Genomic DNA, 141,712 nt, shown 5'->3' on the forward strand with positions numbered 1-141,712 from the left:
TTAAGTTGATATAAAATATCAGGTATGTACAATAGGGGATAGATGCCACACATAATCAAGCTATATTAAGAAATAGCATAAAAGTTATTTAAGTAAAAATGGGCTCTTATCAGTGCTACACTTCCCCTCAAATTAAAAAAAGCTATTTCAAAAGTGCTGAGCAACTGTAAAGTATTATCACCAAATTTTAGTTGAATGCATTTATTATGTTGTCTGACATCAATTTACTGCCTGATTGGAGTAAAACTAAGTCAAAGATAACAAGACAGAAGATAAAGAATCAGGAAGTTGATTGTAAGTTAACCTTCCTTCTTTATCATTCTTCCTTTCCTGATGCATGCTGGCATTTTAAAACCGAGGCCATTCCTTTATCCTCACTCCCTCCACTATTGTGTAGCTCTGTTGTCCTATCCTTGTTATATTTTGTTAATCTGAAACTAAGATTTCTTTGTCCATTTATCTTGAATATGTAATGTTATTTATTTCATTATGAATGTTTCTTTTTCCTTTTTATGTGACATTTCTCTTTACTTTGTTCCAAGGACAGTACCTCCCTAATTTCTAGATTGCCCTATCATTATTTCACTTGTTCAAAGCAACTGCTAAATTTGTTGAAAAGTTAAAGTCACATGTGACACTGAACAAAGAAGCTGGAGAGTGGGAAAGGGAGATTAAGATGGAATCTAGGATTTATTATTAAAACTGAAGGTAAGGAGATTGAGGTCTTTAGAAGGCCAAAGTTAAGGAAGACCTTTAGGAACCCCTATTTCATTGTATGACACTAACAGTCTTCTACTCTACCAGTGAAGCTATTGAAGAGTTCTCATGTTTCAGTACAAAGAAACTCATGAGACTATAAGCTCTCCTCAAGTCTGAAATCTTTGTCAATTTTGTTTCCTATTGTATAACAAGTGTCTGCAGCACTGCCTGGCATATAATAGGTGCTTAATATAAAATTCTATTGAATTATTAACTGCCACTCACTTTCTATCTGGGAGACAACCTGATATAGTGGAAAAATCATTGGGTTTCGATAAGTCCTTTATCTAACACCAAACATTGCAGTTACCTAAGATTTTAGTGCAGACTTTTTTCTCTTCTAAATCTCTATATTTTCCTTAGTTTATCCCATCCACTCCCATGCTTCAATTACCATATATAAGCTGATGATGCTCGCATTTCTATTTCTACCTTCAATTCCATATATTCAATTACCTACTTGACATCTCTGCTTGAGTGAGTCACAGGCACCTCAAACTCATCAGATTTAAAATTGAACTCATTATATTTCCTGCATATTGGCCATTGAGATGAGCTGAATCAACCCTGCTGTGGTGTATATAGCATTGATTGAAGCTAATTTTAGCCTTTTAAGTCCCAGAATATTATTTCCTGCAGCAGACTGATGATAGATCCTTAACAAAATCCCCTTTGCTTTTCCTATACACACTAGCTTGAGAGAAGTTAGGGACAAAGAGAAACAAACAACTCTCGGTCTCATTTCTTTTCGTGGGCATCATTGTAGAAAATTCCAAACTTAAGAATATAAATTAATTTTTAGTTTTGGGTCTTCCCAAGCTCTGAGAAGTAGAATAAGAGGCTCAAAAGGATGATCAAGGTTAGGGCCATGGTATAGCCTCTACGAACTCTAAGTTGGAATATCTTAAAGAAATTACAGGATCAAATGACAGGATCTGGACAGGATTTTTTAATATCAACATCTTTTACCTTCAGGGCTAATTTATCCTGTGAGGTGGAAGCCAAGAGCTTCCCTGCACATTGTGTGATATTTAGCAGCATCTCTGGCCTTTTCCCAGTAGATACCAGTAGCATCATCATTCCAGCTAGCACAAACAAAAATGTTTACAAATGTTGTTAAATTGCTCTTGAGCAAAAATTGCCCCCAGTTTATATTCACTAGGATGATTGCTTTATCAGAAATGGATGAACTGAGAAATTATATTAAAGGACAATTGACTAATATTATTATTGATTCTTCCATCCACATACCTCACATATTGTGGTAATGAGAAAAACATTCCAGATAATTTTGAATGGGCATGGATTATTATAATTACAGTTACTATGCACAGATATAAGATGTGTAGTATGGCTTATTAAAAAGCTAGTACATCACTATATTACATTTGTAGAACATGAATCACCAAATTCCAGGAACTGAAGAGTTAGAAAAAGAGAAAAAAAAGAGTGATCTTTATTAGTTTAAAGGACACTTAAGAGGAAAAGAGAAATTTCTTCTACTTTGCAATACTTTATGGAAAGGCAGTTACATAAACTGCCTTAAAGGTACTGGTAATCCTAAAGGTATTGTAAGTCGCTAAGGTATTAGTAGTCCTTTGTCAGGCAGCATGTCACAAACTATGATAATACTATTCTAGAGGTATTCATGCAAAGGATCGCAGAGAGGTTCAGACAAAGGTTGATATGTCCTTGGAACCAGCCCTCCCAGCCACATGAACAACCAGGTCCCAAATAACTGTCAGTATCATCGCTAGCATTTCTTCCTGGGATAGCACATCTTTACTGTTTCCAATCAATTCTGGGAGAGGGAACTGAATACTACTTTCAGACTAGATATCACTTGGAATAAGTGATTCTTGATTAAAATTTAAAGCCTGAAATTATGCTACAGGGCCATGATTCACTACAAAGATATGTATACGTCTTCTCAGGTTCTCCACCAATAGGAAATATAAACTATCGCCATGGGGGAAACAAGGTCTATTTAAAATTCAAATTTTCTGAGAATGCAATTATGTTTGAAAATTCAGGCCTACCTACAAACATTATTTATAGTAGCTCTCAAGTATGTTGCCCTGTATAAAACCTTACTGTCTCAACTTATGTGGTAGAGAACAGATCTGGAGCATGAAGAGCAAAGAGGAATGGCTTTCCATGTATGTGGGATTGTTAAATCTTCTATGATAGTGTATTCGAAATGTTTTGCTTTACTACTATCCACAGCAATTAGTAGTAGGTTCTATTCGCCAAACACATATGCATATACGCATATGTGCACACACATATATTTATATAATTATATAACTGAAACAATAATTTAACAAAATAATTATTTTACAAATGCCACATACTCTTATATTTCTTTCTGTATTCTATCATACTTCATTTCATTAAATAATATTTGCGATCCACTGAATTGATTTAATAACCTAACAGTTATGATACATAGTTTTGGAAAGTACATTTCTAGTGTGATTAAGGTTTTACCTTAAGAATGACATAAATTAGAGCCAGGCATAGTGGCATATTCCTGTAATGCAAAAAGGTCTAGGGGATGTGACTTGGAGGTAGAATGCACCTGGTTCAATTCCCAGTGCTAAAAAAATGACATAATTTGGAAGTATAAGTCAGGTATTGTGTCAAGTTTTACATTGGTCTGTATAAATGAAATGGAATAATCTGATTTTATTTTACACATTTTTTTTTTACACAGGATATCAGGATGTATTTGTAAGAGCACTGAACAATGACTGTGACTATTAAAAGGGAAAAGACTCTAGAAGTAATTTGGACTTCCTTCCTTCCTTTGTTGTGTCCTTCCTTCTTCCCTCTCTCCATCCCTCCCCTTATTTCCTACCTTCTTTTTCTTTCCTTTTCTTTCTCTCCTTCATTTCTTATTTTCTCTCTCTTTTCTATCTTTCTTCCTTTCTTTTTGCCAAGAGTGAAAAATTAAGATGTTGTGGATACTAAATTCACTATAAAGCCAGGCATGGTGGTACATGCTTGTAATCCCAGAATTTAGGAGGATTGCGGTTTGTGGACAGCCTCAGCTAATATTAGTGAGGCCGTTTGCAACTCAGTGAGACCCTGTTTCAAAATAAAAAATAAAAAATAAGGCTGGGGGTGTAGCTCGGAGGTAGAATGCCCCCAGGTTCTATCCCCAGTACTGAGAAAAAATTCACTATAAAACTTCTGTACTGTTGAACTCCCAAATCTGGCAACCTACTTGAAAACAAACTTTAATAGCAAGACCATAGAGTTAATAAACAAAGACTTCTTCTTTTTAAGACAGATAACAGAACTTGTGGGAGCAGACTCTTGGAAAGAAATTCCTTCACCATTATGCCTAAAGTTAAAGATTCTCATCAACATTGTCTGGATTTTATAGAATAAACGTTGCTCTCTATACAGGCTATCATGTAAAGTATTTCAGATAGCCTCTTATCTGGACTATTGTGCAAAATACTTCAGATAATGGATACACAAAATCCACAACCAATCCCCATCATGGCTCTCAGGATATTTACAACTTGAAAGATCAGATTTGAAAAATAGAACTAGCTCATGCCATTATTAGCATGTAGCTTATGAAGGTTTTAAGAAAAACATCCTTGTCTTTATCCTTCATTTTTTTTGGTATTTGGTAGGAGTGCTGACTCTCCACAGAACTCTAATCTGGAGTGGCTGTTGAGAAGGGAAATCCAATAAGCTTGGTCTAGCATGTGGTTGTATGAAGTGAGAAATTACAGGAAATTTCCAGATGAAAAACCACTATAGCCAACAGCAATGTCGTCCATTTTAAAGTCTGATTTCAGGAACAACAAGATGGGTGGGTCGTCAGAGCCCAGCATGGTGGTGCACACCACCTGAAATCCCAGCATTTGAAAAGCTGAGACAGGAGGATAGCGGGTTTGAGAATGATCTCAGCAACTTATTGAGACCCCGTTTCAAAATTAAAAAAAAAAATTAAAAAGTGCTGGGGTAAAGCTTGGAGGTAGAATATTTCCCTGGGTTCAATCCCCAGTACCTTGTTCAGTGTGCAATGAATAAAACCTCATTTAATGGGGCTAAATTTTGAGGGAATTACCTTCAAAAAAGACTTATATAGAAGGTCTATAAATATAACTTCCTGTCTCTAGATTAACTGGGGAAAATTCTTTAAGTCTTTGGCCTTGGCATTGAGGTTTCTATTCTTTTTTTGCCATACTGTGGATGGAATGTAGAATGCCAGGACATTCTACCTCTGAGATAAACCTCCAGTCCTATTTTTTATTCTTTATTTTGAAACAAGGTCTCACTGAGTTGCAAAGGGCCTCACTAAGTAGCCGAGGCTGTCCTATCATCTTGTAAAAAAATTGTGTAGTATGTGCTGCAGTTTTTATCTTCACTTTAATACTTTCTTATAAGAATGGATAAAATAAGCAGTTCTTTACCTGGGTACTTCTAACTTTGAGGCTTCATTAATGGATAGTGGCTTTTGACCCACGGGGCTTGTTTAGAGAGACCTGAAAAATTTCCAGCAGAAACTGGATTTGGGGGCCAACTTCTCTGAGAAGGAGTAGTAATTGAAGGAGGAAATGCTAATCTTGAAAAATAATGTTAATTCCCAACAGAGATAAGTTGAAACTGGGATTATAGCCCAACTGTATCCTGTCACCTATTTGTGCCAAAGAAGTATGTCATAAGAAGGATGTCATAAAGACCATGGTGATTTGGTATGTGAGACTTTGGATCTATAAGGCAAATTTAGAGTATCCAAATAAAGAGCTGTTTATTTCCCATTCTGGCAGAAAATGAGTCCCGAATGAAGATACAGACTGTAGTGTGCACTACAAAGTTTTTATGAGAAAGAGAAAGTTATAGGGATTCTCATGATGCTCCTGAGCTTGATTGCACTTAGACTTTTGACATGTCTGAGTATACTTGCGAAATTAATGGATACACAATGCAGGAACATAGCTACCTGAGGGACCAAAGAACCTCTTGAAAGTGAATTCCTCCTTAGAGAAAAATCACAGGAATGAAAATGAGTTCAATGATAATGGATCTGTCCCAATAGAAGCATGATTCAAATTATTGCATAGGTGCGTATCGCCAGTCAGTCACCAAACCAGCTCACTTACAAGGACTCATGTTTTAGTACCAGAGGATAACTAAGAAAGAAAAAGAGTGAAGAAAATATAGCATGCTGTTTCATCAGTGATTTCATAACATATGATGTGTTTAAATCTGACATTGACTTATCAGGAGTTAATAATGTCAGCAATCAGCCCATATTTTCCTCTCAGGCAAGGTCACTGGAAGCCTTAGTGTAAAATTATCTGGGAGTACCAACCATACGGTGCATCAACAATTGTGTAGTGAATGCTACTTTAAACGGAAATAGATCCTGTGAATTCTTTTGGCATAGAAGATATTTCTATAGCAAGGAAAGGAAGAAAATAGGAGGCATTGTGTAGCAGTCAAGAGCATATATACATATATATGTATATATATATACACACACATATATGTATATATGTATATATGTATATATGTATATATGTATATATGTATATATGTATATATGTATATATGTATATATGTATATATGTATATATGTATATATGTATATATGTATATATGTATATATATAGAGAGAGAGCCAGTTAGCTGATTATATATATACACACAATGAAATGTTAACATATCTCAAATCTTCCATTGAGTATATTAAAAAGGCAAAGATTTATACAATCTGAAGAGAAACCAAAGTATAATTCCCTGTGTAAATGATGTATATTTACAAATATATCCAAGTAAATCAGTAAGCCAAACATGAGAATGAGGGAGGGAGGAGGGAATGGGGTGGGAATTGGAGAACGACTAAATGAGTGATGTGTGCATGTGTGCCTCTACCATCTCATGCCCCATTAAGATGTGTGACTACAATGCAGCAAAAATAATAAAAAATAAAATAATAGTGAAATATCACTAAAGAAAAAAGAGTATATTAAATACCTCAATAAACTATCATAACTATGTTGAACAAGTCCTATGTGTTTTCTCAATCCCCATAGCAACTCCTCCCATTAGGTACTAGTATTCACATTTTGTAAGTGAGAAATACTGGGGTTCTGAGAGACTGAAGTATGCTGAAAATACAGGGCAGAATGAAGTTTGCAATCCTGTTCTGACTGACTTCAATACTGATGTTTTCTCTGTGACAACATGCCATCTTCCAAGAAAGCTAATTTTGAGAGATTGAAAGGATCATAGAAAAATGTATACAGCTGACACAAGAATAGCATATCATTATTGTGACTCACAGGAATCTGTTTTTATTTTAACATCTACTTCATGTATTTCAAGCACCATAAATCTCATTTGGTGAATATTAAGTGCTCGATAAAATGCACTTTGGAGACCTGTGTATGAGAAAATGGGGTTTTACAAATGGATCAACTAGCAGCAATAAGACTGCAGCTTTCATCACATAGTAACACACATCTTAGGTAAGTAGGAAGCAAAATAAATGACATTAAAGTAACATGTGAAAAGATAATAACTGCATGCATTTTCTTTTTTCACAAATAAAACATTTCATTCAAATAGAAACTTTTTAATCCTGAATTTTTATATGTCAGGTAGCAGATCGTATCTAGTTCTGCATAAACGTTGGGAGTTAGTGAAAATGTGGACAGAAAGGTCATGACCTGTTTCCTGCCTGGACAACACAATGTATTCATTTTCTTAAATTCACTTGGTTTTGACTCACATGCTGGTAGATGAGTTCCACGCAGCATACATTTATTTATATATTTTTATGTGAACTAGTTAATCATACATAAAACATTTATAATTTTTTGAGTTGACGTTACACAACTACGAAATTAAAAACTTTTCAGTGATTTCCTATGTATGTTCCCAGGATAAAATCTCAAATCATTTATAGCCCTGCATGGGTTGGGGTATCTGTCTGTTTTTTGCACATTATCTGTAGTCACTTCAGTCTTTGATCACTACATTTCAACTACATTGTTTGATGGTCATTGTAATACTGTATTCAAATTATGATAAATTCTGCAATTATTATGTAGTCTTGTTATAAAATATTTCGAGCATAACAATAAGTATATAGAATGAGAACAGATAAGCGCGTTCACAAGAAACTATTCAAAGAATCCTAGATTGATGCCATAAAGCTCACATTTATCAGAAACAAATTACTTTTTATGAATCATGTGTCTTGATATTCTGAGCCAAGCTAAATGTTACTGTTCTGCTTTCTTTCCCCAGAGAATTTGAAAAAGCTCTAAATCAAGTTTCAAAGAGCGACACTGCACTCTTCTGGTTTTCTTCTGACTGCTCCTTAAATTTGTGCATATTTCCTCTCATATGTGGAAGCTAGAGAGAAAATGGGAGAGAAAAGGAACCTCATCAAAATTAGGAGCGAGGTTATTAGTGGAAGGGGCTTGGGGAGAGAGAAGAGAAAGGGGAGATACGGGGAAGGAAACAGACCAAATAATATTATGTACATATATGAATTTATCACTATGAATCCCACTACTATGTAAAGTTACAATTCAACAATAAAAGATTAATAAAAATATGTACATGAAGAGGAAGAGAAGAGAGATGTAGAATAAAGCAAACTTAAGAGATAACAACCCGATCAAATGTGGTATGAGGACCTTGTTTACACATAATGGGAAAAGTTATCAAAAAAGGTATCTTTGAGGTGATCAGGAAAATTGAATCCGGTTATTACATGATATTAAGAAATTATTACTAGATGAAATTAAGAAATCATTGTTCATTTTGGTATGATGTCATGGTGATTCCGTGGAAAGAATACATCTCATTAGTTAGAAATACTGAAGTACTGGTTGGTGAATTAACATGACATCTGGCATTTCTTTTAAAGTATTTCAGCAAAACTGAAAGGAGGGAATAGATGTAAAGAAGATGGTTGTAATATATTTTACATCCAGAATAAGCACCAAAGTAAAAAAAAAAAAAATAAAGCTATCCAGGTATGGTGGTGAATTTCTATAATTGGGAAGCTGAGACAGGAGCATCACAGGTTTGAGGTCAGCCTCAGCAACTTAGTGAGACTTATTTCAAAACAAAAAATAAAAGTTCTAGGGGTGTATCTTGGAGGTAGAATGCCTCTGGGTTCAATATCTAGTACCAAAAATAAATAAATACATGAAAGAAAGAAGAAAGAGAGAAAGAAAGAAAGAGAAGAAAACAGGTGAATTTCTTTATATTAGAAAAATGGGAAGGGCCTTTAACTATATAGATATTAAAATGCCAGTATTCTAAAAAACTGGGGTCATAAATTCACATATCACAAAAAGGGGGACAAATTCCTCATACACATAAAATTCTCAAGTTCATTCATGATTATAGAAATATATATTAAATTACAATAAGAGAATTTTCACCAATTAGCTTCAGGAAATAAAACATTCTCATATATTTTGGTACTACAATCCCTATAGAAGGTACTATAGCAATATTTATAGAATATACAAATTAATTTTCCTTCCGCAATTCTACTGAGAATTTATATCTACAAATATATCCACATTTGTATACAAAGCTTTTTTCTGGTGAAATGTAACAAAATATTAGAAATATTGTAATGTACTTCAATAGAAAATTGGTTAAATAAATTATGGTTCATTCTTATAGTGGAGTACTATGCATGTGTTTAATAAACAAAGAATGAGGAGTTTCTTTTGACATGGGAGGATTCCAAGATATAATGTTAAGTGAAAACAAGCAAGTAAAAAAAGTGTCCATAATGCATTGCTTTTGGATAAATAAAGGATGGAGGAAAATGAAAATGGTGTATGTCTTCATTTTATTTTGTTTACATAAAGAATCAAAATATCAACAACAGGGGAAAAAAGCAATGAATGGAGGAGTATAGTAGTGTAACACAGGGAGGAATACGAATATTAAGGTATGAACCTTGTTATATTGCTTTATTTCAAATAATGTAATTATATGTAAATAATGTAAATAAATAGTACTTTATTTTATTTGGTACTGGGGGTTGAACCCAGAGAAATCTACCTTTGTGCTATACCTTAAGCCCTATTTTACTTTTTTTTTTTTTTTTTGGTAGTGGGGATTGAACGCAGGGGCATTCTACCTCCAAGGTACACCTCCAGCCCTAATTTTATTCTTTATTTTAAAACAGGGTCTCACTAGGTTGCAAAGGGCCTCACTTAAGTAGCTGAGGCTGACCTAGATTCTGCAATCCTCCTATCTCAGCCTCCCAAGTATTGGGATTACAAGTGTGCGGCACCACACCCGGCTTAATTTTTCATTTTGAAACAGGGCCTCACTAAGTTGCTGGGTGGTCTCACTAAATTGCTGAGGCTGTTCTCATGTCTGCAATCCTCCTGTCTCAGCCTCCTAAGTATTGGGACTACAGAAGTGTGCCACTATGCTTGTCTATATTTTAAATTTCCTTTTGTTCCATTTCCAGAATTTTAAGGCCTAATTATGAAAGCCATTGATGCTATTTAGGCAGACTTCCCTAAACTAACAAAGGTAGATCAAAAATCAAAAATAAGTGTGAAATTTCAAGACTGATAACGGTTTTCTAGAGGCCAGAAATTATTTGAATGTATGAAAATCCTCTGGCCCAACTGAAATGATTTATTTAGTCATTCGCTCAGCAAATATTTTTTGAGCAACTACTATGGCAGGCATTCTGAAGTATTAAAAAATGAATAAAATATGATTTTTGTCCTCAGGGAGGCAGTATAGTATAGTGGTTAAACTGTATAGATTTAAATAGAATATTTGTGAAACACTGTCTTGCTCTTTACTAGTTTCATGACCTTGAGCAAATGTCTTAAATATTACGCCTCAGTTTTATCCTCTGTCCAATTTGGATAGTAGTTATTTCATAGGGTTGTTATGAAGAGTTAAATGACATGATAAGTGTATATGCCATGCTTTACACATTGCATGGGATATAATAATCACCACAAAACGTTTATTTATGGTCTTACAATTTAGAATCTGAAGTGGTTATTTCTACAACGTATATTTTTATTAAAAATATCCGTTTATCTGATTTATGGTATATAGAATATAAACCTATTTCACACTTACACATAAACTTGTTATTCACACGTGGTACTCTTAAATCTCAGTCTCTACATGCTTGTGGAAACAACTCTATCATCTATACGTGCGACATTTTCTCTGTTCTTTTCTCTGTTGATGAACACCTAAGTTGATTCTACAACTTGGCGGTTGTGAGTTGCACAGCTATAAACACAGGCATGCGCGCAGCACTATAGTGTTCTAACTCATTCTTCTGCATATATACCAAGGAGTGGCATAGCTGGGTCATATGATAGTTCCATTCCTAGTCTTTTGAGGAAACTCTATACTGATGTTTATCATAAATGTATTACTTTACAATCCCACCAATAATGTACAAGCGTTTCTGCCCCCATATCTTCCCCAGCATTTATTGTTACTTGTTTTCTTGATGATTGCTATTTTAACTGGAGTGAGTTGGAATCTCATTGTAGTTTTTTGTTTTGTTTTGTTTTGTTTTTTTGTAGGTCTGGAGATGGAACCCACGGTCATTCGACTTCCGAGGTACACCCCCTGCCCTATTTTTTATTCTTTATTTTGAAACCGGGTCTCACTGTGTTGTGGAGGGTCTCACTAAGTAGCTGAGGCTGTCCGCAAACCACGATCCTCTGGTCTCAGCCTCCCGAATGCTGGGATTACAAACGTGTGCCACCACGCCCGGCCTTCATTGTAGTTTTGACTAAGTAAGAGTAGTTTTGATTGAGTGCTAGACATTGAGATGAAAATATGCTAGTAATGAGACTCCAGGTGATGTATCTTATTTCAATAACAAATTATGTTGGCTTTTGTAACAATCCTATATCACCTTAAAGGTACATTTGGGATCTATTTAAGTTTTGTTTCCTTTGTTTCTAGATCATATCTCTTTGAAAAAATGATGCTTTGTGACTTCTGAAGGGATCTCTTAAATGGTGACCAAGCCTCTGTCTTATTTGCTGGGCTCTGAGTTGAAGTATGAGATCAACTACCAGAGGCTTTTCTGTCATGAGAAAACCTAAGTTATATAGTGAAGCCAAGTGCAGGCACCCCAGTCCGTATTAACAGTTGAAATTAGTGCTTAAAGTTGGGCGTGGTGGTGCACGCTTGTAATCCCAGCATTCGGGAGGCTGAGACCCAGAGGATCGCGGTTCGCGGACAGCCTCAGCTACTTAGGCTCTGCAACTCAGTGAGACCCTGTTTCAAAATAAAGACTAAAAAATAGGGCAGGGGGTGTAGATTGGAGGTCGAATGCCCCTAGGTTCCATCCTCAGACCTGCAAAAAAAGAAAGAAATAAAAGAAAACAAAAGGAAAGAAAGAAGCCGGGTGTGGTGGTGCACGCTTGTAATCCCCGTGCTTGGGAGGCAGAGACAGGAGGATCGCGCAGGTTCGAAGCCAGCCGTGCTGGCTTAAGAGACCCTGTTTCCAAAAAAAAGTATAAAATAGGTCTGGGAGTGTAGCCCGAGGTACAAGGGCTCCCAGGAACCCCAATACCACCAAAAAAACAAAAAACAAAAAAAGAAAGAAAGAAGTGCTTGAAACATCTCAATATAAGCACCCACATGTAAATAAAGGAGCTTACAGATGCTTTCAACCTCCAGCCACCAGGGGACTCCAGGCTTTAAAGGTTTCCAATTAAGGCCCCAGTTATAGTACAGAAGATATAAGTGCTTACTACTTACTGTGACTGGCTAAATTCCTGAGCCACAGAACCTGAAACACAATAATATTGGTTATTGCTTACTATTAAGTTTTGGAGTTGTTTGTTATGCAATAATAGTAAGCCAAATGAGTGCTTAGGAGGCATCACCATAATGAAATGAAAATAAATAGAAGGGGGCTGGGAATGTAGCTCAGTAGCAAAGAGTGGCAAAGAGCCTAGCATGCTCCAGGGCCTGGGTACCAGTACCAGAAAAAAAATAAAAAATAAAAGGTATAAGATTGAATATAAAAGTAGAATTGTCCTTTTTCATAAAGAGTTTAACTGTGCAAATAGAAAATGCAAAATAATATATTTCAGTAATAATATTAACATGGGAGTTTAGAAAAATTGCTGATACAGGTCACTTTGAAAAAATTATTTATATTTCTACATTGTAGTTTTTCATTCTTTCTTTTTGTACTGGGGACTGAAGCCAGGGGCACTTTACCTCTAAGCTACACTCTCAGCCTTTTTATTTTTTACTTCAACACAGGATCACATTAAGTTGCTGAGAGTGGTCTCAAATCTAGAATCCTCCTGTCTCAGACTCCCAAGTAATAGGATTATAGCTGTGCACCACCACACCCAGCACACTTTCTTTTTGGGGTACTAGAGATTGCAGCCAACGGTGTTCTACCTCTGAGCTACAACAACATTCCTATTTTATTTTTTTTTATTTGAAACAGGGTCTCATTAAGTTGCTGAAGGCCTCCATAAATTGCTGAGGCTGGACTCAAACCTATGACCCTCCTTTCTCAACCTCTCAAGTACTGGGCATATAGCCATGCAGCACCATACCTAGTCAATTCTAACATTTTCAAAGAAAATAAATAAGGAATGAGAAGTCAAGACACATGATGAAAAGTGGCAAAGTAGGAGAATTTGCTGTTTCCATTTTGAAGATACTTAAATTAATATTAATTACAAAAGTGTTGTAATAGCATGAAAGCAGCAAAGAGACAAATGGAGAAGAACAGAAGCCAGAAAGAGCACTGTGCATGTATAATCACTTGGCCTTTAGCAAAGGGGGCATTGCAAAACAATGGGGAAAGAATCCTTTGCTTTATTCATGTAGGAGTAGTAGAATAACTGGGTATATATTTGGAAAAAACAGAATTTGACCCACATCTCAAATATTACATACAAATCAGTTGTAGGTGGATTGTCTAATTTAAAGTAAAAAGCACAAAAATACAGCTTTTATAAATGAATATAGAGAGACATCTTAATGTCTTCAGGGTTGAATTACTTTTCTTAAATAATTCACAGAAAGCATTAACTATAGAGGAAAAGATTGACATACGTAATTAACTTGAAATCAAGAACCATTTTTATGAGAAATGTTCATAAAATGATAGCATTTAAAAAGTAAAAAAGGCCAGCTTCTGGCTTGAAGAACTTATTTGCAACAGATAAAGGACAAAAGGCTACTTTTAAGAATAGAGGCAAAGACAAATGGATAGAAAAGTGGGGAAAAGTTCTGAACAGATACTCAGTAAAAGAAAATATCCAAATGGCAATAATTATATTGAAAAGATGCACATCGTATGCACCAATGTCTTGAATTGTATCCCCTGATTTCTTCTAGTAGTCTTAGCATTTCAGGCCTTACATTTATTTATTTATTTATTTATTTATTTATTTATTATTATTATTTTTTTTTTTGGTGGTACTGGGGTTCCTGGAAGCCCTTCTACCTCTGGGATACACTCTCACGGGCTACACTCCCAGACCTATTTTTTTTAACATTTTTATGTGGAAACAGAGTCTCTTAAGCCAGTGAGGCTGGCTCCGAACCAGCGCAATCCTCCTGTCTCCGCCTCCCAAGCGCGGGGATTACAAGCGTGCACCACCACGCCCGGCTCAGGCCTTCCATTTATATATTGGATTCTTTTTGCATTGTTTTTGTAAATCCTGAGAGACAGGGATTAAGTGCCAATATTCTGCATGTGATACTCAGTTTTCCTAGTACCACTTCATTAATAAGCTGTTCTTTCTTCAATGTATGTTTTCAGTGCCTTTGTTGAAAATCAGTTAGCTATAAATTAATGGGTATATTTACATGATCTCTGTTCCATTATCTCTGTGTCTGTTTTATGACAATATCATACTGTTTTGGTTACTATGGCTGTGATACTGCTACAGAAAATAATTTGGGGGCTAATAAGCCCCAAACCAAAGAAAACAAGAACAAATTTGACAAATGTAATTAAACAAAATTAAAAGCTTCTGCACAGCAAAGGAAACGTTCGAAAAAACTTAACAAAAATAGTCACCCAATTAAAAATGGGAAAATGGTCTGAATAGATATTTTTCAAAAAAAGAAATACAAGTGACCAACATACACACACATACACACACACATTATATATATATATATATATATATATATATATATATATAATCTGTACATATATATGGATGGGGAGGGTATAAGAGATTTATTTAGAGAAATGAAGACACAGTTATAAAAGAAATTTGTGATAAAAGGGGTTACCAGAGAAAGGGTTGAGTTATGTTTGAGAGAGAGAGAGAGAGTCCTGAAGGTTTTGCTTCCTCAGGGTGACAAATGGCTTGTAACAAAGAAGTTATGCTCCAGAGAGAGGGTCTGAAGTGGTTCATACGAAAATGCAAATCGAAATTACAACAAGATACTATTTCATAGTTTGGCTATGGTGAATTGTGCAGCTATACCATTTCATTCCAGTTAGGATGGTTATTATAAAAAAGAATTACAAACCAAAACAAAAAAAATAAATTCTTACAAGGCTGTGGAGAAAGAAAACTCTTCTTTACTGTTGGGGTGAATATAAATTAGTATCGTCATTATAGAGAAAAGAATGAAGGCTCCTCAAAAACAAAAGAGAAACATCTTGTGCTTCAATTGTTATGCTTTGGATCTGGAATGTTGCTCAAAGGCTTATGATGAGGGCTGGGTCCTCAGTGCAACAATATTCAGAGGTAGAACTTTGGGGAAGTTACTGGGTCATTAGGGCTCTTATCACTAATCTCTGATTAGTCCATTGATGGATTTATAGCTGGTGGCAATATCTGAAGGCAGTGAAAATTGGGCAAATGGTCTGAATATAAATTTCTCAAAGGAAGAAATGCAAGTGACATATATATGTGTGTATATATATCACATCGGAGTATGTAGATCACTGAAGTTTGGCCTGAAAGGATATTTTCTATCCACAGCCCCTTCCTTGCACTCTCTCTGCTTCTGGCTGTCATAAGCTGATCAGCTTTTCTCCGCCATGCCGTTCTGCTATGATGTTCTATCTCACTATCTCACTTCAGGCCCAAAACAATGGGCCAGCTAACCATAGACTGAAATCTCTAAAACTGTGAGCCAAAATAATTCAAATCTTGCCAGGCATGGCGGCATATGCTTGTAATCCTAGTACTTGGGAGGCTGAGACAGGAGGATCACAGATTTGAGGACAGCCTTAGCAAGTAGTGAAACTATCATAAAAGTATTAAGATCCTGTTTCCAAAAAAGAAATAAAATGCTTCTAGGGGTGCAGCTCAGAGGTAGAATGTCTCTGGGTTCAATCCCCACTACAAAGAAAAAGTTCAAATCTTTCCTCCTTTAAGTTCTCTTTCTCAATTTCTTTTCCTTTTTTGTCAGAGTGATAAAAATCTAACATACCATTGATTCCATTTGAGGGTATATATTAAAAAGAAATGAAATCGAAATACTAAAGGGAAACCTACACACCCATGTTTATTGCTTCACTATTCACAATAACTAAGATACGGAATCAGCCTCAGTGTCCATCAACAAATGAATAAAGAACATCTCTCTCTCTCTCTCTCTCTCTCTCTCTCTCTCTCTCTCTCACACACACACACACACACACACACAAACACACACACACACAAACACACAAATTAAGTAGTATTCAACCATAAATAAAAATGTAGTCTTTTCATTTGCATCAAAATGGATGGGATGAAGATCATTAAGTTAAAAAATTAGCCAGAAAAAACAAGACAAATACCAGATTTTCTCTCATATGTGGAAGGTAAAATGTCAACTTGAAAGTAGAATAGCGATTACTAGATATTTGGAAAGGTTTGGGGGACATGGTAGGAAAAAATGTTTGAATTCGATCAGGGCACACTGGTATGCATATAGGGAAATGCTATCATCAAAATCATTAATATGTATAAGGAACACTTGTTAATAAAAATCAAAAACATCAGTTTGGCAGAGATATGCAAATTAATACGACACTGAAAAAACAGTACAATCACTATGGAAATAAGTATGGAATTTCCTCAAAAGACTAGGAGTAGCATCACCATATGACCAGTTATACCACTCTTTGGTACTTATCCAAAATAATAAAAGTCATCTTAGTATAGAAATATATGCATAGCCATGTTTACAGTAGCACAATTCACAATGGCCAAGTGATGAATAAAATAATGTGGTATACATACACTGTGGCATTTTAGCCATAAAGAAGAATGAAAGTATGTAATTTTCAGGAAAATGGATGGAATTGGAGAGCATTATGTGAAATGAAATAAGCCAGATTCAGAAAGTTAAGGGCCATATGTTTTCTCTTTTATGTGAAAGCTAGAAAGGAAAAGAAAAAAGAAAGGAGGATACCTCATGAAAACAAAGGGGGACCAGTAGATTAGAGGAAGGAGAATAGGGAGAGGGAGGAAGGGGAGGGAAATGAGAGGTGAAGGGGAATTAAATTGAACAAATTACGGTTTTTGCATGTACAAATATATAACATGTAATTACAATATTGGATATAATCATAACGCACTGATAAAGAATCTTTAAAAAGTGACTGAAGGAGAGAAATCAAACCTAAAACAGTTTTGACACTGCCTGAAATTAGAAAAATTAATACCCTGGATATTTGGAAGCCTTGGTGAGAAATAAATTGTCATATGCTCTATAAATTGTTAAAAAAAGAAATACAGTTTCAGTGAGCATAATTGGCAAGTTGCTATTAATAAATCTGTGTTAGTCCGGCACGGTGGCACACACTTGTAATCTCAGTACTTGGGAAGCTGAGACAGGAGGATGGCAGGTTCAAGGACAGCCTCAGCAACCTAGTGAGACCCTCTGCAACCTAATGAGAACCTGTTTCAAAATAAAGAATAAAACGGGGTTGAGAGTGCAGCCCAGAGGGAGAATGCTCCTGGGTTCCATCCCCAGTACCACAAAATAAATAAATCTGTGTTCACAAATTTAAAAATTATATATTAGATTAAATACAAAAGAAAAGGTTCTCGGCTTCTTAGTAGTCAAAGAAATAAAAATAAATCACGAGATACTATCCCACACCAAATAGCAGGACTGAAGGAGAAGCACAGGACCTACAGTCATTCCACACTAGTGTACATGGTGTACTGGGATTATGACATTCAGTTCTGGGACTACCCTTTTTGTGTGTTATTAGAGACTGAACCCAGAGGCATTTGATCTCCGAGCTACAGCCCCAGCCCCTTAATTTTTTTTGTTGTTTTTTGAAATAGGATCTTACTACATTGCTAAGAGTCTCCCTACTTATTGTATCTGTCTTACTTACCAAATACTGGAATTACAAGTGTGCACATGCGCAGCTTCTGGGTCACCATTTATAGAAGACAGACAATGAAAAACTGGAACATATTTAGAGGAGAGATCTCTATATATTACAGCGTCTGAAAAATAGAGAAATTGGACATTTTGATTTGTAGAGTCTTCCACTGCAAGTATGCAAAGGAGTTTATATCTGGGAATCATTAGTAGCAAAAAACATTAAAAGTAATGGATTTCAGCTTTACCTCAGGAAAAAAATGTCAAATATGTTGAGATGACCAAAACCAAAATGGGTATATATTTGAAAGTGTGGGTTCCATTTAAGTGGGGGTCTTCGCAGGTATTTAATTTTTGGATGACCACTTGATGTTTTTATTATTGGCAGTGATTTGGGGGAGCATAAGGGGTTAGACTGTATGACCTTTTAGATTCTTTTTTTGGTTAATAATACCATAAATTGTGCTCTGTGTGTGTGTGTGTGTGTGTGTGTGTGTGTGTGTGTGTGAGAGAGAGAGAGAGAGAGAGAGAGATCTCAAAACCGCTCTTTGTTTGGAAGAAATAATACCTAAGAAATCATCATCTATCATAGCCAATGGATTGAACTCTTGGTTCCACACAGGGAAAAAAAAAAAAACTGTAAGCTTTGTTTTTCCAGGCAAACGCACATTTATTTTTCATGAGCCAGTGGCGCCCTCTAGTGCTCCCAAAGATGAACATAGGACTTTTGTATATGTTCAGAACTCTGAGCCCACATTTCCAAGATACCATCTAGCACAGAGTCTTCAAGTTGCTCCATGCTTATGCACATCACCAAACAGCAGGCTAAGAACTTCTAATCACAAAACTCTTAATTTGCTCCAGCTGCACTTCAGATATTGTCTTTCTGCTGGCCCATGGGAAGAAAATTAAGAAGTCCTTCAAAATACATTTTATCTAGATTTGTATGTGTTATGTGTTACATTCTGGGTTCCCATCTGTCAGAGCAGAAAAAAGAGTGGTCACCAAGGACACCATTGGGACATTGCTGGTGATTCATCCAATGACCAAGGTTCTTTGATGACCATCAAGACCCCAGGCATTCTTGTTCTGGAACCACCAATCCACAGTGCATAAACATATAAAAATGCAAATGTGCCCACAGTCCTACTTAAATATGAGTATTAAATAAACATGTTATTAAGTATTTATGACCTTATTTTTAAATTTAAATTATTCAGCCACAAGCAATTCAATAAAGTATACTTGACAGTGATTTCTCTGAAGCCCTTTACCTGGGAATTATGTTGATGTAGGGAAGAAAATTAACTCTAAATTGTTTTCCAATGAAATAAATTTTTATGAATCCTAAATTTGGTATCTAATGAAGCTGACATGGTCATATTTTGTGGATATTTTATTATGTATTTCTTAATTGAAATTTTATAGTGTTTTTGTATGGTGGGATACGCAATAGTTTTACTTTTTTAAAAGTTTAAGCATAGAGAAATTTCTGCCTTTGGCAAGAGTGGACCAGATGATCAGGAGCAAATATTTTGCTAAAGGAACTTAAAATGTTAGAAGATATTTTATATAATCTTATTTAAAATATCAAAGACGCAAACAAGTAAAGAATTACCAAGATAAGAAAGAGTGAATGGATTTGGTTCTAAAGAGCTCAGTGATGACAGGAACACTCTTTCTGCCCAGAAGATATGACGCATTTCTGTCCAGCTAGAAAATACAGTTTCTTTTGTCAGGGGACTTCAGATGGACCACGTGGAGATTCCTAATCATAAATAGGGTGGGTAAGCATAAGAAGTCTCCACTTGAGAAGAGGAACTGCTCTCCCAAAGAAATAATTACTTAAGGTAATGAGGTAGAAAGAACAATCCGAGCAAATGTTGAAGATAAAAGGAGAGTTTTCTCATCATAAAGTAGTACTTTCAGGGAGTACAGAGAAAAGGTTTGGGAGGATAAAAAATGGTGATTGAAAGCTGAGATAAAAATCTGTTTGGGAGGTGTTTTCTTCTTTATTTTCTAGGCCATCTATCTGACTTGTACCTATCAGAGATGATTTGGCTTATATTCGGAGTTCTTCCACATAAAAGATCTTTAATTCTGTGTTCTTATTTTATCTGTTCACCTCTTACACATATCCCGATACTAACACTGTGTGTCCAGCTCACTGAAATTTATTTATTTATTTATTTATTTATTTATTTATTTATTTATTTATTTTGTGGTAGTGGGGTTCCTGGAAACCCTTCAAACTTCGGGCTACACTCCCAGACCTATTTTATATATTTTTTATTTTTGGAAATAGAATCTCTTAAGCCAGTGCACCTGGCTTCGAACATGTGATCCTCCTGTCTCCGCCTCCCAAGCATGGGGATTACAAGCGTGCGCCACCAAACCCGGCTCGCTGAAACTTATATCTGAGATCAGAAATTGGACCGACAACTGGACACAGTGGCACACACCTGAAATTCTAATACTAAGGAAGTGGAGAAAGGAGGATCGTAGGTTTAAGGTTAGTTTCATCAGCTTAGCAAGACCCTCAGGAACTTGGCAAGATTTTGTTTTAAAATTAAACAAATAAAATAAAGGAGATCTAGGGGTATAGTTCGGAAGGAAGGAAGGAAGGAAGGAAGGAAGGAAGGAAGGAAGGAAGGAAGGAAGGAAGGAATTTGAACCAACAATCTGCAACATAGGACTAATGTATGTATTTTAGGGAGTATTGTGCTCATGTGAACTCCATTACTGGCTTGGGTATGTGGTCCATCACAGGATATATGGGGGCAGAGAAACCCTACCTTCCTTCTCAGAAAAGAACAGAGTTCTACATGTGGGAAATCAAAAAGTTGGGGAGAGAGAGAAGGCCTGTTAAGGACTGGCCTAGAGTAGGAATACAGTGGCATGTGTCTATAATCTCAGTACTTGGGAGGCTGAGACAGGAGGATTGTACAGTCAGGGCCTTGGAAAGAGACTCTGACTTAAATTTAAAGAAAATATGAAAAGGGATACTGTAGCCCACTAGTAGAGTTCCCCTAGGTCCAGTCTGCAGAGACGCACAAAGAACTGTCCTCAGACAACTTTTTATAATCATGGTTATAAGACTTCAGTTCATAACTTAGCTACTTAGTAATACCCTTAGGTCTATGTAAGTTCTGAAATTAGGGTAGCAGCTAATTTTTCAATGAGATAAACATTATTTTTCTAATCCAGGGCAATACTAGGCCCATATTATAGATTTTTTGTGTGTTTGTGTGGTGCTGTGATGGAACCCAGGAGGGGCATTCTACCTCCAAGCTCCACCCCAGCCCTATTTTTTTATTCTTTATTTTGAAACCGGGTCTCATTGGGTTGCAGAGGGCCTCACTAAGTAGTAGCTGAGGCTGTCCTCGAACCACGATCTTCCTGTGTCAGTCTCCCAAATGCTGGGATTACAAGTCTGTGCCACCACGCTCGGCCTCATATCATAACTTTTTAACAATAGTTAAGATGAGACAGGAGGATCACACGGGTTTGAAGCCTGCCTCAGCTATTTAGTGAGGCTTTCAGCAATTTAGTGAGACCTTGTTTCAAAAAAAAACTATATATATATATATATATATATATATATATATATATATATATATATTTGGGAGTATAGCCTGGAGGTAGAAAGCCTCTGGGTTCCACCCCTAGTACCACAAAAAAAATAGTTAAGAGTTCTCATGTGTTCACCACAAAATTCCACATTAAGAAAATGATTTCAAAGAGATGATTAGAGTTGTGGGCAAAAATTTATTGCTATATACCACAGCATTACTATAATGTAAAATAGTTGAAAACATGTAATATGCTCAATAATACAGTAAAGTCATTTACATAGCATTTATGAAATGTAGTCATGTAAGCCATTCAAAATCATGTTGTAGAATCCTATCTCCTGCCATGGAATTTTTTTTAAAAACTTTGGTACTAGGGATTAAATTCAGGAGCGTTCCCCCTCTGAACTACACTCCAAGCCTTTTAATTATTTCATTTTAATTGAAAACAGGGTCTCCCTAAGTTGCTGAGGATGGCCTTGAAACTGAGATCCTCCTGTCTCGTCTTCCCAAGTACTGGGATTACAGACCTATACCACTATGGTGTGGCTAAAGATAAGTTTTTAAAGTGTGAAAGCCACTTAAAATAGAATTTCACAATAAATAATTAAAAAAATCCATTCACTCTCTCCCTCTGTGCCACCATCCTCAATTTTTATTCCCACCCCCATTTACCTACCACTGACTAGACCTAGAACGGTTTACAGCAACATGTCAATAATGGTTTTCTTCAGGTATTTGAGCAATGGGTCAATTTTTTAAGAGATGAGGTATTGCATTGTTTCCCAGGTTCACTCCAAACCCTAGGATGCAACTGATTTTCCTTCCTTAACTTCTGGAGTAGCTGGGACTACTATAGGCATATGATACTATTCATGACCTGGGTAATTTATTTTTATTTTCAGTGTATTCTAACTTTGTCTGCAGTATGAATTATTTTATAATTTATAAATGTATTAATATTTGATTAATAAATGTTTTATATGACAGTAGATCATATGTGCTGTTTGAAAACACTTTGATCAAGCCAGGTGTGATGGTGCATACCCGTAATCTCAGTATTTGGGGGGTTGACAAAGAGGATTACAGGTTCAAAGCCAATTTCAGCAACTTAGTGAGACCCTCAGTAACTTAGTGAGAACCTGTTTCAAAATTGAAAATATAAAGGGCTGGAAGTGTCGATTGAGGAAGAATGTCCCTGGGTTCAAACCCCAGTGCGAGAAAGAGAAAACCTTTGATCCATCTTACTTTATTCAGGCCTTAACCTTTCCAGTAAAATTATATAAGCAAGTGGTTTTGTGGAACTACTCTGTGAAAAATGTAAATAAAGCAATAATCACCATTCTAGAATTGCCACTCTAGGGATGGCTAAATGCAGTAAAGAACAAGTCTAATCTGTTCTAATATGGGTAAAATTCCCATTACTAATTAGTATGGGTAAAATTCTCTCCTACACAAATTTATCCCAAGTTCTGTTAATAATAGCTAGCAGACTATTTATAAATCAATTTATGAGGGACATTCTACTTGGATTAATGCACCTATGTTTAAAACCATAAACTTAAAAATAATCTCCCCAGAGAGCTTACAGAATGGAAAAATATTTGCCAGCTACTCCTATGATACAGGATTAATAACTAAATTATATAAAAACTAAAATAACTTAATATAAAAACCCCAATCAATAAATGGTCAATTTAGATGAGTAGACATTTCTCAAAAGAAAAAATACAAATGGCCAATAAATATTTGAAGAAAAAGTTGAACATCATCAGCAATTAAAGAAATGTAAATCAAAATTACATTGAGCTGGATGCAGTGGCACAAAGCTGTAATCTCAGTATTTAGGAGACTGAGACAGGAAGATCACAAGTGCAGGGCCAACCTCAGCAACATAGTGATACCTTCAGAAAAAAAAAATAAAACAGGGCTGGGAATGTTCCTTGGAAATAGAATGCCCCTGGGTTTAATCCTCTAGTATAAAAATAAAAAATAAAATAAGAACTCAACAACAACAATAACAAAAAAACTATATTCAGTTTCCACCTAACTCCAATTAGAACGGCAATCACCAAGAATACAAACAATGTTAAACGCTAAGGCGGATGTGGGAAAATAGGAACAAATGCCTATACACTGTTGGTAGGATTACAAATTACTATAACTGTTATTGAGAACAGTATGGAAGTTCTGAATGTAACCACCAAATGACCCAGTGATACCACTCTTTGGTATCTACCCAAAGGAATTGAAACCAGACCACCATAGTAACAAATGCGTACCTGTGTTTACATTCATAGGAGCCAAGTCATGGAACCAGCCTAAGTGTTCATCAACAGATGAATTGATTACAAAACTGGTAAAACACAATGGGGTTTTACTCAGCTATGAAGAAGAACAAAATTATGTCATTAGGAGGAAAATAGATGAAACTAGTGAATATTATGCTAAGTGACACCAGCCAGTTTCAGAAAGTCAAAGATCAGATCTTTTCTCTCATATGTGAAATCTGCAGAGAAACTAGGAAAGAAGAGAAACATCATGAAAATGTGGAGATAGAACCAGTAGAGTAGTAGAAGGGAATCAGGGAAGGAAAGAGAGAAGGGAAGAAGAGGCTTGAGAAAGGTAACAGGTAAAATAACATTAAGTTCACATATGAAGCTCTGCAGGTGATTGGTGCATGCCTATAATCCCAGTACTTCAGAGGCTGAGATAGGGGGATTGTAGGTTCGAGGCCTGCCTCAGCTACCTAGTGAATTCCTCAGCAACTTACTTTGTGAGGCCCTGTTTCAAAATACAATATAAAATAGGGCTTAGGGTGTAGCGCTGAGGTAGTATGCCCTTAGATTCAATTCCTAGTACCACAAAAGAAACAAAAGACCAAACGAGTGCACATATGAAGTTTATCATTACCAATCATACTAGCATGTTTGGAGGGTGATGAGGAGGTAGTGAGGTGGGGGTTAGGAGAAAAAAATGTACCGACTGATGATGTGTGAATATAGGAATGCATCTCTTTGGCTCTAAGAAGTATAAATATATTGTACCAACAAAATTCTTAAAAAAAAAGAAAGGAAAAGCTAAAAATAAAAAAGGAATGATCTTCTTATTCTTCAATGTTCCAGATAAGACTCTCCAAATTATGTCATTCAATTTTCTGGGAAATTGAATACGGTGTGTGTGTGTGTGTGTGTGTGTGTGTGTGTGTGTGTGTGTGTGTGAAAAACATGCAATATATATTATTTATACAAAGTTTTATCTTTCTATTTTATTTTTTCTTGATACTGGGAATTTAACCCAGGGACATTCTAACCTTGAGCTACACTCCTTGCCATTTTTAAAATTTTTGTTTAAAAACAGTCTCACTAGGTTGCTAGAGCTGGTCCTAAACCTGTGATCCTCCTGTCTTAGCCTCCCAAGTACTGGGATTGGATGTATGTGCCACCATGCCTGGCTCTCTTTTTTATTTTAAAAGTGACTATATGTCCAAAGAGAGTCCATGTGGACTGCTCATGAAAAGGAGGTAGTATAAAACAAATTCTGTTTATTTTGCCAAATTAAAACCAGCAGGAAAATCTGCCTGTCATGTGAGGTTCAATAATAATAGTCCTGATGCTGGCGATGATGAGAGTGGCTATGTTACCCTGACCTAGTGTGCCCGGTCATTTCTATAAAGAGGTTTTTTAGAATTTTATTACTCTAAAGTAACTATATCAGAGTGAGATTCAAATGATACATTTTTATATGTACACACCATTTCTTGGTGTGGTTCCCTCCTGACCTCATCCCACTACCTACTCCTCCCTCTTTTTCATGCTACTGAGATTAGATATCATCATATATGGAAATGATATAATTTGGTCAGTTCCTTCCCCTAGCCTACCTTCCCCCTCACTTCTTCCCTGATCCGTTCCCTTCCACTGTTCTACTGGTCTCTTTCTTCATTTTCATGAAGTCCTTTTTCTTTCCTATTTTCTTTTTAGCTTCAACATATGTGAGAAACACACAACCCTTGGCTTTCTGAGACTGACCTCTCCTAGCATGATATTCTCTAGTTTCACCCATTTTCCTTCAGATGATATCATTGTAATGGTTCTTTATAGCTGCTGAGTGAGACTCCTTTGTGTGGATACAGCACGTTTTCTTTATCCATTCATCTGTTGACTTTGAATTGTGTATAGAAACAGTAGAGTTGGGTAGGTGTGGAGGGCAGAAAAGAATATTAGGACATGGAAATAAGAGGGAGGAAGGGCCAGAAAGAGCTAAGGCTTGAAAGCAGGAGTGTTGATTATAGTAAGAAGTCAACATTGATTACATAAAGAAGTTGGGATGAGGATTGGATGAATAGTGTAGGACTACATTGGTGTGGGAATGCCTTAATAGCAAGGATGGCCTACTAGTAACTACTTAATAATAAATAATAACTTATGTTTGGTTTGATGACCAATGGAGAACTATTTTAAGTATTTCAGCCTACAGGTTTCAGCCTTTTACAAGGGGGAAACTGTGAGCAGGGAACAGTCATGAAGCTACTGTTATTTTGGGGGTTAGCTGAAGGTGGGAAAGCACGTCAATGTAGAGGAAAGACAAATTGCAAAGTACAGGTAAAACTGGGAGTGAGCAGCACATACGTCTGTAATACTAGTACTTAGGAGGCCGAGACAGGAGGATTGCAGGTGTGAGGTCAGTCTCAGCAGCTGTGAAAAGCCCTCAGCAATTCAAGGAGACCCTGTTTCAAAATTAAAACAAAAATAGGGCTGCGGGTGCGCTGTGTAGGAAGAACGTCCGTGGGTTCAATTCCCCAGTGGAAGGAAGAAAAGAAGGAAGGAGAAAGAAAAAAACATGTAAAAAACAGGAGCATGATTCACTCCACTCTGATTCGTTTGGCATATTTCGTTTTTTTTTTTTTCTGTGTTCATTTGACATAATCTGGGAGCTTGAAACTATGGTCCCACCTTGGACATTAACAATTGCTTGCTAATTTCTCTAGAACTACAAAGAACCATCTGCTTCAACATCTCCTGTAATATATGCTCCATACTCTTTCCTTAGCTCAAATGCAGAACGAAGCTCTTTCTAACACAGTATACTTTTTCCCCTCTCCTTTTCTTCCCTCCCCTCCCTCCCTTCCTCCATTCCTTCCTTCCTTTCTCCCCTTACCCCATTCTTGAGTTTGCCAGTCAGGCCTCGGGCAAATTCCAACAGAAACAGGTTTTACCGTTTTAGCAAAAGCAAAACTCAAGAGAAAACTAATCCAGCCTTTTCCGGGTTTAGGAAACCTGAACGTTTCTTTCAACCTTATGTGGCCATCGCCCAGTACTTCAGTTCCTGATTCCCGCGACCAGTTAACATCAGAAAAAAAAAAATCACTGCACAATAGGACCCTTTAAAATGTGCAAACTTTGAGAACATGGCTTTTCTTATTAGTGCCTGGATTCAACACAGAGCTCGCTCTTTCAGGGCAGATCTGCCTTCTGATTTGCATACGTTTCTGAGCAGGAAGTTACGCGCAAAACTTTGTCTCCCTGGGAGAAGGTCCTTTTTTTTTTTATCTAATTCAAGTGCTCCCTTTTTTCTTTTCCTTTTTTATCCTCCGCCCCCTCTTTTCGGGGGAGGGGACAGCCAAAAAGAATTGTTTCGACAGATCTCGCGGTTCTATTCGAGATTCCCTACTTGAAAAAAAAAATTTAGAAATGATGCAAACTAGCGTGTGCCTTCCGGGGTTTGAGGCTGGGACTGCCGGGCTCGGAGCCCATTGAAAGCGGCGGAGAGTGGAGGCGGGGCTCTGGCGAATTCCCTTCCCACCTCCCCCCACCCTACTCTTCCAACCTCTGTTTGGCCCTTAGCTCCATCCCAGCCGCTGCTGCAGCTGCTCCGCTGCCGTTTTCGGGACCCAAACAACCTCGAGCCGCCGCTGCCAGGATGGTGATCCGTGTGTACATTGCGTCTTCCTCGGGCTCCACAGCGGTAAGCAGGATGGGGCGCGCTCCTTTGTTGTCCATCTACACGCTAGCCCGCTTCTGCCCCAGAACCGTTAAATTGCAGAAGTTCTGGCAGCTTCTCCTTCGGAAGACACACGCATCCCCCGCTTGACCCCCCCCCTTCTCCCTTTGTTGCATCGATTGCAATTCCCCCCCCCCCCCGTGGAGTCGTGGAGTTTAGCTTTGTTTGCCTTCTGACGTTGGGTCACATTTCTCCTTTGAGGAAGAAAGCAAGCCACGGAGTTTTGATTAGATGGGCGATGGCGGCATGAGGTCCTAGGTGAAGAAGTCAAGTAAAATCACACACCGGTGTTTCAAGTGAGAGACCATTTGCCAAGCAGGCTCCAACTACCTAGGCAAAGGGGGAGGTTCAGGTCTGCAAAGGTAGGGTTCCTGTGGACACCCACGGAGGCATGGGAATCATTTGGAGAGAGGGCGACCTCCGAAATAGAGTTATTTTCAGAGTGTGCAGGGCAGTATATTTAACTTCAGCTTAAGGCCTAGAACTAGACAAAATGGGAGAAGTCGGGAGCAGTGGGAGAGTTGATTTTTTTTTTAACTTAATGGGACTTGAGACATGTTCTCATTCCCCTCTCACCGCTTCTTTTGACTCCTCCTCTTCTTTCTAAAGATTTTACTTCGATTTCCAAAACTGCTTCAAATATATTGGCCAGGAAAGGGAACTAACAAGTGGCTTCTTCCAAAGTGTCGGGCTGAGCTGGCACCTCTTCGAATGACTGATAGGACGATCCCCCTATCACATGGATTGATGATGAAGGATCAGAGTCATCTGCTAATCCTTCATGGAGAGTAAGGATTTTCTAGTCGCTCTGGGGAGACTGGCTCGAACTGGGGTGAATGCTGAGTGTCTATGTACAGGAAATGAGTGTCTCTGTTCTTTACAGTTCAAGAGAAAAGCCCACAGTGGCAGGAACATATGTGTGAATTCAGGTTGTTGAAGTAGGAAACCCCTCCCTTTCCTTGAACTTTAGAGCAACAACGTTGATTCTGGGCTGCTGTTTGTTTTTAGTTTTGTTTATCCTTATATCCAAGAGGATTTGGAACAGAACTGAAGGGTGTGGGAAATCACAAGGACTTTGAACCCTGAGCTTCCTATTCTCTGGACACCATATGTGGGTGTGTTTAGACAGAATTGATTTCCGGGCGTGGTGGCGCACACTTGTAATCCCAGCATTTGGGAGGCTGAGACCGGAGGATCGCAGTTCATGGACAGCCTCAGCTACCTAGTGAGGCCCTCTGCAACTCAGTGAGACCCTGTTTCAAAATAAAGAATAAAAAATTGGGCAGGGGGTGTAGCTCGGAGTTCCAATGCCCCTGGGTTCCATCCCTAGACCTGAAAGAAATAGAGTATTTATTTATTTATTTGTTTATTTATTTATTTTGCGGTACTTGGGATGGAACCTAGGGGCATTCTACCTCCATGTTACACCTCCAGCCCTATTTTTTTTTGTTTTTTATTTTGAGTTGCAGAAGGCCTTACTAAGTAGCTGAGGCTGCCTGAGAACCTGCAATCCTCCTGTCTCAGCCTCCCAAGTACTGGGATTATAAACTGCACCATGCCCCATTTATTTATTTTTGAGAATGGGGATTGAACCCCAGGGCAGTCTGCCTCTGACTACATCCCATCCCTTTTTAATTTTTTTTGAAAGAAGGTTTTACTAAATTACTGAGGGGCGGCCTTAAAACTGTAATCCTCCTGTCTCAGCCTCGAAATTACAGGCATGGGTGCCACCACTCCCAGCCTTTAATTGTTTTAAATTTTTTGGGGGGGTGGTACTGGGAATGGAACCCTTCTACCTCTGGGCTTCTACCTCCGGACTATACTCCCAGACCTATTTTATATATATTTTTTTTTATTTTGAAACAGTGTCCCTTAAGCCAGAGAAGCTGGCTTCGAACCTGCGCCATCCTTCTGTCTCCGCCTCCCAAGTGCGGGAATTACAAGTGTGAGCCACCATGCCTGGCTTTGTTTTTAATTTTGAAACAGATTCTAACTACTGAAGCTAGTCAGTAACCTGGAATCCTCCTGCCTCACCATCCCAAATACTGGGATAATAGGAGTTTGCCACCATCTTTAGCTAGTTTTAAATACTAGAAAACTTAATCCTATGTTTTTGAGCAAGATTCAGTTACAAAGATTAAACAGTTTATATTTCCTTTAGACCCCACTTTATAAACCTCTTATCTCCTTAATTCCCATACATATGAATCGTGATATTAAAAAAAAAATGAGGGGCTCTGTGGCTCTATTTAAATATAATAATTTTAAAGATTCAAAAGTAGCTTAATGTCTTTAGTTAAGCCCCTAATTGGACTGAGCAGATCAGGCAGTTAGTTTCTCTTTGGGGGCCATGCACTTTCAATGCTAATTCTGTCTCTGTCTCTCTCTTTCTTCTATTCCACCAGAAATAGACTCAAGAAAAAACTAGTTTCAGAATTTCTATTCAATAACAACTGCACCTCTTTCTTTCTTCAGGAATGTCTAGGAACACTGAAAGTGGCTGCTTTTATTATTTCCTTTATTTAACTCTATTGTTGAAGAATATGCAAAAGGCAGATGCGCCTGTGTTTGGTTTCAATTTCTGTTCTTATAGGTAATTAAATATTTGTCCATTGCTGCAGTAATTAGGGTTAATTTGAATCTATCATCAAGGTCGTATTACGTGTTTCCAAAATAAATCTTTGTTTATTTCACTTTGGGTACTTTTTAAATAATAATAAGAGAATATAGAGTAAGTGCCCTTATAACATAAATGGGGGAGTAATTGTTTACTTCCGAAAAAGAGTTTTCAGGTTTTAATACTAAAGTTTTCCTTTAAGATTATGGAAATACTGTTTTTTAACAAATGATCTAGAAGAGTCAAGGCAGACATACTGGTCGAGCACAAGTGCACAAAGTGAGAGACTGATGTGAGTGATTAAGTGTAGTTTTCTGAAGAACATTTAAAGGTCAGTTGCCTTTGGATTGGGAATATCTGTTTTCTAACTCTTCCTACTGGGTGTCATAAAAATAACCAATATGAGGTGTTTTATTGGGCAAGCGAGGATGAGAATCTTTGATGATTCTCAAGACAAAATTAACTTATTTTATCTGTAACCCAAGATTTCCTGTAGTTCATAGCACAATTTATTTTTTGTTTTTACTTTTATTTATTTGTTGGTACTGGGAATTTGAACCCAGGGATATGTTCTCACTGACCTATAACTCTAGCCCTATTTTATTTTGAAACAAGATCTCACTAAGTTGTCGAGGCTAGCCTCCAACCTGTGATCTTCCTGTGTCAGCCTCCCAAGTACTGGGATTATAGACCTGTACCAAAACACCTGGTTTCATAGCCCAATTAAAAACAAGACAAGTTTTCAAACATACTGAACTCTTCCCCAGTACAGAGGATCAGCACTTGCTTCTCAGAAGTTTAAAAATGAAAGAATGTTGGTCTTGCTTTAATTTCTTGATAGTAGCCATACCAATGAGAGTCAGTAGAAACATTTAAGTGTTCCAGGGACTATCTTATTTTCTCTTGACTGTAGCCTTATGATTATCTCTATTTTCAGAGAAGTAAATACAAGTTCAGGGAGGTTCAACCACTTGCTTCGTGTCATACAGTTTATAAGCCACCAAGCCTGAACCTAATGCAATTTTTTTGAATCCAAAGAACACCAAGAAATGTATCTTAACCACCAAGCAATGCAGCTTACCAGTGATTCGTGGCAACTAGTGGGCACGAAGAGAAAACTGCGAACCTGAGGTTAAGAGGGAGGGGAAAGAGTGAGTCCTGTAAGAGTTGCCTGAGCACCTGCAGATAGGGAAATAGCAAGGGTGGAGTTCCTGTGGAGGAGGGTAGTATGTCTAAAGGTGAATGTCAATAAGGAGGTTATTAAATAGCTATTCATAGCCGGGCACGGTGGCGCAGGCTTCTAATCCCAGCATTCTGGAGGCTGAGACTGGAGGATCACGGTTCGCGGACAGCCTCAGCTACTTAGTGAAGCCCTCTGCAACTCAGTGAGACCTTGTTTCAAAATAAAGAATAAAAAATTGGGCAGGGGGTGTGGCTCGGAGGTCAAATGCCTCTGGGTTCCACCCCCAGACCCACACACACACAAAAATAAATAGCTATTCACTCAAAGCCAGGAAGATAGAGAAGATATACACACTTTGGAGAGGCTAAATTGGTCTTTTGTAAGTCCACATGGGAAAATTCAAGCCTTCTCCCCAGTTGTCTGTCCATAGAAGGTGTTTTTCTGCCTGTTTTGAATTATTCTGCATGTCTTTGACCTGCTGTTAACTCATTACTCTGAAACATTTTTTGAGATTATAATGCCTTGTAAATTTATACTCAAGGCAAAAGGAAGTAAGCCCGGGACCTATGTCATTTAATAAATTGAAATAATTGTTTTGTTGGTACCGGGGTTGAATCCAAGGACATTCTACCTCCCAGCTATACTCCAGCACTTTTTATGTTTTATTTTGAAACAACTTCTCTAAATTGCCAACATTGGCCTTGAACCTGTCATTCTGCTGTCTCAGCCTCCCAAGTTCTGGGATTGAGGTGTGCTCTACCAATCTTGACTAACTGCAGTAAACTTCTAGGAAAAACCATCAGTTTTTCCCCCAACCCCCATATACTGGGGATTGAAACCAAGAGCATTCTACATTTGGACTGCATCCCCCAGTGTCATTTTATTTTGTAACAGAGTTTCACTAAATTGCTGGGATTGGCTTTGCTAAATTTCTGAGGCTGCTCACAAACCTGTAATCCTCCTTTCTCAGTCTCCGAAGTACTGGGATTACTGGCATGCACCACGACTCCCAGCTCAAAAACCAATACTGACTTGGTCAGAATATTTTTCTAGACTTTCATTGGTGCATTAGAGTCTAACATTCTAATATTCTAATGTAGTTCACAGTGATAGTGACATATATGCACACAGCACTTAGTGGGCTTTTCTCTGGCTCCCTCTTCTCCATACATGATATTGAGATTGACATTGGTATTCTCACATATGTACATAATATCAGTGGAAGTGATTCCTTCATTGATCTTCCCTCTCACCCCACACCCTTCTCTAGAACACCTTCCTGTGTCCACTGGAGTTTTTTCTCCATTATCTGAAGTTCCTCTGGTATCTCAGAGTTGTTTTCTAGCTCCTGCATAGTGTTTTTCTGTCCCTTTTATGGTGGGTTATATTATATATTGAACTTTTATGACTTTAATTCTCTTCTCTGAAAAGTGCCTGTGTGTGGCTATATACCAAGCATGATTAAAAGGTGGATTATTAGGATTCTATAAATCTTCTAAATTGGAAGGCTTTGCTGCTATAACTACTGAACTCTGGTTTTAGGTTGTAGTCCTTGAATTCTATTGCTTTGGCTTAGTCCTTTCTGGAAATTAGACCAGAACTCTAGAGGTGGGGTTGAGCCAAAAATTTCTTTCTGGTAAATTTCCAACAATGAGTTAAGACAAATAGAACTTCACCTATTAAACACCAGAGAGTATTCATCTCAGGTAACAGTTGCTACATGAGAAAATTTTGTCTGTTTATTTCACCACCACCTCCCAGATGGTTCTTTCATCATAATTGTGGCATATTCCTCAATGTTAAATTAATATTAGTAAATATATATTTAGTAGTAGTTGCATGGCATTGGAAGCTGTTTTTTTTTCAGAGTGATACTCAAATGTTGATTTAGAAGGGAAACAAGGACAAGTACTTTGTTAAAATAAGATCAATCATCCCACTTGAATTTCTCAAATAACTTTTCAGCTTTAGTTAATAATGATATTAACAGCTATCATTTGTGGAGTACTTACAATGTACCAGGCATAGCAGTTAAGAACTGTACTTGTGTTTTATAATTTAATTCTTGTGACAATTCAGTAAAGTCAGTGCTCTGATTGTCCCCACCTTTTTTTTTTTTTTTCGGGTCTGGGGCTGGAACCCAGGGGCATTCGACCTCCGAGCTACACCCCCTTGCCCTATTTTTTATTCTTTATTTTGAAACAGGGTCTCACTAAGTTGCAGAGGGCCTCACTAAGTGGCTGAGGCCATCCGTGAACCATGATCCTCCAGTCTCAGCCTCCCGAATGCTGGGATTACAAGCATGCACCATCGCGCCTGGCTTTATCCCCACTTTTAAGAGAAAGAAACAGGCGAAGAGAGCTAACAAGGTCACACAGCTAGCCAAGAAAGCTCTAGATGTGTCTTATTCTGAGCCCATGATTTTAGCCTCTATACTAGTCTATCTACTGACTTAGTATTTACTAATGCCCTACTATGAATGTGGCTCTGAAACTAACTTAGAAGTCATTGCAATACTGATTTTCTTCTTTTCTTTTTTTTTTTTTTTTTTGGCGGGTCTGGGGATGGAACCCAGGGGCATTTGACTTCCGAGCTAAGTCCCCTGCCCTATTTTTTATTCTTTATTTTGAAACCGGGTCTCACTGAGTTGCAGAGGGCCTCACTAAGTAGCTGAGGCTGTCAGCGAACCGCGATCCTCCAGGTCTCAGCCTCCCAAATGCTGGGATTACAAGCATGCGCCACCACGCCCGGCTTGCTGCAATACTGATTTTCTTTTATTTATTTATTTATTTTTTTAACAATTTTTTATTGAACATAAATAGTATACATTTACACTATATTTGGTGCCCTCTCCCCCCGCCCCCGTTTTCTCTTCCCCCCTCCCACCAATGGTTGTCCAGGTTAACCATGTCTTATTCATAATTTTACACATGTTCAGGTGTAGTCCCTCATTAATCAAGATTGGCCTTTGTCCTCTCCTATCTTTCCATTAAAACTTAGCTAGTATTTCCCCTCTAATATCTGGAGTCCCACTGGTATCCTTTGTGTTTTCTAGTTTGGGCATATTAGAGGAAACATGTGTATCTTCTCCTTCTGTGCTTGGCTGATCTCACTTAACATGATGTTCTCCAGGGCTTTCCATCTTCTTGCAAATGATATAATTTTGTTCTTCTTTATGGCTGAATAGAATTCCATTGTGTGTATTTCCCACAGTTTTGCTATCCATCATCTGTTGATGGTGATCTGGGTTGGTTCCATATTTTGGCTATTACAAATTGTGCTGCTATGAACATAGGTATGCATATGTTGCTGCATTTCTCTGAATTCAACCCCTTTGGAAAGATACCTAGGAGTGGTATAGCTGGATCATATGGTGGATCTATTCCCACCTTTCTTAGGAATCTCCACACAGATCTCCATAGTGGCTGAACTAGTTTGCACTCCCACCAACAGTGTAAAAGAGTTCCTCTTTCCCCACATCCTCGCCAGCATTTGTTGTTGTTTGATTTCTTTATGCTTGCTACTCTGACTGGGGTTAGATGGAATCTCAGTGTAGTTTTGATTTGCATCTCCCTGATGGCCAGTGATGAAGAACATCTTTTCATGTATCTATTAGCCCTTTGTATTTCTTCTTTTGTGAAGTGTCTATTTAGTTCATTTGCCCATTTCTTGATTGGGTTGTTTGTTTTGCTTGTGTAGAGTCTTTTGAGCTCTTTGTATACTCTGGATATTAGCCCCCTATCAGAATGGTGGCTAGTAAAGATCCTTTCCCATTCTGTAGGCTTCTTCTTTAGGTTATTGATAGTTTCCTTTGATGGGAAGAAACTTTTTAGTTTGATGTTATCCCACTTGTTTATTCTTGCTTTAATTTCCTGAGCTTTGGAGGTTTTGTTGAGAAAGTTACTGCCTGTGCCAATATGTTGTAGTGTTGAACCTATGTTCTCTTCTACTAACTTCACAGTCTCAGGTCTAATTTCTAAGTCTTTGATCCATCTTGAGTTGATTCCTGTGTTAGGTTAGATATAGGGGTTTAGATTCATCTTTTTACAAATGGTTAGCCGGTTCTCCCAGCACCACTTGTTGAAAAGGCTGTCTTTTCTCCAGAGTATGTGTTTGGCCCCTTTGTCAAAGATTAATTGACTAAAGATGTGTGGGTTTGTTTCTGTATCTTCTATTCTAATCCACTGGTCAGTATATCTGTTATTGTGCCAGTACCGTGCTGTTTTTACTACTATTGCTCTATAGTATAGTTTGAAGTCTGGGATTGTAATGCCTCCTGCGTGTTTATTGTTATTGAGAATTGCTTTGGCTATTCTAGGTCTTTTCTTTCTCCATATGAAGTTCATGATTGATTTTTCTAGGTCTCTGAAGAATGTCACTGGTATTTTAATGGGAATTGCATTGAACTTATAGATCAGTTTTGGCAGAATGGCCATTTTGATGATATTTATTCTGCCTATCCATGAGCACAGGAGATCTTTCCATCTTCCAAGGTCTTCTTCTATTTTTTTCTTTAATGTTTTACAGTTTTTGTTGTAGAGGTCTTTTACATCTTGGGTTAGGTTTATTCCTAGGTATTTTATTGGTTTTGAGGTTATAGTGAATGGAATTGTTGTTTTTGTTTCTTTCATTGTGGATTCGTTGTTGGCATAAAGAAAGGCCACTGATTTCTTTAGGTTGATTTTGTAACCTGCGACTTTGCTGAATTTGTCAATCAGCTCCACAAGTCTTTTGGTTGAGTTCTTTGAGTCTTCCAGATAAAGGATCATGTCATCTGCGAATAAGGAGAATTTTACTTCCTCTCTTTCTATGTGGATTCCTTTGATTTCCTTCTCTTGTCTGATTGCTGCAGCAAGAGTCTCAAGGACTATATTGAAAAGGAGTGGTGATAGTGGGCATCCTTGTCTTGTTCCTGACTGTAGCGGAAATTCTTGCAGTTTTTCCCCATTCAATATAATGTTGGCTTTGCGTTTGCAGTATATTGCCTTGATGATGTTGAAGTACTTTCCTTCTATCCCAATTTTTTGCAGTGTCTTTTTTAACATAAATGGCTGTTGGATTTTGTCGAATGCTTTTTCAGCATCTATTGCTATGATGATGTGGTTTTTGTTCTTGGTTCTATTTATGTGGTGAATAACATGTATGCAATACTGATTTTCTGATAGACTAGGAAAACTAGAAAAACATTTTTACTAATCCTTTAGTAGCGTACTGTAATTGTACATCATGATGATATTTGTAATAATACATTTATATATGCGTATAACATTATTTGGTGTTTCCTCCCCCCAAACTTTCCTTTTCCTCCCCTCTGCCTTCATTCAATTCCCTTCTGCACTACTGTTCTCTCTCGTTGTTATGAGGTTGTCTAAGAATATTTCTTAGTCTACAGCAGTTCCAAGGAAAATTCTGATGGTCTATTTCAACAGGTAGAGAACTTAGACTTCTTCTGAGTAGAAAATCCAAGTTATGCCAGGGGTGATGGTACACACCTGTAATCCTGGTACTTGAGAGACAGGAGGGTCATAGAGTTAAGATCAGCCTCAGGAACTTAGGGAGACCCTCAGCAACCCATGTTCCTGTTTCAAAATAAAAAAATAAGAAGGGCTGGGGGTGTAATTCAGAGGTAGAAAAAGAAAAAAAAATTCAAAGTGGTGCCACATCAGTGTATGGTATCAGTTAGAATGCAGAATGCAGACCATGCAGCTTTATCCCAATATGATAAAATCATCTTGTGTCAAGTATCAAACAGAAATAACAAAAGGTAGGTAAAATACATTATTTATTATTATTATTTTATTATTATTTTGGTACTTAGGGGATGAACCCAGGGGTATTCTACCTCTAAGCTATAACCTCAACCTCTTTTATTATTTTTGTTTTATAACAGGGACTCACTAGGTTGGCTGAGAATCTTGTTAAATTGCTGAGGCTGGCCACTAACCGGCAATCCTCTTGTCTTTGCCTCCCAAGTACTGAGATGACAATATGTGTCACCATAGCCGGAAAGACGAGTTATTTTTTAGAGGGGACTTTAAACTCGAGTCTATTTGAGAGGTGAGGTATGTATCTCTGTTCCTTGTGTGACTTTAGTAGGTCACTCAATCGCTTTGCATCTCATCATCTTCACAAGCTGAATATGAATGGCAGAAAATGTACGCTGTCGTAGAAGGAAACATCTACGAGTGTTATTATAAGAAAGTCATTACAAAAAATTAAGAAATCTGATCTCATATTTTCAGAAACTTAATCGTAATTGGTGTGTACATCAGCTAAGTAATTTTTTTGTGTGTGTGGTACTGAGGGTGGAGCCCAGGGGCCTTCTACCTCCGGGCTATACTCCCAGACCTATTTTATATTTTATTTTGAAACAGGGTGTCACTAAGTTGCTCAGAGCCTCACTAAGTAGCTGAGGCTGGCTTCGAACCTGCACGATCCTCCTGTCTCAGCCTCCCAAGTGCTAGGATTGCAAGCGTGCGCCACCACGCCCGGCACCTAAGTATTTTTAAGTTCTCAAAAGAAGCAGTTGTTGGGCTGAAGCTTTTCCGGTGAATTTCTACTTAAATATTAAGAATAAAAGTGCTAAATTTAAATATTCTAAACAGAACCAGAACTATTGGTGTACGCTTGTAATCCTAGCATCTGGGAGGCTGAGACCGGAGGATCACGGTTTGTGGACAGCTTCAACTACTACTTAGTGAGACCCTTTGGCAACTCAGTGAAACTTTATTTCAAAATAAAGAATAAAAAATAGGGCTGGGGGTGTACCTCAGAGGTAGAACGCCCCTGGGTTCCATCCCTAGTACTGCAAAAATAAATAAATAAATAAATAAAAATATTCTAAGCAATATTGAGGGGACATTGAGGGTTGTTGTTGGTGACATATAGAGTATACCAAGTAATGAAACAAATATCTGTTTAGTTTTAAAAGAGTAAATAGCAAGTGAAACAAGATCTTTGAATTCATGTGAATTTTTTAAAAGTCACTGAAAGATAGGTCTAAAAATGTTAATTGTGAGCTGGGTGTGGTGGCACATGCCTATAATCCTCATATTTAGAAGGCTAAGATGGGAGGATCTCAGATTTGAGGCCAACCTTAGCATTTTAGTGAGACTCTTATTTCAAAATAAAATTAATTAATTAATTAAAAAGGGTTGATAGTGTAGCTCAGAGATAGAATACCTCTGGGTTCAATCCTAATAATAATAATAATAATAATAATAATAATAATAATAATAAATGTTAACCATAACAAAACATTGTGTTGCTATGATTAGGCTCTTTATGAGAGCAGTGTATATCTCACCATAGCTCACGTGGGATTTAATCTGACTACTAAAAAGTTGAACTGGATAACTAACCTCTACCTCCCAGAAAATGCTTCCGCTGCCTGAGTGTCACAGATTGCTTGGGAGAGGTTGGACTAGCCACAGCATGTATGTACGTTCAAAAGGTAATCACTTCTAGATTTGGTGAAACCTCAAAGCATCTAACACAGTCTTCTCTACATAATTTATGTATAGATGTCCACGTGGATTTAAAATAAATCGAAATGGAATTACTGTGTGAAAATCACTCATTTACAGAGGTAAATTTGCTTTTTCTCCCATGGTATAATGTGGTTGGGTAGGGAAGTCTTTGAATTCTACTTTGAGGTTAATGATAAAGGTCAGAAAAACTCTACAAACAACGTATTGCTTAGAATATAAAGAGAACACCTGAAAAGGGATTATTGTACAGCAGCACTAAGAGATTGTGAGGAATAAAAAATAAAAATCTGCTGGGTGTGGTGGCGCACGCTTGTAGTCCCCGCGCTTGGGAGGCTGAGACAGGAGGATCGCAGGGGTTTGAAGCCAGCCTCAGCTATTGAGTGAGGCTCTCAGCAACTTAGTGAGACCCTGTTTCCAAAATAAAATATAAATAGGTCTGGGAATACAGCCCGGAGGTAGAGAAGCCTCTGGGTAACACCCCCTGGCACCACAAAAAATACCTGACTCCTTGGGTTATCAAAATATGGATAGCTCTGAAAACATATACAAATAAAATATTTAGACCACTTCTCAGTAATTGAGGTAATAGTGACCGAATTCTACACCTACGCTTGCCTTGCTTTTGATGTCATAAGATTTCCTGAAAATAACAAGTTGGAATGCTAGGCATTAATTTGTGTCTAATAGTTAAAGAAGCCTGGTGTGGTGTCGCATGCCTCTAATTCCAGTACTTGGGAGGCTGAGACAGGAGGATCACAGGTTCGAAGCCAGCCTCATCAACTTAGTGAGGCCCGCTGAAACTAAGCAAGACTCTATTTCAAAATTTAAAAAGTCAAGGAGTAAGCCGGGCATGGTGGTGCACGCTGAGACAGGAGGATCGCACCTGTTCGAAGCCAGCCCCAGCTACTGAGTGAGGCTCTCAGCAACTTAGTGAGACCCTGTTTCCAAATAAAATAGAAAATAGGTCTTGGAGTATAGCCCGAAAGTAGAAAGCCCCTGGGTTCCACCCCCAGTACCACAAAAAAAGTCAAGAAATATAGTAATTTTTATTTCATATTATTAATGGCGAATCATTATTCTATGTAAATGTGTGTGTTGAAAAAGATCAATAGTACTTTGATATAGTAACATTAAATGTTTTGATAAACATATTTAAAAGCTGTAGAGATTCTTCTACCAAAATAACTATTTCAAGTCTTACATGAAACATCACTGTATCTAACAGAACCGATTCTGAGGCAAGGTCAATGTGTTTATTTCCTATCTTTTCTTCTTACTTTGAACCTGCCAATAGTTGAAGATGCTCTGTAGAGCTTTATTTTATTTTACTTTATTTTGGTGGTACTGGGGGTGGAACCTAGAGGCTTTCTACCTCCGGGATATACTTCCAGACCTATTTTTTACATTTTCATTTTGGAAACAGGGTCTCCTAAGCCAGCGCGCGCGGCTGGCTTCGAACCTGAGCGTTCCTCCTGTCTCAGCCTCCCAAGCGCGGGGATTACAAGCGTGCGCCACCAAGCCCGGCTTAGAGCTCTATTTTAGAACAGAATTATTTCAAGGTGCAACAGAGTTATGGACAATGATTTATCTACCTCTTCCACTTCTGACTACTATAATTATACTATATTTATACTATTATATATATAATATATAATATATATATTATAATTATACTATAATTATAACACATGAAGTTTCTTCATGAATTTTTGTTGATACATGAATAGATGGCATGTTTAAATTCAAGTGCAACCAGCTCTCGTTCAAAGGAAGATTTGCAGTTTCTTGGTTGGAATGTGGAACTAGAGTTTGGGAAATATGGTGTCTGGAAAAGTAAATATTAGAGCCATTCAAATCGAGGTACTTGAGGCTATGGGAGGAATAAGCTCACTCTGAGCGAGTAATTATACGATGAGATGGGCAAATGGCTGACAATGAGGAAAGGACCTTGGCGAGTGTTCATATTCAAGAATATGTGAAAGGACCAGGCAGGAGCACAAGGAGACAGGAAGATTCACTAAGAGAAATCTAAGTAGTCCCAGTATTTAGGAGGCCAAAAAAAGAGGATCACAGGATCAAGGACAGCCTCAGCAACATAGCGAGACCTGCAGCCACCTAGTAAGACCCTATTTCAAAACTATAAAAATAAAAGAGTGTGCTATAGGTGCAGCTTGGAGGTAGAATGGCCCTGGGGTCATTCCTCAGTGAGAGAAGAGGAGAAAGGTGGGAGGGGAAACGAGGAGAGAGAGAAAAATCTGAGTTGGATCAAATTATAGGAAGCAGAGTAAGAAATATTTTTTAGGGAGAACGCTCATTGCTTGCAAGTGCCATACAGGGATGATGAACACTGATACAAGGTCATTTAATTCAAAATAAGGAAATTATTAATGGCCACCGTAATAGCAATTTTAGTAGAATGGTGAAGACAGTAGCCTGCTTAGAAGAGTTGAGAAATGGAGTGCATAAGGAGGAAGACACAGACATGTAGACTAACTTTTGAGTAGTTAGATGAGAAAAAGGAGAAGGAACATATTTGAAAATAATTAAAATGATATTATTACAGAGAAAAAAAATTGCGTTGCAAGTATAGCTTCCTGATAGAACACATACCTCGCTTATGCCAGGCCCTGAATTCAATGCCCATTTTCCCATAGAATAAACTTAAAATGAAATTGTAGCAGAAGATTAATATTTAAAATATTATTCTGCCGGATGTGGTGGTGCACGCTTGTAATCCCCGCACTTGGGAGGCAGAGACAGGAGGATCGCGCAGGTTTGAAGCCAGCCTCACTGGCTTAAGAGACCTTGTTTCCAAATAAAATATAAAGTAGGTTTGGGAGTGTAGCCCAGAGGTAGAAGGCCCCTGAGTTCTATCCCCAGTACCACCAAAAAAAATTATTCTATTTGAAGCTGTCCAACGGATATATTTTTCCAAATATATCCAAGTATTGTCAGAAAGCTTTGCCTTTACAGTCTAAAAGCCTTTGCTAATTTTTATTATACATATCTATGTTGATCTGGTAGCAAAGTGTCTTTATTTTTAGTAGCAAATTTGAATAACTTTTTAAAAAGAATAAACAAGAAAGTCATAGTGATTATTTTGAATATGAACAACAGTACATTTCCATTGCTCCTACTTAACAAACTTCAGTAAAATCAATTTGACTCTTTAGAAAATAATGTTTACTAAGCTGGATGTGGAGGCACATGTCTGCAATCCTATTACTTCAGAGGCTGTGACAGAAGGATGGCAGATCCAAGGCCAACCTCAGCAATTTACTGTCACTTAATGAAGCCCTGTTTGAAAATAAAAAATAAATAAATGAAAAGGGCTGGGAGTATAGTTCAGAGGTAGAATGTCTTGGCTTCAATCCCCAGTACACTTCTCCATAAAAGGGAAAATAATATATTTTGTCCTTTAGTTTCTTGTTATTTGATGGATTATATTAGTCCTAAGAAAATATATAATGTATTTTTTTTGTGGATCTGGAGATGGAACCCAGCGGCATTTGACCTCCGAGCTATACCCCCAGCCCTATTTTTTATTCTTTATTTTGAAACGGTCTCATTAAGTTGTGAAGGGCCTAAGTAGCTAAGGCTGTCCACAAACCACGATCCTCTGGTCTCAGCCTCCCGATATAATGTATTTTTTTGATTCAGTATGTAGATATCAGTTTGGGGAGTTAAGTGGCATGATTTGCAAGTTAAGGAGACGTGTATGAGGGAATCTTGAGACAGATCACGTTTCTACTTCCCTGCCTGCTTGCTGGTACACTTTCTCACAGGAGTACACGTTCTCCTGAACCCCAACAAATGTCCAAATCTATTTTGCCTACCCTTTCCAGGCACCCTGACAATGATCTTGAATAAATGATGCTGAAAAACAGGGGTGATATTTTACCACATTTGAACCTTTACCCACTTTTCCAGCCATTTCATTAGAAAGAGGGGTGGGAAGTGGTTCCCAAGCCGACTTCTACCCAGGAACATTTTCCAGAGGCATGATTATTATACAGTTCTAATAAAAGTGAAAGGGAGTAGTAATGACAAGTCAAAGAGTGCCTGTTTTCACCAAGTTATCCTGTGATTCTAGAAGAAACACATTAAATTTGTTTCATCATCTCAATTTATAAATCCTTCATCTTGGGATCAGCCTAGTTTTGGTCTATTGTGTAAATAATTACGCCTTACAAATAGCTGAGTTCTGTTCAGTACTTTTTCATTCATGACATCACAACCATCTTATATTTGTTCTCCTTGCCTCTTTTGGTTTGTTTCCCCCCAAGGGGTACATGATTCCCAACAGTTTGGTTTAAAATTTGGTTCAGGGTTCTGGATATCAGTGTGCTTTTGAACTTGCATTTGGTTCCTATCACTGCTAAAATTAAATTTGGTAAAGATCACCTCTTGGGCCAGAATTTACAGTTAGGGAGAAATTCAGTAAGTTTGCCTTTGACTAAAAAATTGTGAAAAATTCTAAGTGCTGGGATAATTGATATTTCTTCCTAGATTTCTATCAAATAACTAGATAAGTAAAGATAATTGAGTACCCCTCTTCTCCTTCCCCTATTCCCTTACATACATTCATACATACACACACCCAATTTTGGGGGGTACTGCGGGCTGAACCCAGAAGCAGTCTGCCTTTGGTCCGTATCCGGCCCTATTTTATGTTTTATTTTGCTGAGGGTGTCACTAAGTTGCTGAGGCTGGTCTCAAATCTGTGATCATCCTGCCTCAGTCTCCCAAGTCCTAGGATTACAGAGGTATACCACCATGACTGGCTCCACTACATATTTTTAATTCTCCTCATCTCACCAAAAACAGTTGAACCCTGGCCAAAATGGTTAAGAAGCATCAAAATCTATTTGAGCCAGGTTGTTCTCATGGATAAACTTTTTCCAAGAACCAAGGTGATTCTTTTCACAGCTTTCAAATATTTTGAAAGGTATTCTAAGAGGACCAAAACAATGATACCTTGGTGGTAGGGTCATGGATTAAAATTATTCCTTGTTATTCAAGTCACTTAGCACAACACTGAAAGTCCTTTCTCCATTGTGTAGAAACTGGCTATCAGTCTTCCATTTTTATCAGCATCAAACATACTGAAAGTAAAATATTAGAAGAATCTAGCCAGAACGGATCATGGGAGGTCATCCAGTCCACCCACGTAAGGACTGCCTGTAAACTGTCCCAGAAAGATTGTAATCAATTTTCTCTTAGTGAACTCTCCAAAGAAGGAAATGCACACCCTCCCTTGGTAATATGCTGCAGTACTACTTTTATTCCTTCTTGTCCTAGACTCTGGTCTTGGACTAAGATTGTAGGAATCTGGGTGACCCACGAAGAATGTTTTAACCTGTTTTATTTGGGATGAAAGAGATCATCATGTTCTTTTTTTTGTTTTATTGCAGGTCTGGGGATGGAACCCAGGGGCATTCTACCTCTGAGCTCCACCCCCAGCCCTAGATTTTATTCTTTATTCTGAAACCGGGTCTCACTGAGTTGCAGAGAGCCTCACTAAGTAGCTGAGGCTGCCTGCAAACCACGATCCTCTGGTCTCAGCCTCCCGAATGCTGGGATTACAAGCGCGTGTGCCACCACGCCCAAGGAAGTAAAGTATTGGGCAAAATATACAGATTCACATGATATCAATTCAATACATTTCCAAAGTATCCTCTGATAAAAATATTCATCTTTGTAGAGGCAAGATGTAGAAAGTCCTTTCTACACAATGGAGAAAGGACTTTCAGTGTCGTGCCAAGGCTTCTCAATAATGAATGACTTGAATAACAAGGAATAAATTTAATCCATGACCCTACCGCCAAGGCATCATTGTTTTGGTCCACTTAGAATACCTTGTCCTGAAAGAGCTTACATTATTTTCTTTTGTAAAGCTTCAAATAAATAAGCCTGATAATTTTTAGCTCTTCTGTCCTTCTGTTTTCAGAAAACATTCTGGGTATTTCTCATGCTTTCTTGTTACTGAGCATGCCAGAAGAGAATATTCCCATAAATTGGTTACTTTATGGTATTTGTAATTTAGTGAATTAAATTTTAAAAACAGGATTTTAAACATTTAATTTATGTTTATTTTCTGGTACTGGGGAATTAAACCAAAGGGCATTCTACTCTGAGATATACCCCCAGCCTTTCTTATTTTTATTTTGAAACAGAGCCTCACTAAGTTGCCAAGAGTCTTGCTAAGTTGCTAAGACTGGCCTCTTGATTACTTGTTTCAGCCTTCTAAGTACTGGGATTATAGGTATGTGACACCGCACCCAGCTCAAACATTTTAAAATCATTAATTCCATAAACTTAAATATTAAATATAAATATTCATTTATTATACTTTCATCTTTTTTTCACTTTGGTAGTGCTGGGTATTGAACTCAGAGGCATTATACCTCCAAGCTACACCCCTAATCCTACATTATTATTATTATTATTTTTTTTTTTTTTTTTTGCGGGTCTGGGGATGGAACCCAGAGGCATTTGACCTCCAAGCTAAACCTCCTGTCCAATTTTTTATTTTTTATTTTGAAACAGGGTCTCACTGAGTTGCGAAGTGCCTCACTAGGTAGCTGAGGCTGTCCGCGAACCACGATCCTCTTGTCTCAGCCTCCCAAATGCTTGGATTACAAGCATGCACCAGCACGCCCAGCTCCTATGTTATTTTTTATTTGGAAACAAGATCTCGCTAGTAGCTGAGATCCTCACTACATTGCAGAGGCTGATTTTGAACCTGGCTTTTCCTGTCTCAGTCTCCCAAGTATTGGAAATACAGGTGTGTGTCGCCATGGGTGGCTCATTTATTATAGTTGATGGTGTTATTGAAGAAAATCACATAACATGGCTAATGTAAGAGTCAACTCAGTGGCTTTACCAGGTTGATTTCTAGAAAAAAAAATAAAAATTTTCAATTAAACTTCTTATTGTAGAGAAAACACAGATGTTTTAGAATTTTTGAACTCAAGGCTGTGCTTGTGTAATGTTGTTTAATTATACTTTGTTAGGAATCCCTCCTGTCACAAGTGTATTATTCAACCAGGGAGCTCTGGATTGGGGAGTAAAAGACCTTAGGGAAGTGGTTTAACCTCTGTGCTTTCCCGCTTCATGGAATGTAGAGGAAATGACCTTATCCCTCCACCCCAGGAATGTTAGATTTTTTTAAAATGTGATTAATAGCAAGCACTTTGAGTTCCTTTGAAAGAAAGAAATTTTTATTAGGATTCCAGAATAATTGGTTAAATGGTAACTATTTTTCATTAGCAGCCTCACAAATAATCTGTTAGTACTGTTAAGACAAAATGACCTTCCTATTTTTCTTGATAAGTGGGAATTTTATGTTTATTCTTAGTAGTTCCAGATGAGGTTTCAAGAGAGCCTCAGCTTTTAGTTTTGCTTGGAAGTCCTTGTATTGGCACAGAAGAAAGTCCTATTATTTTTTCCCATTAAAAATTAATTCTAGCTGGGTGTGGTGGCACACACTTGTAATCCCCGCACTTGGGAGGTTGAGACAGAAGGATCACGCAGGTTCAATGCCAGCCTCAGCTACTTAGTGAGGCTCTCAGCAACTCAGTGAGACCCTGTTTCCAAACAAAATATAAAAATAGGTCTGGGAGTAGAGCCTGGAGTTAGAAAGCCTCTGGGTTCCACCCCCAGTACCACAAAAAAAAAAAAAAAAAAAAACTTCTCTTAGGGGGAAATATTGTAGACTCTTAGGTTCATTGCTCTGTCTGTCTCTTTCTCTGTCTGTTTCTTTCTCTCTTTACCTCTCCCCCTTTTCTCTCCTTCCTTCTTATCTCCCTTTCTGAGTCATTTCTCTGCCCTTGGAAGAATCCACAGCAAGTTGCAGTTAGTTGAAGGTGACATTTAGTAATAACTTTGTATTCTAAAAACGTATTGCAAGCAAGGAAAAAATTACAAAGAAAGTTATAGAGGACCTGAAGTTCCAGAAAATAGACTTTTATGTTGCTTGTGACATTCACATTTCCAAATAAGAGTTGTTACATGTAAATATTTTTGTATACTTGTTGTCTGGAAATAGTATCCTATGCTATTGAAAATCTTCATTATTAGTCTTTGATTTTTTAGATGTTTTTCTCTCTATCCACCATTTCTTCTGAATCCATTATTATTTTATCTCTAAAATATTAAAAATATGCCCTGGGGCATTTTCATCAATTTCAGGCATAATTGCAATAGGACTTAGTCTCTTAGACTGTCCACAAATTATAGATAAGTTTTATGAATCCCATTTACACACACACACACACACACACACACACACACACATATATATATGGGATACATATACATATATGTATATGACTTTTTGCTCTGTGCTAGGGATTAAACCTAGGATTTTATATATTCTATTCAAGTGTTTTACCACTGAGCTATAGCCATTCCATGGCTTCTTTAAAAATATAACTTATAAATCAAGAAGGCAAGTTGAGGCACAGGCTGTATGCTGAACCCCAAGATCACATAGTTGTAGTATGAAGCAAGGATAAATCTTTTTTTTTTTTTTTTCCCGCGGGTCTGGGGATCAGACCCAGGGGCATTTGACCTCCGAGCTATACCCCCAAGCCTATTTTTTTATTCTTCATTTTGAAACAGGGTCTCACTGAGTTGCAGAGGGCCTCACTAAGTAGCTGAGTCTGGCCGCCAACCGTGATCTTCCCGTCTCAGCCTCCCAAATGCTGGGATTACAAGCGTGCGCCACCACGCCTGGCTCAAGGATAAATCTTAAAAGGCGTCATTTCAGGCTACAAGTTGTGAGATTAATGTTACTTGTGTTTACCAAAATGCTTTATTTTATTCAAAAAGTTTATTTTGAGACTCTTAATTCCACTGTATTTTGCTTGAACTCCATTTGTTGACATAGTATAGCAAATTGATCAGCAACCATCTTTTTATTATTCACTTTTTTCATCTTTTTCTCTCCTTTTTAATCAAGTCTGGAATTGAGACTAGATTGTTTTACAAAGAGTCCTTAGAGAAACCATGAGGGGGTGGTGTTTTCACAGTTTCTTCCTGAGATTGCTAAATTAAAACTGACTCAATCCTCCTGGTTACAGGTCAGGCCTTACTTCAAGTCTTTAAAGCCTGAGATAATTTTTGCCACCTCTAGTAAAAATTCCACTAGTTTTATATAATTAAGGCCAGGAAACCACAGTGATCTCGGTGGAAATGTTTACTGAAATCATGGGTGACTACCAATTTTGTTGTGAATAAAGTCAAGGCCTCAGAAAGTACACTTAACCATGACACAAGTATGGGCTGTAAATACTTTTTTCTTCTGAAAAAAGTGAAGTTTCATTTTGAAATCATGTCTGCCAAAGTTTTTTACTTTTTTTTCATCCCAAGTTTCTCTTTGATATTCCTTGTCAAACCACGAATTTTCAAACATTAGCTAAACTTTTGTTTCTATGATGGTTTATCCTTTTTCAATACTGAATGGGGTCAGCCACGGTATCACTTACTTGTTATTCTCAGGCTTGGGAAACTGAGACAGGAGAATCACAGGCTCAAGACCCTCAGCAGTTTAGGGAGACCTTGGTTTAAAAATAAAAATAAAATAGGGGTCGGGGTGTAGCTTAAAGGTAGTATATCCCTAGGTTCAATCCCTAGTACACGCTCATAAATAATGAGTGGGGTTATATTGATAATATTAAACATAAGAAGTTAGGAGGGTGACTCAGTCAACATTCTCACAGTCAGTCCAAAAGACATGACCACACATTTGTTTGTTTGTTTATTTGTTTATTTATGTACTGAGGATGGAACTCAGGGGTATTCTACCTCCAAGCTACACCCCCAGCCCTATTTTTTATTTTTTATTTTGAAACAGGGTCTCACTGAGTCGCAAAGGGCCTCACTAAGTAGCTGAGTCTGTCTTCGAACTGCGATCCTCTGGTCTCAGCCTCCCACATGCTGGGATTACAAGCGTGCGCCACCACACCTAGCCTGGCCACACAGTTTAGAGGAAGGAAGATTTTATTTTTTCACAATTTCTTGAAAATCCTGGGTTCTGTTGACGTGAGAGGTCTCAAGCCGTGGTAGTGGAAAGCAGAAAGAAGGAGGGCACACGGGCTGTGCTCCTCACAAGAAAGCAAGCAAGCAAAAATATTCAAAGATGGAAGCATAGCCCCTAAGCCCACATCCCCAGGACCTACCTTCCCCAGGCACGCTCCACTGGCCTGGGTCACCACCTGGATGAGGTTACAACTCTCATGACTCCATTATGTCAACTCCGACCACGTGGCAATTTGTGATCTCTTCAGGGCACATACTATAACAGAGGGCTAGACTTAGAAATGTCAGCGTCCATTTGATAATGTCTATATTTCTGAGAATTATAGGGTGAACCCCAGGTGAATTAGATTAGTCCTTAAGTGATAATTAAATAATAATTTTATAAATTGTCTTTCCTCGTGATCCATTCTACCTAGAATGAACATATGAACCTTTCTAAAATTAGTCACTTGCAGATCATCTTTTTATATCAGAATAATATTCTTCATTTTTCCTGTTAGCATTGAAAATTGTATTGTAATTTTCTGTGTATATATCTTCCCCACTAGACTGTAATCTCCTTGAGGTCAGGGACTATGTTTTGCTAATCTCTCTTGTATTTTCAGACTGCAATGCAGTGCCTTGTCTGAACGAATACTTGTAAGGCCCACGCTTGTAATCCCAGCATTTGGGAGGCTGTGACAGGAGGATAATGGTTCAAGGACAGCCTTGGCTACTACTTAGTGAGGCCCTTTACAACTTGGTGAGACCCTGTTTCAAAATAAAGAATAAAAATAGGGCAGGGGGTATAGCTTGGAAGTCGAATGCCCCTGGGTTCCATCCCCAGACCTGCAAAAAAAAAAAAAAAAATAGGAAGAAAGGAGGACTGGGGATGCTGAGAGACAGAATACTCTTGGCATCAATCTCTAGTGTCAAAAACAAACAAACATAATAAAAATTCTCTTCTGTGCATATTCTCTTACTATGCTGGATTTGTTTCAGAACAGAGAGCCTGTGTTATCGCTTGCAATCCCCATGGGGTTGGAGTCTATGTGAAGAATGTACAAAAATTCTTGGACAAATTATCAGATGGAACTGTTAACAGCTTCCTAGCCAAAAGGAACCCAGTTGTCTTGTTTTAACTTTTGCTTCAGACTTCATTTTTTACTTGCTATCTTGTTAAGTCTCTAAAAGACATAATGATTTCATTTGTTTAAGCTTAAAATAATAATAAACTCTTAAAAATTCAAATGGTAGCATTTCATCTATTTTCAGATGTGTATGGTGGCACACATCCATAATCCCAGCAGTTGCGGTTGGGAGGCTGAGACAGCAGGATTGCAAGTTTGAGGTCAGCATCGGCAACCTATTGAGGACCTTAGTAACTTAGTGAGACCCTGTTTCAAAAGAAAAAAATAAATAAGATAGAGCTCAGAGGTATAACATCCCTGTGTTCAATCCCCAGTACTGGAGAAAATAATTTTATCTATTTTTATTTAATTTTTTTCTTGTAAGTGGGGCATACTGTTAAATAAATAGTGTAACTGTTAACTCATATAATAAAATACTCATTTCTCTCTTCTACTTCTGTATCCTCTAGCAAACTTACATAAATTATTATAAACAAACTGGGACCATATTGTTTCTTATTCTCTCATATATTGTAGCAAGTAGACAGTTTTAGATAACTGGGAATCTAGAAAATATTTAGTATAATGGCTACATGTAGATATGAATAGCCCGTTCCTGGTGGTAGTCATATTGATATGTTTCTGTGAAAGATCAGTCCATTTTAAGTCATAATATATAATAAATCTACATTAATTTGTCCGTATGTTTTGGTTACACAATCTAAGTTTCATTTCTCAAAAAATGACAGTCCCTTACCACAAGTGCTTTATGACTATACCACATGAGCTCTGTCTTCTACAGAAGCCAGAGGTCATAAGTTTACCTATTACTGATACTTAGGAATCTTGAGTGGTCTGGAGAAAATGGAATTTCTCTTTTGAAAAGAATATAAGACGATTGGATAACTTTTTAAAGGAAGTCTGTGTGTGTCATTACCTAGAATTCTTCTGTTGCCTAAAATTCATTCCCAGAGGTTGTGAAGAAGGTGTCAGTAATTAAATGGCATGGAATTGTTAATAATTAGGAAGATCTTAGTCACGCGGTGTGGTGGAAAGAACTCTGACTTGGGCGGTTGAGTTTCAGTTCCATCACTGTTAGCTATATTGTAGGTCTCCGTGACCTCAACTTGAAAATTAGTATATTACTACTTCCCTATATATGATCTATTCCATGAGATAGTAATGAACAACTATGTGTGTGTGCGTGTGTTCATGTGTGTTTCAAGCATGTTTTGTATGTTTGGTCTGTGCTAGACTATGGGGATCCAACAGTAAGCAAGTTTTACATAGCCCTTTAATTATGCATACATTGTATTGGAAAATATAGAAATCCAAGACGTGAATGTATTAATAAATAAATAAATAAATGCATAATTGCAACTTGTGATTCATGCTACAAAAGAAGAGGAAAGAGTTTAGACTGAGAGCAGAACAAGAGACTTCCTTTAGATAGTGTGGTTTGAGAAGGTCCCACTGTGGAGGTGATGTTTAAGCCTCATCCTGACTGAAAGAAGGAAGAACCGGGTAAACAATATGCAAGAGAAAGAATATTTCAGAAGAATAGCAACCAAAAAAAAAAGGGAGAGGAAGAAATTAAATTAGCATACTGAAGGAACATCCCTGGGTTGGCTGGAACAGATTGACAAAATACGCAAGAAAACTGGAGTTGAAGTTAGAGATTAATAAAACCGTGGAAATGCAACGGCATTTTTCACAAAATTTAGTAATCTCTATTAATTTAAAGTGATGACAGTATTATTGTCACTCTGATCATTAAGATGATATCCCTTATTTTTCTTATCTCTGTGACATGTGGCCCTTACTGATTCTTGACATATAAAGATAAGCCTGTGAATTCCCATATTTGCACTTTGAGTCAAACTGGGAGAAAACTGAATTTCTCTCACCTTTACTGTTAAGATCATAAATATCCCAGGTTTTTACTGGCATAACTTTTTCCTCCTGAGGTTATTGGTACTTTGGGGTTACTAGTTAGGTCACTCAGTTAATGCTCCTTTTTTGTGGTCCTGGGGTTCCTGGAAACCCTTCTTCCTCCGGGCCGATTTTATATTTTTATTTGGAAACAGGGTCTCTTAAACCAGCACGGCTGGCTTGAACCTGTGCGATCCTCCTGTCTCCGCCTCCCAAACAGGGGAATTGCAAGCGTGCGCCACCACGCCCTGCTGAGTTAATGCTCTTTAGAGCAATATGGTGATGTGTTGAAATAAGGCAAATAAACTCACTAGCTAAAAATCTGTGGCTCTTCAGGAAGAAAGACAGAAAAATAATGGTGGATTGCCCATGGATATTTTTTCATATAGAAATATTTTCAAATATTAGTTTAGTGTAAGCCTGTCCATACAGGTGTTGTTCATTATTAATCTTTTTTTTTTTTCCCCAGGGGCCTTCTACCTCTGGGCTACACTCCCAGACCTATTTTATATTTTATTTGGAAACAAAGTCTTTTAAGCCAGCTGAGGCTGGCCTCAAACCTGCAGGATCCTCCTGTTTCAGCCTCCCAAGCGCAGGGATTACATGTGGGTGCCACCACGCCTGGCTCACTATTAATCTTTGAGGAAAATAATTATCTGCCAATGAGAATGAGACCTTTTATTCAATGTATATCCAAAAAGATAGACTTGCACATAAGTTCTGGTAGAAAAGTTGAAGTTGAGTGAATACTTAAAACTCCTAATTTAGTGTATCTTTTAAAACAGCTCTGATTCATTCCACGTTATCCTCTTAGTCTGGATCTTCCTTTTGGATAACAAGCATCTTTCCTTTCATAAGTTACAGTAGTCTTTAAATCATTGTAAACCTTTTACAAACCCAAAATGACACAAATTTCCAAGCCATGTGTTTTGACCAGTAAATGCTAAGAATAGAAACTGATGTTTAAAGGGCTACTTTGAAAAAGGTATTTAAATGATTTTGATCCTGGATAAGTAAACAGTGTATTGTAATATGAATATTGCTAATGACTCAATTGGGGGAATCTGTAGGGACCAATGTAACAAAAGTTTTCCCAGGGACTTGCTGGTTTGCATGGAATCGTTTTGGTGATTGTAAAGTTGTAATTACTGGGCTATTTTATATACATATTTTTGTAAGAATATACAAATAAATTTCTATTAAATGTATAAATAGTCCTGAAATACAGTTCCCTTGGGCTTTTTTTAAATAAAGAGAATTGACTTTTTGAATTTGAAACATGGTCTCACAAAGTTACCACGTACTAGACTTAAACTCCTTATCCTTGTGACTCAGCCTCCCCAAGTACTGGGATTACAGGTGTGCACAACCATGCTCAGCTTATAATACACCTTTTTTATCATACCCACAGTAGCATTTGGAAATCTAAATGACAAGTTATTTTGAATAAAATGTTAGCACACATTAACTTTTCATAAATTGGATACTGTTTTCTCTATAATTAAATATAATTTTTCAGCCAAAACTTGACTGGTTCATTATAAGATCAATTACCACCATTTAACAAATAAGGATTCAGTTAAATTGATTGCTGTTTGCCATTGGTGAGAATTAGGAACTGACCTGGTTTGCAGGTTTGAGCCCAATCCCAGCAACTTAGTGAGACCCTGTTTCAAAATAAAAAGGACTGCGGGCCTAGCTCAGAGGTAGAATGCTCCTGGTTTCAATCCCTAGCAGACGAAAGAAATGTATGTTTGGTCTTTGTGCCTGGTTTTTGGCACCAAGCTTCTAAAACCCTTGATATTTTCTGAGTAACAGTATATAGAGCAGTATTTCTTTTGATCACCCCTGAGTTTATTGCTAATGAGGTGATGTCTGAAGGTGGAGTGGGGCTACTTAGTTTCAGGGTGGGGACCAGTCTCGGGAGTCAAAACCGCCATGGAAACCCCTGATTGACAGGCATTGCGGATCTTCTAGGTTGATGAATATATCCACATGCTGGGAGTGTAACTCCACAGGTACAGAGGCTCCTGTGCTTGGGGTCCCCCGACTACCCCTTCATCTCCCTGTTCATTTATATCCTTCATAGTAATCTGTAATAGTAAATAGAATACTCTCCTCAGTTCTTTGTGTTATTATAGTGAATTAACAATTCAGGGATGGGGTGAAAGCCCTTCAATTTTGAGTGAACAAAGCAGTGGGACAAAGTGTGGGTTGCAGAGGGACTCCCACTTTGGGCTGGTGTCTTAAGTGTGAGCAATCTGTCGGAGTTGAGCCTTTAAACTTGTGGTATCTCATGCTAACTCCAGGTAGATAGTGTCAGAACTGAATTTCTGAATACTAATTTGATGGCAGAGAAGGGAGATTTATTTGTTGGGGTTGAAAATAATACATATTGGTTAAAACCCCACAACCCTACTAGTGAGTTTATTCTGAGATTGAAATGTATTTTCCACTTAAATTCCAGGGATCATCTTCAGTTCTTGTTCCATTGACTTTATTAGATTCCATAGGCTAGCCGGGCGTGGTGGTGCATGCTTGTAATCCCCACGCTTTGGAGGCTGAGACAGGAGGATCACACGGGTTCGAAGCCAGCCTCAGCTACTAAGTAGGGCTCTCAGCAACTTAGTGAGACCCTGTTTCCAAATAAAATATATAAAAGGTCTGGGAGTATAGCCTGGAGGTAGAAAGCCTCTGGGTTCCACCCCCAGTACCACCAAAAAAAAAAAAAAAAAAGATTCCATAGGCTATGGTAGTAATATGTTATTTATTTATTTATTTATTTATTTGCATACTGGGGATGTACCGGGGCATTCTATCTCTGTGCTACACCCCAGCCCAATTTTTTTTGCGGGTCTGGGGATGGAACCCAGGGGCATTCGACCTCTGAGCTACACCCCCTGCCCTATTTTTTATCTTTATTTTATTTTTATTTTATTTTTATCTTTTTTGGTGGTACTGGGGTTCCTGGAAGCCCTTCTACCTCCGGGCTACACTCCCAGACCTATTTTTTATACTTTTTTATTTGGAAACAGGGTCTCCTAAGCCAGCGCACGCGGCTGGCTTCGAACCTGCGCGATCCTCCTGTCTCCGCCTCCCAAGCACAGGGATTACAAGCGTGCACCACCACGCCCGGCTTTATTCTTTATTTTGAAACTGTGTCTCACTGAGTTGCAAAGGGCCTCACTAAGTAGCTGAGGCTGTCCGCGAACTGCAATCCTTGGATCTCAGCCTCCCTAATGCTGGGATTATAAGCATGCCCCAGCCCAAATTTTCTTCTTTATTTTGAAACAGGGTCTCACCAAGTTGCAAAGGGCCTCACTAAGTAGCTGAGGCTGTCCATGAACCGCAGTCCTCCTGACTCAGCTTCCTAAATGCTGGGATTACAAGCAACACCACCATGCCTGGCTTCTTTTTTATTTTTAAGATACATAAAACATTTCCATTTTATTTCTTATGTATCTTTGTTGTGGCCTTACTGGTTCCCTGTACACAAAGAAAATAGTCCAATTGTCTCAACAGATGCAGAAATAGCAATACTAAATTATACTGAGAGAAGAGTTGCTCTGAATTGTATTTGGCAAATATTTTGATCATCAAATTGTGTTTTTACAGACATGATGATATTTTACTAAGTTTTGTTTGATAAGAATTAATCTTTCTGAATCTATATGTCCCTGGCTAAGAATTTGGAACCAAAATTTATATGTATGCTATATAAAAGGTCTTTGGATGATTGATAATAAACTATTTTAGTCATAAAAAATGGCTTTTAGTAAATATTTTGTGTCTTTTATTGGGTATATCTATGCATGCCCAATGTATAGAAATTCTAGTTAGGCTGCAAGTCATATCGATTCTAGATGTACATTGAACTTTTGACACTGGGGTTCCTGGAAGCCCTTCTACCTCTGGACTACACTCCCAGACTTATTTTATACATTTTTTAAAATTTGGAAACAGGGTCTCTTAAGCCAGTGTGGCTGGCTTCGAACCTGCGCGATCTTCCTGTCTCCGCCTCCCAAGTGCAGGGATTACAAGCGGTACATTGAACTTAAATTTTTACCCTTGATGCATATTTTAGATCCAATTTTAAATATATTGAATAGATGAACATAAATCCCAAGGAAGCCTCCTTTTATCTCTGATGAGGGCTTTGAACCTCTACCACTCTACTATTTCATATAAAGCAATCTTATAGACCATAGTGACGGGCTATAGGACAAGTTGTTCACTTTAGAAAAGTACTCTTTGCTCAAAGGAGAAACACTAAGCTATACTATGCTATGACCCTTTTATTGGGAAAAGCTTGACATCACAGGAGGAGAAACCCATTGTGTCTCCACCAAGTCACTATGGTAACCTTGGCAACAGCACACTCAGTAACCAGCAGAGGCACCATCAACTCTTAAGATCAGCAATCTGCTTTAGAGCTTGGACCATAATCTCTCGCTAGGCTGTCTTATCCTTTCCCTCCTCCAAGGGCTTTCTCCATGTCTCTCATGCTAGTCAAATCAACACAGAACAGAGTCTTCTCATTTTGTATGTCTGTTGCCAACCATGAAACCACATTTATTAGAAGATGTTCACCCAGACAGGCCCCTTGAGATTGGCTGGAAGCTTAATTAGTCCTATGGGATTCTCTGGATGATATACTAGCTCCTCCCAAGCAATCTAAAGCTCCCAACATGCTCCACAGGCACAGCCTGGACTGAGAGCCAGTCCTTGTCACACAGGAACACTTGCTCCTGGTATTTGACCTTTCTTCACACCAAAGGCTCACAGGCAAGTTCAAAGTCTGGATATGAAAGCACTTCCAAAGTTTGGGAAGAAGGAGGTAAGATCACTGAGACTTCCCCACCACACTGTCTCATTTGACCCAGATGGCTGTGGTACATGAACACAAACCTGTCTTTAGGTAGTAGATATGTCATTCTTTCTCTCTTGCCCTGACATGACATGTAGACCCAACAGATTATACATAAGAGGCCAGGAATAGTAAACACAGGGAATTCACGAGGGCAGTGATTCCCAGTCCCACCAGAATCTACACCAACTGTGTTCAGTTCCATATCACTGATTCTCACAAGTGGCTGAGTTTATCCCTGCACACCCCTTTGCCATAATGTCTAAGGAAAATGTCATTATCCAGTGTCTGGAAACAGTACGAGCAGAATGTGTGCTTGTAGTTCCTATACACCATGTGGGCACAGCCTTCGTTGTATTTAATATAATCTTGGCAAACTGAACACTGTTTAATGGGAGCTTCTGCATCTGCCCAAAGAGGGTCCTGTTCCCTATTGGCAGGACAGTAGGCTGGCTGGCTCTACAGGAGACCTCCACTTGCCAAGCATCCTTTCAACATGAGCAGAATTCCAGGTGGCAGGAAGGGCATCCCACCAGCATGGGCTGGCGTGGCTCATTCGCTGCAATGGGGGCACATTGTGTACCAGTCTACAGCAGGACACCATGTCTGATGGGGGTACAGATGAACTTCTCATTCTAATTTTAATTGCCGATAAAACAGGTACTAAACAGCCGATCTCAACCTCCCGGAGGGTCCCGTGGTTTAGGTACACCATGTCAGGGCAAGTGATGTCAGATGGCCATCTGCATATATTGTGTCAGTCATACTGTGCAAAAGATGCACTAGCATTCTGCGAGTGTGGTCATCTTGTCCAGAGACCTCTCACGCAAACAGAGTTCGCGAGGGATCAAGGGCACCTGGAGAAGTCTCTGGGTGTGGTTTCTGGGTATCTTGCCAGTCATGGGGAGGTAGTGGAATGTACCAGCTGAGCCCATCAGCTTATTTTCAGCCTTATTTAATCATTTCAATTTTTGGAGATTTCAGGCTTCAGTCCATGTCAGGCCAGGTCTGCAGAGCTCAGGGCATAGTGGTAGGAAGCAAAGGGAGAAAGGAAGGCTATGCTCTCACATCATGGAGGCCAGACATAGTAGTATCTTCTTACATGTGTGGCACTAGGAACTGAATTCAGGGACTTTCTAGCTTTGAGCTACACCCCAGCCCTGTTTTATTTATTTTTTTATTTTGAAATGGCGTCTCATTGTATGGCTGAGGCTGGCCTCAAACCTATGATCATCCTATCTCAACCTCTCAAGTACTGGGATTACAGGTGTGCACCACTGTGCCTCACTGGTTATAACATTAAAAAGAACTTTTCAGTCTTATAGTGTATGAAACTTGGTCAGAGAAATACTGATGGCAAGATCCTAGTTGTAAAAGTGGTAGGTTTTAGTGTAAAGCTATGATAGCAATATTCCTGGGCACTGTGAAGAAAATTACAAGATAATGTATATGGTGCTTTGCACATATATTTATTTAGTGCGTAGTAGATGCTAAATATATATGCATGTTCATCTCTGTGTGTGTATGTGTGTTAAATACAAACACCTCTAAGTCTCAGTAAAATGAGAATAATACCATAACTTACCTGGCTGTTAAAAAGTTAAATAAGGTAATATGCCTAGCATAGTGCTTAAAACAGCAACTGATCAATAATGTTAGTTGATTTTATTATTGTTGTTGATGTTATCATCATTACATGAATATCTGAACCCATTCACGTTGACCCTAAAGTATTTTACTAGATAAGGCATCTTATACACGTCCTTTAATTTTCCTCTGAAAACCAGTTAATTAAGTGTAATAGTATGTATCACGGCATTGTGATTAAACAAGATGAAGTTCTCTATGTTCTTGGCAAACAGTAAGCATTCATTAAATAACATTGATAATGTGATGACAAAGATGACGATGTTGCTTGCCAGCCTTTCTGAACAAAAAGATTTTACTTACTTGACACTCTCTCAACTCTTGCTGTTATGAAATTCACGTTCAACATGTATACCCCAACATTTCTTCCTCAAGCCATCTCTCACTATCACTCTTGCTTGCCAAAGAAATACTTTCTTTGTGAAAGCACTCATGCCATGGATTGACTTACTTATTTGAGGCCCAGCTGTATATTTTAATGAACACTTTGTATTATGAAATATGGCCCAGTTTCTTCCTCTACCTCCTTTTTGTTATGGTACGGGGGATTGAACCCATGGGTTCTCTGTCTCTGAGCTATACCCTCAAACATTTTTTTTTAAATTTTGAAACAGGGTCTTGGTAAGTTTCTGAAAGTCTCACTAAGTTGTTGAAACTGTCCACGAACCTACAATCCTCCCATTCTAGGCTCCCAAGTACTGGGATTAGAGAAAGGTAAAGTACACCATGCTTGGCTGATCATTTCTTTAAGATATTTTTCTTGTGTTGCGGATTGAACCCAGGGCATTTTGCCTCCAAACTACACCATTAGCCATTTTTAGTTTATATTTTGAAACAGGGTCTCACTATGTTGCTAAGGATAATGCTAAGTTGCTGAGGTTGGCCTCCAATCTGGGATCCTCCTATCTCAAGACTTTCAGGTATTAGAGTATGTGGTGGCATTTGCCACTACTACTGGCTCTTTAATATATTGTTACATCTTTATTACTGAGGTTTTTTGTTCCGTCCTACAATTTGTGCTTGAGGTTATGCACACTGGAGTGCATTTTAAAACTATAGAGCCACTTTTGAAAGGGGGATCCAGATTTTCTAAGAATGAACGTAGAAATCTCCCATAATAGAAGTTGATTTTTTTGGTATCCTTAAGTTTAATGAATAAATGAAGCTGGGTGTGGTGGCACAGACTTATAATCTCAGCACTTGAGAGGCTGAAACGTGAAGACCACAGGTTCAAGGCCAGCCTCTACAATTTAGCATAGCCCTCTCTCCACAACTTAGTGAGATCCTGTTTCAAAATAAAAAATAAAATAGGAGAGTGTATCTCAGAGATAGTATGCCTCTGTATTCAGTTTGCAGTAAAACACACATACACACACACACACACACACACACACACACACAAATAAATGATAACAAAGCTCTACCATGAATTTGGTAGCACTTTGAAATGAATTTGTATTTTAATTCTACAACAGAATTTATACATATTAGAAAAATACTTTTATATGTAATTACAAAATTTATAAGTCTATAGAAAAGGTTTTGTGTGCATTGCGTTTCATCAGCCCCTTATAATGACTTTGATCCTTGTACCTTTCCACTGAGATCTCTGGATTAAAGTAGAAAACACTGCTATAAGAATTCAAATGTTAGCCGGGCATAGTGGCGCACGCTTGTAATCCCCGCACTTGGGAGGCTGAGACAGGAGGATCAGGCAGGTTCAAAGCCTGCCTCAGCTGGCTTAAGAGACCCTGTTTCCAAATAAAATATAAAATAGGTCTGGGGGTATAGCCTGGAGGTAGAAATAGGTTTGGTGGGGACCCCAGTACCAGCAAAAAAAAAAAAAAAACAACTAAAATGAATTCAAATGTAAGGAAAATTTGTGTGCCTAAAATAAATTCTAAGAAACATAGGATTTGGGCTTGAATGTGAAGAATAAGTAGGAGAAAAGAAGTCAATGAGTTTGGAAAGACTTTCTCTTTACTCAGTGCCTTTGGGTGCTTGGCTCAAAGCCAGGCACTTTGTATCCTTCTCATTTGCATATATTATTTTCCATATAAGAAAACCAAGTCTCAGAGCATTTTCATAAGTTGCCCAAGAGAGTATAGCCAGTTTAACACAGAAGCAGGTCTGCAATCTTCCTGTCTCAGCCTCTCAAGTACTGGAATTGTAGGCATGTGCCACCACTCCTGGCTTTTTTCACTTTAGCACTAATGTGTAACTATTCTTTACACTATTTACATGGTCTACCATCATATATTTTTTCACAAACCTTTTCAAGGAAGTCACTAAATCATATGTGTTCTCTTGATTGACTTTTGTAAATTTTTCATATTGTATCTGAAGAAGTAGGTTTTATTACAAATAACTTTACAGCAATATAGAAGTACCTTAACTTGCTCTCTTGCTCAAAATAATAAGACAAACATCGTAAAATGAATTCTGTATTATGCATGGTAAATTGGATAAGGAAATGTTTTTCTTCGCTTTCTCTTTAATTGTCTTTCATGAGTTTTACAGAGCGCATTCATGAATAGTATATTGCAGCCTTTCATTTTGAAGATTTTAATGATTCTTTTCTTCCAGTGTTACTCTGATTATTTTGCATTCAAATATGGCTGGTAGTTGTTAATTACTTTGTGTTATATTTTTACAGCATAATATTTTTATTGAGTTTTTTCCTATAATATGGAAAAACTCTTCTGGTATGAGAGAATGTGTGATATTGAACAGCCATCGACCTTACAGAAATTTCAAAGTTCTTACTATTAGACATTAGGGAAACTGGTTATCTTTTTTTCAGTTTTATCCCTCTAAAATCATTAAAGCAAAAAAATCATTAAAGCTCTCTAGGTGTGAGGCATATGAATAATTGACCAATAATATATATGCCTGGCCATACCGTTTTGTCAGGCTTATTCAGAGTTAATGCAGGGTTGTAATTTTGGGCTTTGGACTATGTGTCTTTCTCTGTCTTTCAGATTTTTATGGTGGTTTCTTAAGACTCATGTCAGTAGTCATTGTGCATATTTATGGACTAGCGAGTAGTCATGCGATGTTTGGGTTTGAACAGGCTATAGAATTAAACAATTAAGAAGACAGATTTGGATACAGGATGTATGGATTCAAGTCCTATGCAATGCCTCAAACTACTGTTTCCTGGTGGTTATCTTTAGTAAGTTACCTTTTCTCTCCCAAAGACTGTTTCTTTATCTGTCAGATAAGAAAAATAACACCTGCCCTTCAGATTTCTTTAAACATTAAGAAATACTTAGTACATAGTAGATACTCAGTAAATATATGATTAGCATTATGGTGGTGGTAATATTTAACTTTAGCAAAGAAAACTAATTTATAATTTTGAGGATCCAGTATGTCTGACAGATTGCTAACTACGAGGCTATTTCAATAAGGTAGTGCCCCTTTCTTTTGGGAAATTTTAAGGGAACTTTTAGGTTTTAGAGCCCAGAGCTTGGAAGTGGAAGAGAAAGAAGAAATGGGTCAAAGGATTTTTCCTTTGAATGTTTGTGCTTCCCAAATAGTTGAGTATGTGAAAGGCTGGTATGGACACTTGACTCAGTTGACAAGAGGTAGAATGTGATGAAGGGGAAAATACAGTATCTCAAATAAACAGTGAGAAGCTTCCCAGGGTTTCACAGGTTTGATTGACAGACTGTCCACCTAGACCCAGAAGAGGAGGAGGTGTGTGTGTGTGTGTGTGTGTGTGTGTGTGTTAGCCAGTTAGTTAGTTACTAGGGATTGAACCCAAAGGCTCAAGCTACACTCCCAGTCCTTTCTGTTTGATTTGAAACAAGGTCTCACCTAAATTGCCAAGGATAGCCTCAAACGTGTAATCTTCCTGTCTCAGCTTCCCAAAACCCTGGGATTAGGGTTTTTGTCATTCTGCCCAGCTGAGGAGTTTTTATTGTTGTTGTTTATTTATTTTTTTATTTTTTGATGATACTGGGGTTCCTGGAAGCCCTTTTTACTTCCGGGCTACACTCCCAGACTTATTTTTAAACTTTTTAATTTGGAAACAGGGTCTCTTAAGCCAGCGCGGCTGGCTTTTAACCTGCGCGATCCTCCTGTCTCAGCCTCCCAAGCGCGGGGATTACAAGTGTGTGCTACCATGCCCGGCCTTTATTGTTGTTGTTTTAAATGCATAGTCCTCGTGCCAGGATTCCAATGCCTTCTGAATTATATTCCTTGTCATACTAAAGTTAGAAAAATCTACTGGTATAGCAAAAACAGGTTAATTTGGGTTTAAATCCCTGTTTTGTCCGTTAAGAACTGACCCATGGCTCCAGTCTTCATGGTGTTACACTGCTTATTTTGTTATTGCCTCCCCCGCTCTTTACCTTATTTCCTGTTATTATATAATCCGCACTAACTCTATATCTTAAGTAGTTGTGCAAGCATCCATTGTTAGTCCTTAGGCCAATGGAGCATTATCACAGACTCACACTTGCTAAACTTGTGCAGGTCTGGGGATGGAATCCAGGGGCATTCAACCTCCGAATTAAACTCCCTGCCCTATTTTTTATTCTTTATTTTGAAACAGGGTCTCACTGAGTTGCAAAGGGCCTCACTAAGTAGCTGAGTCTGGCTGTAAAGCCAGATCCTCCTGTCTCAGCCTCCCAAATACTGGGATTACAAGCCTGTGCCACCACGCCCGGCCACTTGTACAGTTTTCTAACCAACATCTATTTATTTTTTTCCTTCCTCCCTTATCTTCCTTCCCCCTTTCCTTCTGTACTGGGGACTGAACCCAGGGACATTTTGCCTCTGAGCCACTCCCACAGCCCTTTTTTTGATTTTTTGTTTTTAAATGTGGTCTTTCTAGGTTGCTGGAAGTCTCACTATTTTGCTGAGGCTCAACTTGAACCTGTGATCCTCCTGTCTCAGCCTCCCAAGTACTAAGATTGCAAGTGTATACCAACATGCTTGGCTTCTTTTCTTTCTTTTTGGAGATTGAATGCAGAGCTATACCCTCAGCCCTATTTTATTTTATTTTTTTAGTGGCACTGGAGTTCCTAGAAACCCTTCTACCTCCTCCGGGCTACACTCCCAGACCTATTTTATATTTTTATTTTTGGAAACAGGGTCTCTTAAGCCAGCGCGGCTGGCTTCGAACCCGCGCGGTCCTCCTGACTCCACCTCCCAAGTGCGGGGATTACAAGCGTGCGCCACCACACTCGGCTATTGGCTATTTTATTTTTCTGAAACAGAGTTTCAGTAAGTTACTGCACACTGGCCTCTCACCTACAACCCTCCTGTCTCAGCCCCCTGTGTACTAGGACTACAGTTATGCACCACCATTCCCGCCTCCTTATTTTATTTCCTTAATTCTCATCTTTAGTCTCTGGTCCTGACGTGACTTCCAGTCCTTCTCTCTGCTTTCTTTATGGTCTGTGTTACTAGCCTAGCCAAGCAGGTAGCCAGTGTTCTTTCCTTTTAATCAATGTATTCAGTTTAGGCCCTTTATGGTAAACTTAACTCAGAGACACAGAATAAGGTGCAAAGCATCACTCCTAGAGAATATAATCATTTATTACTTTTTTGCATTCCCGGACTGCTAATATTCCATATTTTATTCAGTACAAAAGAGCACATATGCTGGGTGTGAGAGAGATGAACTAGAAGGCTACATTTAAGCTGGACCTAAAATTTAAGCAAGATTTTCATTAGCAGAGATGAAGAGAAAGGTCATTCCTAAGACCAATATCATAAGTGCAAATGAATGATAAGGAGAGTGTTCTACAACTCGATGTTAGGTGTTCTGTTCACATTCCATTGTTCTTCAGAGTATAGTATGAGGACCACCGAAATATTAGTAGATGCCTGTATACAATTTAATTCATGGAAGCTGTAGACATGTTGGATCTATGGCAATGTGCCTAAACTGTTGCCATTTTGAACAAGTATACCATCAAAAAATCAAGCAGTTATATATACATTTTTTATGTGGCACTTGGGGTGGAACTCAGGGGCTTTCTACTTCCAGGCTATACCCTCAGTCCTATTTTTTATACTTTATTTGGAAACAGGGTCTCACTAAGTACTGAGAGCCTCACTAAGTAGCTGAGGCTGGCTTCGAACCTGTACAATCCTCCTGTCTCAGCCTCCCAAGTGCTGGGATTTACAAGGGTGAGCCACCACGCCCAGCTTCAAGCAGTTATATATGACCAAGGATATGGAGCTGAGGACCTGAGAAAACCAAGCCAAGTCTTTCTTAAAGGGCTGAAAATTAATGTAGTTTTTGCTGGCTCTAGGGAGCATGCCTGTAATTCCAGTACTTGGGAGGCTGAGACATGAAGATCAGAAGTTCAAAGCTCCCATCAGCAACTTAGCAAGATCCAATTTCAAAATAAAAAAGGAATAGGGGTATAACTCAAAGGTAGAATGCCTCTGTATTCAAACCCCAGTACTCCTTCCCCTACAAGAAAAATATATAGTTTAAAGACTGAGTAACAACTTTCTTAAAAAATGGCACTATTTGGAATTAGTCCAGGGAACAAATCAGGATATAATGCATAAATTGTTTCAGCAACTTAGTGAAACCCTGTTTCCAAAGATAGATATGGCTGGAGGCATAACTCAGAGATAGAATGCTCCTGAATTTAATCCCCTGAACCATAAACATTCTCATTCTCTCTCTCTCTCTCTCTCTCTCTCTCTCTCTCTCTCTCTCTCTCTCTCTCTCTTGCTCGCTCTCGCTCTCGCTCTCTCTCGCTCTATCTCTCTCTCTATCTATCTCTCCCACTCACTCAGTTACACACCCTTTTCTGTCCATAGATAGAAGACATTTTAGGATTTGGGGAGCTGAGGGGAGTCAGGGAGATGAAGATAATAACCCAGGGGTCAGAGATGTTAGTAAAGCAGTTTTACCTGTTTCATTTCTTTGTCTCTGTTTTTTTTTTTTTTTGAGTTAATGATCTTTTCATTTAGAGTTGGATCAAAACGGGCTTTGATTGAAATATTAAAATATTATAGTGGTTATAATAGTAAGAGAATAGATCTAGTTAGTGTTATCATGAGAGAATTATCAAGGTGAAGCATGATAGTTGGGCATGGTGGCACACAACCTGTAATCCCAGTATTTGGGAGGCTGAGGCAGGAGGATTACAGGTTCAAGTTCAGCCACAGCAACCTTTTGAGGCCTTCTGCAACTTAGTGAGACCCTTCTTCAAAATAAAAAAGAAAAGAGGGCTGGGAATATAGCTCATAGGTATAATGACTCGGTTGAATTCCCAGTGCCATAAAAAAGTAAAAAAAAAATTGATGTTAAAATATTTTCTTCTGTCCAGGCATGGTGGCGCATGCTTGTAATCCCTGTGCTTGGGAGGCGGAGACAGGAGGATCACGCAGGTTCAAAGCCAGCTTTGCTGGCTTAAGAGACCCTGTTTCCAAATTTTAAAAAGTATAAAAATAGGTCTGGGAGTGTAACTTCTTCTGCCTTAAATGAACCTTTCCTTAAAAATGTTTACCAAGAGCTGGGAAGTGTCACTCATGCCTCTAATCCTTGTAATCTAGAGGCTGAGATAGGAGGATCACAGGTTCAAGGCCAGCCACAGCAATTTGGCAAGACCTTTAGCAACTTAGGGAGACCCTCTTCCAAAATAAAAATTGCTGGGAGCGTTGCTCGGAAGTATAATGCTTTTGGGTTCAATGCCCAGTATCAAAAACCAATATTGAGTACACAGAATATAGAATTCTTCTCTGTTCTGAAGGACAAGTATGAATTAAATGTGGGGGTCCTTAAGGAGGTTGTAATCTAGTTGGGATGACAAGACTATAGGAGCCTGTATACACATACACATACACACACACACACACACACACACACACAAACACACACACACACACTTCATAGTCATTCCTTTCTATACAATGGCTAGATATGACAAGCCTGCTTTTATGTGATGAGAGCCTTGTAAAAGCAGGGGCAGTTATAATAACAGTTAAATCTGTGATTGAAAGCAAAAAAGAACAATCTATTTACCAAATTTTATGCCTTATGGATAACCATTATATAATAATTACTTTTCTTGTAAAAAGCACTATTTCTTGAATATATCCTCTTGTTTTTCTCTACCAATATAGTTTTATTTGTGTTTTTTAAATTTGTGGATATTATACAGTATAATGAGTTTCACCGTGCCATGTTTATATATGTCTAACATATTTTGAACATTTCCACCACCATAATCCCTTTAACTGCTTCTTCCCCCTGATCCTTTCCCCCTTCTATAATAGTCTCTTCTAATTTTATGTCTTGCTTATATTTTTTTGTTCTAGATTCCACATATGAGAGAATACTTGCAGTACTTGTCTTTCTGTGTATGGCTTATTTCACATAACATGATGATCTCAAGTTCCATCCATCTTCCCTCAAATGGAAAGCATGATTTTATTCTGTTATATGGATGAATAAAACTCCATTTTATACATTTTCTTTATCCATTTATCTGTTGATGGACACCTAGGTTTACTCCATAACTTGGCTATTATGAATTGTGCTACTATAAAAATGGGTATGCACGTAACTCTATAGTATTTTAACTTTGATTCTTTTTGATGTATACTAAGGAGTGGTATATATAGTCCTCTATTCTGAAGGACACAAATATAAATTAAATGGGGGAGTCCTTAAGAAGGTTCTAGTCTAGTTGGAATAACAAGACTGTAGGGAGTTAGTTCCATTTCTACTCTTTGAGGAATCTATATTGATCTCTATAGTGGTTGTACTAATTTGAAATCCCACCAATAATGTATAAGAGTTCTTATTTCCCCACATTCTTGCAAGCATGTATTATTGTTTGTGTGTTGTTGACTATTGCCATTCTAACTGAAGTTAGATGGGATCTTAGTGTAGTTTTTGTTTTTCTGACTTTTATACAGGCTGAGACATAGGAATCTAGTTTCTATCTTCTAGACATAGGAATCTAGTTTCTATCTTCTTCTACACATGGATATCCAGTTTTCCCAGCACCATTTGATAGAGAGGCTATATTTCTTCAAATATATGTTTTAGCACCTTTGTTAATAATCAGATGGGTGGTCCACTTATGCCTATAATCCCAGTATTTGGGATGCTGAGACAGGAGGATTGCAGATTTAAAACTGGCCCCAGCAATTTAGCAAAACCTTCAGAAATGTAATAAGACCCTGTTTCAAAAATGTAGGGAGCTGGGCGTGGTGGCACATACTTGTAATCCCAGTACTTGGGAGGCTGAGACAAGAGGATCATCGCACAGGTTCGAAGCCAGCCTCAGCTACTTAGTGAGGCTCTCAGCAACTTAGTGAGACCCTATTTCCAAATAAAATATAAATAGGTGTGGGAGTATAGCCCAGAGGTAGAAGGCCCCTGGATTTCATCCCCAGCACCACACACAAAAAAGTAGGAGTGGGGGCCTAGCTCGGAAGTAGCCCCTGGGTTCAATCTTCTGGGGAGGGGAAGAAAGAGAGAGAAAAGGAAAGATAACGAATCAGGTAGCTATAGCTTTGTGGGTTTATGCCAGTACTGTGTTATTTTTGTTTCTGTAGATCTCTAGTATAGATTGAAAGATGGTATTGTGATAACTCCTTCTTTGCTTTTTTCAGAGGTTTGCTTTTTTTTTTTTTCCAGAGCTTTTATTATGGGTCTGTTGGACTTTCATACGTTAAGTGTTATTTTTTATTTTCTAGTTCTTTGGAGTATGTCATTGGTATTTTGATGGGGATTGCCTTAAATATGTATATAGTACTGCCTACTGCTATACCCATGGGTTGATTAATCCCTTAAATAAAACTTCTATAGTTCAGTATTTCTGTAACTTAACTCATCATGTTTACCCTGTCTCTTTGCTCACCCTTTTAAACACACCCCCTACACACATACTTCACCTTCCTTAATCTTGTTTATGTCAGTGGTTCCATGTTGTTATTCATATATTTCACTAATTATCACATATTTATTTCCCTCACAGCCTATATAAGTTACTATCTAATCACTATCTGAAGTTATTTTGTGTATTAATTGATGTTCCATGGGGGCGGGGACCTTCCTTGTCTGTCTTTGTTGTTCTTTCCATGATACCTAGGGCAAGTACCAGGAAGGAACCAAATACGCTCAGCTAGAAAAATATCTGTTAAATGGATAACTGACTCAGTAGATCCTGATTAATAATTTTTCCTGACAAAGTCCTCAGAAAATCCTATCAGTTTTTCTTTCAATAAGTTGGTTGTGGTGGCCCATGCCTATAATCCTAGTACTTGGAGAGCTGAGACAGGAGGATAGCAGGTTCAAAGACAGACTTGTTAACTTACTGAGAAACTCTCAGTAACCTAGCAAGACCCTGTTGCAAAACAAAAAAATAAAAAGGGCTAGGGTTGTAGCCTGTAGGTCAGAATGCTCTTATGTTCAATCTCCAGTATCACTAAAGAAAAAAAAATAGTAATGTCCTTTAGACTCTTCATTGTTACAGCTCACATCTGCTACTTAATTCTTATCCTTCTGGACCTAGATTACACAATATTGTCTTCTGTGCATTGTGTTTTCAACCCATCCTGTATAATATTATTCTTCTGGTTTCCTTGGAAACTGTTTCTCTTATCTTGTTTCATTAAGAACCTCTAAACAAAGAAGATACTACAGATGAGCAAATAAGTCGACCTGAGGGAGATGGAAGGGGGGAAGAGGGAGATTTCCTAATGTACATTTGTAAACATATTAAAGTCAATAACTAGGCCAAACATGAGAAGGAGGGAGGGGGAGGGAATGGGGTGGGAATTGGGTAAGGGCTAAATGAATGATGTGGGCATGTGTGCCTCCACCATCCTGTGCCCCCATTAAGATGGATGACTACAGTGCACCAATAAAAAAATTTTAAAAAACCTTCTCCAAATGGTTCTTTGTTCAAGTGGAAGAAATTGCTATATGAGCTAAGTGCCACAGGAAGGTTCAATCTGTCTTTTGCTTATTGGATTACAATAATTTCCAGCAGTCATTCCTAACCTATCTCTCCATTCTAATTTCCTTTTAAGAACATCTACAGACCTTCTAGTGGAGTCAGCCTAATAACTTGATGAAAGCTCTAGAACCTTTTCTTGAAGGCATATATTATTTTTCACAAGATACATATTTTAGTGGCTCATAGTCCTTAAATGTTTCTTAATGTGCATCTTATAGTTACATATTCCACTATAGAATATCTTGTAATATGTTCTCTGTCCCAATGCAGATTTTTTTAATCTTTTGTTGTATTCCCCAGAGTGTTTATTATAAATCTGGCCCCAGAATTAATGTTTAATAAATACTTGCTGTCCTGACATAATAGACCATTGTCCATTTATGTTTCTGCTAAACTTTTATTCTGGAAAGTAATTGAGAGAAACCAACAAGTATGCAATAGTAGTTAAGAAAAATATCTGTGAACTGAAATTTTAATCATAAAACACTAATTCTAGGTTAACCATGTCTTATTCATAATTTTACACATGTTCAGCTGTAGACCCTCATTAATCAAAATCAGCCTTCCTCCTCTCCTATCTTTCCATTCAAACTTTGCTGATATTTCCCCTCCATTATCGGGAGTCCCACTGGTATCCTCTGTGTTTCCTAGTTTGGGCATATTAGAGGAAACATATGTACCTTCTCCTTCTGTGCTTGGCTGATCTCACTTAACATAATGTTCTCCAGGGCTTTCCATCTTCTTGCAAATGATATAATTTTGTTCTTCTTTATGGCTGAATAGAATTCCATTGTGTGTGTTTCCCACAGTTTTGCTATGTAAAATTATGAATAAAACATGGTTAACCTACACAACCATTGGTGGGAGGGGGGAAGGGAAAATGGGGGCGGGGGGAGAGGGCCCCAAATATAGTTTAAATGTATACTAATTATGTTCAATAATAAAATTGTTAAAAAAATTGTACTTAGGGCATATTAGTAGCTTTAAACACCCAATCCAGTGATTATACTTTTGTACTGAAAATCTTCAGAATTTCCAGTTTCTAATGTGTAGTAAACTAATAAATGATTTCAATAAGAATAAAAAAAAGCACAAACTGAAAGAATCACAAGAGCTGGGTGTTGAAAAACTAACCATCTGTTATATTATCTTCTGTATATTGAAATATTTCATAATTAAAACATTTTAATTAAAAAGTATAAAAGTAAAAAAAAAACACTAATTCCGTGTAGGGGTAGTACAAAGAAATTTTGTGGGAACAAAATAATGTCATTTGCAGAGAAATGAATGGACCTGGAAAACATTATGTTAAGTGAGATTAAGGCAGTCAAAGAAAGTGAAGGGTCAATGTTTTCTCTCATATGTGGGAAGCTAGGGAGTAATTATAATATGAAGGACTTTACATAATGAAGGAGAAACCCCAGTGGAGCCAAGGAGGTGGTCTTGGGGAGAGAGGAAGGAGAAGAATAATTAATAAAGGAAACACTTCTACTGATATCATGTGCATATGTGAGAATAGCAATATCAATTCCAGTATCCTGTATGGGAAATATCAATAACAATTTCAATATCCTGTATGGGAAAGAGAGGAGTGGGGGTTGGGGGAAAGCCTACCACATGCTTTGTGCATGTGTATCACCAACACTATGAACTACATTATGACATAAGACTATAATGCACCAATAAAAGTATATTTAAAACATGGAATTGAACCATACTTTATGCTTTTGTTTTTCCAAGTAAGTAGTGTTCACATACAGGCGTGAAACGTGTTTTATTTTAAATTATACTTGTAGATTTATTAGAATTAAGTATGCATTGGATGTATCCAAAATTTCCCTTTCCCTCTGTTAGAGGACTTGAGAACTTCATTTTGTGACCTGATGTCTTGCTGAATAAACAGATACCATAGGCATTTTATTTTCAGAATAAAACATTCCATGGAAATAAATTCTTAGCCTTGAATGAGAAGAGGTTCCTTGTTTTGTGCTAGGTTAGACAGAAAAAAATATTTCAATACACTGGACATTTTGACAGAGGATCTACATAATTGCAGTTGTTCTTTGAATGGAAATTTTTTTTTTTGGTGGTACTGGGGTTCCTGGAAGCCCTTCTACCTCCGGACTACACTCTCAGACCTACTTTATATTTTTATTTGGAATCAGGGTCTCTTAAGCCAGCGTGGCTGGCTTCGAACCTGCGCAATCCTCCTGTCTCCGCCTCCCAAGCACGGAGATTACAAGCATGCGCCACCACGCCCGGCTGAATGGAAATTTTTAACATTGCAAATAAATTCTATTTGTGTTTTCACAGGTAGTAGTTACAAGAAATATTCTAGCCTTAACTTTTGGTCAAACTAGCTACAAAGGCAAGCAGTAAGATCAGAATTTCCAGACCTTCGTTAATCATACCATCTTGGAGATGAATCCCACAGTGATATTGTTCAGATGTTGTGACAGAATCATTCTGTGAAATCCTCAGCAGTTGTGTATTTACTTGGGAAATAATGAACACATTATAACCTTATAACCTCAGGGGAAATTTTATACATACATACATATATATATATATATATATATATATATGGTGTGTGTGTGTGTGTGTGTGTGTGTGTGTGTGTGTGTGGTACTGGGAGTGGAACCCAGAGGCTTTCTACCTCCGGGCTATACTCCCAGACCTTATTTTTATATTTTACTTGGAAACAGGGTCTCACTAAGTTGCTAAGAGCCTCACTTAGTAGCTGAGGCTGGATTCGAACCCGTGCGATCCTCCTGTCTCAGCCTCCCAAGCATGGGGATTACAAGCGTGCGCCACCACGCCCGGCTAAGGGAAAATATATTTAAATGTCATACCAGCAGGTAGAGAGGAAAAATACTGTTGGATTATACCATAATTCCTATTCTTAACTTTCTGCTATAAAGGCTTACCAATTTTTTGCAAACACTACATAATTTAAAAAATTCACAAGACCTTCCTAAAGCAAAGAATGCCCAGCTCCCTTCTCTTAAAGTTGGGAAATCCTGAGATATTGCATAGTTATTATTTTTAATGGAATTTATTCAGTAGTATTTAAATACATGTTTAGTTTCAGTTCTACACTTGAAAAGAAATACTGGAAAATGTATTTGATTATATATATGCATATATATTAAAATGAGGATAACTAATATTTTGAAAATGTTTTTTAAATTAGTACATTATGATCATACATCTTGATGCAGTTCAGGGTGATAGAGTCAAACATATACATAGCACTTGTTTCACCTTCCCCCAGTTCCCATCCCACTTTTTCTCCCTGTACCTTCCCCTGCTCAACACAGTGATTGGTTTTGATAAGTTTGTGTGTGTGCATTATGGCCATTGAGGTGTTTCCTTCTTTTCTCCTCCCATCTCTCTCAGGTCCCCTTCTTTACTCAACTAAAATTTCTTCTTGTCTGGAGTTGCTCCTATGTCCCAATTTCTCCCTAGTTTCCACATATTAGGGAGACTTTTCACTTTTTGTGACTGATTAGTCTCATTTAGAATAATGTTCTCCAATTTATCCATTTCCCTGAGAATGACATAATTCTATTCTTCTTTGTATCTGAGTAAAATTCTATTGCATACATATTCCATAGTTTTGTGATCTGTTGATGGACATCTTGGCTGGTTCCATAGTTTCGCAATGGTGGATTTTGCAACTATATAAACATAAATACACATGCATTCATCTGGTAGTTCAGTTTCCATTATTTTGGGTAGAGACTTAGGAATGATATGGCTGGGTCATATGGGAAGTTTGTTCCTTTTCTTCTGAGAATCCTCATCACTGTTTTCCAGAGTGGTTGCACTAATTAGCAATCCAACCAACAGTATATCAGAGTTCATACTTCTCTATTTCCTAACCAGCATTTGTTATTGTTGTGTTTTTAATGATTGTCAATCTAATTGGGATTTAGTGAAATACCGACAGTTTTGATTTGCATCTCTATGATTGCTAATGATGTTGAACATTTTTTCTTACATTTATTGGACATTTGTATTTCTTCTTTTGTGAAATGTCTATTTAATGCACTTACCCGTTTTTTATTAGATTATTTGTTAGTTTCGTGGTGAGTTTCTTGAGTTCTCTGTATATAATAGATATTAGTCCTCTTATCAGAGGAGTAGCTGGCAAAAATCTTCCTTTCTTGTTTCTTTTGAGGTACTTGATAGTTTCCTCTGCTGCACAGAAAGTTTAATGTAATCCTATATATTGATCTTCCTTTTAATTTCTTGTCTTTTTGGGGTCTTGTTGAGAAAGTTTTTACCCATGCCTATGTGTTGGAGTGTTGGTCATATGCCCATTTCAAATAGCTGCAAGTCTCTGGTCTAATTTCTAGGTATGTGATCCATCTTGAATTGACTCCTCTGCAAGGTAAAAAAGTGGGGTTGATTTCTATTTTTCTGCATATGTGTAATCAGTTTTGCCAACATTATTTGTTAGACAATTTTTTAGTGTATATTTTTGGCCCCTTTGTAAAAAAAAATCAGGTGACTGCGTGTGGATTTGTTTCTGAGTTTTCTGTTTCATTTGTCTTTGTGTCTGCTTTTGTGCCAATGCCATGCTGTTTTATTACTATGACTCTATAATATTCCCCAAAACAATAAAAATACTTAGGAATAAACCTAACAAAGGAGATAGAAGACCTCTATGATAAAAAATATAAAACATTAAAGAAATTGAAGCTCTTCAAAGATGGAAGGATCTCCCATGTTCTTGGGTAGGCAGGATCAATTTTAAAGTGGCCATTCTTCCAAAAATTATCTACAGATTTATTGCAATACACTTTAAAATACCAAGTTCATTCCTCACAGATATAGAAAAACTAATCCTTAAATTCATTTGAAACAACAAATTCCCAGAATAGCCCAAATAGTTCTAAGCCATAATAAACATATAGGAGGCATCACAATAACCAAGTTCAAACTATACTAAAGTTATGTTTTTCAAAAATATTTTTTTTGCAGGTCTGAGGATGGAACCCAGAGGCATTCGACCTCCAAGCTACACCCCCTGCCCAATTTTTTATTCTTTTATTTTGAAACAGGGTCTCACTGAGTTGCAGAGGGCCTCACTAAATAGCTGAGGCTATCCGGGAAGCGCGATCCTCCTGTCTCAGCCTCCCAAATGCTGGGATTACAAGCGTGTGCCGCCATGTCTGGCTCAAATCTTAATATTGGCATTATTCCCTTATTTATAGCTTATCTAATTTTTATTTTTTTGTCTGTGTAATGCAATTTTATTTTTGTTTGAATAGAATGCTGTTAATAAGAAATAGATATATTAAAAAGAAAAAGATTCTTGCCAGGTTTGGTGGTGCACACTTGTAATCCCAGTACTTGGGAGGCTGAGATAGGAGGACTGCAGGTTCACAGCCTGCATCAGCTACTTAGTGAGGCTCTCTGCAGCCTAGTAAGACCCTGTTTCCAAATAAAGAATAAAAAATAGGGCAGGGGGTGTAGCTCGGAGGCAGATTGCCCCTGGCTTCCATCCCTGGTACTGCAAAAAAAAAAAAAAAAAAAAGATTCTTAAGCAAAAAAGGGTCCACTCGTTCAGAGCATGACTGGTGACTGGTTGAGAGAGGGGCAGAGGGAGGGGCAAAGGCCATTCTGGTCTGTGCTTACCTAATTTTTAAAGTTTTATTTTTATAATATAGTAGTAAAGATAATGGGTTCACAGTTCATGCTCTTTGTTTGAATTTTCTGTTCTACCATTTCCTAGCCTTGTCCACTTGAGCAATGGAGTTAACTGCTAAGCAAACTTTATATACCAATTAATGAGATAATATATGTGAAGTGCTTAGTATAATGTCAGGCATATCATTATTTAAAAATCCATAACTTCCAGAATTTTAATGTCTTACTAAATTTTAGCATTCTTAAAACAGAAATAGCATTTACTTTCTTTTTTTTTTTGTAATTGGAGATTAAACCCAAGGACCTTCTGCCTCTGAGCTTCCCCCAGCTCTATTTTATTTTATTTATTTGAAATGGTTTTACTAAATTACTGAAGGTCTTGCTGAATTGCTGAGGCTGGCCTTGAACCTGTGATCCTCCTTTCTCAGCGTATCAAGTACTAGGATTACAGGTGTACACCACATGCCTCACTGCAAATATCTTTGAATTATTATTCAATACTTTGACTTGTTTTTATATCAAGAAAAATAGAATTATTTATAAAAAAAATTCCACACATTCTAGAAGGCAGGAAAAACTTAGTGCTTTTTCCCTGTTCCTTTATCAAGTTGGTCATTAAAGTGTTGGTATTAAAAAAGTTTCAGTATTCTATAATAAATATCTTTAACAGCCAGACATGGTGGTGCACACTTGTAATCTGAGCATTTGAGAGGCTGAGACTGGAGAGTTGCAGTTTGCAGACAGCCTCAGCTATGGAGTGAGACCCTGTTTCAATATAAAGAATAAAAAACAGGACTGGGAGTGTAGCTCAGAGGAAGAATGCCCCTGAGTTCCATCCCCAGTACCACCAGAAAAACTTCAACAAATATGTATCATGCAGATATTTAAAAGATCCACTGGACAGATTTCATAGAGTTTATCAGTAAAATATTCAGACTTTAGGAAGGCCATGATACGCACAAATCTAATATCTGCCTGTGGTTAGTTAGAGATATGATTCTAAGCTAGTGTAAAAGCCAGGTGTTCGGGGCCACTAGATATATTCTGTAAACTGCCTATCCTTGACACACTCTGTGATGCTTTAGAATAAATAATTCTTATATAGATAAACATGTTATCTTTTTATGTTTGTTTCTGGGGGTTGAATCCAGGGCATTCTTCCTCTGGGCTAAACCCCAGCCCTTTTATTGTTTTGATTTTGGAACGGCTCTCACCAAGTTTCTAAGGATCTTGCTCAGTTGCTGAGGCTGGCCTTCATCTTGCCAAGCTCCTGTCTCAGTTTCCCAAATACTGGGATTATAGGTGCATGTCACCATGCTGGGCCTGGCTCAACATGTTTAATGAAGAAAATATATCTTAGTGTAGTGTGTCTCCATAAAAACCGGCCTATAATGGAACTTCGCTTTTTGATGGTACATGGGCTCCCATTGGATCCTAAAGAAATTTCGGTCATATTTGCAGTAAGTGCTAGAGCATTTTTAAAAGTAATGATGTAAAATGTGCGTTTTAATTTTTGAAGTTGTATTCCCTATACATTATGCTTACGCTTAATATTTTTGATGCTGTCATATTTATTTTTGTGGTACTAGAGATTCAACCCACAGGTATTCTACCTCCCAACTACACCCCCAGACCCTTTTTAATTTTGTATATTGAAACTGTTTTGCTGCGTTGCCAAGAGTCTGGCTAAGTTACTGAGGCTTGAACATGCAATCCTCTTGTCTTAGTCTACCATGTACTAGGTATGCAGGTGTCCCACTACCACACCCAGATAATATTTATAGTGTATGTTTTCAGAACACAATATATCTGGGGGGGGGCAAAAGTGAGAATTAAAAAACACTGTTATGCCAGGCGTGGTGGCGCATGCTTGTAATCCCCACACTTGGGAGGCTGAGACAGGAGGATTGCACGGATTTGAAGCCAGCCTCAGCTACTTAGTAAGGCTCTCAGCAACTTAGTGAGACCCTGTTTCCAAATAAAATATAAAAAAGGCCTGGGAGTATAGCCCGGAGGTAGAAAAGCCCCTGGGTTCCACCCCCAGTACCACACACACACACAAAAAAAAAACACTGTTATGCAATCCTTTTCACTAAAAATAGTCTAGGACTAGAATCGTTTCCCCAATTCCATATATATATATATATATATATATATATATATATATATATACACACACACACATACAAATATACACATATACACACAAATTGTGTGGTGTTTGAATGTGTGCTCATATGCACTACTGGGAATTGAACCTAGGGACATTCTACTAAGCTACACTTTCATCGCTTTTATTTTTTGTTTTAAAACATTCAAACAGGGTTTCTCTAGGTGTTTGAGAGTCTAATTTTCTGAGGCTAAGTACTAGAATTGCAGGTATATGCCATCACACTCAGCTATATAGGAAGAGATGAGATAGTAGAATGACAGACAGATGGACATAAAACCATCCCAGAGATAGTCACTGCCAACAGTGGGCATGTACTCTTCTAGGCCCCAGTCTACGAATTCAAATTTGTATGTATACATACCGATGTGTTTTTTAAATATAACTGAATAAAATGTAGGTACATAAATATTTAACATGTCAGCGGGCCATGGTGGCGCACGCTTGTAATCCCAGAGTTTGGGAGGCTGAGACAGGAGGGTGGCACAGGTTCGAAGCCAGCCTCAGCTACTTAGTGAGGCTCTCAGCAACTTAGTGAGACCCTCTTTCCAAATAAAGTATAAAATAGGTCTGGAAGTATACCCTGGAGGTAGAAAAGCCCAAGTTCTACACCCAGTACCACCAAAAAAATATTTAAAATGTCTCATATGTATTACTATGTATGTATTAAAGGTGTGTGTGTATGTGTGTGTGTGTGCCCTAATTCAAATTTATCATTAGAACATTCTAAAATTAATGAACACTTTAGATATTTCCATTTTTATCCTCTCCTATACAGCGTGCTTAATATAGATTAAATCAAATAAAATGATAGTAATTATGCTTACATAACATTTTAGTACTAATAGGCACTAAAGCCTTTCCTTCATATACTTTCCTTTCCCTAATGATTGTGTAGTGGTGAATGCCAGCTGTGTTTCTTATTTAAACTTTAGTAATACTAGATTTATTCCAACAAATCATTCCCAGAATCAGTATCAAAATACTTTAAGACAAAAAACCTGTTTAGAGAGAACACGAATACCTTGCAGCTTGTCTAGACTTTAAAATGAGGTCATGATTTCCTTTTTGTCTTTTGGCACACATATGGAGATACGGAGAGAGGTGAAAGATGTAACATTGGTCACAGGAATTGATTTCACCAATAAGCACCCCGCCTCCCGAGGGACTGTCGGATGAATGTGTGATGCTTGGAGGCAGGAACTCGGTCTGATCCAGTCTGGCTTGATGAATTCTCGAAGAATCCATGGCTTGTATTTTAATTTAATTGATTGTTTACAAGTTTACTCACACAGTTTTTTTTGTGTTTAATCAAGTAGTGAGCCAGGTAGCTTTTACCATGCAGCACTACGTTTGAGGCTAAGATTAGTTTCACTTTTAGAAAACTTTTAAGCCAAGAGCTGGGAGCTATATAATATAGAAAATGGGTTGTAGTAGATATTGGCAGAGAACTATTAGATTCTTGCATTTGTGCATATCTTGTGAGCAGAGGCACTGACTGCTTCTATTCTGTATTTTCAAAGATGCAAACAGCCTTTAGATATCCAATATCTTCCCTCCCGAGCAGGGGACAAACTTTCTTACTGCCTAATACAAAACACTTAGGATTCTTAGCCTGCCCCATTGTGTTGCCTTACAGAAATTGAAGATCAGGGAATGGGTACAAGAAAATGTGGATACATTTGGCTACTGTTGTGTCTGTGACCCCGGAGTTTGATGTTTCCTGGCTGTGACCTTCAAACTGGCAGGTCTATACTTGCTGGTTTGAAAGTAGACTAAAATCTCAGACAACATTCTTGACAGTAGACATGCTGTTGTTTTTGATAGGCATAGTCCAAATAACTATGGAAGTAACGAAATTACATAGAAATTCAAAATTAAATGACCCAAGCTGCTTTTGATTTTGCAATCTTTGCTATTTGATTAACTTCCTGAACCATTTGGTTCTGGTCTTATTTACCTAATGAGGTAATACATGGTAATTGTTCTTAGCAGCTAGACAGTTTGGAACAGGCTTTATTGGCTTGAGTCTTGGAGTACATTTATAGTGTTCCCTGGTGAATACTGTTCAGCTAAGGCTTCAGACTAGTTCTTTTTTCTATGGCAAATGGGTTTTTTTTACTTTCTTTTGGTACTGGGGATGGAACCCAAGGGCCTTCTACCTCCAGGCTACACTCCAGACCTATTTTAAGTTTTTATAAACGGTCTCACTGAGGTGCTGAGGGCCTCGCTAAGTAGCTGAGGCTGGCTTTGAACCCGTGCAATCTTCCTGTCTCAGCCTCCCAAGTACTGGGATTAATAGCATAGGCCACCACACCCAGCTGCCATGCTTTCTTGAAAGGAACATTTTTTATTTTCTTGGTATTGGAATCTTATTACCTCCCTGACTTTACAGGCAAAGTAAAAACGTGCTATATATAGCTAAGGGTCTGAAAATATAACATTTTTTTTTTCGTAACCATGGGCCACCTTTAGATATAGAGATTCTGATATGGACCCATAATTAGCTGGATGTGTTTAATCAATTATTTTCCCAGAAAAACCTAGAGAGAATAACCAAGCATGTACAGTACTTTGTGTTTGTAAAAATAAGCAGACCAAGAATTATTTGCCAACTAAGTTTGTGCAATCATGAAGAAGCATTGAAATATACAAATTTTTGATAACAGAAAATACATATTATTTGTGGATTTATTATGAATTCCTTTAAAAAACAAAACAAATTGTAATCATTATATGCTTATATAAAGCCACTGGAACTCCTTTACCTTGAATAGATTTTTCCTGAAGAACAGTTTTTATTTGAATGGCTGTGTTTACTTTTTCAGTATGCAATATACAAAGCCATACCTCTTATCTCATTAAATGGAGTTAGTAAAGTATGCTTTCTGTTAGACAAGGTTGTCATTGTTTGGGAAGCCGATCTAAAATTCTAAAGGAATTAACAGTGAAAATTACCTGGGTACATAATGCATACAAAGATTTGATATATCCTGCTATTGGGCATTTAATAAACTAATAATTACTGAGGATAAACTAGATATAAATAAGTTGAACTGGAACATTGTGTACCCTTTCCATGGTTTTAATCAGTTGTGCCAAAGGCTCATGATTCTTTCCTGCACTTGTTGGTTTGCCATTAGCAATAGGTCAAATCTCCCTGAATCATTCTATTTCGTTGTTCTTGCTGCGGTCACCATCATCCCATTCTTGACTTTGAAAAAGCCATCGCCCTAATTTTATTGTATCAAAAGAGAATTTGTTCCTAACAAAGAGACATTTTACTAGTCTGAAAATGCAGCAGGATCTAATGTAAAACCAGTTTCTCTTCCTTTGGAAACATACAGGGAAGTAGATAAATAATTTTCTTTCGATTTAAAATCATTAAGAATCACATTTCTGAGAATGTGCATGTCGTCTGTGTGGATATTACTGGTCTTATTCATAGAATTATGTGGGGGACTTTCAGAAGTTAAGTTGATGACTTACTACTCATTCTTTCACAATGTTTTTGGTTTTCCTTTTTTCCCTGAAACAAATGTTGGTAGATTTCAACAGTGAACATGATTTAAGTAGTTGAGTCAGTTTTGAGCATAAGGATTAAGGTTCAGATTGACTTAATTTTGGAACTTTTCCTACTGCTGCTTCACACCCATATGATGGGCATGGGGATTCTTTTGCTTTTGGAATAATTTAATAGATGCTAAATAATGTAGCCGATTCAAGAAAAACCGTAATTTTAAAATGTGGCTGGATTTATTTGATGGAAATGACCTTGGAGCTCAGGAAATATATTGTTTGACAATATTTAACTGCTCACCAACTATATCAGTATTGGTGATTGAACTCAGGGGCATTCTATCTCTGAGATGCACCCCTAGCCCTTTTTTATATTTTTATTTTGGACCAGGGTCTTGCTAAGTTGCTGATGGTCTCACTCAGCTGCTGAGGCTGGCCTTGAACCTACAATTCTCTTTTCTCAGCCTCCCAAGTACTGGGATTACAGGTGTGTGCTACCAAACCTGGCTAGGATATTTTTTTACTTTAGTCTTTTCTTTCTGAGCACACCCTGACTATAATGCAACAATGATGTGTCTTGCTAAGTTCTTTGGGGGAAAATTTACAGTTTCTTAGTGGTCCATCAGGCATTTACCGGACATAATGAGCTGCACATTTTTTAGAGCACCATGATATAAGTGAAGAATATAATTAGGCTTTATAATGTTCAAGTGTCAACCCATCATATTACAAACCATTTGCCTATAGACACTTTCTAGTGACTACATTGCTTCCTTTAAATACCTTATCATCATGTGTAGTTTATATGATAATGATAGCAGCTTTAAAAGGTTATATTGAGTTTGCAGAAACAAGTTTATTATGTTTGATTACAAAGTTGAGTTCCTTACTTATAGACCTTCAGTCTTATACTGCCCCAGAAAAAAAGTTTTCTCTATATGATTGATACACTATGGTGTCATTTGTTATCTTTAATAACTTTAGGGCAGGGGTTCTTTCTCAGTTTTATAACTAACAGTTCCTTATGCATATTTATAATATTAGAGCTATTTAATGTATTTATTCATTCACTGCATATTTATAGAATACCTGCTATGGGTCATATATGATAGTAAACACACAAAAAGTTGTGAGCAAGATAGACAAAGTTCCATCCATGGGGGAGCTTATAATTGACAGACGATTTTGTGGCAGGTGGTGCAAAAGGCACATTGCTTCTTTTGTCTATAATTTTCTGTACTGTAATTCTAAGAGGAGAATATTATTACTCTCAAATATAAGACGAGGAATTTGGGGCTTGAAATGGTTAACCAGCTTTCTCATGCATGCATAATTAATGGAGGATCTGAGAACCAAACCCATGTCAGTTTGGTTGTGTATTGGTTTTCTACTCTGTACAGCAAATTACTACAAATGTATTGGCTTAAAGCAATCCATATTTATGATGTTACAGTGTTTATAGATCAGGATCCCTGCAATAACTTAGCTGAATTCTCTGAAAGACCATAATAGAGGGGTCTACTTGGACTGACATCATATGGAGGCTCTTCTGTGGCAGAATCCACTTTCAGTTCCTGTGTTTGTTGGCAGAATCCATTTTAATGAGGTTCTAAAACTTGTGGCAGCTTGCTTCTTCATAGCAAACAAAGGAGAGACCAGTGCTGAGTCTTCTAAAAAAAAACCTGTATAATTTAATATCATCGTTAGAATGACATACCATCACCTTTGCCATCTTCTGTTGGTTATAACCAAGTAGGGAGCCGTGCAAATACTCAAAGTAAGTGGAAATGAATACCAAGAGCTGGAGATCATAGGGAGGCGGGGCACATTAGAGTGTATTTGCCACAGATTCCACATTCTACAGTCTTTCCACTGTACCATGCTGCCTCTAGTAAGAGCATAATATACATGAGTTTAGAGCCAAGTGTGGTGGCTTGTGCCTGTAATCGCAGTATTTCAGAGGCTGAGACAAAGGGATCATATGTTTGAGACCAGCATGTAGTAACTTAGTGAGACTCTCAGCAACCTAGAAAGACCCTGTTTCAAAAACAAAAAATGAAAAAGGACTAGGGAGTATAGCTCAGAGGTAGAGTGCTTCTGGGTTCAATCTCCAGTACCCTAATATATATATATATATCTCAACTGATTTTCAAAAATTGTGCAAAGCAATGTAATGCTACTAGGAACGTTCAGGCATAAAACAAATCTCATGATTCTAGTACAGCACAGGTCTCTTGAGCCAGGAACTAAATACTATCTCTAAGCAGTTCTAATAATTGTTTGAAACTTTTTAGTCTTTTAAAAATATATGTCATTTCTTGAAATCAGAGAAAATCCACGGTTCCCTAGACTTCCTTTTTCACTTTTGATGTCATAGCACTTTTTCTTGCTGCTATATCATTGTACAAGAGTCAGCTACAGTGTGAACATAGCGTTATTTCCTTCAGCCTTATCATACCCATTTTTTTAACCTAGTTGGAATGGTGAGATATGCAGGCAGCTTTGATCCACTCTTGAAAAACAAAACAACAAATAAATACATGAAAAAGTTTCATAATCTCTCTGACCACATAATTCTTCTCTCTCCAAATTCTTTACTTAAACTAGGAACCCAGAAGTGAACTTACCCAACTGAGAACCATACATGTTTCCGTAGCTCTTGGTACACACTACGAAAATGCTTCTGATTTTATTGGATTTTAACTAAATTAACAACCTTCAAAATCACCGAGGCACATGATTATACTATTAGGAATTCTATGACCACTGAAAGTAAGACAATAGCTCTACCTGTTCATCACCCTGGGGTTTTGGTAGAGAGATGCAGAGGGAATTATATTTTCTCCATGAACACGGGCTACCTCTCAGGGTTAGTTTTACCTCATAGTTCAAGAAAAAGCCATGAATCCCCTTAGGATTTATCCTTTCTACCAAATAATGTCATGTATATAGATATACTTTTTCCTGCTCACAGTATGCCTTCCCTACAGTGGAACACATGCTATTCAACTAATGAGGCAATTGGGAAATCTGTATTTCCTTTGTTAGAGAGGTAGATTAGATTACTTATTCCAATGCAATACTTTTATATGTGTCTACTTTAGCAGCACATTTCAGTAGACTTTCCTGAAATAGAAAAGGGAAAGAGAAAAAAAGCAGAGCTAATGTAACACGAAGTAGACTGGCTCAGTCATTCAAAACACTAATAGGAACAAATTAATTGCTGATTACTTTTTTGTGATTCAAGAACTGATAAAGTTTGCGGTTACAGCCTTCTTTTTTTAACGTATCTGTTGTGAGCTGGACAATTTAGCTACCATATTTGGTTCTCATATGCCTGCCCTGTGACCTCACATCAGGCTGTTTGAGTATTTGTGTGTTTTTGCTTCTCCTTATATGGCAAGACTGCCTGTAGAATGTCTGACCGGAATTAGAAGCCCTGTAGCATTTGCAGGAAGTGTGGGCTTAGGACGTAGTTTTGTTGAATTAAGTTTCCTCACTGCCATAATTTGTTGCATAGAGAAGGTAGTGGATTAAAGAATATATTTATTTCCAGGCATTGTGGTGCATGCTTGTAATCCCAGTACTTGAGAGGCTGAGACAGGAGGATCATGGGTTCAAAGCCAGCCTCAACAACTTAACAATGCTTTTAGCAACCTAGTGAGACCCTGTTCCCAAATAAGAAATAAAAATCGGGCTGAGGGTGTAGCTTGGAGGTAGAGTGTCTCTAGGTTCAATCTCCAGTGCCACAAAAAAGAATATATTTTATTAACTAAAATTATCATCGTTTTATATTTTTTAATGGTCATTATAACCACTCAGGTTCTCTCAATTCTGTCATGATCAAGTTTGTCTGAACAATACTGAAGTCTCTACAGAAACCCACTGTAGTGAATCAATAATGATAACGATTAAAGCAGGAAGGAGGGGCTGGAATGAATTGACTTCCTTTTAAATTCTTAGTGCAACCTTAGCTTTTTTTTTCCAGTACTGATTATTTGAACCCAGAGGTATCCACCAGCTACACTAAGGGAGCTGCATTTCAGTCTTTTCTATTTTTTAATTTTGAGAAAAAACATTGTTAAGTTGCTCAACTTGACTTGAACTCACCATCCTCCTACCTCAGCCTCCCAAGTTGCTAGAATTGTAGGTGAAGGCCATTGTGCCTGGCTCTGCATCAAAGTTTAGAAATGGAAGATCTGCCTATGTTATACCAGCACTTGGCGTGGCTATTTAGCTGTGGGACTTGCTTGGAACAGTATGATTTACTTCAAGGAAGGCATTTTCTTTGAGGGCACTCCCCAAGCTTCCAGGACAGCCCAAAGCACCTGTTTTCCTACTGTCCTGGTAGCAATCATTTCCTGTAGCCACTTGTATTCACAAAACACTTAAAATGTTGTGGAAACACTTGGCAATTTATCTCTTCTATTCTTCTTATTGGTCCAAATACATCAAAAGTGTTTCAAATGGAGATAACTTTTTGGGTAATGTCTATGTATTTCATATAAATTATTGATTTTTTGATAACAAATTGAACCCTGGGGCATTCTACCTCAGAGCTGCACCCCTTGTCCTATTTTATTTTTATTTATTTTATGTTTTTTCTTTTTTTGGTGGTACTGGGGGTGGAACCCAGGAGCTTTTCTACCTCTGGGCTATACTCCCAGACCTTGTCCTATTTTATTTTTATTTATTTATTTTTTCTTTTTTTGGTGGACTGGAGGTGGAACCCAGGAGCTTTTCTATCTCTGGGTTATACTCCAGAAAATTATATTTTATTTGGAAACAGGGTCTCACTAAGTTGCTGGGGCTGACTTCAAACCTGTGCGATCCTCCTGTCTCAGCCTCCCAATCTCTGGGATTACAAGCGTGCGCCACCACTCCCGGCTCTATTTTTCATTTTGAAATAGGGATTCTCAGATTCTCTTAAGTTTCTGAGGGCCTCTCTGTATTGCTGAGTCTGGCCTCCAATCTGTGATTCCCCTGCCTAGGCTTCGCAAATACTGGGATTGCAGGCGTAAAGTGATATTACTTTTTAGTATCGCGTTTCACAATGTTTCCCAGGCTGGTCTCAATTAACCATCCTCCTTCAGTCTCCTCAATAGCTGGGACTATAGATGTATGCCATCATACCCACAAAAATTATTGTTTGTAAAGAGATGATCAGCTTTTTATCTTAAGAAAAAAGTTTATACGGAATATAACGAGGATAGTTTGGGAACTATAGTGGAACAAATTTAAGATTTGGAGTTAGACACATCTTAATTGGAATTTCAGACCTGCTACACACTAGTTTTGTGACTGGGTAAATTTCCATAATCTTTTGAGTGTCAGCATTCTGGTACGTAAAATGGGATTGATATTATCTAGCTTAACAGGTCTATTTTAAGTATTACTTGAAATAATATATGTAAAGCACGTACTGTTGCGACTGTACAAATGGTAGCTGTTATTGACCTGAAAGGTAAGAAGACGGTATATGCTGAGATGGGAGGATCGTGGTTCGTGGCCAGCCTCAGCTACTTAGTGAGGCCCTTTGCAACTCAGTGAGACCCTGTTTCAAAATAAATAATAAAAAATAGGGCTAGAGGTGGAGGTAGAATGCCCCTGGGTTCCATCCTCAATATGGGAGAGAGAGAGAGAGAGAGAGAGAGAGAGAGAGAGAGAGAGAGAGAGAGAGAGAGAGAGAGAGAGAGAGAGAGAGAGAGAGAGAGAGAGAGAGAGAGAGAGGATGGTATCTGTCTCCCAGTATATTATTTATTTTATTATTATTATTATTATTATTATTATTATTATTATTATTTGGTGGTACTTGGGTTCCTGGAAACCCTTCTACCTCCGGGCTACACTCCCAGACCTATTTTATACTTTTTATTTTTATTTGGAAACAGGGTCTCCTAAGCCAACGCGCGCAGCTGGCTTCGAACCTGCACAATCCTCCTGTCTCTGCCTCCGAAGCGCAGGGATTACAAGCGTGCGCCACCTCACCTCGTGCTGCTGTCTCCCAGTATTTTCAGAACATAGTTGCAACTTGAGAGTACCATGGATTTGGAAAAAAATTACTAAGCACTTCTTGATACTTCAAAATCTCTTTTTTTATTTGGGTGAGGCTGTAGCTTCTGTGAGACCCAAAGCCCTAAATCTTGTACAACTTTGAGCTGCAATCATTTTGTGTTTTGGGTAGAGCCCCTGCTGTCTCTCTGTCAAGGAATATGCTTGAATTTAGAGACGCTAGAGCTCTGGAAGTGTCTGAAAGCTCAAGCTTTCAATCAGCTTTGTTCTAGGATTTATAAGTGTTATTTTAGAGAATATGGGGATGGACAAGTATGTGTGTGTGACAGTAATTATTAACACTATATAGCTGTATTCAAATCTTCAGTAAACGAAGAGCAGGGACATTGAAAAAGGTTTGGGTAAACCATAACTGAACTCCTGTAATAAATAGGATTCTCTTTTTATTTGCCTTACTTTATTTTTTATTTTTTAAACAAATTTTATTGCACATAAATGGTATACATTTAAACTATATTTGGTGCCCTCTCCCCCCCGCCCCTGTTTTCCCTTCCCCCCTCCCACCAATGGTTGTCCAGGGTAACCATGTCATATTAATAATTTTACACATATTTGGATTGTAGACCCTCATTAATCAAGATCGGCCTTCCTCCTCTCCTATCTTTCCATTCAAACTTTGCTGATATTTCCCCTCCATTATCGGGAGTCCCACTGGTATCTTCTGTGTTTCCTAGTTTGGGCATATTAGAGGAAACATATGTACCTTCTCCTTCTGTGGTTGGCTGATCTCATTTAACATAACGTTCTCCAGGGCTTTCCATCTTCTTGCAAATGATATAATTTTGTTCTTCTTTATGGCTGAATAGAATTCCATTGTGTGTATTTCCCAAAATTTTGCTATCCATTCATCTGTTGATGGAGATCTGGGTTGGTTCCATATTTTGGCTATTACAAAATGTGCTGCTATGAACATGGGTATGCATATGCTAACGTAGTATTTTGATTTCAACCCCTTTGGAAAGATACCCAGGAGTGGTATAGCTGGATCATATGGTGGATCTATTCCCACCTTTCTTAGGAATCTCCACACAGATCTCCATAGTGGCTGAACTAGTTCCCACCAACAGTGTAAAAGAGTTCCGTTTTCCCCACATCCTGGCCAGCATTTGTTGTTTTTTTTTTTTTATTTCTTTATGCTTGCCACTCTGTGGTTAGATGGAATCTCAGTGTAGTTTTGATTTGCATCTCCCTGATGGCCAGTGATGTAGAACATCTTTTCATGTATCTATTGGCCCTTTGTATCTCTTCTTTAGTGAAGTGTCTATTCAGTTCATTTGCCCTAAATGGGATTCTCTTTAATCCATTTTGTATAATCCATCAATCTAATTTGATACTTGAGATGTTTAATTTAGGGAATTGTTAAGACATATTTCCAAATTAAACTATGAGAAATTCAGCCCTTCCAGTCTCAAAGACTTTTGAATACACAAAATAGGTTTCTGATTATAACCATCTGACTTTTCTCAAATTTCCTGGGAACTCTAAATAAAAAGTGTTATTAGATTTCCAGTGTGAGAAGGAGTTTTTAAAAGAGCACTTGGCCTGAGTATAGTCTGGACTTCCTTCCTTCCAAATGTACAGTGTATAAGGGGGGAAATAGTACAGAAACATGGCAGATACTCTCTTAACCAAGTAATCAAGTTTCATATCACTTTTCTTAAGTCATGTTACCATCATAGGCTCTGTGATGTGATATGAAAGGCTTTATATTTGTCCACAAGATCTATAACTCCAGTCCAATCATCAGTAAAGCAGACAAACCTGACTAGAGAGTCATTATAAATACTGGACCAGTACTCCTCAAAACTGTCAAGGTTATAGGAAACAAGAAAGGTCTGAGAAACAGACTAGATGAAATGAAGGGGACAAGATGACTAACAGTAATGTGTCATCCTAAAAGGAAATGAAAAAAAGTATACTGAGTGGAAAAACTGGTGACCTTTGAATAGGCTTAGGTTTATTAACTAGTATTGTACCAATATTGCTATCTTGTTGTGACAGATACAACCACTGTGATGTAACTGCTGTGACATAAGATGTCTATAAGAGGGGAAACTGAGTGAGGGGTATATGGAGACTATGCATTATATTTGCAACTTTTCTGTAAATATAAAATTAATCCCAAATTAAAGTTTATTCAAATTAAAAATGAAATAATCACCTCAGTGGTGCTAAATTTAAAAGAAAGTTGTGAGATCAATTAATATTGAGTATCTGCTTTGTGTCCAGATCTTTGGTAAGCACTTTGTGGAGAAACTGGAGCAAAAGATATGGCCCGTACATCCAGGTGCCTCAGCAGCTAACTGAAAAGATGCTGCTTTGACATGTTGAAATGACTAAAACTGTTCTTATCAGTAATACTCCCTTAGCCTCATCTTCATTTCTCATGACTGTAGTTACCCATGGTCAAATGCTATTGGAAAAGTCTAGAAATAATTTGTAAAATTTAAAGTGACATTCTTAGTAGTATAGTGACTCCTCATGCTGTCTTGATCATCTCATCTGGGATAGGAATTACTGCTTTGTTTAGCACATGCATGCTCTACACACTACCCGCTGAAGGCAGTTAAAAGGGAAGGAAGGAGTCAGAGAGAGAGAGAGAGAGAGAGAGAGAGAGAGAGAGAGAGAGGGAGAGAGAGATTGAGATTCACCTATCTTTTATTACTATATAGATATATATTTGTACTATATATGTATATACCATATATATTATGTGTGTGTGTGTGTGTGTGTGTGTGTGTGTGTGTGTGTGCGTGTGTGTATGTGGTACTGGGGATAGATCCCAGGGGCATTGCACCTCCTAGCTACACCCTCAGCCCTATTTTTTTGGTGGTACTGGGGTTCCTGGAAGCCCTTCTACCTCCAGGCTACACTCCCAGACCTATTTTTATATTTTTTTAAAAATATGGAAACAGGGTCTCCTAAGCCAGCGCACACGGCTGGCTTCGAACCTGCACGATCCTCCTGTTTCTGCCTCCCAAGCGCGGGGATTACAAGCGTGTGCCACCATGCCCGGCCTTCTCAGCCCTATTTTTTATTCTTTATTTTGAAACAGGGTCTCACTGAGCAGCTGAGGCTGTCTGTCAACCGTGATCCTCCCGTCTCCGCCTCCCGAATGCTGGGATTACAAGTGTGCACCACTATGCCCAGCCATATGATTTCTCTTTAAGTTGGAAAAGTCTAGGCAAAATCCTAAAGAAGATAAAGAAATATCACAGTCATATTTATGGGCTTCTCTGCAGACAGTCTCTTCCTCCACTCCAAATGTCCAGCTCTCTCCCCTTTCTGTGAAAACCAAAGAAGTGAGTCAATAATAGTAGGGTTGCAAGTATCTAGAGAAGAATTTCATTTTTGAGCAAGATGTTACTCTCAATGATCCTCATTTCATAACCTCCTGGATCGGTACATAAAGCCATCTCTGAAGGAATGAGACATGAAGTAAACTTCATTCTGATTGGAAAAAAGGGTGAAGTAAACTTCATTCTGATTGGGAAAAAGGGTGTGTAGATGACAGTTCCAGTTATATAGGGAAGGTAATGCAGCACAGGTATGTCATCGTCAAGAAAAACCATTGGGCATGACAATACTGTCTTTACTCTGATCACCTTAAGACACAGCTCTTTTTGAACAACCATTTTGAAATATCTACTTTCTTTGCTTTTTATAGTATAACCTATTTTTTAAATTACTTAATGCTTAACATGTCTTTAGAATTGGTATTACAAATATGATTGTGGTTGAAATGCATCTAAGAGGCTGGGCTCAGTGGCACATACCTGTAATTCCAGTACTTGGGAAGCTGAGACAGGAGGATCACAAGTTCAAAGCCAGCCTCAGCAACACAGGAAGGCTTTGAGGAATTTAGCAAGACTCTTCCTCTTTCCAAATAAATACAAAACAGGGCTAGGAGTGTAACTTAGAAGTAGAATGCCCCAGGGTTTAACTCCAGCACCACGGGACAAAACAGGAGTCAGGCATGATGGCGCACACCTGTAATCCCAGTACTTGAGAGGTTGAGGCAGAAGAAATATATGTTTCAGGCCAGCCTCAGCAACAGAGTGAGACTTGTAGCAACATAGTGAGACCCTGTTTCAAAACAAAATATAAAAGGGCTTGGGTTGTAACTCAGAGGTAGATAGAGCATTTTTCATTGTATAGTAGTAAAATATAGCAAACCTTATAACTTTATATTTTGTTCTCTTGCTGGCACATCTTGGAACATCTATCAAGAAATCTCTAGGGTGTCAGGGGTGGAGGTGGGAGAAGAAGAGGAAAATTCAGAAGAGTCATCTTAAACACTCCGGGTGGCTACTTGTAGGTAGAGATATGAATTACAGGTTTTACATGGCTGGTTGTGACCAAGGCACTTTTGAAAAGTGCAAGCTGAAAACAAGTGTTTCTAACTGTGGTTGTGCCCTTTAGAATAACAGTAAGAAGCCAGTGGCTTAAGGACTCAGGGCACTCATTTAAAAACACATAAGGATCCCTCTGGTTACCAGGGAACTACATAAGTGACAGCATTGCACTGGTCTAGTGCCAAACATACTAACTAGGCTTTCAGATTTGCTTTTCCTTTTAGGTACATTTTTTAAGTGGATTACTAAAAGACTGAAAAAGGCAGCTTTAAATGCCATTTGTTCATTCCTTTTACACCCCACTGTTAAATCATTAGGCACAGGATAGGCAAATATAGGCCTATTCGTTTTCTAAAAAGAAAATTGGCCCTTCATAGGTGACATTTGAAATAAACAGCCGACTAGAGTCTATATTTCTGATTTTTCTCCATGAGGAAGTTGACTGGGTTTTAAATTATTACTTGTTTAAAAAAAGATACAGTACATACTCATATAATTATTTTACGCATATATATACATCAATTGTGTAAGAAATTTAGTGGTAGAAATTATGAACAGGAATTTAGAAAGTTCCCAAGTTTGTTTGTGGTACTGGGGATTGAAATCAAGGGTGTTTTACTTCTGAGCTGTACCCTGATCCCTTTTTATGTTTTAATTATAATTATTTTCGTGGTACTAGGGATTGAATTCAGGTGTATTCTACCTCTGAGATAAACCCCCATTCCCATTTTGTTTTTATTTTAAAACAGAGCCTTCCTGAGTTGCTGAGGCTGTTCTTGAACCTGGAATCCTCTTATCTCAGCCTCCTAGGTACTAAGATTACAAGCATGTGTCACCACATCCAGCTTCATGTTATTTCTTAAAATAAAACATATGTACTAGCTTTAAATGGTATGATATTCTCTATAAATTAACACCTATCATTTTTTAAGATGCTTTTTTGATGGAGACTGAGTGGGGGGATCTGCCTCTAGTCCTTTTTCTTTTTTATTTTGAAACAGGGTCTTATTACATTGCTGAGGCTGTCCTTGAACCTGCGACCTCCTGTTTCAGTCCACACAAATCCTGGGATTCCAAGCATGCACCACCATGCCCATCACCAAGTGTGTTTTGTAATATTGTACCATCATTGTTCTAGCACAATATGTTATCACTTTGTGCACTCAGTTTTCATAGCTGGCCAGTTTCTAAACTGTTTTTGTGATACTGAGGATGGAACCCATGGCTTTGCTTGCTCATGTTTGGACAGAAATACGATTTCTGTGCTTGTGTGCATGTATATGGGGGAATGGGAGGTAAAATTGTAAGAAATAGTGTGTGAATTTCCTAACGTTGCATTTTGGTTCCCATTGGCAGGTCTGCTTCTATTCATTTTTAAAAATTTTTTTGTGTCCCATGTGTAGTTATTGTCGTTGGTACCTCCTTCTCCTCCTTCTTCTTTTACTTTGGCACCGGGGATTGAACCCATGGGTGTTTTACCTCTGAGCTATACCCCAGCCCTATTTTTTTTTAAATTTTGAAATAGGGTCTTGCTAAGTTGCTGAGACTTATCTTGATCTCCAATCCTCCCATCTCAGTCTCCTAAGTGCTAGAATTACAGCCATGTACCACCATGCATGGCCTGTGTATCTTCTTAATGTAATTCCACAAGTAAATTTGCTTGAATTCTCTGTACTTCATAAATATTTAGAGAATGGTTTAAAATATGTGTAAATTGTTATCTATGCATGAATTCAAATTCCCAAAAATAGCATCCCAGAGGAGAATCCTAATTATCACATATTAATTTTATTATTTCTAAATCTGACTCCTAGGTGTGATAAGGAGACTAAATCTAATTTATAGTAGCACAAATACATATGAAAGATATCTCAGCAGCACATGGTAAGGGCTGAGGAATGGTACAGGTGTGCTCCAAACATAGTCTACCAATAAACTTAGCTCTTGCATCTTCTTATTTGGTTTCTTTTCTGAACAGAAAACAGTTACTTGAGTACAGACACTTGTATTATACTCAAGAAAAGTCTCATTTCTGATGACTATAAGATGCCTATTAAGATGATAAGTAAACTCAGGCCATTTGGAAAGATGTTTAACAAGAGCTGAAACTAAAGAATGCCTATAAATAATCAGAAAACTTTTGAATTAACTGCACTTCTTTTAGTCATTGATAAGCATTAGTTAGCCTTGTATCAGCATTACTAGATATGGGGACTTTCATTGGAAAAAAGAAAAAAAATAGGATCATTGGGCTAAAAGCTCTTAACCCCATTTGTGAGGTATCATTAAAAAGAGAATGAATAAAGAGAGAAACCCATATCTTCTGTGAAACCATAATTTAGTGTGTGTGTGTGTGTGTGTGTGTGTGTGTGTGTGTGTGTGTTTTACTGGGGAGTAAATCCATGGGCTTTTGGCTTCTAAGTGGCATTCCCAGTGCTCTTTGATTTTTTTTTTTTTTTGAAATAGGGTCTTGCTAAAATTGCTGAGGCTGGCCTTGAACCTGTGATCCTCCTGTCTCTGACTGCCATGTATGGGAATTCAGGCGTAAAATTCCCAGACAACAATCATAAATTTTGATCCATGTTTTAATTCAGTTCTGCTAGCTCATAAACACTGACTTTTATTAAACTTTTAAAATAAAAACAACAAAAGCTATTTGCTCAGAATTTGGTTTCTTGTCATTTGGGTCCTAGATTAAGAAGAAACAGCAAGATGTACTTGGTTTCTTAGAAGCCAACAAAATAGGATTTGAAGAAAAAGATATTGCAGCCAATGAAGAGAACCGGAAGTGGATGAGAGAAAATGTACCGGAAAATAGTCGACCAGCCACAGGGTACCCCCTGCCGCCTCAGATTTTCAATGAAAGCCAGTACCGTGGGGTAAGAAAATTATTTAAATTCTTTTTTATCATAATGCACTGCCTTAAGTCTATCCTATTATTTTTATCCTCACCTTTAAATATGCATGTAGTCATTTCTCCTGCCTAAACATCTCTTGTCTGCATTCATCCTAAGCAGCTAGATTATTATGCCCTCTAATAGGAAGCAAACAGGTGAAATATCTACAAAAAATGCTTATGCATGTATAAATACAAACCTAGTACTCACTAAAGTTGCCTTTGTATTCCTTCGTGTTAATTCCAACCAGAGCATATGCATTGTTACTGGTGTGTACATGGAGGAACCTCTGAAAAGAACTCAGCAGCTTTGGTTATTTAAAAAAATATATATATGTCGATCTTGGGGTTGGATGTTGGTGCATGCCTACAATCCCAGTACTTGGGAGGTTAAGAGGATTGCAGAATCACGGATAGCCTCAGCAACTCATAGAGACCTTTCTTCAAAACAAAAATAAAAGGGGGCTGGGGAAGGTAGCTTATAGGTAGAATGCCCTGGTTTTAATCACCATACCACACTAAAAGAAACAAAATTTGAGAAAAGCTAATATCCTCAGCCCTTTTTATTTTGAAACAGGGCTTCACTAAGTTATTGAGGCTGGTCTCGAACCTGAGCCTTCAAAGTCTTAGGATTACAGGTGTGTGCCACTGCTCCTAACAGGAATATCTTATTTTCTGCTTCAAGCTAGTAATACTTATATCTTGGTATCATTAATGGATTTTCATGAAAGCTTTGTGACGGGGATTTTCATGTATACCATCTCATCTAGTCATCATTTTAACCGTGGAATTGTTGCTGTCATCCTTAATTCTTCATTCACTAAATATTGAAATAATGTCTGTAGCCCATGGCCATTGTAGGGTCCATGGCAAGTATAGGTGTAAATAAAACACACATTTTTCTCTTGAGAAGCTGATTGGGAGTAGGAGTGGGAAGAATCATACAAACCTGAAACAATTAGAGTGGTTAAAAAGCTCACATATATGTGATATCATAGTACAGAAAGCAAACAAATGAGCCATAGGAATTTGGACTAAAGAAATAATTACATGCTTGGTCCTCAGATAAGAGTATGACTAAGGAACAATTGTTTTGAGAGGCACCGATCCAAATCTTCTACCTCATAGATTTATATAAGAGTTAAAATGGTACTTTTTATTTATTTTTTGCAGTGCTGGGGATGGAACACAGAGGCAATTCTGAGCCACACCCCCAGCCCAATTTTTTAATTCTTTATTTGGAAACAGGGTCTCACTGAGTTGCAAGGACCTCACTAAGTAGCTGAGGCTGTCCACGAACTGCCATCCTCCTGTCTCAGCCTCCCGAATGCCAAGAGTGCTCCACTACGCCCAGCGAGAAGGGTACTTTTTGTAGTGTCCTTCCTGTGCAAATTTTGAGCATCTACATGAGAAATATGACAAAAATGGGAAAGTTTATTGGGATACAGTGTTTTTTCTGTTAGCAAATTTGTTGCTTCTATGGAGGAGATTTAAAACTGGAGATTTGATCTGCCTCTGCACTCAAATCCAGTATGGAAAGACATACCCTACAGATAAGTTGAAGGTATTTAAGATATTGTCTTGGGTGATGAAACTACAGTGCCTATGTATTTGAAATTTCTGTAAATCATTCAGTCTCTGGAGCTGGAAGAGGCCTTAGAGATCAGGCACTCCAATCTAAGCCAGTATATATTGTCTTGCTTTCTTGATTAAAATTTAAACATTTTTAAATGACACATAGATTTGTACATATTTCTGGGGTATGATATAATGTTTTCTCACATGTATATATTATATAATGTTCAAACCATGGTAAACATATCTTTCTCTGTAATCCCAACACTTGTGAGGCTGAAACAGGAGGATCACAGGTTCAAGGCCAGCACCCAGTAAGTTAGTGAGATCTTGTTTCAAAATAATTAATAAAAGGCCGGGCGTGGTGGCGCACGCTTGTAATCCCCGCGCTTGGGAGGCAGAGACAGGAGGATCGCGCAGGTTCGAAGCCAGACATGCGCGCTGGCTTAGGAGACCCTGTTTCCAAATAAAAATGTAAAAATAGGTCTGGGAGTGTAGCCCGGAGGTAGAAGGGCTTCCAGGAACCCCAGTGCCACCAAAAAAAATAATAATAATTAATAAAAAGGGCTGGGGTGTAGCTCAGATGTAGAATGTCCCTGGTTTCAATCCCAAGTAAAACACACACACACACACACACACACACACACACACACACACACACACACACTCTGGAGCCAACTAATGATACTTTGACTATAGCATACTTGAAATAGAGACATCTAGAGCCCCCTACAGCATTGTGTGATTTGATTTCAGTTCAGATGAAGACCTGCTTACTTTCCTATGAATGTAAAGACTGACACTAGCTGTTTTCATTGTTTTATGATAGTAAAAATTCCTCCTATGTAACTCATAGTTTCTTGTAACTAGCATTTTGAGGCTTCTCCCAAGTGGTTGAGTACAGTTACATTATATATTATTTACCTTGGATAGCGTATCATTCATCCCTCTCAGCATGGAATTAGTGTCAGTATCCAGTTATTTTCACTTTTTAAAAAGTGAACTCTAAAAATGTAGAAGGTAAAAGATATCCTGGTATCACCATTCTCTCTGCTTCTGAGATTGTTTTTTTAGATTCCACATATGAATGAGAATATACAGTTTTTTGTGTTCTATAGTTGGCTTATTTCACTTAACATACTGTCCTCCTAGTTCACCAATGTTGTCACAAATGACAGGAATGTGTGTGGGAGGGGGATACTGGAGACTGAATCCAGGGGCATTCTACCTCTAAGCTACATTCCCAACCCATATTTTTAAATAGAATCTCATTTTCAATAGAATCTCATCCATTAAAAGGCAATTAGGTTGTTTCTACATCTTGGCTGTTGTGAATAGAGCCTCAGTTAATGTGAAAGTGCAGATAACTGTTTGATAGACTGATTTTATTTTTTATATATACCTAGAAGTGGGATTATTGAATTATATGATAGTTCCATTTTTAATGTTCTTAGGAACCTCAATCCTGTTTTCTCTTTCTTCTACATTCTTACCTTCTGTCTCTTTTTGAAAAACTAATTCTTATCAAGATGTGGGAGCTAACTCATATAATCTCAGTATTTGGTAGGCTAACACAGGAAGGATTGCAGAGTCAGGGCCAACTGTAGCAAAGCAGGACTTTTTTGCAATTTAGCAGAAACCTTTTTTCCAAAAAAAGTTCCTGGGAGTGTAGCTCAGCTGAAGAATGTCCCTGGATTCAATTCCTAGTACCAAAACAACAATAACAAACCTCATTCTCACAGGTTTGAAGTGGTATCTCATTGTAGTTTAATTTATATTTCCCCGATGATTAATTATAGTAAACATTTTTTGTAGTTCTGTTAGCGCTTTGTATGTCTTCTTTTGGGACATGTCTAGTCAGGTCTTTTGTTGCATTCTTAATTAAGTTAACTCTCATTTATTAATATTTAATTTGTATTTGTGCACTGTAGCTTTGCCTCTTCCTTTTCTACATTAACTTATCATAGTTTGGTAGAACACACACACACACACACACACACACACACACACACACACACATACTCCCTTAGTAGGTAATTTTGTCTTATAAATAGTTTTATTATGTTTAACATAATCCCTAAAATGCAAAAGTACTATTTACAACACTTTAATTTAATGGTTAAATTAACAGTCACTAGAGTTGACTCTTTTGGTTAACGATTTTCTGTGAATTTTAACACATGCATGGATTTGTGTAACCAGTACCTCAATTAAAATAGAGAAGTATTTCAAAAATTATCATGTTTTCCCTTTGTAGTTATAAATGTTACCCACTCCTACCTCCTGGGAAGCACTAATTGTGTGTTTTGGAGAAGGTCATATAAGTGGATTCGTACAGTATTTAACTTTTGAGACTGGCCTCTTCTAGGTAATTTAGTGCACTGGAGCGCATCCAAAGTCATTGCATGTATGAATCATTTGTTCTTTCATGCTGGGTTTTGTGGTATATGCCTGTAATTCCAGCAACTCAGAGGCTGAGGCAGGATTGCAAGTTCAAGGCCAGGTTGGGCAACCTAGGAAGACTATGTCTCAATATTAAAAAAAAAAAAAAATAAGAAGGGCTAGAGGTAGAGCTCCCCAACGTCTGCAATTCCCGATACCACAAAAAGAAAATTAAAATTTGTTCCTTCATATTACCGAGTAATATATGATTGTACAGATCTACCACGGTTCATTTAACTACTATATATTGATCATGATTTGACAATTATGACTACAGCTGCTTTAAAATATGCATTCTGTGTTTGTATGCAAAGCAAATTTCATTTGTTGAAGGTAAATGTCAGGAAATATTATTGCCTCATATAGTAATTGTTCTTTTAAATTTGAAGAAACTGTCAAAACACTTACAGATTGGCTATGCAATTTTATATTCTCCTGTGTGAACATTCCTGTTACTCAGTATCTTCTCTGGCTCCAAAAACCCAATTGAGTTTTTGTTTTTGTTTTTGTTTTTTGGCACTGGAATTGAACCCAGGAACATTCTACCTTTGAGCTATACTGTCAGATATGTGTGTGTGTGTGTGTGTGTGTGTGTTATATACATATTATATATATATCATATATAATATATATATATATATATATATATATATATATATATATATATATATTGTGTTTTTGTGGTGTGGTACTGGGGATGGAACACAGGGGCCTTCTACCTCTGGGCTACACTCCCAGACCTATTTTATATTTTATTTGGAATCAGGGTCTCAAGCCAGGTGAGGCTGGCTTCAAACCTGCGCAATCCTCCTGTCTCAGCCTCCCAAGCATGGGAATTACAAGCATGTGCCACTATGCCCGGCTTCTTATTTTATTTTGAAACAGGGTCTCACTAAGTTGCAGAGAGCCTTACCAAGTATATGAGGCTGGCCTCGAACCCGTGAGCCTCTGGTCTCAGCCTCTCTAGTACTAGGATTATAAGCATGCACCACTATACCCGGTTCATCGGTTTTTGAATGTTTTATTTTTTGCAGTGATCAGAATAAAACCCAGGGCTTTGTGTATGCACTCTGCCACTGAGCTACATACTTGTTGCAATTATTAGTCTTTAAAACTAATCTGATATTTCCTAGCAGTCTTAATTTGTAACTGTGTAATCATTATTGCTATTGAAAACCAATTTGTGTGCTTATTTGCCTTCTTTATTTCGTGTTTAGGTAATTCCCTCACTTTTAATTGGGATATTTATTTTATTGCCATTAGGTTTTGTGAGTTTTATATATTCTGACTGCAAGTTCTTTGCTATGTATGTGCTTTGCAAATACTTTCTTCCTGCCTGCAACTCATCTTTTCATTCTCTTAATACCATCCTTCACAAAGCCACTCTTTTAATTTTGACGACGCTGAAATGAATTCTGAATATGAGGGAAATGACTATTCAGCTATTTCATGGGATCAGATCCAAACTTTGAGAAGTCATCAGTGGCTTGAAAGGTTCTGAACATTTTACTTCCAGATTTTGCAGTTGCCCAGTAAATAAAAAAGTGCTTGTAAAGAACTGTGTAATTGGTAAACTGTTGGTGAGGAATTCACTAGAGAAGCCAACAAATAATGAGACATTTCAGCTTGAAGAAATCAGGCAAAATGCCAAGCTCCTCTCTGTATCCCTGAAAATCCAATCGTAGACAATGGCTATATTTCTAAATAGGTTTGCTGTTGATAATAAGTCTCATTCAAATTAAGGCAGGTCTACTTGTTTTTGCTTTTGGAGAAGACTTGGTAGTTTAGAGATGACAGTGGGAAGCCTAATTAAATGCAGTTATATGAGTCTTCTCTTGGATCTCCAACGTTGAAAACCCTTCATGGTTTTGTCGTTCGGATCATATCTCGTGCACATTTCATTATCTTTCCCCAAACAGAGGGCAGGCTATTCTTTTGGGCTTGGGCATATAGAGTTAATACGTGGTCTACTATAAACTCTGAGGAAATCGCTATCTAAATTATTACTGGTAGAGAAATATGAGGAACTGGAACAAAGGTCTCCCACCAGAAATAAACAGTATCTTATTGGGAAATAGTTGGATTTTTTGGGTAGAAGAAGAAGCTGCAGGCAGACGTCAGTTTTATGTGATATGGAATAAACCAGTTATTCTGCAGATTTTGGCCACAGAACAGCATACTTTCTAGCCCACATAACATGAGGTTTAGATGCCTTATCTCTTTACTGATACTCTTTCCAGAACTCTAGCACTGTGGAAGTTATCCTGTCTGCCCTCAGTGAGGCAGTGGATCTTGTCAGGTAGTCAGGTCATTATGAATAGATCTCTTTTCTTTCTCTTGTTGGTTTTAACATTGCTAATTATTCTTGCCTTCCTTTCACCAAGGACTATGATGCCTTCTTTGAAGCCCGAGAAAACAATGCGGTATATGCCTTTTTAGGCCTGACAGCACCACCTGGTTCAAAGGTATGATTCTTTCTTCCTGCTTTATGGTGCATTTTATTCCTGCTAGATTTTTATATGATAATACTCCTTGTTTATTGATAGAGTTATAAACTATCAGACATTGTGTATATAATTAAATCAAAGTAGTTTTCCCCATCCTGTTTTGGCTTCCTACATTTGATTATACTCCCTATGTAAGTCCTGTGACACAGGGCTGTGATCCCAATATTTGGGAGGTGGAGTCAGGAGGATCACAAGCTCAAGGCCAGCTTCAGAAACTTAGTGAACCTGCAGAAACATGGTGGCGCACGATTGTAATCCCAGCATTTGGGAGGCTGAGACGAGGATCACAGGTCACAGGCAGCCTCAGCTACTTAGGCCCTTTGCAACTCAGAGAGACCTTGTCTCAAAATAAAAAATAAAAAAGAGGGTTGGGGGTGTAGCTGGAAGTAGAATGCCCTTGGGTTTCATCTCTAGTACTGAAACAAAACCTTAGTGAGACCGTGTTTCAAAATAAAAAATAAAGTCTTAGTTTGTAGCTTGAAGGTAGATAGCCCTTGGAAGAGGGAGAGAGGAAGGGAGTAAAGGAGTCTCACAGCCGTAGAATTTATGAGAAATTTTAGCAAAATAGCCAACCTTGATCTTGTGTTACTTTAGGTACTTTTCAGAGGTTTTGGTGCGCATAGGAAGAAAAGATTCACATTACGGCATATTCACATTATTTTACAGTAGCTCCACTACTATATGATTTAGGCCTCTCAGAGGTCTTATTACAAACTGTGTTGTGCTGTGTGAGGTATTGTTGTAGGCTTGTTTCATGAAGTGCATAATGTGGGTACAAAATAAATATATTTATTTTGAAAGACAAATACAACATTAGAAACTTAAAAAGAGCTTAGAGACTTTTCTTCCTTTTCTTCCCTCCATACTTTTATTCCTCCCTTCCTTTGCACAGACATTTAAGAAAGTGATTAATAACGTTTTATCTGATATGTTAAAGATGTATTAAGAACAAATTACACTGCCCCATGCATGGTGGCACATGCCTATAATTCTAATACCTGGGAGGCTGAGACGGGAGAATTGCAGACTCAAGGACAGCCTCAGTAATTTTGCAAGAATCTATTTTGTTTCAAAATAAAAAGAGTTGGTGTATAGGTTGGAAATGGAATCTCCATGTATTCCACCCCAAGTACAAAAAAATGTACAGTGACCTCTCTTCCTTCCTTGTTTCCTTCATTCTTGCCTTTTCTTTTTATTTTCTTAGTGAAAATCCAGCATGTCTTTTTGCCTTTTCCTCTTTTGTACCTGGTCTCATAAGCTCATTTTAGAATATTTTGTTGCTCCTGACTCCCCCTAAGATTGTCATATGTCCAATTAGTGGCAGGTATTCAGAGTATTATTGTCTGACTTATTTAATTTCTACAACTTATTTCTGATATTTATTTTGCCAAAGTCACTCTTGCCACCAATCATTAGTTCAATATTTCCTTAAAACTTATTTCATGTTCAGCCGGGCATGGTGGCGCACGCTTGTAATCCCCGCGCTTGGGAGGCTGAAACAGGAGGATCGCCCAGGTTCGAAGCCAGCCTCAGCTACTTAGTGAGACCCTGTTTCCAAATAAAAAATAAAATAGGTCTGGGAGTATAGCCCAGAGGTAGAAAGCCTCAGGGTTCCACCCCCAGTACCACCACCACCAAAAAAAAAAACCTTATTTCATGTTCAAGTATTATATTGGGAAGCAGAACATAGATGTAGCTGAGAGTGCTCACCTACTGTTATTAAACAAAACAGCTACAGTATTTGAGTGAATAGTACACTTTCTTTTTTTTTTTTTTTTTTTTTTTGGTGGTACTGGGGTTCCTGGAAACCCTTCTACCTCTGGGCTACACTGCCAGACCTATTTTTACACTTTTTTTAAATTTGGAAACAGGGTCTCTTAAAGCTGGCTTCAAACCTGCGCGATCCTCCTGTCTCCGCCTCCCAACCGCGGGGATTACAAGCATGTGCCACCACGCCTGGCAATAGTATACTTTCTAAATAATTTAAACTATAACTTAAGAAAACTCAACTAACTAAACTTTAAGTAACAAGTCGATTTTATGAAAAAATCATTCCAAATGAAAACGAGCTCACTATTTTTGAATAAAATATTAATTATAGATGGATGTGGTGGCACATGCTTGTAATCCCAGTGTTTGGGAGGCTGAGACAGGAGGATCACACAGGTTCAAAGCCAGCCTCAGCTATTGAGTGAGGCTCTCAGCAACTTAGTGAGACCCTGTTTCCAAATAAAATATAAAATAGGTCAGTGGTGTAGCCCAGAGGTAGAAAACCCCTGGGTTCTACCCCCAGTACCACAAAAAATATATCAATTATATTCCGTGAAGTCACTTACTTTTATGGAATTATTTCAAACCTTGATAATAATTAAACATCTCTTTTTTACATGTTTCCAGCTAACAGTTTCTATTTTACATTGTTTTTGTTAAGGTTTTAAAGTAATCTTTACATGGGGTAATGCTCTGCTTTTGAAGATTCTATGTAATATGAGTTAATATAGTGTAACAACTGTACACATGGATTTCTGTCTTGTGATGTTTAAACATACCTGTTTTGTTTTTCATTTCAGGAAGCAGAAGCCCAGGCAAAGCAGCAAATGTGAACCTTAAGCATTCTGCCTTAGCTTCCTCATAATGAGTCTCCATGGCTTTTCTAAAGTAGCAAAATTATTGTGGCTTCAAAAGGCATAGGCTTAATGTTGAAATAATAGATTAGTTGGTGTTCTTGCATGCAAACAATCAAAATGAAAACATAATTAAAATGTGAACATTATGGTGAGGAGAGTGAAAGATAAACATAAAACTTTAAGTATCCTAGAATAGTATTGTTATCTGCCAAGGCATTAATGTACTTCAATCATTTTATAAAGAAGACACTCTTTTTGATATTTTTATTGCAGCTTAAGTATATCTGCAGCTCAACATTGAGGAACTTAAGGAGAAAGGGAAGAAGAGAGAGAGAATCTGTCTCTTATCCCTAAATTGCCTCATTAACTTCAGTGAACAAGAATATGTACCTTTTTAATGTGATATTATTGTGATTAAAATGCTTGCAGGTAGTGTTTTTGATATGTTAAACATCGTAATTTTCGGTGGCAATTATAACATTCCCATTCTTGTGTAGAAGACATTTCCATGACCTGAACTACAAGTTTTCCTGGCTTCTAAATGTAGCCGTCATTGCATATTAAAAGATCAAAATAGATGACTCCCCACAAAAATTTATTAGCTGCATTGAGCTGACAAATTCCTCATTGAACTCCACAGTTATGGAATCACATCTCGAAGTTGCTCACCTCAGTCAGTCAAATATGCATGTGTATGTCATGGAAGTGGGATGGCATCGAAGTTTAAAATGGCATCCTCAGCAACTAAGGTGACCAATCAGAGGGTATGGAATAGGGGAGGATGGAGCCTCTTTAAAATGCAGGAGGTACATAAACAAATGTGTCAAAGTTAATCACCAAACAAGCGTGGGATCGAGGGAGGGGGAGGGAATGGGATGGGGGCTGGATGAGGGCTGATTGGATGATGTGTGCTTGTATATCCTCTCAAGTCTTGTATTCCAATGTGATGTATGATTACAATACACCAATAAAAATAAATAAATAAAATTATAAAAAATAAATAAAATGGCATCCTCTTGAGTAGAGCTCAGATACTCAGTTAACTATTAAAATATCTTGACACACATTGCCTGCAATTTAATCAGCTTGGGATTTTGGTAATAGAAATTTTATCAGTTTAATTCCCTTGAATACAACTTGTGATCAGGAATGTCACTATCTCTTGATATAAAACCTCTTTTTCAGTTTAGGCATCTGTTGTATAAGTGTACTAATCTAAGCAGAGAGAATTTGTCTATGCTTCTCTACAAAAAATACAAGTATCAAATGAAAGGGGTAACTTTTAAAATAATAGTGAAGACTTCTAAAAATAAGAGTAAGAAATGTGGCCTAGATCACTTACCCACTAGGTAAACCATATTGGACTTTAGTTCTATACTACTTTATTCCTAAAAACAATACCTTTTACTTTAAACTGCTTTACTGTATTTGTTGTTTGCAAGTTTGTATTCATTGTAAAAATCAACATAAAGAAGACATGGCTTTGTTTTCTGAGATTCAAACTAAATGTGATGCTTTAAAATAAACAATACTTTTAGAAACATAATTTATGTGTTCTTGGACTTTTTAGATAACAGTAATTTTATTTTATTTATTTATATTATTTTTTGGTGTAACTGGGGTTCCTGGAAGCCCTTCTACCTACAGGCTACACTCCCAGAACTATTTTATACTTTTTTATTTATGGAAACAGGGTCTCTTAAGCCAGCATGGCTGGCTTCGAACCAGTGCGATCCTCCTGTCTCCGCCTCCCAAGCGCGGGGATTACAAGTGTGCGCCACCACGCCCGGCGATAACAGTAATTTTAGTTGAGTAATATTTTAGAGGGTTGGAAATGAGAAATGAGATAATAACAGAAAGAAAACAATTTGAATGCAATCTCTTAAGTTTTTGCTTTAGTGCCTTGAATTTTGGAATACATTCTCGAGTCAAATGAACTATTCCATTATTTTGTTTACAAAGATGCTGTCTAGATCTCTAGAAAACAAGGTGCTTTGTAATAGATTTGGAGAAATGCTAAAAAAATCAATGCATATTTTACTATGTCTTATTAAATGATGTGCACAATACAATATTCTATATGGATAGTTTTAATTTTGTTTTCATGTAAAGAAATATAAAGAGATTTACCATTGTCAAAACAGATATCATTTCAGAATAGATATATTGGGGGGATATTTATATCTTATTAATTCCCTAAAATTGTCATACAATTTTAAATTAAAAGATTTAAAGTAAAAGTTTGGATTGAGTCTTCCAAATTGAAATCACTTGGCAGCTGAGTAATATGTTTGATAGACAGAAGAAAAGCAAGTGAAATTCTGAATATTAAGATGAGTTTTATAAAGAATTTAATATATACCTTAGGAAGACAATCTGTATTACTTTTTATATCACATATGGCATATTTGTAAATCAGACCTACAAATATATTAATTTTACATTTTAAAGCTGATTTGCTCTTTAGAGTATATAACCTTTGGGAAGACTACCACTTTCACCATACAATTCATATTGGTTGTTGGCTGTATTCTTAAAGTCAACACTTCTCTGGGAATCTGAGTGTATCGGGAAAGAGTATTTTAAAACGAAACTTATGAAAGACTTGCTTGTGAAAGTCTAAATACAGAGAATATTGATGAAACAAGGGTTCAATCCCCAGTGCCACAGTAAATGTACATGACAGTGAGTTGTAGCAAATTCTCAAAATTGTGTGACCATCAAAACAATTCAGAATATTTTATCATCCAACAAATAAACTTCATACTATTAGTCCTTACTCCCTAGTATACCCTACTCTCTCATCCCTGTACACCCATAACTTACTTTTTATATAGATTTACCTAGTCCGGACATGTCATATAAATGGAATTGTACAGCAGCTGGTCCTTGATGACTGGTATCTTCCACTTACCACATTTTTTAGTTTTATCCATGTTATAGCATGCATTTGTAATTAATTTTTTATTGTCAAATAATATTCCAAGCCAGGCTTCGTTGTGCACACATGTAATCCCAGCACTTTGGTTAAGAAAGGAAGATTTCAGGTTCGAAACCAGCCTTAGCAACTTAGCAAGGCCAAGAGGGGGATGCTTGGGGAGGTGTTGATGTTTGCAATTTTTAAGTTAAGCTATTCCTTTGATAGAAAAGATCCAATTATTTTTCCATAATACCTTCAAGCTATACCTCCATCCTTTTATTTTTGCAACAGAATTTCACTAAATTGCTGAGGCTGGCCTCAATCCTCTGATCATCTTGTTTCACCCTCTTAAGTACAGTCTCCAAGTACTGTCCCGTCATTCTCTTCATTTCTTCTTATGGAATTGAGTTATATGGTGTCGTTTTCTGTCTCTATTGCAGTGTATGCCTTTAGAACAACTTCCAAAACTTTATTCCTTTATTTTATTTTTTTTTGTGGGTCTGGGGATGGAACCCAGGGGCATTCTATCTTCGAGCTACACCCCCAGCCCTATTTTTCATTCTTTATTCTTAAACAGGGTCTCATTGAGTTTCAAAGAAATTACCTTTTAGATATTTTAAATTTTCTTCACCTAAATTGTTTTGTTGGGGCAAGGTCGGCTGTGTTCCTCACTATACCATTAAGAAAGTACAAGATTACAAGATTGCCTTCCAACCTCCACAAATTCAAAAGTTGTTTTTTTTTTTTTTTTTTACTGGGGTTTCTGGAAGCCCTTCTATCTCCGGGCTACACCCCCAGACCTATTTTTTATATTTTTATTTGGAAACAGGGTCTCTTAAGCCAGCACGGCTGGCTTCGAACCTGCGCAATCCTCCTGTCTCTGCTTCCCAAGCGCGGGGATTACAAGCGAGCGCCACCACGCCCAGCCAAGAGGTTTTTTTTTGTTTTTTTTTTTTGTTTTGTTTTTTGTGGGTCTGGGGATGGAACCCAGGGGCATTTAACCTCTGAGCTACACCCCCCTGCCCTATTTTTTATTCTTTATTTTGAAAACGGGTCTCACTGAGTTGCAGAGGGCCTCACTAAGTAGCTGAGGCTGTCCGTGAACCGCGATCCTCCAGGTCTCAGCCTCCGGAATGCTAGGATTACAAGCCTGCCCACCATGCCCAGCTCAGCCAAAAGTTTAAACAAAACACTTAACTGAGATTCTTAAAAAACCTTGAGTTACTTTGCATTACTATGGGTATAAGTAATTTGCATTACTATAGTATTACAGAGAGTGGTAGGCAACTGTTTTTAGCAAATTTATTTCCTTTCAGTAATGTTGAATAAAATGTAAGGGCATCAGAACATACCCAGAGCACCTCATTTCTCCACTTTTTTCTTCACCCAAGTTCCAATTCTTAGATTGTAGCTGGGCATAATGAATATCCTTGAGTGTACTCTGCGCGCTCTCCTATGTGCTTGGCCTAAGAAATGTCACCTAATCTTCACAATAACCCAGATGGTTAGTTTTGATGGTTAATTTTACATGTCCATTTAGGTAGATTATGATGCTCAGTAGTTTGATCAGACATCGGTCTATATATTCCTTCAAATATGTATTTTTAGATTTGCTTAACATCTTTTTATGGTACTAGGAATTGAACCACCAGGGACATTTTACCTCCAAGCTACACCCCAGCCATATATATATATATATATTTTTTTTTTTTTCGGATCTGATCTGGGGATGGAACCCAGGGGCATTCGACCTCCGAGCTACATCCCCTCCCCTATTTTTTATTCTTTATTTTGAAACCAGGTCTCACTAAGTTGCAGAGGGCCTCACTAAGTAGTTGAAGCTGTCTGCGAACCACTATCCTCCGGTCTCAGCCTCCTGAATGCTGGGATTACAAGCATGCGCCACCATGTCCAGCTACATTTTTCATTTAGAAACAGGGTCTCCCTAAATTGATGAGGCTGGACTCAAACCTGAAATCCTCCTGTTTTAGCTTCTCAAGTACTGGGATTACAGATGAGTGCCACTGTGCCCAGGCAGATGTGATTAACATTTAAATCAATAAACCTTGAGCAAGAAGAATTACCCTTCATAAAGGTGGGCAGATCCTATCAATCAGTTGAAAGACCTGAGAGAAAATGGCTGAACACTGAGGAAGCAGCTCTGCAAATTTCAGATTTGCCTGTTCCCACGACCATGTGTGCCAGCTCCTTACAATGAATCTTAAGTGAATTCCTTAAATCTGTCTCTTTCTCTTCCTGTATATATGAATATATATATGTTTCTGTATATTGTCTTAAAAAGAATCTCTTAAGTAAATTCCTTAAATCTGTCTCTCTTCCCGTATAGATGTATATGTGTATATATATTGTATATGTTTCTGCATATCATCTATTTCACTAGAAAGATAAAGATAAATGTATATCTAGATAGATATAACTTTATATGTAGATATCAGTCTAGCTAAAGTTGTATATAGATATTGATGAGTAGGTGTTAGCAATACATCTATAGATACAGATCTCTGGATAGGTATAGATACCTATGGATAGCTCTAGTGATAACCATGTTTCTATAGATATATATCTGGAGATATATGTATGTTTGTATTTATGTATCTGTTTATTGCCTATTGTTTTTGTTTCTCTGGAGAATTACTAATGCAGTATGTATTATGTCCAATTTTTCTTTTTTGGTACTGGGGTTTCTGGAAACCCTTCTACCTCCGGGATACACTCCCAGATACCTATTTTTTATATTTTTATTTGGAAACAGGGTCTCTTAAGCCAGCGAGGCTGGCTTTGAACCTGCGTGATCCTCCCTCCTGTCTCTGCCTCCCAAGCGCGGGGATTACAAGCGTGCGCCACCATGCCTGCTATCTCCAAATTAAGTTGGGTAACTCTCCCAGGGTCACACACCTGGAAAATGAGTTAAGTCCTAGTAATACAAAAATCTGTTTTTTTAATTCATATTACCATAATGATAAAAATTAGGCTGGAAAGAACTATTATTTTCTTTCCTTTTTACTTTTAGGCTTTGTTTGTTATGGTACTGAGGATTAAGCCCAGGATTGCTCTACCACTGAGCTACATCCCCAGCCTTTTTTTTTTTTTTTCTTGAGGCAGGGTCTCACTAAGTTGCTGAGGTTAGCCTTGAAATTGTGATCCTCTTGCTTCAATTTCTCATGTTTGGATTACAGGTATGCACCACCATACTGGCCCCCTCAGCCTATTTATTTGTGGTGCTAGGGATGGAAACTCAGGCCTTCGAGCATACTAGGCAGGCACTCTATCACTGAGGAACATCCCCAGCCCCTTCCTAGATATTATTTAACTGACCATTATAAAAGAAGAACACTGTTGAAAAATTATGCGTAAAATTCCGAGAATCAAACACTTACATTTAAAAATAAGATCCTAGTCCTTACTGAATATTGCTGTTGCTATGGCATCAGAAATTGCATTGTGAATTGAATTTTGAAGCAGATACTAAGGTGTAATCTATTTAGAAAATCAAAGTAGACGCGGTAGAGATTTTACCTCAATTTCATATATCCAATTTTTTTTTTTTTTGCAGTATTGGGAATGGAACCCCCAGGGGTATTGTACCTCTGAGTTGCACCCCCGGCCCTATATTTTAGTCTTTTTATTTTTTGAAAGACGGTTTCACTGAGTTGCGAAGAGCCTAGCTAAGTACTGAGGCTGTCCACGAACCTTGATCTTCTGGTCTCCACCAAGCATGCACCACCACGCCCGACCCCTTTCTTATATTCAATTTAAATTTGGCTCTCAACTCACGAAGCGTTTTGATTCCTGTGTTGACATACTAACTCAGAAAAATTCCAAATGTTTGGAAACATATAGATCATATAAAATTTTAACTATAATTGATAGTAAAACGTAAAGTAGAATTGAAGAATATGTGTGTTATTATGTGTATATTTATAATAACCACCTTAGAGTGAAGATGGGGAAAATAATATGGTACATTGATCTACATAGTTAATGGTCATTCCAACTCTTTTCTGTCTCTTTTGTTCTCTACAATGTATCTGCCACCATGCTGTGTGTTGGGTAGACAGAATAAAAAGGAAATATATTATGGTCCAACAGGGAACTCAGTTTAAAAAAATCTTATCCTTAGCATGGCTTGGTGATTCACATCTATAATCCCAGTACTTGGGAGGCGGAGACAAGAGAATAGCAGATTTGAGGCCAGCCTCAGCAATTTAGCAAGGACCTCCGCAACCCTGTTTCAAAATTTAATAATAATAATAATAAATAATAATAATAATAATAATATTGGATGGGAGTGTATCTTAGAGATAGAATGCATCCGGGTTCATCCTCAGTACCCCCAAAATTTATTGTCTATACTTTATAAGGTCTAAGATGTAAGTGCTGCTATGTATAGTAACTTGTAGTTTTAATTGTATACAATGTAGTGGGCACTTTGTCAGGGGATGAGAATAAGAAACAGTTTAGTGGAATATGATGGACATATTTCCAGGCATTTCTATTATAGTAAGGTAATTAAATGGATACTTAGAGAGGACTGTAAGAGGTACCTCATATGTGGGTTAACATAGGATGTGGTAAGGCAAAATATCCTAGAGGGAGTGATATGCAAACTAAGACATAAAAGCAACATTTGAAACAGGGAGAATAAGTCATCATATTCTAGGCCTAGATAAAAGACATAACATGCAACATTAAATAAACTATGACTACTTAAGTATGGCTTTGTTGCAGAGTATGCAACCAGCACACATATACTAGAAGGTAGAATAGTAGATGAGTCTTTAATATGTTTTTATACTAACTTTTATGAAATTTGGCAAAAGCATAATGTCATGTATCAGTATATCAATTACACTGTTACAGGATGATACTGGCCTTAAAAATTTCCATGCCCTAGCTGAGCATGGTGGCGCAGGCTTGTAATTCTAGCATTTAGGAGGCTGAGATGGGAGGATTGCGGTTCAAGGACAGCCTCAGCTACTTAGTGACGCCCTTTGCAACTTAGTGAGACCCTGTTTCAAAATAAAGAATAAAAAATGGAACTGGGGATGTAGTTTGGAGGTAGAGCACCCCTAGGTTCCATCCCCAGTGTCACACACACACACACACACACACACACACACACACCCATGTCCTCCACTGATTCATCTCTCTCTTCCTCTTCCATGCATGCAATTCAATTCCCAGTTTCTTTGCTCAGAAATGTATTGCATTTTATCTTTTATTAAACATGTGCTTTACATTTTTCATGTCCTGTATATATATCGTTTTATAAGTATACTGTTTGGAATTGAAACTTATTTCAAAAGATCATCTAGTTCAGGGATGTAAATTAAATTACCCTAAAACTTCTCTTAACCATCATTTTGTCCATGGCAGATATTCTTTCTCATTGAACCTCAAAGTCCTAAATGCGGCCATAGGAAGGCCTTATCAATCATCAGATTTGGCACAAGGCTTAAAACTTATTCACTGTTTAATTTAGTCTAGACTGACCTCATTTTATCAACAAAGATACTGAAATCCAGAAAAAAAACAAATGATTTACATAAAGACCATGCTGCTGACTTGCAAAGCAAGATTATGTTAAGAGGCTGAAACTTCCTGCTAAACCCAGTGCTATTTGTATTGTCCTTCTTGAAAGAGGGATTTTGTGATGTAACAAGAAAAGCATTATAGATAAAAAGTTTAGTTTTTTCAAAAAGTGTGCATTTCTGTTTTTACTACTGATAGGCCTTGGTCCTGAAGAAATCACTAGGTAGTAGTTTATGAATCGTATTGGTTTTAAACTGATTTGTTTCTTCAAAAACAAAAAAGTGGTGAGAGCTAATATGGAAGACATGCGAGTGAGATTAGTCAGTCACAGAAAGTGAAAAGTCGATATTCTCCCTCATACGTGGATGCTAGGGAGAAGCTGGGACATAGGAGGACAAAAGAGATACACTAGTTGAATGAAGAAGGGAACCTAATGAGGGAGATGAGAGGGGAGAAGAGGGAAACACCTCAGTGGTCATCATGTCCATATAGAAATTTACCAAAGCCAATCACTGTGCTGAGGAAGGGCTGGAGGGGAGGGGAAGGGAACTGAGTATGAGCTCAATGAGTACTGTGTGTATGTATGCCTCTATCACCCTGAACTTCAACAAGTCATATAATTACAATACACCAATTAAAAATAATAGTTTAAGCCTGGTTCAATGGTGCAAAGGTCAGTACTTGGGAGGCTAAGACATGAGGATTCCAAGTTTGAAGGCAGCCTCAGCAACTTGGCGAGATTTTATTTTTTTATTTTATTTTATTTTTTGGTGGTACTGGGGGTGGAACCCAGAGGCTTTCTACCTCTGAGCTATACTCCCAGACCTATTTAATATTTTATTTGGAAACAGGGTCTCACTAAGTTGCTGAGAGCCTCACTAAGTAGCTGAGGCTGTCTTTGAACCCGTGCGATCCTCCTGTCTCAGCCTTCCAAGTGCGGGGATTACAAGCATGCACCATCACGCCGGGCTTGAGATTTTATTTTAAAATAAGACAGCTGGGGGTATAGTTCAAGGGTAGCATGCCCATGGGATCAATTCTTAGTACCAAAAAAAGTAGTTTAAAATATCACACTTGATGGAATAGAAATATTTCTCGCTAAGAAACTAGTAATTTTATATATTCATAATTTAAAAATATATCTATTTCAGTTATATCTTTCCTAGTCATAAAGACTGATAGACATGTTTCAATTATGCCCTAAATTAAGCCAATAGGCTGAATATAGAATAAATTATCAGTGACTCATTCTTTAATGTATTAACTAGTAGAAATCTTATTCAGTAATTAAATCAGGTGATCATCATTATAGAAAATTTTTCTGTATAAATAAGGTTAGATTATGGAAATATACTAGCTTAGTACAGTGATGCACACCTATAATCCCAGAATTTGAGAGGCTAAGACAGGAGAATTGCAGATTCAAGGGCAGTCTCAGCAACTTAGCCAGACCCTTAGCAACTCAGAAAGATCCTATATCAGAATAAAAAACAAAAAACTGGGAGTGTAGCTCAGAGGTAAAATGATCCTGGGTTCATTTTCTAATCCAAAGATGAAATATGGTGTACCTATCCTTTGAACTACTCATAGTGATTACTTCTTTGTAGGAGATATTACACACACTGTTGCTGTTTTTCAAGACTAAACCTTCAATATAATCTGAAATGAGTATTACACTAAAGATAGGCAGAAAAAACAATCCAAGTCCCAAATGTTGCGAGTCACTTCTCCTGCAACACACAAACACACACAGTATTCAAGTGTGTAAAGATTCCTTAATTTGCCAGGCATGGCTGTAAATGCCAGTAATCACAGTATTCATGGGTCTGAAACGGGAGGATAACCAATTCAAGGTCAACCTCAGCAATTTAGCCAGACCCTGTTTCAAAATACAAAAATAAGTAGCGCTGAGGGTATAGCTCAAAGATAGAATCCCATGGGTTCAATCTCCAGTACAAAAAAGAAAAGGAAGATTCTCTACTAGAGTTTTCTATGGATACATATATGTGTGTCTATGGATCCATAAATCTATATATCAACTATAATACAAAATAACATATGATAAATAACATAATAAATGTGAGTTATAGGAACCCAGATACAATTTCTAAAATTTATGTGAAGTTGTACAATATAAACTCCATATACGTTGCATAAATATCGACACAAAGTGATATTAATAAAATAAAATACTGAAAATATTTAAATAGCGCAAAAGGAGGCAAAAATTGAATCTTAGGCCGGGTGTGGTGGTGCAGGCTTGTAATCCCCGCGCTTGGGAGGCAGAGACAGGAGGATCGTGCAGGTTCGAAGCCAGCCGCGCTGGCTTAAGAGACCCTGTTTCCAAAAATAAAAATAGGTCTGGGAGTGTAGCCCGGAGGTAGAAGGGCTTCCAGGAACCCCAGTACCACAAAAAAAATTGTTTTTTTTTTTTTTTAGTTTTCATTCTAAACATATGAATCCATCATGTCCAGAAGAATGATGAGCATTTTAAATTTGTGTGTATAGTTATTCTTATCAGTGAATTTCATATCTTCTGAACTTTTTTCTTACTAATCATCTCTTTCAATTTCAAGAACTCTTTTTAGCATTTATTGTAGGACAGAAACCCAAAATTAAACTATTCATTTAATTATGAAATCACTTGCTTTTTACTTATCAGTGTTGCACATTTTATTATTTATTTATTTATTTATTTATTTATTTATGGTATTGCAGATTGAACCTGGGGGTTGGGGGCATTCCTCTGAGCTTCACCCTCAGATCTATTTTATTGCACAGTTTATGAAAGATACTGGGTACATGACAGTGATTCTCACCCTATTTATTAGCTTTCTTACTCATAATATGGCTATAGGAATATTCCTATGTTCAACCCTTAACAGCATAAAGGGTAATCCCTTCCTTCTTTGGCCTCACTCAAATCTCAAGGTTCAAAATCAAGGTGTCAACAATGTCCGTAAGAACTCTGGATGCTTTAGAGAAACATATGTTCCTTGCTTTTATCAGTTTCTGTTGGTTCTGGACAGTCTTTTGCATGTGACCACATCAATTCACTCTCTGCCTCCATGATTATAATGGCTTCTCATATTTTCTCTGATTGATTAATCTTTATCTCTCCCTCATAAGGATATGTGTCATTGGCATTAGGGCTCGTATGATGATAACCCAGGACAACTACCTCATCTCAAAATCCTAAACTGTGGGACTTCTTTTTAGGGCTTTTTACTATTGACTCACTTTCGTGCTGCTTTCTCTTTTTTCAGATCATCCTAACCCCTGTCTACTAAGAGCCCTTTCCTTTATCTTTTGTATCCAGGTCAAATCCTGATTTTATTGCTTTAATCTGTATATCCTGGGAATTGAACCCAGAATCACTCTATTTCTATTTTATTTTTATTTTGAAATAGGATTTCACTAAGTTGATGCAGGGTCTTGCTGATGTTGACCTCAAACCTGTGATCCTCCTTTCTCAGCTTCCCAAGACTGGGATTACAGGCATGTACCACCATACTTTATACTTTATTAGTTTTTAGCTGTATAGTCTTGTGCAAATTCCTACTGAGCAAATTATTTTCCTCACCCATGGAAAGTGGATTATAACAAATGGCAACTACCTAACAAGGTTGTGAGGACTGAATGAGGTGAATTAATGCATAGCACTTTAGAATCGTATCTGGCGCATGGTATCCAAACAGTATTTGCTATTTTCAGTTTCAAGGAAGGAATGGTTATTATAGTTACTAGTGCTATGATAGAAGTAGGTAATGGGCAACATCTGGGTCATAAAAAAGAGATTTGCTGTCTATTAGTGAGAAAGAAATGACAAAAGACATCTTAGGGGAGTTTGCCTAAAAAATAAGCAATTACTTGTCAAACAGATGGTTAGGATATGCAAGAACTGAAAGTGTGGCGGAAAAATGCAAGATGATGAATCTAGGAAACCTCAAAGAATAAAGTTGAGGTAGGAAAGAAAAAATACAAAAACATATGTAGAAAACAGATATAGCCTATACACAGCAAAGGGGGAAAATCAAGAATCTGAAGAGAAAGCCTACAAAATAGGAAAAAATCTGTCAAATACTTTTCTGCTAGAGAAATTATACCTAGAATATATAAAAATGTAAAGAAAAAACAATCCAACTAACGGTGGTCTGTGAAGCCAGCACAGTGCTGCATGACTTATAATCTCAGTACATGAGAGGCTGAGAAAGGAGGATCTCAGGTTCGAGGTCAGTTTCAGCAACTTAGACCCTGTTTCAACATAAAAACATATAAAGGGCTGGGAGGGTAGCTCAGAGGTATAGTTCCCCATAGTTCAATTCTCAGTAACACACACACACACACACACACACACACACACACACACACACACACGATACGGTTAATGTGAGAGAAGTGTAAGAAAGACCGTAACCAATAGGAGGGGATAGAATGGGCTACAGATGCCTGCCCACCCGAGTACTAAATTTGAACCCAGGGACATTCTACCTCTGAGTTATACCCCAGCCTTATTTTATTTTTTTATTTTGAAACAGGGTCTCAGTAAGTTGCTGAGTCTGACCTTGAATCTGCAATCTTCCAATCTCTCTCTCTCTCTCTCTCTCTCTCTCTCTCTCTCTCTCTCTCTCTCTCTCTTTCCTTCTTTCTCTCTTTGTCTTCTTTTTTCTTCCATTTTGCAGTGCTGGGAATTGAACCCAGAGACATTCTATCTCCAAACTACAAACCCATCCATATTTTTTATTCTTTATTTTGAAAAAGGGTCTCACTAGTTTGCGGATAGCCTCACTAAGTAGTTGACACTGGCCTTCAACCTGCAGTCCCTGTCTCAGCCTCTCAAGTATCTGAAATACAAGTATGTACCACCACACCTGGCCTTAGATGCCAATTTCTTTTTTCTTTTCTTTTCTTTTTTTTCTTTTGGTGGTACTGGGATTCCTGGAAGCCCTTCTACCTCTGGGCTACACTCCCAGACCTATTTTATATTTTGAAACAGGGTCTCTTAAGCCAGCATAGCTGGCTTCAAACCTGCGCGATCCTCCTGTCTCCACCTCCCAAGCGTGGGGATTACAAGCGTGCACCACCACGCCCGGCTCAGATGCCAATTTCAAAGAAGGAGTTTGAAATTTAGACTTTAACTTACATATCAACATTTGTCAAAAACTTATAGAAACATCTGGATCTGCTCATATAAAATTCAAATAACTTTGCTCCAGCTTTAAAAGTCTGGGAGAAGCTGGGTGTAGTAGCACCTACCTGTATTACAGGTACTTGGGAAGTTGAGACAGGAAGATGGCAGGGTTGAGGTTCTCAACAATTTAGAGAGACTCTGTTTCAAAACAAAACAAACAAAAATAGATCTGGGGGTGTAGCTTGTATGTAGAACGCCCCTGGGTTCAATCTCTAGTAAACACACACACACACACACACACACAATCTGGGAGAAGATTCAGGAATATGAATACTTTAAAAGCACCCCAAGCCGGGCATGGTGGCGCACGCTTGTAATCCCCACACTTGGGAGGCGGAGACAGGAGGATCGCGCTGGTTACGAGCTAGCCTCGCTGGCTTGAGACCCTGTTTCCAAATAAAAATATACAAAAAGTAGGTCTGGGAGTGTAGCCCGGAAGTAGAAGGGTTTCCAGTAGCCCCAGTACCAACAACAACAACAAAAAGCACTCCAAATGATTCTGAGGAATATGGTTTTCCTGCATCACATATTAAAAAAAAAAAAAAACTTTCTGTTTCAGGCTATGTAGACTTAAACATATTTCGGAAAGATTTTGCTAGAGATCATTGTTTTCAGCCTTAAGATGCCCACTGGATGTATTGAGGATGTGATTAGAAATAATATGTATAAGCCAGGTGTGTTGGTGCACACTTGTAATCCCAGCATTCAGGAGGCTGAGACAGGAGGATTGTGGTTCACGAACAGCCTCAGCTATTTAGTGAGGCCCTCTGCAACTCAGTGAGACCCTGTTTCAAAATAAAGAATAAAAAATAGGGCAGGAGGTGTAGTTTGGAAGTAGAATGCCCCTGGGTTCCATCCCTAGTACAACAAAAAAGTAAAAAAAAAAAGAAATAATATGTATATTTGTTTAATTCCTTGGGTGATTCCAATGTTTGGCCAAGGTTGAAAGCAGTAATTTAGCAGTGGTGTAGAGGGCAGATATTATCACAGTAAAACTGGAAATAAGGAAATAAGATATGATTGCAAAAGTACAGGTAAGATAAATGAGGATATGAAGAAAAGCAATGGCTAGAGAGATGGAGAATGGGAGGATACCTGGGATGTTGAGGTCAACTCCTCTGAGGCTAGGTGACACATTTGTTACCGGTGATATTAAGGATGATTCCAAGGCTTCTCAGTTTGAATGAATGAACTGATTTGTCTATCAACAAGATAGGGGACAATGGAGGAGAAATAGATTTGGGAGACTCCCAATTTATATGAGGATATAGTGTACAAAAAATTACCAGAGAAGATTGTTAAGGAAAAAAAATTATAATTCCTCTCCAGACTTCTTTTTTCTTTTTTTTTTTTGGGGGGGGGGAGAAGTGCTGGAGATTGAACCCAGGGGCATTCTACCTTTGAGCAATAGCACCTGCCCTTTTTTTTGAAAAAGGGTCTCACTAGCCAGGCATGGTGGCGCACACTTGTAATCCCAGCATTCAGGAGGCTGAGACAGGAGGATTGCGGTTCGCTGACAGCCTCAGGTACTTAGTGAGGCCCTCTGCAACTCAGTGAGACCCTGTTTTGAAATAAAGAATAAAAAATAGGGCAGGGGGTGTAGCTTGGAGGTCAAATGCCTCTGGGTTCCATCCCCAGACCTGCAAAAAAAAAGAAACAAAGGAAGGAAGGAAGGAAGGAAGGAAGGAAGGAAGGAAGGAAGGAAGGAAAGAAGAAAGGAAGGAAGGAAAGAAAAGGGAGAGAGAAAGAAAGAGGGTCTCACTAAGTTGTTGAGGCTGGTCTCAAACCTGTGATCCTTCTGTCTCAGTCTCTTAAGTACTGGGATTACAGGCAAGTGCTGCTCCACCTGGCCCCTAATATTTTAGGAGGACTTGGAAAGGTACTTGGTGTTTTTCTCCTATTTGAAAACAGATTGCTCTGATATTTAAGCCTTCTTTAAATGTACTGGCGATCATTTAAAATACAAACCTAGAAGCAAAATGAAAACTGCACTTTCTATTCCACACTTATAAATGGACAATCATTAATGATCTTCAAATGATTTTCTTCAAAATCATTAATGATGCCTATTCTTACACAGATATACAGCTATATATACTCACTGCATAACAAAGAAATTATTTTAACACAACATTGAAATAGCAAGAGTCCATCGTTTAAGCGATTATTTTAATGAAACAGTTCTGTTCTTACAGTTAAATGTCACACGTTTACAGAAGTATATGGAGAACTGTCTCAACATCTCTTGTATCGTTTGCTCGTTCACTCCATCTTCAGGAATTTCAGAATCTCTTTGTTCTCTTTTGCCTCGTGGAACATTTCGAAATCCTAAAAACACAAAATTAACTTATAACAACGGTAGTAATAATTCCCAATTACGAAGTCAGTATTTAAAGTCTCCAGGTTAAGTCTGCTAATTATCTTGCCCAGGCCCTTGCAAACCTCTGCTAGCTAAGTTGGATGACAAATTTCCCCAGAACACCAGTTATTTCATTATAATGTATGATGAAAAAATTATCTCTAAACAAGCAGCATGATATACTTTTCTTTTATGATAATTTTTTCATCATAAAATACAAATTGCCTTGTCTTCAGGAACATAATTAAGTTATTATACAAATGGGTTAAAACTGACCTTCATACCCCATACTTTATATTTTCCTCATATGTATTACTTGAAGACATAAAATGAAATAGAATAAAAATTCACCCTTACTCCACAATATTCTTCTCCATTAAATATCTGAGGTGGTAGAGCCTTAGGAGTGGAAACCTTCATCCTCATTTCTTGAAGTAGTTTTAAACTGATAGAAATGTCTATTAGTTCGTACTGGATTTTGTAGGTATCTAAAATTCTGATAACTTCTTCTTGTCTCTGTTTCACCTAGATTAAAAAAAAGATAGAAAGATGTTAATTAATTGGTCCCAACATTTTCTATGTTTTTCGTCTTTCCTGTCCATTATGTTATAGAAGAACAGATTTTAATGGTGTGAAGCCTTTTTGTGGAACAAAAGCTAGGTAATTTTTTTGTGAAATCACGAATATACACCATTCTATATATGGTATATGTGTCATATGTAAACATTACTATGTATACAAACACAAAAATATATATACATACATGTATACATATGTATGTATACATACTATATATACATGGCTGTCCCTCAAACAATATGGGTTTGAACTAGGCCAGTCTAATCATGGCCAGACTTTTTTTGATTTGTAGCAATTTCAGAAAAGCTCAGAAAAACCATGAAGTATAGAAATATTAAAATATATGAAAAAGATATGTCATGAATACAATGAAATATTTAATTATCTATATTTCCTACCATAAAATATGATGTTATAAATTATCACAGTTAAAATTTATCAAAACTTAAATAAAATAGTGTAAACAAGCTATAACAGCGTAGTACTAAATCATAACCACATAAAATTAGCAGAGGTATACACTACAGTAGCTACCTCCTGTTCTTATTTCAGTGAACTCAGGTATTCTGAATATCAGCTTTAAAATGCTGGAAGGTCCAAACACCATGATTCGCACCTGTAATCCCAGTACTTGGGGAGACAGACAAGAGGATCGCAGGTTTGAAGCCAGCCTCAGCAACACAGTGAGACCCTGTTTCAAACTAAAGAATAAAAAATAGCCTGTGGGTGTCCCTCAGAGGTAGAATGCTGCTGGGTTCAATCACCAGTGCCTTCCAATATACACATGCATTTAATTTATACATAAATGAAACTCATGGTTATATATTCATAAATGCACATAGTATAATTCGGACTCTTTTCTGTGTATACTTCTCCCCTATTACCTTTCCCAATGTTCTTCACTTCTCTCTTAGTCATGCTCCTAATTTCAGGAGATCTATTTCCTTTCATTTTTTTCTCTGATGCTAATCATCTTTACATCAGCAGTTCCTCTCTCCAATTGTGCACTGCAGTAAAAATGCTCTCTCAAGGTTTTCATGTTTTTTTTAACCATATATAACATATAATGCTTAAAATATGTGCTAATAAATGTACATTATTGGTAAGGCTACTGGTCTTTGGGAGTCAAAAATCATATACAGATCTTAAACTGTGTAGGGAAACTCTGCTTTTATAACACCTTCCAGCCTCTCAGCACTGATCAAGGGTCATAAGTGTACAGGAAGTTTATAGCAAGGTGTCAGTGTGGTTAGAAATCTCTATGACTTATATATTCTTACCAGGTTGATTTCATACTATATTTGAAGTGGTAAGAACATACTGTGTTTTTTGTTTTTGTTTTTGCAGGACTGGGGATTTAACTGAGGGCATTCTACTTTTCTACCTTGGAGCTTTACTCCCAGTGCTATTTTTATTCTTTATTTTGGAACAGAGTCTCACTAAGTTGCAGAGAGCCTCATTAAGTAGCTGAGGCTGGCTCTGAACCTGTGATGCTCTGGTCTCAGCCTCCCAAGTACTGGGATTACAAATGTGCGCCACAACGCCTGACCATACAGTTCTTGCTAATAGTTGGGGAAGGCTTTTGGACTCATCCTTGCCTTAATTTATGCTGATATATATAGCAGATTTAGGTAGGAAATGGGTGTGCTACCATGTTATTAAATTTGAGGGAAACATACTACGTGTTCTAAATTCATGGAGACCAAATCAGAGAGAAAACTATGGCATAAAAACAATAAAATACACAAGATGATTACAATTTACAAATATGTTCTTAGTGCCCTCACATATGAATTGTTAAATTCATAGCATCTGCTTACTAGGCTATATTAATCCATTGTCGATTCTCCTGCAAATAGACACTATGACGAAGGTAAAATTGCAAGAGTCGGTTATCTTTTCAACTGATTTAATAGCCACAGTTTTTGAAATAACTGCGGCATAAATCTTATGTACGGGTTCAGGTTATTACATATTCATGACACTCTTGGACATTTGCGTCCAATAAAATCTCTGATGCTGGAATGAGAAAACATGAGAAAGCAAATACAAAACCCAGCTTATTTAAGTAGGATTTCTATGAAAGTGTATGTCAGTAGGCTTTTTGTTTGAAGACCTGAAAATGTAATCTGGCTATATTTAGAAAGCAGCCTATAGCCAATGGGGAGCAGAGAAAATTTTGAAAGTCCCAAATTACAGCCTTTCCACGTTCTAAAAGCCTGGGTAGTTTTTTTGTTTTTGGTTTTTTGTTTGTTTGTTTCTTTGTTTTTGGTGGTACTGAGGTTCCTGGAAACCCTTCTACCTCCGGGCTACACTCCTAGACCCATTTTTTATATTTTTTAATTGGGAAATAGGATCTCCTAAACCAGGGAGGCCGGCTTCGAACCTGTGTGATCCTCCTGTCTCCATCTCCCAAGCACAAGGATTACAAGCCTGCGCCACCACTCCCGGCCTGGTTAGTGTCTTTTTTCTTTTTCTTTTTTTTTTTACCATGGCAAAAGTATGTTTCATGAAATGTAAGTCACTTGTTTTTTTTAGTAATTTTTCTAACCTTTTAAGAGAAGCCCATTAATAGAAGAACAGTTGCCTAGGACAGTGTTACTCTGTGTGTGATTCACAGACCCACAGCATCAGCATCACTGTACCTCAAATCAGCATAGGAATCTCTGGGGATGGGTTCCAGGAATAATCTGCTTTAACAAACCTTCCAAATGTTTGTTATGCTAGTGTGAGAGTCTAGGACCAACAGTTTGGTGAATCCTCTGCTGTATTCATTGTGGTTCTTATTTACTCTGAATCATTCCCTCTTACACAGTTTTAGTACTTACACTAACATAAATCACGGTTTTATTTAAAAAAAAAAAGAAAAAACAACAAATAGCTTACGTTCTTTAAAACCGTTTGTTGGTATTATTGTGTCTTGATTGTCCGGCAAAATTACTTACCTACCTGACCAGGGTTTATGCAAAAGCAACTTTTTCTTTCTAGGATGTGATAAAATCTCATTCCTCCCGACAAATATCATGGTTTTTGACACAGCAAGATTGTGATGGTTTGATGACTATTTGTAATAAGTTTCAAATACTCCAGTTTTCATGCTTCTCAAAAATTTGTAGGATAGGGATTCTTAGCCACATAACGGTCTTGTTAAAACTGTGCTATAGATGTGATCATCAGTAGCTACATATGACCACTGCACACTTGAAAAGTAGTTACTCTGAGCCGGGCGTGGTGGCTCACGCTTGTAATCCCAGAATTCGGGAGGCTGAGACCTGAGAAGCGCTGTTCTGGGACCACCGCCTCAGCTACTTAGTGAGGCCCTCTGCAACTCTGTGAGACCCTGTTTCAAAATAAAGATTAAAAAAATAGGGCAGGGGGTGTAGCTCGGAGGTCAAATGCCCCTGGGTTCCATCCCCAAACCCGCAAAAACAAAAAAAACAAAAAAAAACCAGTTACTCTGAAATGAGATGTACCATTTAAGCACAACACATATTGGAATTTCAGGGCTTAATATTAAAAAAAGAACATATAATATTTCCATTTATAAACTTTAAACTTATATAAATTTCCATTTATATATATGTTGCAATGATGGATTTTGGGGTTATTTCATGTTAAATAAAGCATGTTAAAATTAATATCACTTGCTTGTTTTTAAAAGAAAAATTTTTTTTGCAGGTCTGGGATGGAACCCAGGGGCATTCTACCTCCGAGCTACACCCCTTGCCCAATTTTTTATTCTTTATTTTGAAACCAGGTCTCACTGAGTTGCAGAGGACCTCACTAATTAGGTAGCTGAGGCTGTCTGTGAACCAAGATCCTCCGTTCTCGCCTCCGGAATGCTGGGATTACAACCGTGCACCACCACGCCCGGCTTTTGTTTTTTTAATGGCTACTAAAATTAAATTATATATGTGGCTTTCACTATATTTCCGTTGGACAGTACTCTTCTATAATATTTCCTACATTCTGCTTAAAATAATTCATTTAAACTTCAGTTCATCCAAACCGGGCGTGGTGGCGCACGCTTGTAATCCCACTACTTGGGAGGCTGAGACTGGAGGACTGCAGTTTGCAGCCAGCCTCAGCTACTTAGTGAGGCCCTCCGCAACTCAGTGAGACCCTGTTTCAAAATAAAGAATAAAAATAGGGCAGGGGGTGTAGCTCGGAGGTAGAATGCCCCTGGGTTCCAGCCCCAGACCCGCAACAAACAAACAAACAACAACAAAAAACCCCACTTCAGTTCATCCAAGAAATGTCTGGTCTGTGCAAATACACCTGCTTCGTAAAAATGAACACTTCATCCTTTTCTTGGGTCACAAAATCTTCTCTGAGGATTTGGCTATTAATTTTCCCTCTCCCATTTTAAACAAGGTACTTTTTTTTCTTCCCTTTGAAGCACTGGCTCTTTAAGATAGTTAAGGTCAACATATCAGAAAGGTCCCAGATCTTAGACTATAACCTGGGCGAAAGAGTTTATCATATTCTGTTCTTCCTTTCACCTCCCACCTCCAAAAGCAAGAAAGTAGGAGTTGAATAAAAGCCAAAAGGGTGTGATAAAGTCTTCGTAAATTCGAGAAGTCCCCTACTGGGATGTCTTCATCCTGGTACTTTCCCCCTCCCCACACCCTCACCGTCCCCACTCGGGCGCTTTTCTTCCCACTCACCTCCCTAGAGCCTGAAACGCTGGTGTAGTAGATTTTAATGGAACTCATTCTTTCCACTCAGGCTATTTTGCAGGAGAAACACCGAGCCAAACACTTAACCGCTGCTTTTCTCGGTTGGGCTTCCCCCAGAAGTCTGAACACCTAGCCCTGCCCTTCTGCAGGCAGGTTGCTAGGGGCCCGGTGACCCCTGAGCTCAGGATTGGCTGGAAAAGTAGCGCTCTGTGGCGCAGGCGAAAGCCCATTCTGCGGAAAGCCTACGCCCGGTGACCTGAGGTCGCAGGCGCCCACCTCTTGGGGGGGAGGGGCGCTGCGCCCCCGGGGGGTCGTAAACACGAGCTAAGTCCTCCTTTGTGGCCTCATCTGCAAGGCCCAGTGGAGGAGGAGCGGGAAGAGCAAATGGACTTTGCAGCCCTGCTATCCATTTTCTTTCCTCCCAGTTTGGGAAAGAAGGGGATGCAAGCCTTCCTGCTGGCAACTATGGCCCTGTAAGAAGCACCGAGATACCTGAGGCAGAAAATGCCCAAAATATAGTGTGATGTGTGAAGAAAAATGATAAATAAATCTCGTGTTGCCTGGGTTTGTAAGGAAATAGCAAATGATACCGAGTCGGGATATGACCACCAGAGCAATCTTTATTATCTCTTAGCGCTGGGAGGTTCCCACTCTTCTTGAGGATGCCCTTTGCAGGACTCATTTTTACTAAAATGTAAACCATCTAGAAATATAGGGATTCACAAGTGAAATGATCTCTTTGTATACTTTTGGCCTGTCCCCTCAGAGGCAACTCTAATCTATAGTTTGATTTGTATCCTTTTCTTCTTTTAAGTTTTATTGGTACATTGTAGTCATACATTTTAATGGGATAAAAGCCTTGTGGAGACATACATACACAGCTCACCTAATTAGCCCTTACCCAGTTCCCGCCCCATTCTCCCCATCCCTTCTACCCATGCTTGGCTTAGTAATTGACTTTGATATGTTAAAGTACATCACGTGCTTTAGAGAGATTCCCTCTCCCCCCTCCCATCCCCTCAGTTAGGTCACCTTTTTTGCTCCTCTCTAAGATCTCCTTCGTCATCTAGAGTTCCTCCTATGACCCATTTCTCCCTAGCTTTCGCAAATTAGGGAAGACATCCAATTTCTTTTATCCTTTTCCACCAACACGGTTTTATACACTAAGGCCATTAACAGGCAAAGGTCAGCAAGGGCGTTAAGCATGCAGACTTCGATGCCAGGTTGCCTGAGTTCAAACCCAGACTGTTACTTATAGTTGCCTGAGATTGAGCAAGATATTTAATATTTCTGTACCTCATTTTCTTGTAGGTAAAACAGAGATAATGATATCTATTTCAGAGATGTAATGAGGATTAAATTAGTATGTGTGAAGTATCTAGAAGTATTTGGCACACAGCACATGTAAGTCATGATGAAATTATACTGCATTTACACTGCTGTACTTTACATTTAGTATTCATAACCAGGAAATATAGTATAGTGATTTAGAGTGCGAGCTCTGAATCTAATTGGCTGGTACTAATCCTAATTCCATTATTGACTAGCTTTGTGACCTTGAACACGTATTATAAACCTTTTCTTGGCCTTATATCCTCTATGATATGGGGATAATAGTGTCTGCTTTATTTTTTTATTTTTATTTGTTTATGGGTCTGGGGATGGAAGCCAGGGGCATTCGACCTCTGAGCTACACCCCCTGCCCTATTTTTTATTCTTTATTTTGAAACCGGGTCTCACTGTGTTGCAGAGGGCCTCACTAGGTAGCTGAGGTTGTCTGCGAACTCCTAATCTCCGGCCTCAGCCTCCTGAATGCTGGGATTACAAGCGTGTGCCACCACGCCCGGCATAGTGTCTGTTTTAAATTAAGTAGGGTTGTAGTCATTTAATATGACTGTCATGTAGTCATTACTAGTATAAATAGATACTTTAATTGTATCATTAAAATGTTCAGTTTGGTATTTGGTGCCATAAATGAATAATAATTTATTTAACCATGCTCTTATGAATGGCCATTTGGGTTATTTATCATTATTCCTTATTACAAAACATACTAATTTTTTATTTAAGAAATAATCCCAGCCGGGCGTGGTGGCGCATGCTTTGAATCCCAGCATTCAGGAGCAGGGCGTGGTGGCACACACTTGTAATCCCAGTACTTGGGAGGCTGAGAACGGAAGATCTCGGTTCAAGGACAGCCTCAGCTACTTAGTGAGGCCCTCTGCAACTCAGTGAGACCCGGTTTCAAAATAAAGAATAAAAAACAGGGCAGGGGGTGTAGCTGGGAGGTCGAATGCCCCTGGGTTTCATCCCCAGACACCCGCAAAAAAAAGGTAAACATTACATCAAACATACATATAACAATATAAGGCATCATAAGATAAATGTTAAAAATTTTGAGGACAAAAATATTTAGATAAAAAGAAATATATTAAAATTAGAAGATATTTCTTATTAACAGAGTTCAATTTTAAAAGTTTTTTTCAATGGTTTCGTTAAATTATTAAATATACTCTTAATAAAATATTTTGGGAATATAAAAATATAAAAAGAAGCCAGGCGTGGTGTCACACACTTGTAATCCCAGTACTTTGAAGGCTGAGACAGGAGGACTGGAGGTTCAAAGCCAGCTTCAGCTACTTAAGTGAGGCCCTCTGCAACTTAGTAAGACCCTGTATCAAAATAAAGAATAAGTGAGGTTTGGTGGCACATGCTTGCAATCCCAGCATTTGGGAAGCTGAGACAGGAGGATTGTGGTTCAAGAACAGCCTCAGCTACTTAGTGAGGCCCTCTGCAACTCAGTGAGACCCAGTTTCAAAATAAAGAATAAAAAACAGGGCAGGGGGTGTAGCTTGGAGGTCGAATGCCCCTGGGTTCCATCCCCAGACACCTGCAAAAAAAAAAAAAAAAGAAAAGAAATGAGCCGGACATGGTGGTACAGGTCTGTAATCCCAGTACTTTGGAGGCCGAGACAGGAGGCTGTCAGATTCTAGGACAGCCTTATCAAGTAGTGAGATTCTTGTTCACTTAGCAAGACTCTGTTTCAAAATAAAAATAAAACAGGTCTGGGAGTGTAGCTCAGAGTTAGAATGCCCCTGGCTTCAATCTCCAGTACCAGGCACACAAAATCAATGCATAAAATACATTAAAAAATTAGCCAGGCTGGGTGAGGTGGTGCAAGCCTAGAATTCCAGTACTTGGGAAGTTAGACAGGAGGATCTCTGGTTGAGGCCTGCTTCAACAATGTAGGGAGGTTCTCTACAACCTAGTGAGATCCTGTTTCAGAACAACAACAAAAAAGAGCTGGGTGTAGGTCAGAGCCCTGACTTACACCTCTGGTTTTAATCCCTAGGGACACACACACACACACACACACACACACACACACACACACAAACACACACACACACACACAGAGAGACATCAAAAAATGATTAGGGTGTGGTGGTGAACACCTGTAATCTCAGACAGGAGGGTATCACATTCAAGGATAACCATGGCAATTTAGCAAGACCCTCAGCAATTTAATGAGACCGTTTTAAAATAAAAAGTAAATAGGACTGGGGGTGTTTGTAGCTCTAAGTCAGAACACTCCTCGATTCAATCTTCAGTATCCAAAAGAATAAAAATCAAAATAGCCTGTCTCTACCTTCACTTATGGGATAAAAGCATTGCTATTAACATTTTCCCATTGTCATTTTCAAGTTGAATAAACACTTTCAGGATCCTCTTTTGGTATGTGCTCATTACCATACCACGCATGTGACCAACCCACATCATTTCCCCCGCTTGTTTGCTTCAGCCTTAGGGTAAGAATGGAAAGCAGAACCATGTTATACGGTTAAAGCTATTTTACCGAGGTGTAAGACAACACTTAAGATTTTTTTCTATTTGGACCACTGGACTCTGAGAAGACAAAATCTTTAGGTATCCTCACATTTGAAAAGGTAAGTCTACATTCTTACATATTTTGGTTTATTTTCTTCTCCAATTCAAAATATAAGTAGATTTTCTAGAAACTATACTAGACTCTACAGACCTATAAAAGAAAAATTGTTTTGAATTATTTGTTTTTTTTTCCTTTCACACCCTATGGGAAATATTTAAAGTCTTAAAATTGCACTAAAGAACCATGCAAATGACTGAAATAAGTGCTTAGGGAAGTAAAATTTGAGTCCCAAAGAAGAGAAAGAAGAAAAAAGGTGACAAGTAAAAGCAAAAAAGAATTGTAATGAATTTGAGAATCCTATTTGTACTTAAATAACTGAAAAATTAACTGGCTATATTTACATTTATTAAATTAAGGTTTGTATGAGCCCAAACTATATATAATTTCTTCATCGTATATACTTTTAAAGTATAGTAATTTTTCAATGTATGTTTCAAAAGACAGTAATAAATCCTAAAAGACAGTTGACTATAATAATTATACATCTCTATATGTTTCTATGTTTTTTTCTATTTAATTTTAACTTGTGATACTAGGGATTGGACCCAGGAGCATTCTACCTCTGAACTACACCCCCAACTCTTTTTTCTATTTTAAGGTTTTGTTTTTCAAACAGGTCTCCTAGGTTGCCAAGAGTCTTGCTAAGTTTCTGAGGCTGGGCTTAAACCTTCCTTTCTCATTTTCCCAAGTACTGGGATTATGGGCCTGTGCTGCCATATCCGGCTGTTTCTGTTTTAAAACACATGAGCATTATATATTATTATCTTGATAACCTTGTGAAGAAGACAGGGGAGGTATTGCTATCATTTAATTGATAAGAAAATTGAGATCAATCAATTAATAAATTACATGATGTTTAACATTAGTGGCAGAACTGGAACCAATGTCTCTTTATTCATACTTTGATTCACTGTCCTTTGAGAAACACTGCCTCCCTGACTCACATTTGTTTCGTGTATGAGATATATTCTATTTGACATTTTAATGTATATTGCCTTAATGACTCTTTTATGTTATAGGAACATACTATAGTCTTCTTTTTAGAGAACTTGTCTAACAAAATGCTCGGAGAAGCCTTCCTAATTGAACTCCTATACAGAGAACAGAAATATACAAAACTTTGCAACCCACTAACATGTCAGAAGACCTCAAAAGAGGAAAAGGAAACTTGTAAAAAGAAGCTTTTAGACATCAAAGATAATTCATTTCCCATTCTTAAGATGGAATGTCAAGAAAAAGTTGCTAATGGAAGTTTAACAAAACAAAGTAATGATATAAATCAAATAAAACCTGTGGATGAGATACCTGTGGGGAAATGCAAAAGTACACTTCTTCCAGGAAATGTGTCCATTGCATGGCCCATTCCTAAAAGAGAACAACATGATGAAGAACAGCTGGATTTATATCGGTCTTGGTCATGTACCAGTATCTGCCAGAATTATCCTGATCTACAAATCGGAGGTGACCACGTGGGGAACATGTATGATTCAGGATGCTTTGTGGAACATACCCATGATGATGTTTTTAATGGTCCTCTTTTACTTTCAGTGGATATATCATTGGGGCATTCTCCTGTCATCGAGCCTCTGAAAAAAGCACCAACCTTAAAGTTATTGAATGGGGATGAAATTCGAGACAAAAGTATATTGTTTCATAAGCAGCCTCTCTCTAATTCTATGCTTAATAATTATATGGAAAAAAAGGTGGAGGAACTCTACAAACAGTTATTGGAAGAAAATCTCACCAGATGTCGCTCCATAACCAATCTTATAGCTTCCAATCTGCTAATGAATAACGTAAACCAGATTAGCCTTCAAATCTCCCAAGAGCAGAATATAGAGGTATCGAAAGCTCGGGAAGCCTTACTGCACTCTTTAGCACTCTGTAGTCTTCGTAACATTTCCCATGGAAATAGTTCTGAATTCAGCACTCCAAACTTACAAATATCAAACAAGACAAGTAAGGATCATGTACAGTAAGAATCAACTATAGGTTGGTTGGACTAATTTAAAAGATTTCAGCCACAACTATTTTCTTTGACTTATCAGGTCACATTAATTTCCTTTGAGGTGTGATTATTATATTTTTTGAAAAATGATTTCAATTGTTCATATATTGGTTTGCCTTCTTTGTCTAGAGTTCTTCCTATTGACCCATTTTCTCTCTAGCTTCTGCATATTAGAGAAAGCATCTGATATTTTATTTTTTATCAGCAACTAATTTTTTTTTTGGTGGAACTGGGGTTCTTGGAAGCCCTTCTATCTCCGGGCTACACTCCCAGACCCATTTTATACTTTTTATTTTTGGAAACAGGATCTCATAAGCCAGCTCGGCTGGCTTTGAACCTGCGCGATCCTCCTGTCTCCGCCTCCCAAGCTCAGGGATTACAAGCGTGTGCCACCACGCCCGGTGTCAGCAACTAATCTTACTTAGCATAATATTCTCCAGTTCCACCCATTTCCCAGCAAGTGACATAATTTTGTTCTTCTCTATGGCCGAGTAAAATTCCATTGTGTACATATCCCATGGTTGAATTGGGGTTTATCTGAGTTTTTGTAGGAAATAACAATAATAGCTAAAAATTATGGCTATATTTCCTTACTCTACTGACATCTTTAATGGTTGCCACATTCAAGTTTGTATGCATTGTATGTACTTACCTAATAGCCACTGGCACCACAAATCAATGACCTCACTTTCACTCAGCTTTACTAATCAGAAAAGTGGGATGGAGAAGCACGTGATCAATCCAAGCTACTGAGAAGACCACTAAAATCCCTATCAGAATGGGGCATTTATTTTTCCACACAATGGTTTAGAGTCCTATATTAGTGCTCAAATATCCTTCATTTGATTTCTTACAGGAAATTTTACACTGACAAGAATATTTTAAGAAAAAATATAATGTTTTAAAACATATATTTCCACATGTAAATTGGAGTATTTTGGCACAAAATAATTGGATAAGTATCAACTTTTTTTTTGGTGGCACTGGGGTTCCTGGAAAACCTTCTACCTCCGGGATACACTCCCAAACCTATTTTTTATATTTTTATTTGGAAACAGGGTCTCTTAAGCCAGCAAGGCTGGCTTCAAACTTGTGCGATCCTCCTGTCTCCGCCTCCCAAGCGCAGGGATGACAAGCGTGTGCCACCATGCCCAGTTACTTCATATGTTATTCCTGATTATTTTCAGGGATGCAAAGAAGGAAAGCATACAGGTTAAGCATTCAACATGCGCAGAACACCACCATCTAGCAATGAAAATATTTCTTGCCCAGTTTCTACACTACTCAGATTATCCACAATATTGATCCTGGCTTCTTATTTATTTATTTTTTATTTTTTTTTATTTTTTATTTTTTTTGGTGGTACTTGGGGTGGAACCCAGAGGCTTTCTACCTTCGAGCTATACTCCCAGACCTATTTTATATTTTATTGGGAAACAGGGTCTCCCTAAGTTGCTGAGAGCCTCACTAAGTAGCTGAGGCTGGCTTCGAACCTGTGTGATCCTCCTGTCTTAGCCTCCCAAGCACGGGGATTACAAGCGTGCGCAACCACGTCCAGCTCTGATCCTGGATTTTTTTTTGTGTGTGTGGTACTGGGGTTCCTCTAAGCCCTTCTACCTCCAGGCTACACGCCCAGACCTATTTTATATTTTTTATTTGGAAACAGGGTCTCTTAAACCAGCGCGGCTGGATTCCAACCGGCACGATCCTCCTGTCTCCGCCTCCCAAGCGCAGGGATTACATGCATACGCCACCACGCCCAGCTGACCCTGGCTTTTAATAAAATTTTGCAATATATTTAAGAAATTTTGGAATCTAGTTTGACTAAATTAACAAAATGTACCTTATAGAATGGTAAGGTCTGTTGCAGATTTGGAAACAAGATCCTATACTTAATAGCTCACACGTCTAGAAATAGAAAACGATTTTCAAGTATATATGCTGTTATAGAATTAGCATGGTTGCCTTATATATTCAATAAGACTTGTGCATTTGTAATCATACTTTCCCCTCTAATTATACCTTTGATATTTGATTAAATTTTATAGAATAAATAACCTCAAATGCTCTCAAAGCTCATTCTTTTTTATCATGTTCTTTATCATGTTCTTTAGATTATTTTCATTCTCTTAAAAGTTTTATGATCTAATGATAAGTGCCCCTTATTTATCTTATGTTTCTCTCTTCCCCATTCATTCCTTTCCCCATTATTCTCTCCCATAATCTTCCCAATGAATTCCCATCATTCAGATATTTGATTCTGAGGAGACAAAGGGCAAGTATTTTGTAAAAACGGACTTGGTGTCATGTAGATATTGAAAAACCGCTGTCTATACATTGTCTTCTATTTTATTAATTCATACACTTCTAATATATGCCTTATTAAAATGAGATTGTGTTAAAAATTAAACTTTATATTTTTAAAGTGTATTAAATGTTGTTGGGAAACATTTCTGGTGTGAATAATTCTCTTAGGTACAATAATATTTGTTAATACTTTATGATGCATATATTCATAAATAGAGTGGAAACTACACAGTACTATATGAAAAACAGCATTTAGCCAATAGCAAGTTTAAATACATTAATTATACTCTCTGATTTAAAATTTCTACCATCAGAAAATGCTTATTATAAAAAGATACATATGAGCCAGGCATGGTGGTACACACTTGTAATCCCTGTAGTTGGGAGGCTGAGACAGGAGGATGGCAGTCCTGCGGCCAGCATCAGCAACTTGTGAGGCCTTCTGCAAATTTTGTGAGAACCTGTTTCAAAATAAAGAATAAAATAAGGCTGGGGGTATAACTTGGAGATAGAATGACCCTAGGTTTAACCCCTAGTACCACACACACACACACACACACACACACACACACGCACACGCACATACACACATATGATTAAAACTGTCCTAGCCAGGCGTGGTGGCGCACGCTTGTAATCCCCGCGCTTGGGAGGCGGAGACAGGAAGATCACGCTGCTTCGAAGCCAGCCATGCTGGCTTAAGAGACCCTGTTTCCAAATTAAAAAAAAAAAATATAAAATAGGTCTGGGAGTGTAGCCCAGAGGTAGAAGGGCTTTCAGGAACTCCAGTACCACCAAAAAAAAAAAAAAAAACTGTCCTAAAATTTAATATAATAATTAGGTGAAGAAAGATTATTAATTTGGTGTTATGTCTTATTCTGATCTCATACCTGCTCACTTCAGTGTTTGAATGAAATAGTCACATAAAATTGTGCTTTAGCATAGTTTGGATTTAAATTAATGGTCATTTTTTATTCTACTTTTCACTATTGGTATTATATATGACAGTATCTCTGCCTTTATAAACTTTTTTTGAAATGTATGAAATGATATGTGAATGTTGTGTGTGTGTGTGTGTGTGTGTGTGTGTGTGTGTGTGTTACTGGACATTGAACCCAGGGTCATTCAACCTTTGAGCTACACTTGCAGCTCTATTTTATTTTTTATTTTGAGACAGGATCTCACAATTGATGAGGCTTGCCGCCTCAGATCTACATTTCTTCTGTGTTAACTTCACAAGTACAGGGATTACAGGCATGTGCCACTGTACTCCCCCTGAAATAATGAATTTATTTCCATAACATTGATGCCAGAATTGAAAGTATTAGTTTCATTTACATCTTTGGATTTTGAGTAACTCTCATAGTGCCCAGAAAAGATTTGATGCAATCTCAAGTAACATTTTGTTAGAAGAGTCTTTTTTTTTTTTTTTTTTTTTGGTGGTACTGGGGGTGGAACCCAGAGGCTTTCTACCTCCAGGTGAAAGGCTCCATTTAGAAAAAAAATCATAAGCCCCTAGCAGCCAGCTAATAGTTAAAAAGAAAAGTATATTTTACTGCAGCTTACAGCTTAGGAATGTAAAATATGTGATAAGCCCACCCCATTTTATCTATACTGTCTGGGCCAGAGCGCCTTGACCCGGGAGCTTACTGACTACACTTGGTATTTTATCTAACACTTGACTACAGAATGTACTTTTCAAATGATTCTATAATTTTCTGTAAACGCATGCAATTTAGCCCAAACCCCCCCTAACTAGTGGTCTTTTCCCTATAAATACCCTCAGTTTCAGTGGCTCGGGGCTGAACTCCTATACGAGTCGGCCCCAGTGCACTGGCTCCTTAATAAACCTTTATCTTTTGCTCATTGCATCAAGGACGTAGTCTCTCGTGGTACTTGACGTCGCTTATCCCCAGGTTGATTGAGGGTCTCCCCTCTGCGGGGGTCTTACACAGGCTATACCCCCAGACCTTTTTTATATTTTATTTGGAAACAGGGTCTCACTAAGTTGCTGAAAGCCTCACTAAGTAGCTGAGGCTGTCTTCGAACCTGTGTGATCCTCCTGTCTCAGCCTCCCAAGCACGGGGATTACAAGCGTGCGCCACCACGCCCGGCTAGAGTCTTTGAAACACTGAATACTACTCAATGGATAGAGTCCATCCTTGATTCCAGAAATGTTCAGACTTGAGCTGTCTCATGGGTTGCTTTCCAAAAGAAACAGTCTCCCTGAGGTTCTCAAGACTAGACTAGATGAGGAAGGAGGAAGCATAGATGAGCAAATAAGGTGACCTAACTTAGGGGGAAGGGGGGAAGAGGGAAATTCCCTCATGTACATGATGGATATTCACAAATAGATCACAGTCAATCAGTAAGCCAAACATGAGCATGAGGGAGGGGAGAGAGAATGGGGTGGGAAGTGGAGAAGGGCTAATTGGGTGATATGTGCAATGTGTGCCTCTACCATCTTGTACTCTATTAAGATGTATGACTAAAACACACTCATAAAAAGAATTTAAAAAGAGACTAGACCCAACATTGAGATGGTACATTCAAGGTTGTAAGCAGACTTTCTGTTCTTACTAAAAACTAGTGTTTGAAGTTAGCTTGGGGGGCAGGATCAATTTATCATCTGTCTATCTCTCTATCTATGTATCTATCATCTATCATCATTATCTATTTGTCATCTATTTATCCATTCAAATCCCATTATTTTATTTTAAGGGTGAATTCAGCAAATATAGCATTATTACATAATATTAGCTTGGATGAAGTGTGGAGGAATGGCTCTCAGAGGATTAATTTGTAAAATACGATGAAATAATTAGGTAATTAATTATGTAATTTTTTTCAGTCAACACAGGAAAGAAAAATCAGCAAGTTGAATGAAAAGTAATTTAATGTTTTCATGACTAGTCATTGCATGGAAACTTATCCAATCAGCTATGTATCTGAAAAAATACATGAACAATGGAATGGCAATTTGAAAGCAAAAAAAAAAAAAAAAAAGAAAAGAAAAGAAAAGCCAGGCGTGTAGGCAGGGAGCACTTGGGAGGCAGAGACAGGAGGATCGCACAGGTTCGAAGCCAGCCGTGTGCGCTGGCTTAGGAGACCCTGTTTCCAAATAAAAATGCAAAAATAGGTGTCTGGGAGTGTAGCCCAGAGGTAGAAGGGCTTCCAGGAACCCCAGTACCACCACCAAAAAAAAAAAAGAATAAAAAAAAAAAAAGAAAGAAAAGCCAGGCGTGGTGGCGCAGGCTTGTAATCCCCGCGCTTGGGAGGTGGAGACAGGAGAATGGCGCAGGTTCGAAGCCAGCCATGCTGGCATAAGAGACCCTGTTTCCAAATTTAAAAGTATAAAATAGGTCTGGGAGTGTAGCCCGGAGGTAGAAGGGCTTCCAGGAACCCCAGTACCACCAAAAAAAAAAAAAAAAAGATAGAAGAAATACATACATACATATAAACATAGCAACATGCTGGCCAAAAACTAGTTCTCAAAATGTTAAAATAGAGATAACTTTTTACAAAATTCTTAGAAACAATTCAGGAGTTTTTATCCCCATTTTTCTGTATGCTTTTCCAAATGGTCTTTTGTTTTGTTTTGTTTTGGGATCAAACTCCGGGCTTTCTTCTATCTAGACAAGTGCTTTACCAGGAAACAACACCTTCAGCTGGCAATGTTTTTATTATGTCTTGGATTAGTTACTACATTGTAAATGGACATCATACCTTGTTACAAATTTACAAAATAGCCTTTAAGTAACTATATATAATAACATATTTGTAAAAATTATGAAAACCAAATCAAAGTGTATTGATTTCAACTTAAAAATACTGAATCACTGATAGTTAACTCTTTGAATTGTTCTGTTATTTCTATTTAAAGCTGAGAAATTTGTAGCTTACAGAATTGCAATATAGTTCTGTTTTTTTTTTTTACTTCCACAAATGAATGGAGGCTGTTCATCTTGAGAAACATAAATTGTTAAAGATCTTGTTTTCATCTGAGAGTGACAGAGGTTCCAAAGTAGGGTATTTCCTAAAGTTTATTTTTCTCTACATTTTAGAAACAGCTTGAGATCTCAGGGACTTGTGTGATTCTTTTTTTCCCCCTTAACCTGTTCCTTGGAACTGTTTATTGTTATTGTATATCTGAAGGAAAGGTCAAGTTCCTCATACAGTTTTAAAGCATGCCTTGAGTTCATAAATGCACTGTAAGAAAGTTATTGCTCTGTGGTTTATATGAGTTGTTTGGGGTCTATTTCAGTATTAAGATTCATATTACAACAACCTGCCCAGTAACACTGTTATTTCTGGACTTGGACTCTATCTTTTCTTACAGTGTCTGAGTAAACAAAGACTTTTTCTAACTCCTGGAACCTTTGAGTGGTACTTGCTTGTTTTAATCCCTTCCTAAATTCTCTCTTGCATTGTTTTGAATCCTCATTGCTCTGAGCTTCTCTAAGGTCACTTACTTCTTGATATACTAAGTAGATGCATGTTGACTTATGGAATTATTTCTGTACATCTGTTGATAAAATTGAGTAACCCCAATATCTTGGGGTTGGATTTAACTATCCTGAACATTCTACTTTATATTATTTCTGCTTTCCATGTAATCTCAGACTTAAAACCTACAGAAGTACTGATAGTATTTTGTGCTTTGTAACGGAATAGTTATTTTTGTTTGAGACTCTGAGGAATTAGACTTGCCCTGAGAGGTCTGTTGTTTATGCCACATTTTCTAAGTAACTTTTTCTTTTATGATAAACAGTGCCATTTCTAAGTAACTTTTTCTGTTGTGGTAAACACTGAGGGAGGGTTCTACCTCTGAAACACAGGACCAGTATTTTTTTTTTATTTTGAAACAGGGCCTTGCTGAATCACTCATTGCAGGCTTCAAACCTGTGAGCTTCCTGTCTCGGTGTCTTAAGTACTGGATTACAGAAGTGTGGCACTGTGCACAACTTGAAGTTTTCTAAATTTCTACCATAGAGTTTTATGGTAGAAATCCCTATTACCAAAATTTACTTTTTTGGTACTGATTATTTATTTGATTATTGAACCCAGGGGCAAAACTATACCCAGTTCCCTTTTTGTTTTATTTATTTATTTATTTATTTATTTATTTATTTATTTATTTATTTATTTTTGTGGTATTGGGGATGGAACCCAGGGGCATTGTCCCTCCAAGTTACACCCACAGCCCTATTTTTTAGTCTTTTTTTTTGTTTTTTGTTTTTTAGTCTTTTTATTTTTTGAAACAAGGTCTCGCTGAGTTGGGAAGTGCCTAAGTAGCTGAGGCTGTCTGCAAACCGCTGTCCTCTAGTCTCAGCCTCCTAAATGCTGGGATTAAAAGCAGGCACCACCATACCCAGCTCCTTTGTTTCTTATTTTGAAACAGATCTGAGTTGCTGAGGCTGACCTAGATAGAATCTGTGATCGGTTTGTCAGCCTCCCAAATTCTGAGATTACAGTGAGCCATCACTCATGGCTTATTATAATAATTTACTTTATTTATTTATTTACTTATTTTTTTGGTTGTACTGGGGTTCCTGGAAACCCTTCTACCTCTGGGCTACACTCCCAGACTTATTTTTATATTTTTATTTGGAAATAGGGTCTCTTAAGCCAGCGTGGCTGGCTTCAAACCTGCGCAATCCTCCTGTCTCTGCCTCCCAAGTGCGGGGATTACGAGTGTGCGCCACCACGCCCGGCTTATTTTAAGAATTTATTTTATTTTATTTTATTATTTGCGGGTCTGGGAATGGAACCCAGGGGCATTCAACCTCCGAGCTACACCCCCTGCCCTGTTTTTTATTCTTTAGTTTGAAACCAGGTCTCACTGAGTTGCAGAGGGCCTCACTAAGTAGTAGCTGAGGCTGGCCATGAACCTCGATCCTCAGTCTCAGCCTCCTGAATGCTGGAATTACAGGCGTGCGCCACCATGCCCGGCTTATTTTAAGAATTTAAACCAACAATTTTCAAGCGGTTGAACTAACAACTATGTAGGGCCATATGATCAAAAGATCCAAGAAGGGTTGGAGATTTTCATAAGTTCTTCAGAGCAATAAGATGTTCATAGAGTAGTATATTTCTGACAGTCTACGTATGAATTCAAGGCATGCTTCAAAACCACATGAAAAACTTGTATGAGAAATTTTCTTGACATTTCCTTCAGCTATACAACAACAACAACAACAACAACAACAACAACAACAACAACAACAAACAGTTCCAAGGAACAGGTTGGAAAACAGAGAGATGTCTTCCCTGAGGGAACATTATAAGGATATTAGTATACCCAAGTTGTCAATAAATGATAAGGTTCTCAATTTTAGAAAGTCTTATCTCCATTTTTAACTTAAAATGAGTTGGACCAGTTCTGTTTCTAACTCTAAAATTATCAAGGGAGGCAGAAGAAAACAAAGACCACCGGATTTGAGGTCAGATGACTCAGTTTCACATCATAGCTTGTTTCTTAAAGCTTTTGAGAGGCCCTTACTTCCCCATTTGTGAAGTCAGGTCATTACTCATGCTGCTTATTATATTTTATAGGAATAGTGTACAAGGTATATATTTAAAACATATAAAATTTAAATATTCATATTGTGTATATGTTTTTTTTTTGGTGGTGGTACTAGGGTTCCTAGAAGTCCTTCTACCTCCAGGCTATACTCCCAGGCCTATTTTATATTTTTTTATTTGGCAACAGGGTCTCTGAAGCCAGAGAGGCTGGCTTTGAACCTGCGTGATCCTCCTGTCTCCACCTCCCAAGCGCGGGGATTATAAGCGTGCACCACCAGGTCTGGCTTGTGTATGTGTTTGAAAGTAATTTTAAAACCAACTCTAAGGTCTATATAAATGTTATTGTATCATTTATACAGTTTTACCTTGCTTACACTGATTCTTCCACAGTTTCCTGAAGCTCCATCATTCTTTTTTAACCTTTTTTATATTTTTATTGGTGCACTATAATTATAGATCATAGTGAAGTTCAAATAATGCAGACATACATGCACATGGCACTTGGTGCATTTCTCTATGTGTAAAGTCTAAGGTTCTTTGTGATTCATTTTAGAGAACAGAGTAACAATAATGGTAGTAATAATAATATTTAACATCTACTGAATGTTTATTATATGCCAGGCAATATTTGTAAGTAATTAGCCTGAAATAACTAGTTTAATTCAATGGTGACAAATCATATTCGATGATATATTTTTCACTGTAGCTCAGAATACAAGTCTGATGGAATTGCTATTGTAAAATGCCAGATATTTAGTGGCTGAAACAACACTTATTTCTCACTGTTCTAGAGGCTGGACAATTATTACCAAAACTTCATCAGATTCTTTCACCCTTTTCCTGAGTTTCAGACCTAATTTTGTCCTCAGACAATAGAGGCAGCTCCTGTTTCTTCTTGGTCTCTTTTTTTTTTTTTTTTTTTGGTGGTATTGGGGGCGGAACCCAGGGGCTTTCTACCTCCAGGCTATACTCTCAGACCTATTTTATATTTTATTTGGAAACAGGGTCTCACCAAGTTGCTGAGAGCCTCACTCAGTAGCTGAGGCTGGCTTTGAACCCGCGCGATCCTCCTGTCTCAGCCTCCCAAGCGCGGGGACCACAAGCGTGCGCCACCACGCTCGGCTTCTTGGTCTTTTAAAGACATCAATCTCAGCACGGTGAACCTATCCCCAATACCTCAACTAAATTTAATAATCTCCTAAATGTTCCTCTTTCAATTATCATCATTTTGGTCTTTAAACTTCAAAACTGAACCAGGCATGGCAATACATACCTATAGTCCCAGCTTTCTGGGGGGAGTAAAACAGGAGGATCACAGGTTCTAGACCAGTCTCAGCAATTTAGTGAGACCCTGTTTAAAATTAAAAAATAAAAAGAAAATATCTGGTGTATAACTTGGAGGAGGTAGAATGACCATTAAGTTCCATTATGAAAAAAAGGAGGAGGAGGAGGAGGAGGAGGAGGAGGAGGAGGAGGAGGAGGAGGAGGAGGAGGAGGAGGAGGAGGAGAAAAACAATGTATACAGGACAAGAAGGTTGACCTCATGGGGTTAAAAACAATTGTTGGAAATATTGCGGTACATTTATATCAGTAATATGGAACCAATTTAAGACTGTGGAATCAAATTTTTTGTAATATTGGGGATTGAACCCAGAGACATTCTATCTCCAAGATGCACCCTCAGCACTACTTTATTTTTTATTTTGAAACAGGATCTTGCTAGGTTTATGAGAGTTGCCCTACTTTTTCCCCTTAATACATAAACCTTGTTTGTTTGTTTGTTTGTTGGTACTGGGGTTCCTGGAAACCCTTCTACCTCCGGGCTACACTCCCAGACCTATTTTTTATATATTTTTTATTTGGAAACAGGGTCTCTTAAGCCAGCGCAGCTGACTTCTAACCAGCGTGATCCTCCTGTCTCCACCTCCCAAGCGCGGGGATTACAAGTGTGTGCCACCACGCTTTTAATCCTTGTTTTTTTTTTAATAAAAAGCTTGTTTATTATTTTTTTGCATTGATTTTTTTGTGCATCGTAGTCATGCATCTTAATGGGGTACAAGATGGTAGAAGCTTACATGCACACCTCACTCATTTAGTCTTCCCCTATTCCCACCTCATTCTCTCCCCACTCCCTCTATCTCATGTTTGTCTTAGCGATTGACTTTGATATGTGTGTGACTGTACATCATGTACATTAGGGAATTTTCCTTTTCCCCTCCCATCCCCCTCATTTAGGTCACCTTATTTGCTCATCTATAGTTTCTCTTTCTTTGTCTAGAGTTACTCCTATGACCCCTTTCCTC

General features: G+C 37.8%; 3 protein-coding genes across 3 annotated transcripts; 2 read left to right on the forward strand and 1 right to left on the reverse strand.

Annotated features, from left to right (window-relative positions):
- Positions 1-27,596: 27,596 nt before the first annotated feature.
- Positions 27,597-103,315, forward strand: SH3BGRL (SH3 domain binding glutamate rich protein like; the record flags this gene model as incomplete). Its single annotated transcript, XM_080719017.1, has 4 exons — positions 27,597-27,641; positions 93,986-94,171; positions 100,590-100,670; positions 103,283-103,315. 4 exons carry the CDS (start codon positions 27,597-27,599, stop codon positions 103,313-103,315), a joined length of 345 nt encoding a protein of 114 aa, XP_080575143.1.
- Positions 103,316-119,265: 15,950 nt separating this feature from the next.
- Positions 119,266-124,656, reverse strand: LOC308279122 (SH3 domain-binding glutamic acid-rich-like protein 3; the record flags this gene model as incomplete). The annotated part of the gene is made up of 3 exons (XM_080719086.1): positions 119,266-119,331; positions 119,720-119,887; positions 124,609-124,656. The coding sequence occupies 3 exons, from the start codon at positions 124,654-124,656 to the stop codon at positions 119,266-119,268; spliced, it is 282 nt and encodes a 93-aa protein (XP_080575212.1).
- A 4,974-nt stretch (positions 124,657-129,630) lies between these two features.
- LOC308279055 (TLR adapter interacting with SLC15A4 on the lysosome-like) lies at positions 129,631-130,548 on the forward strand (the record flags this gene model as incomplete). Its single annotated transcript, XM_080719018.1, has 1 exon — positions 129,631-130,548. One exon carries the CDS (start codon positions 129,631-129,633, stop codon positions 130,546-130,548), a length of 918 nt encoding a protein of 305 aa, XP_080575144.1.
- Positions 130,549-141,712: the final 11,164 nt, after the last annotated feature.

This window comes from Muscardinus avellanarius (assembly GCF_963383645.1).
Source record: "Muscardinus avellanarius genome assembly, chromosome: X".
NCBI classification, from domain to species: Eukaryota; Metazoa; Chordata; class Mammalia; order Rodentia; family Gliridae; genus Muscardinus; species Muscardinus avellanarius.